Source organism: Colius striatus, chromosome 16 (assembly GCF_028858725.1).
Source record: "Colius striatus isolate bColStr4 chromosome 16, bColStr4.1.hap1, whole genome shotgun sequence".
Classification (NCBI taxonomy): domain Eukaryota; kingdom Metazoa; phylum Chordata; class Aves; order Coliiformes; family Coliidae; genus Colius; species Colius striatus.
Window position 1 is genome coordinate 8498575 of NC_084774.1, and position 112772 is coordinate 8611346.

The 112772-nt window shown below is 58.9% G+C and overlaps 11 protein-coding genes across 25 annotated transcripts; 2 read left to right on the forward strand and 9 right to left on the reverse strand.

Annotated features, from left to right (window-relative positions):
- Positions 1-344: 344 nt before the first annotated feature.
- Positions 345-15092, reverse strand: TPX2 (TPX2 microtubule nucleation factor). Of its 8 annotated transcripts, none has more exons than XM_062008961.1 (18): positions 14876-15092; positions 9127-9280; positions 8742-8867; positions 8415-8535; positions 7742-7873; positions 7203-7253; positions 6949-7071; positions 6377-6510; positions 5928-6085; positions 5360-5531; positions 5101-5236; positions 4372-4588; positions 4054-4152; positions 3161-3337; positions 2882-3028; positions 2246-2357; positions 1423-1610; positions 345-993 (listed from the first exon to the last, which is right to left on the reverse strand). In XM_062008961.1, exons 2-18 carry the CDS (start codon positions 9230-9232, stop codon positions 883-885), a joined length of 2310 nt encoding a protein of 769 aa, XP_061864945.1. In that variant the 5' UTR covers positions 9233-9280; positions 14876-15092; the 3' UTR covers positions 345-882. The 8 variants fall into 8 exon arrangements, with proteins under 8 accessions (XP_061864945.1, XP_061864946.1, XP_061864941.1 ...); XM_062008962.1 differs by having other exon boundaries at positions 346-993; positions 1423-1589; positions 5101-5239; XM_062008957.1 differs by having other exon boundaries at positions 346-993; positions 5101-5239.
- Positions 15093-15241: 149 nt separating this feature from the next.
- BCL2L1 (BCL2 like 1) lies at positions 15242-32292 on the forward strand. Of its 5 annotated transcripts, none has more exons than XM_062009339.1 (3): positions 15242-15347; positions 16419-17081; positions 30776-32292. In XM_062009339.1, the coding sequence occupies exons 2-3, from the start codon at positions 16527-16529 to the stop codon at positions 30911-30913; spliced, it is 693 nt and encodes a 230-aa protein (XP_061865323.1). In that variant the 5' UTR covers positions 15242-15347; positions 16419-16526; the 3' UTR covers positions 30914-32292. The 5 variants fall into 5 exon arrangements, with proteins under 5 accessions (XP_061865323.1, XP_061865322.1, XP_061865321.1 ...); XM_062009338.1 differs by lacking the exon at positions 15242-15347 and adding an exon at positions 15556-15660; XM_062009337.1 differs by lacking the exon at positions 15242-15347 and adding an exon at positions 16009-16216.
- A 923-nt stretch (positions 32293-33215) lies between these two features.
- Positions 33216-38377, reverse strand: LOC133626990 (bactericidal permeability-increasing protein-like). The gene is made up of 16 exons (XM_062009440.1): positions 38320-38377; positions 37166-37285; positions 36879-36993; positions 36412-36540; positions 36166-36321; positions 35974-36037; positions 35804-35864; positions 35506-35597; positions 35180-35431; positions 34973-35032; positions 34454-34621; positions 34135-34202; positions 33793-33835; positions 33562-33625; positions 33403-33479; positions 33216-33327 (listed from the first exon to the last, which is right to left on the reverse strand). Exons 1-16 carry the CDS (start codon positions 38375-38377, stop codon positions 33286-33288), a joined length of 1569 nt encoding a protein of 522 aa, XP_061865424.1. The 3' UTR covers positions 33216-33285.
- Positions 38378-40325: 1948 nt separating this feature from the next.
- On the reverse strand, positions 40326-41125 carry ID1 (inhibitor of DNA binding 1). Its single transcript, XM_062009181.1, has 2 exons — positions 40774-41125; positions 40326-40580 (listed from the first exon to the last, which is right to left on the reverse strand). Exons 1-2 carry the CDS (start codon positions 41092-41094, stop codon positions 40539-40541), a joined length of 363 nt encoding a protein of 120 aa, XP_061865165.1. The 5' UTR covers positions 41095-41125; the 3' UTR covers positions 40326-40538.
- A 4749-nt stretch (positions 41126-45874) lies between these two features.
- HM13 (histocompatibility minor 13) lies at positions 45875-56031 on the reverse strand. Of its 2 annotated transcripts, XM_062009072.1 has the most exons (13): positions 55837-56031; positions 54775-54873; positions 53594-53676; positions 52650-52738; positions 51795-51880; positions 51566-51691; positions 50919-50976; positions 50248-50331; positions 50035-50071; positions 49064-49166; positions 48484-48569; positions 46745-46931; positions 46131-46215 (listed from the first exon to the last, which is right to left on the reverse strand). In XM_062009072.1, the coding sequence occupies exons 1-12, from the start codon at positions 56026-56028 to the stop codon at positions 46781-46783; spliced, it is 1194 nt and encodes a 397-aa protein (XP_061865056.1). In that variant the 5' UTR covers positions 56029-56031; the 3' UTR covers positions 46131-46215; positions 46745-46780. The 2 variants fall into 2 exon arrangements, with proteins under 2 accessions (XP_061865055.1, XP_061865056.1); XM_062009071.1 differs by lacking the exon at positions 46745-46931 and having other exon boundaries at positions 45875-46215.
- Positions 56032-59807: 3776 nt separating this feature from the next.
- Positions 59808-62446, reverse strand: REM1 (RRAD and GEM like GTPase 1). The gene is made up of 4 exons (XM_062009069.1): positions 61974-62446; positions 61735-61817; positions 60471-60675; positions 59808-60361 (listed from the first exon to the last, which is right to left on the reverse strand). Exons 1-4 carry the CDS (start codon positions 62350-62352, stop codon positions 60084-60086), a joined length of 945 nt encoding a protein of 314 aa, XP_061865053.1. The 5' UTR covers positions 62353-62446; the 3' UTR covers positions 59808-60083.
- A 905-nt stretch (positions 62447-63351) lies between these two features.
- On the reverse strand, positions 63352-70055 carry C16H20orf96 (chromosome 16 C20orf96 homolog). The gene is made up of 10 exons (XM_062009441.1): positions 69921-70055; positions 69635-69752; positions 69191-69294; positions 68507-68665; positions 67999-68098; positions 67549-67706; positions 67322-67423; positions 66346-66429; positions 65967-66082; positions 63352-63475 (listed from the first exon to the last, which is right to left on the reverse strand). The coding sequence occupies exons 1-10, from the start codon at positions 70053-70055 to the stop codon at positions 63352-63354; spliced, it is 1200 nt and encodes a 399-aa protein (XP_061865425.1).
- Positions 70056-71164: 1109 nt separating this feature from the next.
- On the reverse strand, positions 71165-71935 carry LOC133626991 (laforin-like). The gene has a single exon (XM_062009443.1). The coding sequence runs from the start codon at positions 71933-71935 to the stop codon at positions 71165-71167; it is 771 nt and encodes a 256-aa protein (XP_061865427.1).
- A 213-nt stretch (positions 71936-72148) lies between these two features.
- On the forward strand, positions 72149-74221 carry SOX12 (SRY-box transcription factor 12). Its single transcript, XM_062009094.1, has one exon. The coding sequence runs from the start codon at positions 72149-72151 to the stop codon at positions 73040-73042; it is 894 nt and encodes a 297-aa protein (XP_061865078.1). The 3' UTR covers positions 73043-74221.
- Positions 74222-76794: 2573 nt separating this feature from the next.
- Positions 76795-85417, reverse strand: TBC1D20 (TBC1 domain family member 20). Its single transcript, XM_062008834.1, has 8 exons — positions 85261-85417; positions 84013-84198; positions 83013-83093; positions 81497-81683; positions 80722-80823; positions 80304-80445; positions 79554-79738; positions 76795-78990 (listed from the first exon to the last, which is right to left on the reverse strand). Exons 1-8 carry the CDS (start codon positions 85301-85303, stop codon positions 78738-78740), a joined length of 1179 nt encoding a protein of 392 aa, XP_061864818.1. The 5' UTR covers positions 85304-85417; the 3' UTR covers positions 76795-78737.
- Positions 85418-86462: 1045 nt separating this feature from the next.
- Positions 86463-107484, reverse strand: CSNK2A1 (casein kinase 2 alpha 1). 3 transcript variants are annotated; one of them, XM_062008835.1, is made up of 13 exons: positions 107381-107484; positions 96668-96855; positions 95564-95675; positions 94720-94821; positions 94251-94301; positions 93409-93468; positions 92677-92760; positions 92162-92272; positions 91249-91350; positions 90232-90332; positions 89495-89643; positions 88300-88386; positions 86463-87797 (listed from the first exon to the last, which is right to left on the reverse strand). In XM_062008835.1, exons 2-13 carry the CDS (start codon positions 96766-96768, stop codon positions 87682-87684), a joined length of 1176 nt encoding a protein of 391 aa, XP_061864819.1. In that variant the 5' UTR covers positions 96769-96855; positions 107381-107484; the 3' UTR covers positions 86463-87681. The 3 variants fall into 3 exon arrangements, with proteins under 3 accessions (XP_061864819.1, XP_061864820.1, XP_061864821.1); XM_062008836.1 differs by lacking the exon at positions 107381-107484 and adding an exon at positions 107257-107279; XM_062008837.1 differs by lacking the exon at positions 107381-107484 and adding an exon at positions 103823-103842.
- Positions 107485-112772: the final 5288 nt, after the last annotated feature.

Here is a 112772-nt window from a genome sequence, read left to right on the forward strand (position 1 = left end):
TTCCCCTCACACAGCCTTCTGGCCTTATTGTCCTGGTAAAGACAAGTGCAAGGAAAGGCCTAAACAGTCTTACAAGGTAGGAAATCGTATCACAATGCTAAGAAATCCTGCTTAGTGGGCTTGAATCCCCTCCTCCCACTGCTGGGAGCTCTGTCCTCAGCACGTTAGAGCACCCAGGCTATATTTAGTTGTAGCTGTGCTAGAGGAGATGATGCCAAGAGACCTGCACTGGCAGGAGCCAGGGAGGAGCTTACAGCAAGTCATTTGCCAGTGAAGTGTTCCCCAAATAGAATGACTTCAGCCATTAAACAGCAGAAGGTTTAATGCTCTAATATACACAGGGAACTACTTTTAAAAGTGTGGGCAACATTTGAATCAGCACTTACCTAAACATCAACAGGAAAGGTCAGACTTGCAGTGTGCTGGCCTGCAGAAGCCACAGTACTTCATACAATTCAAGATTCAAACAGACTAAAAGCCCAAGAAACAGACAAGTGAAACCAGTCCTTAGGTGTTCAAAGCCAAGGCATCTCTCCCAGCAGTGCACATCCCTGTGCACTCACAGCCTGTCCTTCAGCACAGGGATTCACCTGCCAGCACCAGCCAGCCATCAATTAGCAATTTTTATTTAGTTCAGGTACACAATATTTGTAGACAATATCAAAACCTGGTTTAGTCTTTAGAGAACAAGATGCTTAGATGTGCTGCAAGGCCATATGGCTCTGTCCGTGTGCTGGGCCTCAGCCACCTGCCTCCCATGGTTGAACAGTAACGGAACCAAGCGTGGGAGCTGAGACTGAGCAGTCACCTAAAAACAACTGATCCCTCTCTGCCTTACCAAGAGAGGGGTGTGAGCTCCCTCCTCCTGCCACAGGATGCACATCAGCACCGGAATCTATCTGAGAAGTTGGGAGACTTGGGCATAGTCAGGGGCTGGTCACTGGGCTTCACCTCGACGCTGCGGTACCTGCGGATGGGGTTTGCCTTGTGAACCTGGAAAAAAACAGTACAAATCAAGAACAAAATGAAGCAAAGGGTTGCAGTTACAATGCAGCTGAAACCTGCAGATGAGCTGTTGGTGGCATAAAGGCAGGTGTCTGTCTACAAGACTACTACACTGGGCCACCTGAGTGGTTGGTGAGGCTACCCCACTGCTCCAAGGGAGCTCCCAGGCTCGTGCACAGCACACTCTGGGGTTGGGGGTTTTACAGATCAATCTGCTCCAATCACACATGTACCAGCAGCCATCTCAGCAGTGGCCTCTCCTTTTTTTGTTTTTTTACCATCAATTTGTCAGTTTGGAACAGAGAAATCTCACAAAGACAGTCTCCATGCAGCTCAGCACTGACACGGGCTCATGTCGGGTACTCACACGCCCTGTTGGGTTACTTCACAGCTCCTGGTCAGAAATAGCTCACTTACCATTTCTTGCCTTAGTTTAGCAACTTCTTCCTTCTCCCGCTCCTCTTCTTCCTGCCTGATCTGCTCTTGGTGCCTCTCCCTCATGGCATCTCTGTCTGCCATTCGTTTCTCGAATCCTTGCCGCTCTTTGGCTCGTTTTTCTGTTGCCAGCTCAAAGTTTTCAGGAACTACAGAACCAGAAAGGCTCTCTAAGTTTAGAAATAGAGGAGATAGCATTGGTGCCAAGCCAGTCAGGTAAAGCAGAGCAGTACTAGTGTCAAATGGAAGCCTCCCTCTGGAGAGCTTCACCTGGCAGGGGTAGTTGTTAGATACCTCCAGGCTTCAGGAAGAGAGGGAAAACCTCAGACCCCAAGGTGAGCAGCGTTTACACAGGCCTCACCCACCATGGGGCTCTCACAGGAGGGAGCAAGCACACAATTGTTAGTACAAACAAGTTTCTGTACTCTATATAAAGCTTCATCCACCCCAATCTCATTAGAAATGGGAGGAAAAGACTGACAGCCTCTGCAGAAATGCCAGCTGTCTCTGCAGGGAGCTCCTTGCTCACCATTACCCTGATCCCACGCTGGCACACATCAATCATCTGCCAATTGCAGCATAGCTGTGAAATACAGCTGCCCTGTTAGTGCAGGACAGGGGGGCAGCAGAGAGGAAACTCCCCCGCTCCCTGGGGACACGAGCTGTTAGGGAATTAGTTGATTAAGTACAAGGCACTATTGGCTGTGCTGATAAAGAAGAGGCAACAGCCAATCTAAACATCATTTAATTGCATGAGTTCTGAGTTCCCAGCCAAGCCCATGCAGCAAAGTACTTGTAACTCTACCTGACAACAGCTTATTCTCCTTTTTGGGCACAAAAGGCTCCTGGTACACCACTGTGTTGGGACGAGCTTTAAAACATGCTGCCTCTTTCTGCTTTCTCAAGTCTTCTTTAAGCTGCAAAAGAAAAGAGTCCATCAAGTGCCAGGCACAACAAAAAAACCTCTTTCTCCCCAGCCCAGACTTCAGCACTCCCAAAGCTGGAAGAGCCATTCACACAGAAAACCATATTAAAGCCAAAAAGTTGTGTCACTTGTTGCCTGCCAGTTACACTTTTGCCAGAGACAGCCTAAAGAAAGTTTCAGGTGTCCACTGTAGCTTCACATGAGACAAGCAGTATTATTATATTATATGCTGATAAACCTTCAAGCACAGAGATGATGAGCAAAGAGATCCAGCTGCACATAGCTGCTGCTTAGAAAAGACTCCACATGCAGTTGGGGTAAATCCCATCACTCATCATAAAGGAGAAAAAAGCCCCAACCCACCAGTCCTTAACCCATAGCTTGTGCCAAAAGAGGGGACAATACATTGCTCAGGCTCAGATCTCGATTCAGCTCCAGCAGGACACTTTGGGAAGTCCATCACACCTCCACTAGCTGCTCTGACTCCGGCTGTACCCATTACCCTTCTCACCCTACCTGCTGCTTCCAGCTCTCTAGCTTGGCAGCTCCCCGTTCATCGATCTGCAGGTTGAAGGGCTCAGGCTGAGTTGGGGTTTTGACCTTCTTTTCTGGCAGTTTCACGTGATCAAAGTGAGGCAGAGGCAGTGCTTTGAACTTGGGCACCTAAAAGAAACGACTTGAAATATTTCTTGCCCTTTCCTCAAAGGCATGAAGAAACAGCCAACAGCAAGAGGCAAGTCCTATCAGATCCTTTTCACCTCAGGAGTGGGATCCACAGTAGCTTTTGGTTCTTACCTCTTCTTTCTGCAATTCTTCTATTTTTTTCTCTTTCTGTATCTGCCTCTCTCTGTCTCGGGCATCGAAAGAGAAGGGGCACACTTCCACCAGCCTCTGCTCTGGCATTTTGGGTTTGAAGGGCACTCCATAATGTGGCACTGCGTTAGCTTTGATCACAGGGACTGCCTCTTTTTCCTAAAGGAACACACAAGTGTTAGGATCTGACACAGAACCAGATTCTTTATTTCTGTAGAAAGATTCCACCTCTTGCCAGACGAAGCCATGAAATACTGGAGCTCCTTGAATAAGGGTCACAACAGCAAACACTCCGGACACTGCAAAAATCAGTCACCCAAAGGCCTCTAAAGGTCCCTTCCAACCCCTACCATTCTATGAAAGAGCACCAATTTACAGGCCTCCTGAGCCACAGGCGAGTTCTTCCTCCTGCCAGCCACTATCAGCTCTAGTGCTCACCCAAACTAGACTGTGATTCTTTAAGGTCCTTGTCACAAGAGGCAAAGGAGGAAGGACATGATGCATTCTGAATCCTGCTCCTCCCCCTCCAGGGATCTACACTGACTGCAGGGAGAATAAAGGTCACATTCCGTATCTGCCCTTCTCAGCAGCAGAATGGGGAAGGACAACATCCTTTAGAAACCAAGCAGTTTACTTTCCCCTTTCCCAGCAGCACCTCACAAAACCTCACCAGTGCCCTCGTGTTTATTTCATATGAGAATTCAGTTTCTGGAAGATGAGTAGCAGCTACTAGATGGTTAGAAGAGAAAGGTACAGAGAAAGATGATGACTGGAGGGACTTAGAAAGAGGAGGAAGGGGCTAACTGAACTGGCAGAGGCACAGCAGGCTGGGGGTGGGATCAGAAGGCTCAGCCACAGCCCATTCCCACCCTTACCTTTTCTTCATCCTTGCTAGGCAGCCGGGTTCTGCTTTTCAATGTGAAGACTGGAGACTTGGGGACTGTAACAGGAAGTGCTTTCTTCTCTGGGACACCCTGTTCAGAGAAGCCACAAGGAGTCACCCATAAGAAGCACCAGGAAAAAGGGCTACAGAGAAACAACCCGACATAGCACAGAACACACTCCCTGCAGTTCTGACCCACCACACACAGGGTTTACTAAAGGTTACTAAATACACACTGCAACATGCTACAGACACCTGGAAGCTAATTAGCACCTCAGTCTTAATTCACAGGTCTGGATGAACTTCTTACCACAACTTCCTCCAGGATTTTGGTGGGACACGGCCTGGAATGGAACTCGAAGCGCTCTGCCTCCTGCTGCTTCTTGCTCTCACGCTCCTGGATCCTTTTTTCTATCTCCAAGTCAAAGCCAATGGGTTGTGTGAGCTCCTTCACAGCTGGTTTCTTGGGCAGGAGTGGACCACCCTCAAAGATTCTGTGATCAAGTTCTCGTGCTTTGAATTTGTACCTAAGAAAGGAAAGATGGAGATAGTCCCCAACCTGGTACACGTGACAAGGTGCAGCTTCTGGCAAATGACTTCTCTTGCAGCCTAAAAGAGCAAAAGCCAGGCCCAGACAGAGCTGTGCCACACACGAGTTACAGTGTTCAGCTCCAGTCAGGAGCTTTTCCTTTGCTCTCAAGAAACCTTATGGATTGCTTTCTTGGCAATCCAACGCTTTGTGTCCAGGAGAGTTTTGAAGGCTGTACTGCTACACTGGGTTGCTTTGTTAAACATAAGCTCTACCCAAGCCAAGGTCACCTCTCCCAAGAGCTTTCTTCAAAAGGAATTGGTGACTTCTCACATCCCTATAGTCAGGGCCGTAGTGCTAGGCACAAGCCAGAAGAGTCTCAGTGGCTTTGTGCTACACATCCTTTTATGCCAAAAAGGTATTCATGAGAAGCAGTGTTTTGGCATCTGAAAGATACTTCCAATGTGGCACACTCCTCTCTTGGAGGACTTGAGGCAAACCATTACTTACTGCTGAATTTTCTCCATCTCCTCTGCTTCTAACTCAGCTGTAGTTTTGCAGGTGGCAGGTCTGAAGCGCTGCTTTGTCAGCAGCACTGGTGTTTTCGGGTTGGTAAGCCGTGCCTTCAGCTTGCCAGCAGCTGGGACTGCTGGAAATTCAAGTGACAGAGATTAGCAGTTAACAGCAACACCTGCCACAGGCTGTTTGCTCACTACCCACTACCACCCCTGTGGGCAGCCTCTCAGCTGGACTTCACCAGGGCTCTCACCTTCATTGGATTTCCTGCTCCTCAGGTGGTAACGGGAGGGGGTACGTTTCTGGAATGCTTCTACCTGCTCAGCAAGGGACACATATTCTGATGTGGATTCCTCATGTTTCCTTTTGTTTCCTTGGGACAGATTGAAAGGTTTGGGGATAGTGGGTCCCTTCGGCACTCGAACCTGCAGACAGAACACTATGGTCATTATGGCCATTTAGCACACGATGCTTCCAGGACAATCCCCTCCCTCACTGACCCCCAGGATGAGACCCTTCCCCTTTTTACAAAGCAGATAACACCCAATATCAGGCATAAGCCTCTGCTGAGATAGTCACACTGGGAAACTGTACAAAGCATAAGACTGAGGAGTGAAATGGAAGATACAGCATTACAGGGCCCTTTGCAAGAGGCCCTGTGGCAATGCAGACACACATAGAGCTACGCTATGTCTGCACAGCCTTGCCTCTCCTAGAGCAGCCCACTTTGTGGGTTACCAGCAGTACATGTGCTGCAAAAGCAGAAGGGAGGTGGTGATGTCAAGGAGTCAGTTGACTGCTGCTGATAGTCTGGCTCTCACCGGGGAAGGAGGATGTTTTCTCAGCACTGCTGCAAAATCCAGCTCCTTGTACTCGTTCCCAGGCTGGCTTTCTGTGTGCTGCTTAACTCTGTTCTCTGTGCAGAAGTGGAAGTCCACTGGCTTTGTTACTTGACCAACAGGTCTCTTCATTGGTTGTCCTAAAGCAGAAGAGCACGTAAGCTCTGGAAACTTTTTGGGGTTGCAGGAAGAGTTTTTGGGGGAAAACCCGTTTCATTTCTAGTAAGTCATCTGTTACCTTTCCAAAGGTGACAAAGCCAAACAAAACCTCTTTCCAGGCAGTTTAGGGGCCATTGCATTAAAAGCTGTCTAATGCTAATACCCATTACAAAATCTGCATCATTTGTCTTTAAAGGAACTCGTACAGGTCTCTGCAGCACTTCCCAGCTGAACCCAGTGCAGCTTTAACTGGCAATTCAGCTCCAGCCCACCTGCTCCAGTAATAGCTGCCTTCAGAGACTCCTCATTCTTCTTCCGCAGCTCCATAACCTCCCGCTGCAGCTGCTGCATCTTCTCCAGCTCCTGCTCCTCTGTACTCTTTGGCTTGCCAGAAAGGTTGGTCCTCCTGCAGAAGCACATTAAAGGCTGAGGTGTGCCTTCCTGCTTCACAGAAGGGTGTTAGTGCAAAGGAATTTGCTTATCTCTGACTTCATTGCAGAAGCATTACTCATGATAAAAGTAACGACTATTCCTCAGAAAGGATCTGTTTGGATTTTATTTGCTCAGAAAAGCTTGCAGCTACCTCCTATCCTGTGTACCCACCAGCTGTATGCATCTTTCATCCATTAGCAAGGACAACTTTTCCATCACATTAAAAGCAAAAGCTCTCCTTTGCACAGGTTCAGCTGGGGAAGTACATGTCATCCCAACGCTGTTGTCTTGACCTGGTGTTTACTAAATGTGATACCATCACATGCTGAGTTGAAACTGAAAACACTTTAGCCAGGGCTGTCACTTAAATCAACTGTGATTAGCAAAGACCAGTCACAAGCTAGCCACCTACTTTAACATTGTTGGCGTGGAGGGCATGGTCAGCTTGCTCTTCCCTCTCCCTGGGGAGAGGTCAGCATTCTGCAGAGGCTCTCTCTTCATGGATTCTTCTGGCAGCTTCTCTCTGCTGCTAGAACTGAGGAAACAAGTTGTTAGGGCAAACCACTCACTAGCTGGGCTCTAAGGGAAAGATCATCTGCAGCTCCAACCACCACGCACAACATCCCACCACCTGGGGAGTTCTAAGGCACACCACACCAGCCTTACCTCGCCCCGGGCCCAGGTAAAGAGCGTCTATTTTTCCCTGGTACTCTAAGGCTGTAGAAAGGAATATCAGTTACTGAGGTTTTGGAACTGAGGCTTTTCTGAGATAGATGTACTGTAGCTCATCGAGGTACAGCAGCATTTGAAAGATCACACTTCAATTTCCTGCCCTCAAGCTTATCACCAGATGATATCTTAGTGGTTAAACTAATTTGAGAAATACATTAGCTGCGACTGTTTCATAGCTCAGGACTGCCTGATGACTTCCTGGTGCATGAGTTAAGCCAAATTTAAAGCTAGCTGACAGACACTGGGTATGGACTAAGTAGCTTGAGAAACTCAAGCTTATTTCATTCATGTCTCTACCTCCGACTAGAGCTCTCCCTTCAGCTCTTGCAGCCATTTCCTTTTGTTTATGAAATCAGTATCAGGAGTTGGTATTTGGTCACCTGCAAGAACCCCCTCAGCTCTAGGCAGCTCTTTCCAAATCAAGAGATGTATCCCCCTTCCCAGCCCCAAACAGAAGGACTCTGATGACATACATTCTCATTTTTTTCAGGGGTGGAATCTCTTCCTTATTATCCAAGGTGTTTGCGTTTCCCTCGGCTTTGACCCGAGCTGGCTGTTTGTGTTGCTGGGCTTTTTTCCGCCTTGGAGCTGGTCTTCTACCCGCTCTAGAGTAGAACAGAAAGTGCAGGTTAACTTCCCTGCAGGCCTGACAAGATATGATCGGTGTAACACTTATGTCTGTGCATCACCCAGGTCCAACGTGCTCCCTGTGCAAACCGTGTTTTTAACACAACAATCCAAAGGAGCACAAATGAAGTTTAACAATCCATAAATGTCACATTCTTTGTTATGTGTGCACACAGAGCCCTTTGCATTCACAGCAAGAATGAGTTCTGCCCAACTCAGGCAGATATAAACAAAGAAACTTTATAAGCCACTTCAGTTTCAGATGTCCTCACATTCCAGAAGCTCCTAGTACTACCGAGTCTCCTTTGACAAGTATGTGAGGCACTGCATTACATTTCCACCCCTAGAGCTTGTCCCTGCAGCTTAGCAAGCAGATCAGCTGTCTCAACACAATCTCTGTGCTGGAGAACTTCAGAATCATGGAATGACCCACGACCAGCTAGAACTGCAGATCCTGTGAAGGACCTGCTTGGTTACACCATCCCCAACCTTCATGCAAACTGAGCCCAAGTACTTCACCTTTGAGAGGCCTCTGCAGGAGCAGCAGCTCTCCAGCTTGACAGAGATCCAACAATGTTCTGAGGAACAGCATTGGCCTGCACACACTCTGTTTCACCCTCCTCTTCACTGTGGCTTTCACCTGAGAACAGTGACATATGTCAACTTGTGTACCTACATGTATACACACACGGAGAGGAATGCCAAAGTGAAGCCACATGGGACCTTTCTAGACAGCACTATGTGAAGATGGTCCCACAGAAGCCAGACAGGGCCCTTTCCATTTTGCCAGTGAAAAGCAGGTAACATTTACTCCCCCTTCCCTCTCCCCAGACCATGACAGCTTACTTGTTGTTATTCCTTGAGAAGTGACAGAGGACAGAATAATGTCAGGCTTTGACAAAGCAGGGCTGTTCTGCAAGACCTTTGCCAGATTTTCTGCAGGAGGGACATTCTCCAGATTGGCTTTTTGGTCTGTGAGAAAAGAGAGACTTTTGTTGCACATAGTACATGAGATTTTTGACAATACCTCAGAATCTCATGATGATGTTGAAGTCACCTGTCCAGTTACAGATGACAATCAAAGTTTAAACAAACAACAAAGCACACCCCTGCATGATGAATGATGCAGTTAACAACATGAGCAATCCACTGGCACGGGAGTCAGGCCCAAACCAAGGCCCCCTCCAAATCCCCATCCAAAGAGAAAACAAAGGAGCTGGAAGGCACTCACCAAACCAGGCATCTGCATTGTGCACATCGTCATCATCGCTCAGCGTCGCAAAGTTGATGCAGGGGTTGGGGACATCGAAGGAATAGCGAGATTCTGGGCGAGACATCGTCACCTTCACGCCGTCCCCACGAGTCCTCCACACAGCTACAGTCCTCTGAAAACAAGCAGTGGCCACCTGTTATCCCAGACCCTGGTACAGGTGTTGGCTACATCATTCCCCACCTCTCTGCATGGTTTCTAGAGACAGATGCTGGGACAGCCACAGGGGTGTTTTCCTGTCTTGTAACTGACAGCCTTTGGTCAGAAGGCTTCACCCCACAAGCAAGTGTTTTATTCTGCTGTTGACTGGCAAAGTTGAAGAGATTTTAGCACTGTGGACATTTGCAGGTTCAAAGCTAGCAAAAAGGTCAAGTTTGGAAGGTTGGCTTTGTACCTGTAGCTCCTAGAATTGCATTTGTTACATGGAAGGAGTATAAAGCTTTTCTGGGGAGCGACTGATTTGCCCTCCCCTCCCTCACCACACACAGCAGAGTTTGTGATGATGAGGTTGGCTCCAGAGTGCTGCAAAGCAGAGCTTTGCCTCCTCCCAAGGGCTACAAACAACAACTAATGACACAAACGTCCTCCTCTATGGAGCAGGTTGATTTTCAAAGTAGGAAGAGAGCTCTGTGGAACACAGTCCCTGGGAAGGAGGGCAGCGTAGGGCCCTCGTTGCATTCCAAGGCACTACCCCAAGGCTGGCCAGGCTATAAACAAACCAAGTACTGTGACCCTGTCAAGAACAGTCCCTGCAGTTAATTAGTGGAGCACTGACAGCAGTGGGAGTCCCTGTGTCAACAGGTGATATTAAACTCAAGGGAACAGGAACAAAGCCAGAGACAAAGTTATAAACCCTTAAATGGTAACAAAAACCTTCCTGCAAAGGTGCTTTCATTCCTTCAGGATGCCTCACACAGCTGCAAGGCAAAGCCCCGAGGGCCTGTCAAAGCACTCCCTCAGGAAACCACCTGAACTTTGCTTTATGAGCCCAACCAACCCCAGCACAGCATATTCTTCATCCACAGACCTAAACCATCTGTCCAGGCAGACCACACAGAGTTTAGCCCAGACAGTGGAGGAAAACATTCAGGAGCAGATTAGAGCAGCATTCTGGGGGTAGCACTGCTGTTAGCAGCCACCAACACCCCCCTCCCCTGCAGAGGGCTGCACCCACAAACCATCTGCACCCCAGAATTCTGAGAGTTAAGGGGAAGAAGGACAGCAGAGAAGCATCAGCCACAGGGCTGTGAGGATGTCAGGGGAGGACCCAAAGAAGGCAAACAGAACGATCAGAGCCAAAACCAACTGTAACTGAGCCCAAGACATGGCTGGAATCGAATGCTTTCCTACCCCCTTAATCAGGATAGAGTTTCTGTCAACACTATCCACTTTTTTAAAAATCAAATGCGTCATCTGCATTCTCCCCTCCCCCTCCCCAGGCAGCCCTCCCTGCCAGAGCTCATGTTTCACAGCTACTTGTCTCTGCTGCTATACTGCAGCTTTTTACTGTGTAAAGTGCATATTCTTTCATGGTGTCAGCATCCTCATCACCAACTCCTTTCCCCTCTCCTTTCCTCCTCCCCAGAAAGAAGTGAAGACCCATGAAAAGAAGGGGAGTGCATCAACGCCACCCTTTCATACTCCAGATTTCTTGAAGGAGTGCTGCGGGGGGAAGTTGTTGTGAATGAACTCCAGAGGGTCTGTTTCAGTCACATGAACTCACAGCATCTGCTCTTCCAGCCCCTACCGACTCTCTGAGCGCTGTGCAGCAGCATCTCACTCCAAGGCATCTCTCCTCCACCCATGGACTCAGTCTGGGACCAAGGTCCCATCAGCAAAGGTTGTCAAGGTGATTTATCCCTGTGCACTGCCCACTGGGACACGTCTGCAATCACAACAGGCTCAGCCAAGCACAGCCCTGAGCCTGCTGCCCACTGCACAGAGGGAATGGGCTGTAAAACACCCAGCAGGGACTTTGATGGCAGAATCATCATTATCTCAATCTTTAAAAACTAAACAGACAGAAGGCAAAATTCTCTCTCCACTGTGACACTGCTGTCAGAAACCAGGGGCAGGAATTTCTGCTCACTAATGGGGATGTTACCTAATTAGCAGGCACATGTGCATTTACCAGGCCATGGTTGCAGGCAGACTGTAACCCTACATAACCACAGTGTGGATTCAAAGTGTAACCCTGCTCTAACCCCACATCCATCACCTTTTGTGTCGACACCAGTGTCCTCAGAGCTCGCAGCGAGCCAGGGAACCCTCACCCCGGTTCTGCAGGATCAGCTTTCACCTGGTTCACAGCACACCATCCTCATCACTGCTGCTGCAAGACAGGAGGAGGGTCTGGTCCCCTCCTTTTAAAACTTAGCCCAAACTGCTTCCCTAAAGCCTGAACTGTCTCTCTAGGTGCGCTCCCTGGCTGAGCTGCCCGTGCCTGGCCGGTTTCTGCCGTGGCCACGCAGAGGAGCGGGCTGCAGGTTGCTCTGCACGTCACTTTTCTTTTGAGTCACGACTCTTTGGCACGTTCCAGAGGAGTGCCTTGGCCTGGTTCAGATTAGTTAGCTTTGAAAAAGGATTAAGCTAAATTGGCACAAGCATTCCTATCCCAGAATAACACTGATCCAACAGCAAGCACAACAGTAATTTCAGAGTCACTTCACACCTCTCTCTAATCCAAATTAGCTTTAAAATCCTGTCAAGGTTCCATCACAGATGTGCTCAGTGTCTTTTTCCTCAATGTAGTTGTTCATTTCTTGCCAAAATCATTTAGGCTGGAGAGGAATAATTCCAGCAAGCCCTACACAGGACAGGCCCAGCTGCAGCACATGAAGCTCAAGGCCAAGCACACTGCAATGATGACCTAACCAAGAGAGCCTCTTGGTTTTGCAGCAGCAGCCCCACATGGAGTGATGGTCATGAGGCAATGCCACGTAGCACCCACTGCCTGAGACAAAGGATGCCCCAGCCAGATGGGCCTTTGTGTCAGAGAGATGAAGCAGCATTCCAAGATGAGAAATTAGGGGTCAGAAGGAAAGAGAATGGAGGAGTTTAGTGCAGCAGCAAGGGACTGAGGGAAGGAGGGTGCAGAGAAGATCTATTTTGCAGCAGCATTAGATAAGCTCCTGCTGAACTTGAAGCCACACCTTATCACAATATACCAGTGGAGCTTCATTAGCTGAGGGTGTTACTCCAAATGCTAACGGATGAGAATGCAGGAAAATCCCCACCACAGTACAAGACAGACAATAAGGATGTTCCGAATTACCTCAGTAGATAAACTTGAACCCAGTTGACCCACGTGCCTCAACATCCAGGATGCACCACCAGGAACAAGAGAAGCTTCCCAGAGACAGAAAAAGCTGCAGTCAACAGGCTGCAATGATTCCAGTGCCTTCTGCTGGGCCCTCAACACCAACAGCTCCTTCCACATGGGACACGGCACTAACCAAGCACCCGTGTTTATTCAGCCTGGCAGTCTCTTTATTGTCCTACAAAACTTTCCATCCCATTTATCAGGATGATAATGCCAAGTTCCCAGACGTTTCTCAGGGGTTAATGTGTCAGTTGGACTACTACAAAGGGCTGGAAACTGCCTGCTTTAGGGACAGTCTGTAACCGCAGCTGGGAAGTGTTCCCAACCCAAAGCCTCCCTGGGAACCCCTTCAGCACAGTGCCAGCAAGCACTTCCACGAGTCATCCTTGCTTTTTCCTGAGCAGAGGCTCAGGGTGAACACTTAAATTCTGGATTTACAGCCTCTCTGGTGCTCCTCACTCTGTGCTCGAGTGAGCTTCTGCAGCACAGACCCAGATTCATCATCCCAGGTACAGAGCAGAAGCAACACTGCTGTTCTATCCCGTAACACTCACATTGGGAGACAAAGCCTTTAACTCTGCACAGGTGAGACAAGCACACAGAAGGCTCCACAGACCACCCAGACCTCCCATCATTAGCCAAGAGCAAAAGGAGTGAGGGGTTGAAACAGCAGCTTTTCTCCTGAACACCTTTTGCCCTGCAAAGTGGTCCAGAGCCATCTCCCTCCCAACAGCCCAAAATAAACAGCCCTGACATAACCTGCTCAGTAAATGGGATCCCACAGGTTTTAGAAGACAAGATGGAATGTTCTTTCTAAGAATAGCTCTTCAAGGAACCACAAATTATTTTTAGCCAGTATAACCTCAACTAAATCTAACATTCTAACAACATTAGATTAAGTTGAGGCTCTTCCAGTTTAGAAAAAAGGCCATATAAAAATAGCTAACAGTGTCTTTTCTGTCCCTTAAGCCAGATTTCACCTGCTTGCCTTCTCTTCCTTTTCTAGGAAGTAGGATCTGGTGTTTCCTTTAGGTCCAAAATTGAGCCTCACACTACTGCAGGGTTTGAGCAGTGGGTGTGAGTAAACAATTAACGCCCCAGTGCATTGCCCATCATTCCAAGGGGCGTTTCACCGTTAAACACACCGTTTCATCTGCTCGGGTTGGGGGACAGTTTGAACACTCGCGTCTCTGCCATCAGCTTTATTTTACCCCCGTGATCAGCCTCAGGTCGAGCTTAAAACGACGAAACCCTCTCCCCACCTCGGCCTCGCCCGCTGCCGGGCTCCGGCTCCCTCAGCCCCCCTGCGACTGGAGCTCGCAGTTAGCCCTCGGGGCTTTAGGCCGCAGCCGATGGACTCCGGCTGCAGTCCTGCCCTCCCGCCACCGCGCCAGGCCACGGCAGAGCTGCCCCGCGTCGCTTCCCGCCTCCGTTTCCCATCCGCCCCCTCCGGCCCCGCAGTGCTGCAAGGGACCGGGGCCGCGTTACCGATACCGGCGCTCAGGAGCAAGGCCGCAGCCCAGTCCAGGGCACAGGCGGAGAGACCCGACCGGATACCAGGAGGCACCTACGGCCCAGGCAGCCGTTACCGGACGGCGGTTACCAAGAAAGGGGAGCAGATACGCCGTAAAGCCAGAGCAGCGTTCCCCACAGCACGGAGGCCGCCCGAGGCCCCGCTCCCGGTGCCGCTCACCTCAACACCGCAGCCCTCCGAGGCCTCGCTCCCGGTACCACTCGCCTCAACACCGCAGCCCTCCGAGGCCTCGCTCCCGATACCACTCGCCTCAACACCGCAGCCCTCCGAGGCCTCGCTCCCGGTACCACTCGCCTCAACACCGCAGCCCTCCGAGGCCTCGCTCCCGGTACCACTCGCCTCAACACCGCAGCCCTCCGAGGCCTCGCTCCCGGTACCACTCGCCCCAACACCGCAGCCGCCCCGCGCGGCGCCTCCGCTCGCCGCCGTTAGCGGATTTCAAATAGAGCCCCTCGGTCCGAACTGACCAATCAACGACTAGGCCACGCCCCCGTTCTGCACTGATTGGCCGAGACGCCAAGGCAGTCAGAAAACCCGGATGAGCAAACCCCGGGCCTAGGCGCCGCAGCCCGCTGGCCGCAAAGGACGACGGGAATCGTAGTGCCAGAGCGCACTGGCGACAGACGCAGGAAGCTACTCACAAACTACAGCTGCCACGAGGTACTGCGCCGGGGGCCCTCGGCCAATCAGGCGAGGCGATGCTTTGAGTGATGTTCGGGGCGGCCTATCAGCTGCTGGTAGGCGGGAAATGGGCGGCCTCAGCAGCGGATGGGAAGGGGCCCGGCCTTGGTACCGCAGCTGTACCTTACATGGCCGCCGGAGCGTCGAGCTTGCGGCTTTCAGTAAACACGTACCGGGCCTCTGTCTCATCTCCTGCCACGGGTGTCCTGTATCAAGCACGGACAGGCTGCCCGCGCTCCCAAAGCCCTGCCTGGCTTCCCCACCGGATCGCCCTCTGCAACTGAGTCGGTCAGGCCCCACCGGTCCCAAGCGCCGCCGGAACCGTCAGGGGGCGCCAGAGCCGCGTCCGGCGCCCCGGCACCAACGGCTGTGCGCATGCGCTGCCCTCTCCCGCCCCGTCCAACCGCCGCCCTGGCCCCGCCCCCTCTGCGCACGCGCCCCGTCCCGTCCCCCGTCCCGCCCCCCCCGCGCCCCCCCGGCGCGGCCCAGCAGCGCGGCGGCCGCTTGGCGGGCGATGCGGAAGGAGCCAGCGGGCTGCTGAACGGGCCGAGGCCCGGCGGGGCTCGCGGTGACCCCCGGCGCTGCTGCCGGCCGGGCCCGTGAGGCAGGGGCGGGAAGGACCCGGGCCCTCCACCGGCCGCTGAGGTGAGGGGCGGAGAGGGCAGGCCGTGATTGACGCGCGGCTCGGCCAATAAGAGCGCTCGCTCTCGGGCCCCGCCCCCTCGGGGCTCTCCCGGCGGGTGATTGGCTGGCGGCGCGGGGGCGGGCGGCGTGGGCGCCGTGTCGGTCCTCGTGCGCGGGCCCCGTGCGCGCCGCCCCGCCCCCGCGGGTACGGTGGCCGCGAGGGGCGGTCCGGTGGCCGCGGGATTGGCCACCCGCAGCCGTGGCCCCGCCCGCCACCGGCCCGGCCCCGGCGGCAGCGCCTTGCTGACCGTAACGAGGGACCGGAATCGCTCCCGTAAGAACGCAGAGCTGTTCGGCGGCGACAGCCCCGGGGGGGGGGCTATGCCCTGCGAGCTCGGTCCCGGTGGCGAGCACTCGCCGGTTTTCAGCCTTTTATCCCGTCGGCTCGCCTCCGCCCGCGGGCAGCGAGGGGCTTCGGGAGGGCGGGGGCTGTGGCTGCTGCGCGCGGCGGGGCCGCGCTGACGCTCGGAGCAGAGGCGGTTGCCAGTCACCGGCCGCCGAGCCGGCCCGGGTCCCGCGCGGGGCTGCGGTAACCCTTGGGCAACGCTCCCTGCCCGCTTCCGCCGGCCGCCGTTGGGCAACGCCGTTGCAGGGCGGCGGGGGGAGCCGGGCCCTTTAACGGGCGGGGCGGGGGCGGGGCTGCCTCCGCCTCCGCGGCGCTCCGAGACTGGCGGAGAGCGGCCGGCCCGGCCCGCGGCTCCAGCACAGCGAGAGCCGCCTCGGCCCGGCCCGCAGCCGGCCTGCCAGGCGCTGCCTACACCCGGTGAGATCCCGGGCATGGGGACCGGGGGCTGCTTGGAGCCAGCCTGGCGGGTTCCCTGGGGCTCGAGGTTGGTTCCCCCCGGGAGGGTTGGGGGATGGTGCGGGCGCTTCTCCGTGCGGCTTCGGTCCGGTGGCCCGGAGTCCGGGCATAAAGCTGCGGGATGATCTCAGTGTGATGATAAACTGTGGGTGTTAATGGCAGGGGTGCAGCTAAAAGCTGTGGTGTTAACCGTTTCTTTGCCTCTCTCTTCCTCTGGTGTCTGTCCAAAGGTCAGATGTTTCCATCAGCCGGGAAGAAGAGTGGAGTTGGGACCTGCTAAGTGCTGATCAGCTTGTGCCCCGGACCATGGACTCATTGAGAGCATCCCAGGTGTGAAAATGTCCAGCGGTAACCGGGAGTTAGTGATTGACTTTGTTTCCTACAAGCTCTCGCAGAAGGGATACAGCTGGAGTCAGCTCGAGGAGGAGGATGAGAACAGGACTGACTTTGCAGGGGAGGAGGCCGAGCTGGACGGCGTCCTCAACGGGAGCCCCTCCTGGCACCCCCCGGGCAGCCACGTAGTGAACGGAGCCGCCGTGCACCGGAGCAGCCTCCAGGTCCACGAGATGGTCGGAGCGGCCGCCGTGAGGCAGGCGCTGAGGGAGGCGGGGGATGAGTTTGAGTTGAGGTACCGGCGGGCGTTCAGCGACCTCACCTCCCAGCTCCACATCACCCCCGGCACGGCCTACCAGAGCTTTGAGCAGGTGGTGAACGAACTGTTCCGCGACGGAGTGAACTGGGGCCGCATCGTGGCTTTCTTCTCCTTCGGAGGGGCTTTGTGTGTGGAGAGCGTTGACAAGGAGATGCGGGTACTGGTGGGACGCATTGTCTCTTGGATGACCACGTACTTGACCGACCACCTAGACCCCTGGATCCAGGAGAATGGCGGATGGGTAAGAGCTCCTCCGACTCCTCTCTGCGGTGGGGATGGCTGCCCGTGTCCTTCCTGGCTCCAGGCTGCCGGTGGGGCTGGTCAAACCAGAGTGCAGCTCCCTGCAGTGTTTATACTAGTGTGGGTCCTACACCTTGCAGGGAGACAAAGGGGCTTTTCCCTCTGTGCTCTTAACACTCTGCCCCAAGAGGTTCGGGCTACAGCCATGACAGTTTATGCTCTGACACGTCCTTCTCCATCCCCATTTCTTTTCCCTGGATGTTATGTAAAAGGTGTGGTTTCCAAGAGCCTTTGGAAATGTAATGTCATCCAAGCTTGTTCTTCAAGCAGGAGCCCTTGCTCTTGGTGTCATTTAACAGCAGGGAGTGGAGCTTCCTCCTCTCCGAGTGCACGGTGCTCCAGTGGTCCAGCCTGTGGTGTGCTGGAGTAGCAGCTACTTCTTCATTCTAGAGACAGGGCTTTGCCTTCTGGTGCAGTGAATCCCAAGGCAGATCCAGTTGGGCCTCTCCCAGACGGTGTGGTGGGAGCCAAGGCTGAGGTGGGGACAACCTCTGTGCTGGGGAGCTGCTAAACCTGCAGCTGCTTCTTGCTTGGCAGGGAGCAGCGCTCCCAGCTGCCCCAGCAGCAGCCCCTCGATGCTTTCAGTGGTGAGCTATTAACATGAATAAGCATTTCTTCAGGAAGCATTCCTGAAATGCCGGCTCTGGCTCTGTGGTGCTGCCTGGGACTGCTGGCAGGAGGGATATGACCTAGAGATGTCTGAGTTTGCTTTTTTTTTTGCTTCTGCAAGCTTAGTGGTTCCCTGCTGGTGTAACCTTTATCGGTGCCCGTTGGAAAGAGTTCACACTGGTAGGCCTTAGCATCTCAACCATGGGGAATTGCCTCCTCAGTGTGCTGTTGAGCTCAGGCCTTCCAGCCCCCTTCATCTCCTAGGCCATCAGCAGGCTCCTGCATCTGGAGGAGGGGGCAGGAACCTTTGTACTCTGCAGCCTCCCGACAGAGAGGCACAGGAGCCCCTCAGGCTCCCTGCTCCTTGAGATGCTGGGATGGGGGGGGCAACCTGGAGAAGAGAGAGAGCCGATGCACCCAGGGAGAGGGAGCCTGGTTCACCCAGGGTGCAGGAATTCCAGGAATGTGGCTGCCCTGGGGCACTGCTGGGGTGGGGCTCAGCCAGAGCAGCTTGGTTTAGATGAATAACCCAGGATCTGGTGGCCATTTCATCGGGCTGTAGCTTGGCCCATTAGCTCTCTCATCCTGCAGATAACCCCGGCCAAATGCCGAGTTCCTTCCCCCTCCCTCTGGCTTTGGCTTTTAAAGCCACAGATTAGTCTTGGAATTGAGTGATCAAATGGAGGCCTGCAGGCTCAGTGTGGCTGTTGCTGGTAGGGAGGATTGGGCTGTATCCTGGAGACCTGGGCGATAATGCAATCTGATTTTTTGTAAATGAACTCTCTGGGGGATTTAGATTAAATCACTGGTGGAAAATCACTGGTCCCTGCTTGCAGGGAATGAAATACCTCCTCCCTCCCTTCCCCACCCCCAACCATCACGATTCAGACTCCTCATTTTTGTGTGTGTCTGTGTCTGAATTAATTGTTTGGGACAAATATTTGTTCAACAGATTGCGGAAGGGTCAGGACTCCTCTCTCTGACCCGCCCACCCGTCCTTGCTTTGAAGATCCCTGTTTGCTGTGTTTCCCACCCAGGGGTGCAGCCTTGCTCTCTTCTCCTAACCTTGAACAGAGCTTCCAACTTCACTCCCCGGGCCGTGCCGCTGCCCGAGCTGTGCCGGTAGCTGGGAGGGAGCTGGGCAGGGTGGTAAAGGCCAGGGATCCACCCCACCAGCCACCAAATAAAAGGGCTGGGATGCTGCAGGCCCTGCCATCCCGTTGCAAACCCCAGCCAGTGCTTGTGGCTGATATCTCTGTAGCTTTGCTCCACGCTCAGGTTTCACCACGTCCCTTCTCAGGGGGCGGCCGTGCAGCAGCAGCGCCGAGCGCCTCAGGCCTGGGCTGTGCGTGAGGATGCTCTCCTCGGCTCTCGCACTTCAGCTGCAGGGAAGGGAGCTGCTGGCCTGCTGCCAGCTCTCCCTACGAGCACAAAGTGCCACCCTGCACCGGCTGTGCCAGAGCCAGCCCTCTCCTGCCGCCCTGTTTGCACAGGGAGGCCGTTTGGTGCAGCAGAGCTGTTCGAGCCTGTCCCATGCAAACAAAGCTCTCCTGAGAGGTGCAGCAGGCTGGGCCTGCTGAGAGGGATGCAAGTTCTGGCAGGCCTGCTTGGCAGGGACCAAGGTAGATTGTGTTTTGGAGCACTGCAGCGCTTTTTCTTCCTGGAAAGCCCCTGTGAAAGAGGGAAGGAGCCACGGCTCCATCACAAGTGTGTGCACAGCCTGGTTGCGTAGGAAGCTGTGTTTCATTCCCCACCAGTGGAACAAAGGCAAGCGTAGGAAGGCTGCGGGGTGCACGTTGCCTTTGGAGGGGCCCCTCGAGGCTGCTGTGTGCTGGGCTGTAGCAGAAACCATTCTTTGAGGTGAGGGGGAAATGGTAAATCTTGCCAGGTAGCATTATCATGGGTGTATTTTGTCACATTTACTGGGTCTGCCTTGGTTTGCCTTCCCTCTCTGCAATCTGGCACTGAGAAAACAAACAAATGAGAACAACCCGAGGGAGGCATTTAATAACCAGCCAGAAGAGAGCTGCTGCCTTGGTGAGCTGTCAGAGCCAAAGGAGAGGCTTTCCTGAGGCAGTTGCTTTGGCCAGGACCAGATCCCACTTGCTGTGGAGTTGAAGAGAGGAGGAGTGTGGTGAGTGGGAGGGAGCCTGGCAGGCAGAGGTGTGCTGACCCTGCTTAATCTGCTTGAGGAAGGAAAGTGAGCAGTAGTTCCTGCCTGCCCATGACTGCCCAGTGATGACAGCTTTTCCTTCGAGGCTAGATCTGTGTTCAGAGGGGACTTCAAAGGAGGTGTTTGGTGTGGGCTCGGAGGTAGGTCTGTGGAAACAGAGGCAAGAGGTTTCCCATTCAGAAGGCTTGTGGTGGGGACCAGCATGAAAGAGCTGTGTCAGGCCAGGATGGTGACAAGGATGCTGTTTGCTTGCTTTCCAGTTTGTGACATCTGCACCCCTGCAGCCAGGCTGGGCTGAAGGAGGCTGGGGAGAGCCACCTGCCTTGGCCCCACACAGCCCAGGCCCCCAGCCCCTGTGCTGGGATGTGTTGTGTGGCTCTGCAGTGGGTCAGCAGCTTGTGGTTCACTTTGGGGAAAACCCTTAGAAGATGTCAATACAGCAAACTCATTTTCTATCTCTTTTTTTTTTTCTTGAATGATAGGAAATGACTCAGCCTGTGTCATATGACAGGGTGCAGCTGGGATTTCGTCCTGTGCTGTTGCTCCAGCTTTCTCAATGGTTTCAGGTCGAGAGCTTAGGCAGCTCTTCAGAAATGCATTTTGACCTCGTGCCGTTGCCTGGGTGTCCCACACCAGCCATCCCTGCAGCCACCCAGCACATCCCCAAATCCTCCCTCCCTCTTGGTCTGAGCTTTAGGGGCAGCTTGAGATAAATGCAGGCTGGAATCTTTCTGCTGTTGTGCCCCGAGGCTCGGACAGGAGCTGTGCCAGGTATGTGTGGCAGAGGCACTGTGCTGTGTGTGTGTGGCACCCGTGGGCAGAGGTGCAGCTGCACGTTGCACCCTATGGGGTGCAGCTCCCCATGGGGTGAGTGCTGTTTGCTGGAGCTCTGCCCTCAGGAGTGTTGACACACTGGGTTTCAGGGGTGCCCAGTGCTGCTGATCCTGTTTGAGGTTGTAGCCATGAGTCCCACGCAGCAGAGCTGGCTGTAGGAGGTGAGTGTGGGCAGCCAAGGCTGCTCCTCACTCTGAGGTGAGTCCCAGCCAGTGCTCTGTGAAGCTCAGCTGGGTTATCACCATCCACTTTGTCCTCTGTGATTATTTGACAGTCTGGATCCCTGGCAGCTGACACGATGCCCCCATTGTCATCACCTGCTTGGGAAGGAAAATACCACCCTCCTCCTGCCAGCTGAGTGCCCGTGTGCCCTGGCAGTGCCGGCCCTTGCTCTGGGCTGTGGGAAGGGCCAGCAGGGTCTGGGCTGTCCCGGGTAGCTCCATCCTCGCTGATGGCTGGAGATCGGGGCTCAGCCTGCAGCTTCTCACCCTGCTGCGACCTGGGAGGCTTTTCTGCAGTGCTCTCCAGGAAATGCCATTGGAATGACTTCCACTGCAGCTTCCTGCCCGGCCCGCAGCAGCATTCCTGCCGCTGCACCCAGAGCCGCGAAGAGCCTGCCTGTCACAGCTCTGTGCTTCACCTCCTCTGCTGATTCTCCTTCTCTGGGCCTTGCCCATTCCCCCTCTGGGTGCTGGGTGCAGTTTGATTCCTCAGATCAGTGAGGAGAGCAGGCTGCTGTCCATCCACAGAGCAGCCCACTTAACCCTGTGGTCTTTGAGCGAAAGGGATAGCGTTTCCTTCCCTCCCAGGGGAGCCACTGGGAACCTGCATTCCTAAAGCACTCTCAGGTTCTTTAACCCGGAGAACAGAGTGTCATTTGAAGAGAGACACAAGAAATAATTAACAAGCTGTTTCTTGCTGCTCTGTGTTGGCAGCTGCTCTCAGTAATGTCAATCTGCCTCATCATCCTGCTCCTCTCTCAAACTGATCCCCCCCAGCGCTGCCCAGGGTCTCTCCCTGCTTCCACAGCAGAGAGGGTGGGAGGGAGCAGCGTCCTCTCTTTTCCTCTGTGGAAGCTGCAGCTTTCTGTACATGTCTGGGGTGCTGCACCTGGTTGCTGTGGGGCTCCTGCATGGGCTGTGGCCGTGGCTTGCCCATGGGAGCGGGGATGCACCCGCAGCCGGCTGCAGGCTGGATGGTGATGCGGCACTTCGAGGCCTTTGCTGCAGCTTCCCTCCTCTGATTTGCACAGTCCCAGCTCTAGGGTACAAGGAGTGTTTCTCTAGCAGCTCTTTCCCCAGTAGCTGTGAAGCCAGAGCGTTCCCAGGAGGGGCTGGGGGAGGGGAAGCGATGGATATGGGTTGTAGAAGTGTCGCAGACCTGCTGAACCCAGAGGCGAGGGATTCATGGTGACTTCTGCCGTGGGAGCAGAAAGGGGGTGGGGGCAGCTGCCCTCTCCCCACTGGTGACCCCCATAGCAGGGGGGATGTTGACCTACCTGCAGGCTGATACAGAGGGAAGATATGCTGTGCTGGGTGGCAGGAGGGCAGCGAGCTCTCCTCCTCCTCCACCCTCCCAGAGGGATGTCACCCTTCCACGCCATTGTTCAGAGTAACTCAAGATTAATGCAGATAATGGAGGCGTGAAAGGGAAGCCTGTCCCTCGGTGCCAGGGCACTCCTTAGTTTGCTGCCCTGGCCTTGGACAGAGAAACCCTTCCTCCTCCCTGCTCACCATCTGGAGGGGATGTTTGATCCAAAATCTCTCCCAGGTCCCACTCTGAATCATCCTTGGGATGCCAAGGGCCGTGGTGAGGGGACGCGCGAGAGCTCCGGGGCCGCAGGGGCTTTGTGGGGCCACGCTCAGCTGGGGAGGAGGGTTCCCCGGTGCCACAGCAGCAGAAGGGCCCAGCAGAGCGGGGGCAGAGCCGTTGGCAGCTGGCTGCAGCTGGGCTCCCCGGGGCGCAGGTGTGGGTTTCGGGACGCAGCCCGTGCAGTTGTGAGCGCGGGAGGCTGGAGGGGCTGAGCTGCGGCTGCCTTGGCTCGCCTGCCGGGGAGCTCTGACCTACTTGTGCTCCTCTAGAAATACTCGGGTTATATATATCTTTTATTTCGTTATTTTTAGGTATTTTGCTCCTTTTAGCTTCGTGTTTAATGCAGTTAATGAGCAGAGGAGTGCTGGGCCAGGGCTGAGCAGCGCCAGGCAGGAGCGCCCGCAGGCGAGCGGCCGCCGCAGCTCCTCGGAGCACGCAGCGCCTCTGCAGCCGCCCCGGCTCGGCTCGGACACGTGCTCACGTGTACCAGCCCGGTGCTGGCTCTCAGCATCTCTCTGGATGGGAAACCCAGCGCTCTGGGCTGCTGCCTGCCTGCAGGGTAGCGAGGCAGGGAGGGAGGAGCAGGCGTTGGAGCAGTAACCAGAGCGGCTCCCGTGGCCACGGGGACTGTGTGAAGGCGGTGCTGGAAGTGCTCTGCCTTCCCTCAGCTGCTGGGAGCGGGGAGCTGGCTGAGCCTGGCCTTTCCAAAGGCTGTGGGCCGGCTCCTCGTGGCCCAGCCCGTGCCCCTGCGCTGACACAACGTGCCTGGGGAAGGGCAATAGGCCGTGTGTGCAGAGAGGGAAGTTTCAGGGGTCTGTGCGATTCCCCTGGGGAGAGCTGCTTGAGTTTATTGCATTATCCTCCCTCCTGCTCTAGCTTGTGCTTCAGCTGTGTGTGCAGACGGTAGCTTCTGATTTAAGTAGATCCAATTAGTAGCTAGCTTCTGGCATCAGTGCCCTGCTCGGGGACATGAGCCCTGGAGATGAGGAGCCTCCGGTGGGAGCGGGGCTGGGCTCAGCCTTTCTGCTCCTGCTCTGGGCTGGACCCGGTCCTGAGCACAGGGGGAAGCCCAGGCAGGTGTCCCCCACTCTGTGCTCCACCTGGCCTAGAACAAAGGGCAGGCAGTGCCTGCCCATGCCACTGCCAGCCAGGTGCTCTTCAGACTGAAACCAAATACTGCAAAAGGCAACAGCTTGGCAGCAGAGAGGGCTGGAGGCAGAGCCATGCAGGGCCTGTGTGCCCGAGGGGAGGGAGCTGCATCCCCAAGTAGCTCTAGGGAGGGAGTTTCTTCTGTGCTGGGGGTGAAGGGTCATTGGGCAGCTCAGAGAAGAGGCCTAGGCTGGTGTGGAGCTGTTTTGGTTTGAATGCAGCTCATACAGCCATCTGCATCGCTCTGTTAGTTCTCCAAACAGTGCTGGTCCCATGGGCACAACCCTCTGGGTTGTGCTGTGGTTGAGGCTGAGGAGGGCCAGGGCTGGTGGCTGGATGTGACAGTGCTCAGTGTGTGTCTCCTGTGACCTGGCTCTGGGGCTGGGGGTGTGTGTGTAGTGTCTGGGTGACATATGACTTACATATGGAGAAAATGAGGTGTTGCTACCTGTAAATCAGCCACCACAGTGGTGTTGCAAGTGCTTCCATCCCGTCATGGTGTGTCTCACCCAGTGCATTCAACTTGACAGAGAACTGTGTCTTTTATTAGAGCAACTGACCTCATTTAGAAGCTTCCAGTGCACCAGCCAGTGATTATTTCATGCCACAACACATATGGAGGAGCCCAGGGCAGAGCACAAAGTCTCTTTTCTCATGCTGCCCTGCTCTCTCCCGTGTTTGCTGCATCAGCTGCCTGCTCTGCTTCCTGCCCTCAAGTCAGCAAGGATTTTGCTAAAAGGGACTTTGTGGCCTGAATCATTTGAGATTTCATGTGGACTAACAGGAAGTGAAAACAGAATGAGCACATCTTCCTCCTCTTCCTGCACCTCCACCCTTTCCCCTTTTTCATTCAAGAGGCATGTCAGGATCACAGGAGCCTCGTGAGGGGCTGGGGCTGAAGTGGGACACTGGGGAGGCTCAGCAGGAGAACAGGGACGCCTGTTCCCTGTCCCAGGGACGCCTGGGTCCCCCCAGACCCAGCCCTGTGCTCAGCCCCTCTCCCTCAGGCTGCTCCTCACAGGGTGGGTTGGGAGCTGTGGCACTGCAGGCCATGGCCCTGGCTGGGAGGGAGGGCAGGAGCCCAGGGCGCAAGCACTGCGTCTCCTGGGCACAGGTATCCCCACAGTGACACGAGGGCAGTGCTGCACAGGAGCTGTGACAGGGTGGAAACGGAGCTGTGGGGTCCCTGCTGAGGGTGTGGGGTCCCTGCCGAGGGTGTGGGCTCCTTGCACGGCGCGGCTCAGAGCTGTGTGACGGAAGCAGGAGCCCCCGAGTGTGCCCCCAGCTCACACAAAAGGCAGGCTGGCTGCTCTGCCTCCCAGCTCAGACACCATCTGTCCAGTGGGGAGAAGCTTCAGAGACAACCCTCCTTCCTCCTCTATTCCACTTAATGCCCCTTTGGAAAACAATCCCATTCCCAGCAGGTGCTAATCTCTTGAGTGGATCCGGCTCAGCCCTTGTGGTGTGGGCTGGGCCTTTGTTCCCCAGCCCAGTGCAGCCTCCAGCCTGGCACCACAGGAGCCTCAGCCCTGGGAGCTGCAGGAGCAGCACTGGTGAAAGAGGGTGCAAATGGATTAGGCATTTGCACCATCTCCCACAGCAATGTTTGAGCAGCTTCTGTGGAGCTGAGAGCGTGGTTCCCTGCCCTCCCTCATCTCCTGCCCTCCCTCATCTCCTGCCTTCCCTCATCTCCTGCCCTCGTTCTCCTGCCCTCCCTGTCCTGCCCTCTCTCTCCTGCAGGGCCAGGCCCTTAGAGCTGCCACTAAGCCCACTTGCATGGATTTGGAGGATGCTGAAATGGTTGTTGGCTGGTGTGGGGTTATTGCAGGTTCTCTGGAGCTGGTGATGAAACCAGTTTGACAGGAGGGCCGTGGCAGTGAGGGTTAGGGCTGGAATGTGCTGGTGAGGGTTTGTTTCTGGTTAGCAGAGAGCTGGCGCTGGGCTGAGGCGCTGCAGGTCTGTCAGGTTTGGGCTGAGGCTGCAGGGACAGCCCAGCCTCCAGCCCAGCAGGAGGAGAGTGAGGCAGGGATGTGCTCTAGTTTAATTAACCCTGTTGAGTTTATGGCTGCATCCCTGGGAGCCAGAGGTTTCTCTGAAGGCAGAGGCCTGGAGCTTGGGCAGGGGCAGCAGAGGCAGGAGGGAGCTAGAGGCTTTGCCATTGTCATGGAGATCAGCAGCTGCTTCCCTCGAGGTCACCATTTGCATAAGAGTTAGAGCTGGGGCTCTGGAGCATTTGCACCTGCCAGTGCTGTCCCTAGAGCTTCCTACCCCAGGCTGATGGGCCGTGGGTGATGCTGAGCAGCTCCCAGGCCTCTGCCCTGGGTGACAGGTTTCCTTGGCACGATGAGTCAGGGGCTCACGTTGGCCTCCAGCCCCGATGCCACAGGCAGCACATACCCCATGTCCCTGCTGCCCTCCTTGGGCCTCAGACAGGGCTGGGTCCAGGGAGGACCCCCAGGATGTCTCTTCCATCTCCCAGCATGTAGGAACCCGCTGAGCTCTGTTTCCAGGATCCTAGTGGCAGCCTTCAGGGATTCCTTGTGTTTTCTTTTTTCCTGAGAGCTCTCAAGTGCCTTTTCCCCGGTGCTTCACCCCCAGGCTCGCAGATGGCAGTCCCTGCGGTGTGCTGGCAGCCCCAAGGGGCTCAGGGAGCAGGTTGTTGTCAGGGCAGGCCTTTGTTGTGGGCTGTGCTGAGCTGCTGCTTTGGCTTTTCCATGCTCATCTCTCTGCTTCAGCACAGAACCCTCCCCAGCATCTCATTAGCAGACGTCTGGTCACCCAGATGACTCCTCTCCCAGCCGGTGACTGGCCTCAGACCTCTCAGCAGTAACACAGCTGCACTTAGAGCACAGGTAGCACAGGAACAGCCTTGTTTTGAAGTGAAACATTGCCTCATGTGTCTGGATTGGGAGTCAGATGCTGTGGCTCACGCTGCTGGCTCATGTGCAGCCCTAGGCAGACCACTTCAGCTCCCCACACCTCTGGTGAGCTGGCTTGTTTCAGATCAAACACACTGAGGTGCTGGTGTGGGAAAGGCTTTGTGTGTGCTGAGCTGCTTTGCTGTGGGGAAGCTCTGTCCCTCCTGCTGGACTCAGTGTCAAAGCCATAGAACCCCAGGATGGTTTGGGGTTGAAGGGACACCTTCCACAAGAGCAGGTTGCTCTAAGCCCCATGCAACCTGCCCTTTAGTCAGCCCAAGTGCCACTGGTTCAGGATGAATAGTCCCAGCAGAGCCTGGCTCCTCTCTGCTGCTTTTCAGAGCTTTGTGCTGGTGTCTGGGTGTCTCCATCCCCTTCACCTCCTCATGCAAGGGAAGCTCTGAGCACCCAAACTGCCTCCGCCACCCTCCCCTTCCTGCTCTGCTCCTGCCTCACAGAGACCAGATGGGGAGTCACTGCCCACATCTGCTTCCTTTGCCTGCCCTCATGCCTCGCTGGCACTTGCTGAATCCTCTTTCCCCAAGTGTTGAGGCTTATCTTGAAAGAGGAACCCGTCTGCTCCGCTCGCCCTCAATGGGATCTCGCAACTGGGCCCGCCTGAGCAGCTCTGGTGAATGAAACCAGCTCAGCCTGGGGGCTGGGCCCAGCCTGGAACCCTGCCTCTGCCCCTCTCCATGCCAGGCTGTGGGTGCTGTCTGTGTGATTAGTCTGCTCTCCCACCTGAGACAGAGCACCTGGGGCCAGCCCTGCTTCTCTTTTCCCTCTCACCGTGTCCTGCATCGTCCCCAGGCAGTGTTTAAACGTCTGCTGCATCCCTGGGGGTGGTTTGGGGTGCTGCAGGGCTCTTGGGTGCCTTTGGGACCTCTGCAGCTGTAGGGAAGCCCCCCAGCAAGTGTTGGCTTAAGCTTCAAGACACAAATGCCCTGCCCTTCCCTGGCACTGCGGGGGGAGGTGACGCCAGGAGATTGTGTTTGGCATCAGCAGAACCTCTCGCTGCTCCCTCATTGCCCCAGAGCATCCTCGTCTCTGCTGCCCAGGCTGGGGAAGAGGATGTGATGGGCTGGGCAGCAGAACACTCTGTCCCCTGTGTGCTGCTGGGAGAGGCCAGGGGCTGGGACTGGGGCTGACACTGACGTGCTGTTGCTACCAAAGTCCTTGTGATCCACTCAGGAATTCCAAATATTTCCTCTAAGATAAAGGTGACTGGGGGAGGCCAGAAATATCTGGACGTGTCTGGACAAGCCTGAGAGCCCAAACAGCAGGCCAGGGAGGTCAGGATCAGTACTGGGAGTGCTGGGCTTCAGGTGGCCGAGGCGCAGGGCGCTGTGGGAACCGAGCGAGCTGCCTTTCCCTCCCCTGCAGCCCCCGCAGGGAGGATGCTCCTGCCTGCTTCCCCACTCCTGCTCTGGGACCACAGCTCCCAGGGGACACAGCTGGGATGGCATCTGTGCTGGTGCTGAGCTGGCACAGCTCCTGGGGATGGCTTCCTCGAGGAGAGCCACGGTCCCCCCGCAGCCCCCTCCCCTCCCTGCCCACGGGGCTCTGCTCCGGCTGCAGCACCCGATAGCTCTGAGCTCAGCATGTGCCATTTATCTCTTGTTCAGCAAACACTTCCTTTTCTTAGAAGTAAGAGCTTCAAAACATGCTTCTTGGAACTGCTTTCCCCGAGCTGGGCAGCAGCACAGGCTGTGGGGAGGCCGGGGCTGCCAGCCCTGCCTGCACTGTGGGGGCCTCTCCTGGTGCCAGCCCTGCTCACAGCCCTGCCCTCACCCACACAGCCTGTGGGGTCTCTGGTCTCCTTGGAGATACCCAAAACCCTGCTGGACAGGGTCCCAAGCAACCTGCCCTAAGTGACCTTGCTGTGAGCAGCGGGGATGGAGTAGATGACAGGCAGAGGTCCCTTCCAAGCCCAGCTGTCTGTGACTCTGGGGTACAGCCAGCAGCCTCCTGCATCGCCAGGCACAGCTGCTCTCAGCCATAGGCTTTGTGTCTTCCCAGGACAAGCAGAGAGCTCTCAGCCCTTTCCCTCCAGCCAGAGTCAACAGCAAAATGGTACAGGCAAACCCCAGACTTGAGGGGTAAATGAGGCCTGTCCTTCCATCCCAGCTCCCCAGGAGCCTGCAGAGAGCTGCAGGGACAGGCCTTTAGAAACATCACAGAATCATTTGGGTTGGAAAAGCCCTTGAAGCTCCTGGAGTGCACCCCCTGCCCTCACCCTGCCCAGCCCAGCACTAACCCCTGGCCCTCAGCACCACGGCTTTGGCATCCCTCCAGGGCTGGGCACTCCCCCAGCTCCCTGGGCAGCCTGGCACAGAGGCTGACACCCCTCTCAGGGAAACAGTTCTGCCTCAGCTCCAATCTCAACCTCCCCTGGGGCAACCTGAGGCCATTTCCTCTTGTCCTGTCATTCATTAGTGAAGAGACCAACCCCCAGCTCAGCACAGCTCCCTTTCAGGTAGTTGTAGGGAGTGATTATACCTCATCTCAGCCTCCTTGAGCCTTGCTGAGCTCCAGCAAAGTGCCTTGGCAAAGGGCTGTGGTAGGGTGCTGGAGGCCAAACAGGCTTGCCCCAATTCCCTCCATCCCCACGAGCCTGTGCTTGGGTTGCTGTTGCTCACTGTGCTCTGTCAGTGCTCAGCTGCTCAGCCCCAGCTCTCAGCAGTGGGATTCCCTGTGCTGGAGGTACAAATAGCCCCTCTCTAGCTTTGGGCTCATCCCAGCCCTCTCCTGCAGCACATGTGTGTGCCATCACCCCAGGCAAGCAGCTGGGCCCTGGGGTTGGCAGTGGATTGTCACAAGGTGCTGGGGATGGCGTTTGAGGAAGGCAGAGAAGAGTTTTAGGGGGCAGAGGGAGGTGCTGAGGTGCTCAACTGGGTGGTTCTTAAGTGCCTGGTCCCCTTTCTCACTGCACACCTGCCCTGTGAGCCTGATTGGGGGGGGGGTGGGAAGGTGAGGGGGTACCCTGTGAGCTGTGACCGTGCTGGGGCTGCTCTGGGGCAGCCAGGGGAGCCCACGAGCACCGGGGAGGCACCTTCCTAAAGAGCCCTTGGATGTCAGGGCCTGTGGCAGCAGGATGAGGGAGGCATGACACAAGCAGAGTGTCAGGCAGCCTTATCTCTGCTTTCCCAGAGCAGCAGCTTACTGGAACTGCTCACACTTATCAGGGAACAGGGACCTCACTGGGAAGATGAGCCCAGCTTGCTGACGCAGAGCCAGCGGTGCCCCGAGCCAGCGAACCCTGAGCTACCGGCTCCAGCTCCCTCCAAGCCCCCTGCTCAGCCCTGATACACCAGGGCATAAAGCTCCCTGCTTCATGTAGCCAGCCCTGGGCCACTCTTCTGCAGTGCAGGGGGCTGGCACATGCTGTGGGGAGCTCCCCAGCCTGTTTCCAGAGGCAGATTGGCTCTGGTGCTCTTTCTCTCTCTGCCCTCTGTTTTGTCCAGTCGAGGCCAATGGCTGGTGCAGCCCCATCCCACGGCTCCCTCAAGAAGGAGAGGGGCTGTGGCTGGTCCCTGTGCCAGGGGCTCTCCTGGGATCTGCCCATGCTGCTGCTGGAGGTTACTGGCTGGGCCAAGCAGGGCTGGAGCTGCTGCATTCCTGGCCAGCCTCATGCTTAGCCCACTCTCCCAAAGGAAAGCAGGAGTTTCATGCCCCAAAGATTCTGCCTTAGCCCCAGGGATTCACCAAATCCAGCTGGTGCTGCCCAGGACATGGCAGGACTTGTGCTGACGGGGAAGGAGGAGAGAGGCTGAGCTTTGGCTGGGAGATGTGCAGCGTGGGCTCCTGCTCCAGCCCCTAGCTCCCCGGGCCGTGGGGTACAGCCAGTACAGCCCGTGCTTTCCTGTCACACCGGGGTGCTGATGCAGCTCCTGCCCCGCCCGCACAGGCTTCTCCTCGCAAATCCTTCCTGGCACCCTCATCTCTCATGACTAGTCCTGTGCTTCCCCCCTCGCCCTCCGTGCGTGATTCAGAGCGAGGAATCACACGGCCCCGCTGCTTTCCTGCCCGAAGGAGCCCGGCAGCCTCCCCGCCCCTTCCCCGGGAGGAGGAGGAGGAGGAAGAGCCCCGGGTCCGTGTTGCGCTCCCACCCCCGCGCTCACCGCTGCCCTCTCCCCGCAGGAGCGCTTTGTGGACCTCTACGGGAACGATGCTGCTGCCAAGGTGAGGAAGGGTCAGGAGACCTTCAACAAGTGGCTCCTGACCGGGGCGACGGTGGCCGGGGTGCTCCTGCTGGGATCCCTCCTGAGCCGCAAGTGAGCGGCGCCGGCCGCGCCCGCTCCGCCTCCGACACTCCGCTGCCGAGCACCAGCGCGGGCCCCGGGACGGCTCCCGCCCGCCCCCCGGAGCTCTCTCCCCATCGTGCCGCCAGCTCCTTTCCTCGTAGCCCCCTCTTATTTACCGTTCCGTTGTGTTTTAAAGGCGCCGAGGCCGCTGCAGCACTTGAGCCCCCAGCTCCCGGCGCTGGGGAGGTCCGGGCAGCCGGCGCTGGGGAGGGAGGGGGGTGGGACTGGCTCCGCGGCGTCCCAGCCCCACAGGGTCCTCTAGATCACTTGGAAGAGAATAAACAGAGTTATTTTTGCGTGTGTGAGTGCGTGGGTGTGTGTAGATGTGTCACTAATATAAGGTTCCCCAGCCAGAGCGAGGGTCCAGGCTCTGTACCCCCCGTCTCTGGCACACTCAGGCCCCAAAGGGGCAAAGCTGCCCGAGGGGAGGGGGCTCCCCGCAGCTTCACCCCTCCTCCCCCCACCCCTGAGCACGGGGGAAACCAAGGAAAGGGGCAGAAGCCGGAGGCAACGAGCTGTGCTGTGGTGTCAGCACCCTCTCCCCCAGGCTGTCAGCTGCTGGGAGCCTCAGGATCACCATCAGGTGCAGGCCTGTGCCCCTTAAAGAAATCCTCCTCTTCCTCCACCTGAATGTAGTTTGCCCTGGGGCAGCACGTCCCTCCCCACATCCCTCCTCACTTCTGCTCCTCCCTCCGGGACCGGGGCTCGGGCCAGGGCAGGACCCCAGAGCCGGGAAGGGGTGGAAGGGGCAGAGCCCTGGCAGCAGCCCCCCACCCCCCGATCCGTGAGTCCAGTGGGGAGCCCGGGGGTGGGAGTGAGGGTCGGCACCAGCTGAGATCCGTCCTCACTGCCGAGAAGCCTCGTGGGGGGCGCTGACCCCCCCCCCCCCCGCCTGCGCAGGCACATCCCTGTCCCGTGGCGTGGCTGTGACGGGTGTGTGCGGTGCCAGAGGTGCCCGGATTCCCCTTCCGTGTCCTCGAACGGCTCCTGCTGTCACCGGGACGGGGCACCTCTGGGCTCCTGAGCTGAAATTAGCTTCCAGAAATAGCTCCCTTGTCCTTCAGAGCCCAGCACGGGCAGCCCCAGGCTGGGGCTCGCTGACCCCGCTCTGCTGTACATATCCGAGTAGTTTTTAATTCTTTTGTGAATACTCTTTAATGCTATTTTTGTTATCTTGTCTGTCTGTATTTATGTGTGGGGCCGTGCTCCCTGCAGAGGCCACGGTGGGATGGGGTCGGGGGGAGGGCACCAGAGGCTCCTCCCGCAGGGAACGGGACCATTAGCAATTATCCCATTGAGCGCTTCGGTTTGGCAGGTGGAGGTGAGTCCACTAATAAAGTCTTTGTCCTGGAAGCTGCTGCTGCCTCGGTGCTCTTTGGGAATGGCAAAGGGAAGGGGGATTGGTTTGGGGGGAGGAAGGAATTTGGGCAGGAGCTGCCACCGACAGGGAGGGGGATGGATGGATGGATGGATGGATGGATGGGGGACAGAGCTTCTCTCTGGCCCTGGGAAGGGTTGGAGTGTTCCAAGGAGGAGGGGGAGGTTGCTGTTGTGCCAAGGAGATGGTGGGGAGCACAGTCCTGTCTCCATGATGGATGCCATTGGGGCAGATCTCTGCCCACCCCAGGTCCATCCCATCACAGATGCTCGTCCCGTGTCCCTCGGTAAAGGGCTGGGGAGCAGGAGAGCCCAAGCCACACTCTTCACTGGAGCTGGGGTGGTGATTGTGGGGCCTAGCACCGTTGAGCTGGGCATGGGAGGCAGCCCCAGCCATGCTGGGGTGAGGGGGGCTTCAGCCTCACAGCCTCCCCCGGCGAGTTGAGCAAAGGACAAACCCTCACCCCGCCCCACCTTCCCTTGGAGGGGGTCTCGCCACGGCCCAGCACTGGGGCACGTTCGGGATGCCCCAGGCGCGGGGGGCCCCGGGCTCTGTGCGCGCTCCCCGTCCCTGCCTGGGGCTCGGCTGCGGGGGAGCCCACGGACACGAGCTCCATCCCGTGGGCAGCGGGGGAAGCGACGGACGAGCTGCGGCCGCTGCAACGGGGCTGCGGGGGAGGACCCCCCGGGAGCCACCAGCCCCGTCCGCGTCCCCCCCCGCGCCCCCCGACCTCGCCCCGCACCGGGACCCCTCGGCCCGTCACGGGACCGGGACCGGGATCCTTCCCGAGGGATTGGGGGGGGGGGGGACACACGACACGCTCCACAGAACACTCCCCCCACTCCAGGCTGAGCCACGCTCCCGTCTTTAATCGCGGCCAAGGAGCCCCCGGCGTGGAAGGGGGTCGGGGGGTCGCGCGGGGGGTGCCCACGGTGGCATCGGCTCTGCTTCCCACGCACAGACTGGTCTCAGGGCTCGTACTGCAGGTCTGTGGCGATGAGCAGGAAGCCCTGCAGGGAGCCAGGGTGAGAGGGGGGCTGTGGGAGGACGTGGGGGGCGCGGGGCCGAGGGGACCCAGCACTCACCTCCTGCAGCGAGAGCCGGGGGTTGCGCAGGCTGAGCCCGTGCGGGGTGGGCAGCGGGACGCCGGCCTGGAGCCGCTCTGCAGGGAGAGCAGGGCATGGGGAGACCCTGGGCAGCCAGGGGCAGCTGGGGGACAGGGGCAGGATGGGGACAATACTCACTGTTTGCCCAAGGAACCCCAAAAAGCCACAGCCCGAATTTCAGCAGGGTCTCCAGCCTCTTCACCTGCGGGACAGGCAGCCCCTGAGCCCCCGGCTCAGCTCCCCTGCCACGGCTGCACCAGCAGTGCTGGCCTGGTACAGGGGCTGCAGCACCTCCAGCTCCCCCTCAAGGGTGATGCCAAGTCCAAGGCTCCCCTCAGCTGCTGTCATGTCCCTGACACAGCCACTCACCTCCACTGGGCCCACATTCGATGTCACCTGTTCCACACTGAGCCTGGAGGGTGAGAGCAGGGTGAGAGGCAGGGACAGGGACAGGGACAGGGACAGGGACAGGGACAGAGACAGGGACGGGGACAGGGATGGGCTGGGAGCCCAGCAGAGCAGATCCAGCTGAGTATCTTAGCCAGGGTATCAGTGCCAGGGCAGTGGGCACAGCTGGGGACCAGGGGCAGGATGGGATCTGATCAGGTGATACAGGACCCAGGGAGGCAAATGACTGGAGATAAAGAACGGGAAGAACTCCCTGAGTGTGTCCCAGGGGAGCCCAGAGCCAGCACGGGGCTGGGGACTCACCCCCTCAGGCTCACGGTGCTCCCGAGTCGGTTCCCAGTGATGATCGGCTTCCCCGTCACGTTGGCATCCTGCAGCAAGAGATGTTGGAAACACCAGGGCAATGCCCTGCAACCCTGCATTGCCCAGCAGTGCCACCCCAGCACCACCCAGCATGGCTCCAGCATCTCCCAGCGTCACCCCAGCACCTCCCAGCATAGTCCCAGCATCACCCAGTATCGTCCCAGCATCTCCCAGTGTCACCCCAGCACCTCCCAGCACGGCCCCAGCACCACCCAGCGTGGTCCCAGCCCGGCCAGCCCCCTGAGGCCCCTCCACTCACGATGTGCAGCAGGAAGGCCGGGGCACGGCTGCCATTGGACAGCACCACGGAGGCCTCAGCAGAGCCGTAGAGGGTCCCGTGCAGCGCGTCAGGGCGGCAGGAGAACAGCGGCTGCCGACGGGCCCAGAGCTGCAGCTCCATGGGCTGGTCTGGGTAGAGCTCCTGCAGCTGTGGGGAGCAGGGCTGGGCTGGCACGGAGCCACGCTGGCACTGCCAGCACCAGGGGCACGAGTCCAGGCTCCCAGCTGGCCCCCACCACTGTGCCCCATCACTGCCCCGGGCTGGGTGCAGGCAGGGTGGGCAATGTGCCCCCTGTCCTGTCTAATCCCTCCTGCACCCCCTTCCACCCCTGTGCCATCCCACATCCCACCCCCACCTGCATCTCGTCTCTCCTGCACTGTCCCACGTCCCATCCTTCTGTGTCCCACCTTTTCTGCATCCCACCCTACCTGTGTCCCATCCCATGTCCCATCCAGTCCTGCCCCATGTCCCCCTGTGCCCCATCCCACCTGCACCCACCTGTGGGGAGAAGAGCCCGATGCTCTTGGTCCTCAGCTGGAGCGGGAACCGCCGCGGGAGCTGGAAGGCAGCAGAGGGGTCGGGGTGCTGAGGCCGTGGGGTGCTGAGGCTGTGGGGTGCTGAGGCTGTGGGGTGCTGAGGCCACAGGGCCCAGGGGGGTGCAGGGACACCCTGGGGACACCCTGCTGGGGGCAGCTGTGTCCCTACCGAGTCACTGGAGATGTTCCTGCGCAGGACCCCGGCCGTGAAGTACGCGAAGGCAGCTGAGTTGGCGACGAACTCGCTGAGGGCCAGCAGCAGCATGGGCTCGTGTGCCAGGGGCTCGTGTGCCAGGGGAAGTGTTGTGGGCACTGCTGTGGGCACTGCTGTGGGCACTGCTGTGGGCAGTGCCACGGGCAGTGCCATGGGCAGCACTGAGAAGGGTTTCTGCTGCCAGTTGCCCACCCTGAAGAACTCCCCCTGTGCAGAGACTGACGTGAGGCTCAGCCCAGCTCCCCCCACCCCGTTTCCAGGGACCCTGGGGGTGGAATTACCTTGAGGGCGATGTCCCCGTGCTCGGCTGTGATGGCTGGTGGCCCCAGCAGGGACAGGTCGATGGCCACGAAGGCATCCAGTTGGGTGGTCACTGCAGGGACACGGCAGTGGTTGGGGGAGCCAGACCACCAGCCCCGTTCTGCAGCCCCAGCTCTGCTGACATGGGGGTGTGGGCATATGGCCCCACAGCAGGGTCCTGCAGACCCTGCCGGCCATCATTCCCCTGCCCAGTCCCCCAGGACCACTCTGCCCAGCCCCCTCCTGCTTGGCACCCATCCTCAGGGTCCCCTCACCCACCTTTCATTTGCTGCAGGGCAGCCTCCAGCTTCTGGACACCTCTGTGGATCTGGAGGCAGATCTGGAAGCAGAGCAGGGCATCAGCAAGCCCAAGGCTGGGGGTCCCCAAGCTGCTCACTGGGCCCACCATGGGGGTCACAAGGACACTGGGGCAGGGGCCAAGCACCCACCTGCTTGTTGAGCTCCCGCCGCAGGACTCCCTGGAGCAGCGGTGCCAGCAGGTTGTAGAACCAACTGCGGGGCACAGCGGGGTCCTCACGTCACCCCGGGTGCCCCCTCCTCCCCCAGCCCACCCCCCAGCTGGGGGCAGGGCGCAGTCCCCACGTGTGAGGGACAGGAGGGCAGCGGGGGGCTGGCATCACCTGTGTCCGCGGTGGAACTCGAGGTGCAGGCGGGTGCCACGGACGTCACAGCCGTCGCTCCAGAGCGTGGGGCGGCCGCTGCCGTCCTCCCCCAGCCCCAGCACCGCCACCACGGCCACGTCACGCACACGGAGCTGCAGGGAGCCCGTGTCCTGGCTGGGGACAGAGCGGCTGAGCACGGCCACATCCCTCCCTGAGGCACCCCGAGCTGCCCAGGACCCCCATCCCGTGCGGGGCGAGACTCACATGGTGCCCAGCTGCGCTCCCCACTCGGCGCTGAGCCCAAAGCTGGCTCGTCGCAGCCTCAGCCTCAGCCCCACGTCCTTGGCAAAGTCCACGGAGGAGTCATTCAGCTGCAGCTCGTAGATGTAGATCCTGCACGACACGGGCAGCCTGGGCTCACGGCTGTGCTGGGGATGTGGCCGTGTGGGGACGGGGGGGAATGGGGACAGGGATGGGGACAGGGGTAAATGGGGACAGGGATGAATGAAGACAGGGATGGGGGCAGGGGTAAATGGGGACAGGGATGAATGAAGACAGGGATGAATGAAGACAGGGATGGGGGCAGGGGTAAATGGGGACAGGGATGGGACAGGGATGGAGACAGGGATGGGAACAGGGATGGGGACAGGGGTAAATGGGGACAGGGATGAATGAAGACAGGGATGGGGACAGGGATGAATGGGGACAGGGACCCTGTAGGAGGCTCTTACCGGGGCACGGTGTAGGTGAGTGTCCCCAGCAGAGGGCTGTGGTAGGAGCCGGTCAGGTTCAGCTTGTGCTCCTTCTGCAGCAGCGACTGGAGCAGCTCCAGCCCAAACTGCCGGCCTGGGGCAGAGCAGGGGTTTGGAGGAGGGTGCCAGGGAAGAGCTGGGCTGCTGGTAAGGTGAGCAGCCAGGTCCAGGACACCCCTCCAATCCCCACCCCAGGTGTTCTGGGCATAGCCCCTCTCTCCCCGCTGCCCAGTTCCCCCACAGGTGATCAAGGCAGCAAGACCCACCGAGCTCCAGCGCCCTCGGCGTGAGCCGGGCCGTGATGCCGGGGTTGGTGCTGGCCACGGGCACACAGGCAGTCAGCAGGAGCAGGAGGCAGAGCCTGGCTGGGCCGTGGGACCTGGAGGCTGGAGCAGAGGACATGGCTTCGTGACGTCTGGTGGCTGCAGAGACCCCGTCCCCACAGCAGCCAGGATTTATAGTGGGGCCGGGGAGCCGCGGGTGACATCAGCTCCTGCGCACACGCGGGGCCACCGTCGCACCGGCCGCCGAAAGCCCGACCTTGCCCAACGCCTGACTCAAAGGGGAAGCCGCTTCCCTCGCTGTTCCCACTCGTGCTGGCCGTGGGAGCGCAGGGAGGGAGGGTCCCATGCCATGCCCCTGTCAGCTCCCCACCACAGGGGCTGCTTGGGAGCCAGGGGCACCAGCCAGGGCACCCCACGGGGACCCGGCTGGGCCAAGGTGTCAAGGGGCTCTGGCTGTGCCCAGCCTGGGAGCTGCTATTTGCACAGAGCAGAGGGACGTGGAGAGTCCATCCTGGGGCAGGGGTCTGCACTGGGGGGTCAGGGCTTGGTCCACTTGCAGCAGGGAGCGATGGCTGTTCCCACTTCGGGGAGGGCTCTGGGGACTCTGCATGGGGGCACCCAAACTGCTGCAGAGGTCAGGGTGGCCAGGGCATGGTGGCAGCCCCCAGGACCATGCAGTGATGGGAAGGCTGGGACAGAGCGAGAGCAGAACTGTGCAACACCCTCCAAAAGTCCCAGCCACGGGGCAGAAGCTGCTCGTCCTCCCAAAGCCGCCGCCAGCAGGACTGACCCCACGCAGGGTGAGCCCCTCAGTGCCACGGGCTGGGGCTGTCCCCCTGGATCCAGCCTGGGGACAGCACTGAGAGACATAGAGATCCCCAGGGGGGACCAAAGCCTAGTCCCAGCACTCGTGGCTGATCTCACCAGGGGGACCACAGCCCCACGTCATGCACCTTACAGACCCCTCAAGAACAGCTGCCCCTTTGCCTGGGACCCCCAGTGCCACCAGCTGCAGTAGCCACAGCCCCCAGCACCATTCCAGAGGCCAGTGCTGTCCCCAGCCCCCCCAGTCCCACCCCCATGCCCACCACCAGCCCCTCCATCCCCAGGTGCCCACACCCTGTGCCAAGCCTCACCATGGCTGGTGGTGTCAGTGCCTGGTCCCACGGGTCCCGCTGTGGATCCCAGCTCCATGTCCCCAGGGCTGTGTGTGGCAGCTGGCTGCAGGGACCAGCTCTGACGCCAGTGTCCATCCTGGGGTGGCCAGGCTGGTCGGACCAGAGCGTCACCCCCTCCCTGCTCCTTAATCCCTTCCGGGATGAATCAGATCCCAGGAAAACAACGAGGGACCTGCCGGGGTGCAGGTGCCCGCGGGGCTCTGGCACATCCTGCTGCGGCTGCATCCGGCATCCTGGTGTGTCTTCAGGCAGCTCAGCCCTGCCAACACTGCTCCTGAGCCTCTGCTCCTGCTCACCAGCCATCCCAGCAGTGCCAGGCCCCGTGGCAGCGTCACCCCGTGTCCCTGTGCCACGCCACGGGGATGATGGCTGGGGCTGCAGCTCAGCTGTGGGTAACACGGGGCCCAGGACATAGACAATGGGACACACATTGTCACACACAGAGCTCCCTCCCCACGGCTCCAGCCAGAGCTCCCACATCTGCCAGCAGCAAATGGGCAAGGATGGTACTGGGGAGCACGGCTTGGAGGCGGCTGTTGTGCTGGGGGGTGGCCCCAGGACCCCCCAGATCACCCCCAGCCCGAGCAGAGCCTCAGGACCCCCAGGGCAGCCCAGGCTGTGCAGTGCAGGCCGGCACCAGGAGAGGGACCTCCCGTCCCAGCAGCAGCATCCTCCCTCCCGCCGGGGAGGGGGCATGGCAGGGGATGACAGAGCAGAGCTGGCTGGCAACGGCAGGGACACACACAATGCTGGGACGGACCCAAGGGCTGGTGTAAGGGTTCATCCCCAGGGGCTTGGAGCCCACGGCCCCCCCCGTGTGTCCCCTGCTGCTGTCACAGCTGGGTTGGCTGAGTCAGGCAGTGTCCTGGTTGCCCAATTCACCTGCCTCTGCTTGCCCCACTGCCACGGGGCACAGACTGGCTGGGAAAGCACAAGTGGGCACACACAGACACAGACACACGTGCACAGAGCTGCCAACACACCCAAATGCTGGTACAGAGGCACACACGGGGCTGGTCAAACCCCTCCAGCCCCAGAGACCCCTGTCTGTGGGACTGCAGTGGGCAGGAGCCCCCCAGGACATCCCATTTCCCCCCTGCAGGGCGCATCGTGAGTCCCGTGCCCATCAGCTGCGGGCAGCCGCACACCTCCCGAGGCGCTGGTGAGTCAGCTCAGGCCAGCACAGCTGCCCGGGGCAGCCCCAGCCCGAGGGCTTGCACAACCCCTGATGCAATTTCCTTCTCCCAAAAAACTTGTCCAGCCCCAGCCCTGCTGGCAGGGGTTGCACCAGGGCGAGCCAGAATGGCAGCAGTGGCAGCACAGGGCTCTCAGCTACTGTCCCTCGGGGCCACCCCCCACAGCATCATCCCCCAGAGCCTGGCACCCACAGCCTCCTGTAGCCTGGTCCCAGTCCCGGCACTGGGGTGACCATGGGAGCCCCAGGGATGCTGTGGGGCAAGGGCAGACCCATGCTGCAGAATCCCTGCTACAGGGGGTCACAGAGTCCCACATGTGGCACCCAGCACTGTCCCCTACACGTCATTGTCTCCTCCAAGGTCCCTGCCAGGGGGATGTGTCCCAGTGCTGCTGTATGTTCTCACTGCAGGAACCAGTGCATAAACCATCTTCCCTCACGAGCCTCCCCCTGACACCTCCTCTCTGAGCCCAGGGAGTGAAGAGGGAAGCAGGACATGGACCCCAGAGGAGACATCAGGCTCCAGGAGAAGCTCTGTGGGGACAAGGACCCCTGCAGCCCCCAGCCCACCGGGCTCAGCACAGCAGCACATGGCAGGGGCAGGGAAGTGGGAGAGTCCCCTCCCAAGCCCTCCGGATCCCACAGCACACCCACCCAGCCCTCACTAGTCCAGACAAGTCCCCAGACCCCATTCTACACTCCTTGGGGACACATCCTCGGGACCCAGCCCCCCCGAAGGCCAGGAGTGGGGGAAGAAGCAGAGGCACGCTGGTCATCAGGGCTTGTTTAATAACAAAACTCCAGCTATTGTAGAACAATATTCTCCAGCATCATTGTAATATACAATACGGGGAATGCTCTCAGCAATCTGAGAAGGATATGTCCCGCCGCCGCAGCACCCCCTGCCCGGGCTACACGGAGGGTACGGACCGGGGATGCGGGCCGGGGTCGCGGGGATGTCCGTGGCGGGTCCGGAACGGTCTCAGCGGCACAGGATGCGGTCGGCAGTGGCCATGCACGGAGCCTGCGGGAAACGGGCGAAGCGGTCGGTCAGTGGGGTCCCGGGGATGGAAACGGGCAGGAGAAAGGGACACCCCCAGCAGGGAGACGGGGTGCCGGCGGAGGGGAGGGTCCGCGGATCTCGACTGAGCCGGTGCAGCCCGGGGGGAAGCGCGGGACCGAGACGGTGCCGCCGGGCCCGGAGCGTCCGCACTCACCTCGGCGGAGTCCCCGACAGCGGCGGGGCGCGGGGGTCCGCGCTGCAGAGCCAGCTGCAGGTCCCAGATGTAGTCGATGACGTGCTGCAGCAGCTCCACCTTGGAGACCCGCCGGTGCCGCGGCAGCGTCGGTACCAGCGCCCGCAGCCGCGAGTAGCAGCCCTTCATGTCGTACAGCAGCGCGGCCGCAGCCTGCTCCGCCGCTCCCGGCGACGCTCCCGGGCCCGGCCCGCAACGAGCGGCCTCCCCGGGCCTCACCGCTTTCAGCGAGCCGCCGGGACCCGCGGGCAGCGGCGAGGGGGCGGCAGCGGCGACCTTCATGGCGAGGGGACGGGAGCTGCGGCGGGACCCTGCGAGCGGACGGCCGAGCGCGCGCCCCCGCCGCGCCACTTATAGAGCTCGGCTGGGAGGGGGCGGGGCCACGGGGCAGCGGCGGCCAATGGCGACGCGGCGGGGGCGGGGCCGGCCACGCCCACCCCATTCATTCCCGCCGGCGCCGCGGCGGGGCCGGGGGGGGCGCGGGGCAGCGGGGCGCGGGGCGCCGGCCGACACCCCTCGCTCCGACGCCTTCCGCGCCTCGCCCCGCGGTCCCGCCTCCCCGCCACCCTCGGGGTGCACCGTCCGCACCTCGGCCCCCCCGCAAGGCCTCCCGCTGCCCCTCCGGGCTGCCAGCCCCCCCGCGCCCCCCGCACCGCGCGGCTCAGACCGTTAGACGCCAGGGCCGTGACGTCACCCATTCATAAAACCCCGCGCGCTGTCAGCGCGGCGCCTCGCGGGCGGGCTCCATGGCGACGGCGGCGGAGCGGGGCCGGGGGGGGGACACCTGCGGCCCGGCCGGGGGCACCGGCATCCCACGGCGACCCGGCAGTGCGGGGACCCTCCCTGGGGGCAGTCCGTGCCCCGCGCCTCTGAGCCCCGGTTCGGTGTCCCCCCGCCTCGGAGCTGTGCCACCCGCTGAACCCCGGGACGGGGGTCTCCAGGCTTGTGCCCACCGCGTGGGAGAGCAGGGGAGGTTGTGGGGCCGCCCGGTGCAACTCGCGTGCGGCATGTTCCTGCCGCGGGGAACCCCAAGATGCTCCCAGCCCTGGGGCTTCACAGGGCAGCGCTGACAAAGCCCCCCTGCCAAGTCCACACGAAATGCTGCAGCAGCGAGCAGAGGGGAGAGTGGGCAGAGCAGCGGCCCCTACACACACTGCTGAGGTGGGCACAGACACATGGCTGGGCACAGGGACATCCACAAACACGTACACACGGGGAGATCCGTGCACAGACACAAGCCCAAGGATGCACACACCCAGAGATATGCCTGTGAGGATGCTCCCACCCAGCAGCACACACAGATGGGTGCACATACAGCTGCACACACACACATCTCTGTGTGTGCACCTCCTCTGCATGTTGTGCACACATCCACACCCCACCTCACACATCCACACCCCACCTCACACACCCACACGTGTGCCCTGGTGCTGCTGCATTGTTGGCAGCAGCAGCAGGAAACTGCGCCGGGCTTTGCTGTCAACAAGTGTCACAGAGCTGCAGCACCCTGGTGCCCAGCCGCAGGGGAAGGGGCTGCACTGCAGCAGTGGCACTGCTGGAGTGGCACTTGGTGGTGACACAGCCACAGGGACAGCCCAGACACCTTGTGCCCTTCCTCAGTGGAGAGCGTGTTGTGGGGGCCCCGGTGCAGTGCCCTTTGTGAGGGTGGGCTGGGGCAGAGCCTGGTGGGGCTGCAGTCAGCTGAAGGCCTTTGCTCCCAGCAGCCCTGGAGGGAGCAGGGATGGATTTAACCCTGCCAGCCTGGGCGGGGGGGCCACCTCCCACCATCCCTCCTCCTTGTGTCCCCCATCCCGGTGCGGTGGCGGTTCCCAGGGTGGGCATGGCGCTGGGGTCGCCCCCTCCATTCAGGGCTCGGCGGAGGGCCTGGCGCTGCCCGGTTCCCACCGCGGCTCTCAAAGCTGCTAATTAGCCCCCATCTGGCGGCGGTGGCCGTGCCGCGGCGGGGAGGCCGGCACATTGTGCACAGGAATGTCTTTCAGTGCCGCCGGCCCCGCGCCGCCAGCTGCGCCAACAATGCACCATGGCCAGCACCGGCCCCGAGCACCGGCCCCAAGCATCGGCCCCGAGCACCAGCCCCGAGCACTGGCCACCCCGGCTGGCGTGGGGAGCAGGATGGGCCTCGCTGCCACCTCGGGTGGACATGGCACGAGTGGCACAGTCACACCAACCACCAGCAGCCTCCACCCCGCCTACGGGATGGCCTCGCCCCAGCCCTCTGCACGCTGGGTGCTGGGCTGAGAGACGGGGTGCTGGGCTCAGGGATTCAATGCTGAGCTCAGGGATGGGGTGCTGGGCTCAAGGATGGGGTGCTGGGCTCAGGGATGGGGTGCTGGGCTCAGGGATTCGGTGCTGAGCTCGAGGCTGCCAGCGCAGCCCCAGGACGCTGCTCTGGCCACAGCTGGGCACAGGGCTGTGTCGGCAGAGACTGATGGCTTCATTTCCATCTCAATTCTGGGAACAGAGGCCTCGGCCATATGGCACCGGCCAGGCTGGGCGCCGCCGGGTGGCTGCTTCTCGCCGAGCTGGGGTTGCCCGGCAGCAGAGCACATCAAAGCCACCGGCCGGCCCCTGCCCCGCCGGGACCACACAGGGCACGGCCAGGCTGGAGAGGGGCTGCTGGGGGCTGCCTGTGCCATGGGGATGGTGGGATGGGGGTGGCCAGTGCCCCAGCCCCGGCAGCCCAGCCCCACACTCTGGCACGCTGGTCTCTGCAGGGCTGTGAGCAGGAGGGAAGGCAGCACAGGCACAGCCTGGTGCCTCCTGCAATGAACACGACTCCCAAACCTGAGCTGCTCCTACCCTGCTGGGCTTCTGTGCAAGTCCCCTCAGCCCATGCCCTCCGTGGACGAGCCCTGGGGGCTGTGCACAGGATGGTGCAGAGGACAGTGCTGAGTCAAGGCCTCCAGCACAGCTGGAACAGGGCTGGGGCCTGAGAAAGCCCCTGCATGTTCCCCTCCCTCCTTCTCCCTTCCCGTCCCTGGCTCCATCCGCTGCAGCCCAGACCAGCTGGAGCCAGGCAGCCCTTCCTGGGATTTATTCCAGCTTCCTGCCCCTCCTGGCCGGCCAGGGCTGGGGCTGCTGCCGGGGCTGGGGCTGCTCCTGGGGCTGGGGCTGCTCTCAGGGCTTGGGGTGCTCTCAGGACTGGGGGTGCTCTCAGGGCTGCTCTCAGGGCTGGAGGTGCTCTCAGGACTGGGGGTGCTCTCAGGGCTGCTCTCAGGGCTGGGGGTGCTCCCAGGGCTGCTCTCAGCCGCTTCCTCTCCGTGCTCGGAGCTGTCACTCCCCATGCTGCAGGGCTGCAGCTCTCACTGCCAGACCCCACCACAGCCAGACCCCCCTGGCCCTGCAGCACCCAGCAGCCACACTCGAGCTTGCAGTGGGGAGGCTCTGTAGGGCTCTGGAGACAATCAGCCCCAGCGTCCCCCCATCCTGCTCCAGGCATTCACAAAACCATCATCCCACAGACTGGAACTGGCACCCAGAGGTGCCACCTGCACACCCCCCAGCTCAGCCCATCCTGCCCTGCTGCAATCCCAGGCAGGACCCTGGCAGGAGACGAGGGTGCCCGGGCGCCTCCTCACCTGGCTCACTGCCCCGAGGGACCCCTGAAACCCTGGGGGAGGTGCAGCAGCACAGGCTGGCTCTGGCCCTGCCCCAGCTGGGTGCAGCTCTGTGGATGGAGGTTTCCTGCCCGAGCTTCCGCAGCCCCCCCCGGGCTGGAGGGACCCCGCAGGCAGGGGAAGGTGGCGCAGACAGCGCGGAGCCGACGGAGCCCAGGGGCCACGGCCCAGCTGCAGCACGGCTCTGGCTTCTCAGGCAGCTCCTGGCAGCGCCCAGAGCGCTTCCTTCCTCCCAGCTGGCCCTGGCCGGGCAGGGGGAGGGACAAGCCCTGTCCCTCTGTTCCCACCACACGTACCCCTGCCACAAGCATCCACAGGATGGGCAGCAGTGGGGCACCAGCCCCACACCAGGGGTACCATGGGCACCCCCCAGCCTGCTCCTGCACCCTGTGGGCACGAGGCCATGGTGCCACCAGCAGCCCACCACTCAAAGTTGGAGGATGCAGCACCTCGGGGACGAGGTGCAGGGGCGTGGGCAGAGGGGCTCAGAGCGTGGCAGCGAGCGGGGGGCCAGCCCAGGCCGGGGCTGTGCCCGGGGCAGAGCCAGAGCCCTTTCCACAGGACACTGGAGGTTGGTGAAATCACATCTGGAGTCTAGACTCAGCGACTCCGTGGGCTGGGCCTGGCTGCCGCTGTGCCCAAGCCCCGCTGCACACTGTTTGCTTAGCTGGAGGTATTTAATTGGAATTAAAGTGGCCTCTCTTGTTTGTGTGGACAGGGCTGCTGGAAAAGGAGCTGTAAGTCATAGAAAACATCTGTAGGAGGCTGCGAAGGGTCATTAGATGGCAGAACACGAGGCGCCACTTTTAGTGCTCGCAGCCGACGTGGGGATAACGGCTCAATACGGCTTTTGTGGACGGGCTGCCAAGGCAGCAAACTGCTCTGTTTATTCTGGCAGGGGGCAGGGCTGGAGGGACTCAGGATCCTCCCTCGGCACGCCTGCCCCGAGGCTGGGCACGGAGGGAATGGCCGGTGCTGCGGGATGGGCGGCAGCAGCCCCCGGGAGCCACAGCCCCTGCCGCAGGCTACAGGCTGCGCCTTGCCCTGCTCTGGGGTCCCCCAGCTCCTTCCCTGAGCCCCAGCTCGCTGAGCCCCCCGTGCAGCAGAGCCAGAGCACATCCCTGTCCCTCTGCTCCTGCCCCCCGATCCCCACTCACACATCCCACAGCGGGGCCAGACCCCAAGCTCAAACCCACCAGGGGCTCAGAGACTCTAAATCTGGTGCTGCAGAGAAGGGGGGGGGGGGGAGGCTGAGGGCGGCCAGGGGATGGCTGAGTGCTGGAGGAGTGGGAGGGGGAAGGGGAGGGTCACTTGGAAGCAGCCAAACAACGGCCAACGGCCCCACGGGGGAGGAGGAGGAGGCATCGATCCTTCAGCTGGCAGCCCAGCCCGGCCCAGTCGAGCCCTGCCAGCCCGGGCCCAGCTTCTTCCTTCAACACAATTTAATATGAGAGAAAGCAAACGCACAATACAAAATTTAAAAACGGGTCTGTGGTTGCCCCAGCCCCAGGAGCTGCCCGGGCAGGGGCAGGGGGGCAACGTGGCACACATCGATACCCCACCTGGGCGGCTGCTCCCACACACACAACACGATGCTCTTGCACAATTGGTTCGTGGTCTGTCACTGGCAGAGGGGCTGGAGGGGCCCAGCCCAGCGCTGCCGGGCTCGGCCCGGGGACAAGGTCACTTCTCCTTCTTGGAGGCTTCTGTCGGCTCTTCTTTGGAAGCCCCTGGCACCTCCTTGGGGGTTGAGCTCTCCTCGTAGCTGAGGATGAGAGGGACAAGAGGGAGGAGTGAGCAGGGCCAGACCCTCTCTGGGGACAGATCTGTGTCTGAGCTCCCAGAGCACCATCAGCCACCCTGGTGCCATGGGGCCAGTTAGAGGGGGTAGCCACAGTGAGACCATCGCCCTGGCCCAGGGTCTCACTCCTCTGGCTGCAAACCCTGGCACCAGCCCCAGGGCCCAGGCTAAAGCAACCCTGGAGTGCTGCCTTCCAGTGGCACAGAACCAGGGCAGAGCTCACCCCCTCTGCCCCTTCACAGACCCAAAGAGTGGGAGAAAAGCCATCACAGTGAGAAGGAGGAGAAGGAGAAGGAGAAGGAGAAGGAGAAGGAGAAGGAGAAGGAGAAGGAGAAGGAGAAGGAGAAGGAGAAGGAGAAGGAGAAGGAGAAGGAGAAGGAGAAGGAGAAGGAGAAGGAGAAGGAGAAGGAGAAGGAGAAGGAGAAGGAGAAGGAGAAGGAGAAGGAGGACCCTGCCTGTGCCCAGGGAAGGGGCAGCCAGGACCAGCCCCTACCTGGGCAGAGCGACAGACAGGGCACCGGGGCGGTTGCTACATGGCGCTGGGGCTTTGCTGCCGGCGGCGCCGGGGACACGACAGCTTCTGCTGCATGGAGTCAGCCAGGCTGGCCGGGGAGCCCGACACCGTGGGGAAGTGGGTGAGTCGTGGGGTGTGTGGCAGGATTTCAGCAGAGGATTCATAGCTGCAGGAGAGAGAGGAAGCAGCAGGGGAAAGGGGGAAAGACAAGGACAGAAAGGAGAGGGGAGGGAAGAGAGTGAAAAAGCAGAGGAGGGACCTCGGCAACACTTAGAAGTACATAAAGGGTGTGTGTCAGGAGCATGGGGCCAGTCTTTGTTCTGTGGTGCCCAGTGCTGGAACACAAACAGCTCCCCTGGCACAGGAGAAGAAAGTCCTTTGGTGCTGAGGTGAGGGAGCCCTGGCCCAGGCTGCCCAGGGAGGGTGTGGAGGCTTCTTCTTGGGATGTTCCCAAACCCCCCTGGACACGTTCCTGAGCCCCTTGAGCGAGGGGAACCTGCTGTAGCAGGGGCTGGGGCTGCAGCAGCTCTGCAGGGCCTTTCCCACCCCCCGACTCTGTGACTGTGTGCTCCTGGGTGGGAGGGGGGTGGCTGTGGGGTGAGTCAGAGCGGCTGCAGGATCCCAGGTGCACAGGAAGGACGATCCCAGGACACCCATCGCCTGCAGCAGCGACCCACAGAGCCAACATCAAAGGAGGCCAGGGCAGGTGCAGCAGGAGCCGGCCCAGCTGGGAACACACAACCCCACGACTCCCAGGGAGGAGAAGGAGGCCAAAAGGGCACCCAGTCAGGGGCTGGTTTCCCTCTAAGTAGACTGGGGGGAGCACAGCCCTGCTTTGGGATGGGTGCTCATAGAATCATTCAAAGGCTGGAAAAGCCCTTGAAGCTCCTGGAGTGCACCCTTTCCCCTCACCCTGCCCAGCACTACCCCACAGCCCTCAGCACCTCAGCTCTGGGATCCCTCCAGGGCTGGGCACTCCCCCAGCTCCCTGGGCAGCCTGGCACAGGGGCTGACACCCCTCTCAGGGAAACAGCTCTGCCTCAGCTCCAACCTCAACCTCCCCTGGGGCAACTTGAGCCCCTTTCCTCTTGTCCTGTCATCTATTAGTGCAGAGACCAACCCCCACCTCACCACAACCCCCTGTCAGGGAGTTACAGAGTCGTTCCCTCCCTTCCTCTGCTCCAGTCAGAGCCCGTCCTGGAGCACTGCAGAGAAACTGCTGCCAGGCTGGTCAGGCCCCGCTGCAGGGCTCAGAGGGACAGAGCTGCTCCCTGAGAGCAGCCAGGCAGCTGCCTGCAGCAGGGCAGGCTGTCAGAAGGGCTGGAGGCCAGCAGCACAGCACAGCCCCCTTGCTCTGCAGCCACAGCCCTGGGGCAGGGAGCGAGCTGTGAGCCAGCGGGAGGCTGGGATGTGCTGGAACCAGCCCTGGCTGCTCTCACTCGCAGCTGGATCCCGCCCCCTCCTCCCCCACCCGCGGGCCCTGGGACACAATGGCCGAGTCTCTGGGCTCCAGGTGTGTGGTTCCCGCCCTCCCCTCTCTGCCAGGGGCTCGTCACGGTGCCGGGAAGGATCCCAGCAGCTGCCTGGCAGCGTGTGGAGACACGGAGCTGGAGCTGGGGCCTGCCCAGCACAGCCCAGCCCTCCAGCTGTGCCCGAACGTGGGAACATCTGCACTCCCCAGCAGCACAACGGCTCCTGCAGCCCCGGCCCAGGCTCACCTGAACATTTCAGTTACTTCTCCCTTTGCCAAGGCCACGAGCAGCGGGAAGCCGATGCAGGCGGGGACCAGGTAGAGCAGAGCAGGCTGTGGGGAGCAAAGAGAGTCAGCCCAACGCAGCCCTCGGCCCTGAGGACGGGTGTGGGCTGAGCTGGGCCCGTCACCCCTGCGCCCAGAGCACCTGGCTGGGTGCTGCTCAGCGTTAATGCCTCAGGAAACAGCTTTGAGAGCCCAGTCACAGCTGCAGCAGCACAAACCCCACATTGTGAGGACCCAGGGAGAGCCTCTGTGCAGGGCAGCGACAGCCCCCCTGGGCTCCCACTGCTCTCCAGGGACAGCTCGGCTGCAAAGAGCCACAAAACCAGAGGGCTGGGCGCTGCCATTGGAAACACAGCTGCCAGAACCAGCCTCTCCTCAAAACAGGCCTCTGCTTCAGCCAGGCACGAGGGCTCTGGGCTGGGGAAGTACAGACAGGCACTGGAAAAGCAGAGGCAGAAGGAATGCATCTCCTTTCTTTTCCTGGCACACTGCAGGAGCCTCGTGGCCAGGCTGGTGTGTCCTGCCAGGGCTGTGCAGCTCACCTGGGCGTGCTTGAAGATGTGCATGATGAATATAGTCAGGCCCAGCCCGAAGATGTAGGCCACAAAGCTGGTGTAGAAATACGTGTGCGTGTTCTTCTTCAGGCTGTAAGAAAAGGGAGCAGAGCCCAGTGACCTCAGGGCTGGGATGGAGCTGGCCCAGCACTCTCAGCCATCTCCCCAGGTCCAGATGGGGACGAGGGGCTGAGGAAGGGAAGGAGACACATGATCCTGCTGCTGGGAGGCTACTGGAGGGGGAGGAACCAGTGCTGGGACCCAGGGAGAGAGTCCCACTTTCCCAGGGGAAGTACGGGAACCTGCTCTCAGCACGGTGTGCTCAGTGGCAGGGCAGGCTGCAGGAACTGGGAGTCCCAGCAGGTGCAGGCAGGACGTGGGTGGAAACACCTGGAAGAGCTGGCACAGAGCAGAGGGTCTGTGCAACAGCAACAGGGCCACCAGCCCCAGCCCAGCCTTCCGGGGTGGAGCAAGCACTGAAGGCTACACTCAGTGGTGAGGACAGGCCCTGGGCAGCAAGGAGCTGCCTCCCTCATCAGCCCAGAGGCACCAGCACTGCCAACCACCCACCCAGCACTTCCAGGCACCCATCTGCATTCTCCCCAGGTGCCAGCACTCCTGACTCTGTCCCACGTCAGCTCTGTGGCACGGCTCTCTCCTCCCTCCCCAGTGCCCACAGCCAGTGAGGCTCTGTGGGGCTCTTCCATGTTCCCTGCCCTGATGTGCATCCAGAAACACCCCCTTAGCTCCAACAGCTCACCCCCACGCTCAGGACTTACCCCCAGAGCCAGCCCTGCTCAGGGCTGCCCTTCCAGGAGCTGCTCCCCACACCCTCAGGCCAGGCTGTGGAGACCCCACACCACTGCACTCTGCCTTCCCCTTCCCTTTCTTCCTCTCCCAAAGCAGCTCAAACACCCTGCACGACCCAACGTGCCAGAGACCCCCCGTCTCCCCCTCACCTGATGTCAAACCGCAGCAGCAAGGCAATGAAGATCCCTGCGGGGAGAGGGGGAGGGTGAGGGCAGCACCCGCAGCAGCGCCGTGGCCGGGCCCACAGCGCCCTCTGGTGGCAGCAGCCACAGCCACAGCCCCCGCACAGGGGAGAGACCCCCAGACCCCCCGCAGCCCGTTCTGCCGGGGATCCCGGCCACAGCCTCCCCCTGTGTCCTCACCTGGAATGACAATGTCTCCCAGACCCAGCATGGCGAAGTTATCGGCCTCCAGTCCCTTCTCCAGCAGGTCCTGAGGGAAAACCACTGCCAGGGGGAGAGAGAGGAACAGTGAGGGATGGGGGTGTCTGAGCAGCCCCCAGGCCCTGCCCTCAGCCCCCTCCTCTCTGCAGCTCCTGGCTTCTGCTTCCTGGGACAACTCTGGGATGGGAAAGTGAGGGGTTTGGGTTCAGCCCCATGTGCAGGTCTCAACCCCAAAGCCCTGTGTGCTCCACAACAGCAGAAATTCATCCTTCCTGCTGCCTGGTTGCAGCTCTTCATTTGTTTGTGGGGATTTTTAATGAGGTGAACTCCCACTCTCAGGGGCTGCAGGACAACCCAACCAGCTCAAGGCTCTGCAAACCATTCCCCTCCAGAAGCTCAGCCCAGCTGCCTGCAGCTCCCTCGGTGGCAGCAGTGCGAGAGGCCAGCAGCAGGAATCCTCCTGCACACATCCCACCCTCGGAGCCAGCCCCAGGAGGTAGAGGGATGGAGCAGGACACACAACAGACAGCCCCTCTTCCACCATAGGGCAGGGGCAGGACACACAACAGGCAGCCCCTCCTCCAGCACAGGGCAGGGGCAGGACACACAACAGCCAGCCCCTCCTCCAGCACAGGGCAGCACCCACTCACGTTTTATTGGGGCCTCGAAGGATTTGGCCACTGTCACCATCACGTTGGTGCCAAAGACCTGAGGGCAAGCAGAGGAGTCAGGGGTGAGCACAGCTGCACAGGGACACTCAGCTACAGCCTCACCTCAGGGCCTGGAGTCATTGAATTGTGGGCAGAGCAGTCCTGGAAGTGAGCCCAGTACCCGCCCCCTGCAGGGAGGCCCAGGGAGTGCTCAGCCTGGAGGAGGCTGAGAGCTTTTTCCCTGAGAGGGGTGTCAGCCCCTGTGCCAGGCTGCCCAGGGAGCTGGGGGAGTGCCCAGCCCTGGAGGGATCCCAGAGCTGTGGAGCTGAGGTGCTGAGGGCTGTGGGGTAGTGCTGGGCTGGCAGGGTGAGGGGAAGTGGTGCACTCCAGGAGCTGCAAGTCTCTTCCAACCAAAATGATTCTGTGCTTGACTGTGTGGTGCAGACCCAGCTGCCCTGCAACAGTCCCACAGAGATCCCTCCCAGCCCTGGGCTCTCTAAGCCAGAGGTGAAAAGAAAACACACTTGCAGAGCCACATTCTGCCTCTGCTTGACTGTGTCACCATCCCCAACACATCCCCCTGGGCTGAGGAGTGGAAATCCTGCCTGACCCGTGTGCCAGGCCTGTGGTGCCCCTGCCCCCCTTACCCAGAACACGTCGTAGATGAAGAGGCCCCCAAGCAGGATGCAGCCAGTGCTGACGTTGTTCAAGTGCAGCAGCTCCACCCCGTTGAGGGAGAAGGCCAGCCCAAAGAGATTGTTGGCAATCCAGTGCTGAGAAAGATGGGAAAGGGAGTTTTGGGTACTGCTGCAGGTGCTGAGCTGGAGCCTCAGGACCCTGAAGGGGCTGATCCAGCCCAGCCTGGGCCTCGCTCACCTTGCGCAGCAGGTACCAGACGCCCACGACGCTGCTGAGGGCCAGGCACACCAGATCCTTGGTGTCAAACTCGTAATTCACTATTTCTGTGGAGCAAAAACACAAAGAAGTGAGACTGAGGGCAGCCTGGGCAGCTCCCCTTCCTGCACGGGCAAGGGTGAGCCACTGCCCCAGCACAGACCTCAGCACTGGGGTCCTAAACCAGGGGCCTGCACCCACAGACCTGCCCCAGCCCCTGGTAAACGCCTGCAAGCTGCATGTGAGCCCTGGCAAGCCCAGCCCTTCTCCTCCAGCCAGAGCCTGCCACATGGAGAGCAGATGGGAGCCTTCTGTCAACAAGGAAATTGGATTCAGCCACTGTCTAAGGCAGGGAGAGGCAAATCTTCTCCCTCTTCCTGCCTCAGTTAACTCCTGGTGGTGTCACTAGGAGTGTTCCCTAGCTGGGAAAGCTACAGGGCAGGATATGTAGCAAAGCATCTTCCACCCCAGATCTGAATCAGGTCACTTCAGGCAGCATGAGAGAGTCAGCACTGTGCTACCAAAGGAGCTTAAAGGCAGGCAGTGGATCTTCCACCAGCCACAGCCCTGTTCCTCCAGCACCCTGGGACTGCTTTGTGGGGCTGCTGCCAGGCAGAGGCAGCACAGAGGGAGAGCGTCAGCTGTGTGAGGTGACACAGAGGGCAGCTCCAGCCCTGCAGGGACACTGTCCACAGAAGCACAGAGCAGGGCAGCAAGAGGCACATCTTGGAGAAGGTTGTTTCAGTGGGCTGAAGGTCAGAATACCAGGTGAGGAAAGAACCAGAGGAGTAAAGGCAGAAAGCACTCGAGGGCTCAGTGAGCAACGAGCCAACGTACCCTCCTTGTTGTCCCCGGAGCCCTGGGTGAAGAGCAGCTGGTACTGTTTGTTGGGGAAATTTGCAGGAAAGAATCTGTTCATCATGGGGCTGAAATGAGAGGTGCAGAGAGAGCAGTTTGACAGACCCCCCCTGGGACACCCTGCCCAGCAGCTCTGTGTGACAGCATCAGGGCACAGCCACCAGCCCACACACCCCCAGGACAGGGCAATACCAGCTCAGGGGCTGGCAGGAGGCCCAGCTACAGCCACCAAGCCACAGACACAGCCCCTCAGCCCTCTCAGAGGTCTGATGTGCCCACACAGGACAGTCCCCACATATGCTCCAGGGCAAGAGGCACAGAGCATCACCAGCAAGAAGGGAAGACCCAGCAGAGACCACAGCAGGTGCCCTCCAGCAGCCCCCTGGGCACACAGAAGGGCTGTGGAACAGCCCCTGGAAAGCAGCTGGTCCCCAGAGCTCAGCAAACAGGAAACCAGGTTCAGTGTTTCAGTTACTGAAACAGCCTGAGCTTTCAGCACCCTGTGCCATGCAGCAAGAGGCTGGGGACGCTCCTGGGAGCTCCAGTTGCCTGTTTCAGCCACCCCAATAAGGGGAATGGGGGTGCTGAGGAGCTTTCCCCTCCACAGAGCAGCAAGGGCTGTGCCAGCCACCCCTCCCAGGGTCAGCTGGCCTTGTCCCACCATGGTGGGCACCCACACCCCCCTGAGCTCTACTGTGATGCTGTACAGGGCACTGGGTCACCAGGATCCCTGAGACTTTGTTTCCTCCACAGGGAAGGGCTCACAGCACGCTCTGGGCTCTTCACACTGCCACAGGACAACACCCTAAAAGCTGGGACTTGGCTCTGCTGTGAGGTAAAGACGCTCTAGAACCCTCCCAAGACACTGGGCACCCCACTGTCTGGCAGAGTGGGCAGCCTCAGGTACCCCCAGGTCACTGTACCTGATGGTGTGGGACAGGGCCAGGATCCCCAGCACAAAGAAATACATGGAAAGCAGAAGATTGATGTACTCTTGAGAGAATATCTGCAGGAGAAAGCCAGAGAGGGGTTAGTTACAGCAGCAGCCTCCACATCTGCAGCCCTTCAGGTTGCTGGTGGTGCTCCAGGGAGATGAGGATAGGTGGGATAACCCACATTCCTGCACTGCTGCTGGGGAAGGTGTTGGCACCAGCCACGTGCTCCTGGAACAAGCACAATGGGCCTGTGAGCTGCTGGGGTCAAAAAACAACTCCTGTGCTGCAGAAAGGAGGACAGAGCATCCCCAGCACGTGGGTTGCAGAGCCAGCACTGCAGCCCAGCACAGCCTGCTCTGATTCTGGGAGGTGGTACAGAACTCCTGCCCTCCAACACAGCCCTGCCCTGCAAATCACAGCCTGGCAGCACAGCACAGGGCACTCCAGGGCCCTCCAAGCTCTCCTGGGTGTGGGAAGTTGGGATAGGAATCGTGGCAGGTCGCAGATGATAAAAACCATTGTTACAGCCTCATTCCCTCAGCCCCTCCCCAGCATCCTTGTGTTCCAGCCCCTTCCCCAGCTCTGGCCATGCTGCAGCCCCTCAGTGTTCCTGTGGCAGTGAGTGAGGGGCCCAGCACTGAGCACAGCCCTGGAGCTGCAGCCTACCCAGGGCCCAGCACAGGGGACAATCCCTGCCCTGGGCCTGATGCCACACTATTTCATCACAGTAACTGCAATGGGCAGGGAAGGGACTGTGGACTGAAATATTATCAACTTTGCACCTCAAACCTCTTTCCCTGGCCAGGAGCACCCTTCTGCCTGGCAGGAGACAGTGACACCCCAGGCCTGCAGCCAGGACAGTGTGGGGAGCACAGCAAGGGGCACAAGGCAGCAGCCCCTGGCACCTTCTGCTTTCAGTCTTTGCCCATAGAGCTCAGGAGTGAACCGGCAGCTCTCCAGAACCAACCTCTGCAGCAAGGGGCTGTGATTGCTCCCATGCTGTGCCAGCCTGGGGGAGTGTTGAGGTGCCCCATGTGCTGACACCAAGGAGCTCCAGCCCTGCAGCCTTAGTCACTTTCTGGCCAAAAAGAAAATCGAGTCAGACCCACTCTGGAAGCTCCTGAGCAGACAGGGAGGGGGGCAGGGATCAGTAGCCACCCCTCACTTACTTTAAAGAAGAGGTAGAGCCCCAGCAGGGTGCAACTGGCCACGATGGGGAAGCGAGCGGCATCGCGGCTGGTGATGGTCTCCGGCATGTCTGAGGAGTTCTGGGGGGAAAGGAGAGGACAGGAGTGCATCAGGAGGTGAAGGGTGGCAGCTGTGAGAGGGGCAGGGTCCCCACGGGCTCTCAGGAGGTGGGGCTGGGCCACAGCTGAGCCTGACATGGAAGCAGCAAAGCTCACACTCCTCTGTCCCAGGGCTGCCACCACTTACAGCTTTTTTTCCCTCTTGGAGAAGGGAAAAAGCAGCTCTGCCCTGGCACAGTTCCCTTCTGCCCCTGCTCAGAGGGTTGCTGGGCTCCCTCCCCATCTGTGCACACCATATGGCAGCACCTTCCCAAGGACACCGCTCTCCAGTTCCCCTTCTGTCCCTCACCTTGCTCTGGGGACGATCCTTGTGCTCAAAAGCCTCACATTTATAAACCTGGGGATGCCAGGAGCCCCCCCAAAACCATCAGAGTCCCCTGACATGAGGCTTAAGGGCAGACAAGGGGCTTTAAAAACCAGGAATCATCAGACTGTGTAAAATAATCCCCTCCCAGGAGCTGCAGGGGCAGGACAGGGGAACAAAGCTGCCGCCGAGCCCTCCCACCTCCGGCAGCTCCCGCACGAGTACGAGGGGCAGCCATGAGGCTTGCGGCAGCCGAATCGATCAGGATGGTGACATCGGTGCCGGAGAACACCCCGGCACAACCAGACCCGGGATGCCCAGTCCCGCCGGGGCCCGGCCGCTCCGCTCTCCTGGGACCGAGGCACACAGCGGGGACCGAGGCCTGGAGACCGCAGAGGGTCTCGGGGGCGAGTGCGGAGGGCCGCCGGGCCTGGGCTGAGGGGGAGCCCCGGGAGCCGCCGGGCCGAGCCTGGGCTGAGGGGGAAGCTCCGGGAGCCGCCGGGCCCGGGCTGAGGGGGAAGCTCCGGGAGCCGCCGGGCCCGGGCTGAGGGGGAAGCTCCGGGAGCCGCCGGGCCTGGGCTGAGGGGGAGCGGGTGTGGGGGGGGCAGCCCCGGGGGTACCTTGCTCTTGGCGCAGCTGACGGAGCGCAGCGCTCCGAAGAAGATGGGCAGCAGCGCCATGAGGACGAGGCTGCCGTAAGCCAGCGCCATGCCCTCGGGGGTGGCTGGCGGGCGGGCGGCCGCGGGAGCCCCGGCGCCGGCGCTGCCGTTGTGCGCCGCGGCCTCCTCCATGGCGCCTGCTGCCAGCGCCATCCGCTTCCGGCCCGCGCGCGCCAGGGACACGTCCCGCTGCCGGCCGGAAGTGCGTCACGCGCCCGTGGCCACGCCCCCGCCCGCCCGCGGCCGCGTCGCCGGGAGACGGCGCGCGCCGAGGGGCCCGATCCTGTGTCCCCGCACACACGGGTCTGCGCCCCCTGAGCCGCCGCGGGACACGGGCCCCAGCTCCCCTGGCCACAGCCACACGGTCACCGAACCTCAAGGGCTGCAAAGCTCCTCCAGTGCAACCCCCCGGCCAGAGCAGCAGCACCGAGAGCAGGGCACACAGGGACCCGTGCAGGGGGGCTGGAGTGGCCCCGGAGATGAGCCTCCACAGCCCCTGCCAGGGCTCCCTCAGCTCCACAGCGAAGGAATTCTTCCTTGTGTGCCTTTGGAACCTCTTCTGTTCCAGCTCGTGCCCGTTGCCCCTGGTCCTGTCACTGGCTGTCACTGGGCACAGCCTGGCTCCAGCCTCCTGACACTTGGAGACATGGCTGAGCTCACCACTCAGGCTCCTCCAAGCTCCAGCTCTCTCAGCCTTTCATCACAAGGGAGATGTTCCCCTCCATCACCTTGGTGGCCCTGCTCTGAACTCTCTCCAGCAGCTCCTTGTCCTTTTGGAACTGAGGGGCCAGAACTGGACACAGTATTCCAGATGTGCCCCCAGAGCCAACATGGGCTCAAGATGTCCCAGGTGTTCCCTCCATCCAGCCCTGGGCTTTCCTGCCCTTCTCTTCCCAGGGCCCTCCTTGTGCCTCCCTTGGTCCCACTCCTACCCTGCCCATGGCCACTAACAGCCCCCATGAAGATGCTGCTGAGAGGCAAAGGCACCACTGAGGGCAAAGAGAGGGCAGGGTGCAACGGTGCTGCCTGTGGCTGAGCTCTGAGCCGCGGGCAGGGGAAGGGGCTGCAGCACACACCAAGGGTTTTGTGGGTTATTAGGATGTTTTCATCCCTTTTTCAAAAACACAAACCAAAACAAGCCCAAGAATCTATTTCAGGAGCAGGGATGATTCATAGCTTGGTGTTTCGGGCAGGGGGGTGGATGGAAAAGCCTCCTGGGAGCCCCTCTCTGCGGGACTGGCCTCCTGCCCAGGACACCGGCCTGTCCCTGCTGCGCTGCTCCCACAGAGGGAAGCTGGGCAGGAAGGGCAGTGGGCAGCTGGGCGGGCAGTGGGCAGCCAGGCAGGCAGCGTGCCCTCACCCTGCTGCTCCCCACGCTGCTGCCTGGCACCACGGCACAACTGCAGACCCCCTTCCCAGCCCCACACACGGCCCCTCAGCGGGGGTCTGAGAGCAGGTCTGTGCCCGTGTGCAATGAGCCCATCTGCACCCTGAGCCACACAGGGCTTCACTGTGTGTGTGCCTGGACACCCAGCACCCCAGTTACACCAAATCTCTGTTTGATGAGTCCTCTGCTCGGTGTGGAGACTGAGTGAACCATCATCCTGCCTCTGGCAGCTGGCAGGGCAGAGGGTTCCATCCTCATCAGGCTCTCATCCTGCTTCAGGAACACAGTCCTTAATGAGCCAGACATGTAAGGAAACCACAGAATCACAGACTCATTTCAGTTGGAAAAGACCTTTCTGGTGTCCAAGCACTGACCAAGGCCCTCCCCATGGAGTTGCTGCTGATGCAAGGCACAGTCACCAAGTCATGTGTATTCAGTGCCTCATCAACCTCTTGATGATGGTCTCACCCCCTCAGGCAGAGAAACTTATTCCAGGACATCCTTTGTGAGGATAATGTGTGTGTCCTGAGTCCATAGAGGTTTATTTTGCTCAGCACTATCTTTAGTTCTAACCACAAAGCCCTTCTGCATCTGTGCCTGGAACACACCACTTGATCCTGTCTTCTCTGTTCTTTTATCTGGTTACACAGCTCTGGAACCTCTGAGAGCCCTGAGTGAGGGCTGGCAGGGGCTGGGTTGTTAGAGCAGAACGAGAAACAGGCCCCAGGCTCGTTGTCCTGCTGGGACCAAGGGCTCGAGTGGCTGGTTGTGTCCCAGTTGTGTCCTGGTTGTGTCCCAGTTGTGTCCCAGTTGTGTCCTCGTTGTGTCCCAGTTGTGTCCTCATAGCCTGTTGGAGTAGGACTAGTGTGTGGGGAGGGCTGGGGGGGCTCATAGGGATGGTATCCCAGTGCCAGCCCCCCCTGGCCAGCAGCCAGACAGGTCCCCTGTCCCTCTGGCAGTGAGCAGAGCAGCACACACCAGCTCTGACGGCACAAGGCAATGGTGTGGGGGCAAACAGCCCTGGGGAGCGGCTGGCACAGGGGCCCGTGGCCATCAGGGTACAACTGGCACTGGGGAGGTCTGGGGCCACCGAGCTCAAACTCTTCCCACCCCAGGTGTGGGGCTGGGGGCCACAGGCAGCCCCCGGCCCCCACCAGCGCCTCCTCCTCTCCCTCCCTCCCTCCCTTTCCCAGCGCCTCGCCGTGCCCCCCTGGCCTCTCCTCCCACCCTCCAGCGCGGACGCATTTTTCTGCGTTTGAGCTCATTCTTTCCACTCCCCTCTCTGCCGGCTGCCAACTTTCCATCCCGTGCTCCGTCCCCCCCCCGCCCCGCGCAGGGAAGCGGCTGCAGCTGCGGGAGGGACCGGCGGCAGCGGGCAGCCCCCGGTGATGGGCGAACCGCAGCATCACGTCCGGCAGCAGCGGGAACCGGGGTGCGGGGAGCTCCCAGGGCAGAGCCCCCGGGGTGCGGAGCTGCAGGGCAGGGTCCCGGTCGCCAACAGCTCAGCGAGTGGTTGAGAAGCCGGAGCGCGTTTCCCTGCTCCTGGGGACGGGGCCGGCAGGGACGAACCCTCGCTGGGACTCGCAGCCGCGGGGAGGTTGTTTTCCCACGCGCTCGGGGTGCTGCCCCATCTCCCCTTTGCAACGCTGACCCCGTCTCCGGGCCTCGGTGTCGCTCACGGCCAGCGGCTCCCCACGCCCGAGCCACGGAGCCAGCGGAAACTCCCGACCCGACCTGGGGAGGGGGAAACATCGCTGCTCCTGCCTGGCACGGCGCCTGCTGAGCCGCCAGCCCCCGGCAGCCCGGCCGCCCGCAGCCTAAAAACAACCCGCGGAGCCTCCCCGCTGCGCCGGGTCAATCGCTGCAGCCCTGCACGTCCCTTCCCGGCTCTGCCTCCCGGCCCCTTCCCGAGTGCCCGGCTCCCTGCCCGGGATGCAGCTCCCACGCTGCTCACCGCCCGAAGCCTGCAGAGCTCAGCCCTTCCCAGAGGCTTTTTGCAGAGCTGCGGGTGGGGCACGGCTTCTGCCATCACAGGGGAAGATGCTGCGACCAGCTGGGACTTTCACCAGGGGTGCCCAAGGGAACAGAGGCTCCCCTTGCACTGGGATGTTTCAGCTGGAGCTCGCTGGGGCCTGGCTGGAGCAGGAGGCAGCTCCTCGGCGGCAGTGCAGGGACACAGGTCCCCACAGCAGGGACCCAGCAGAGACCAGCAGCTCCCTGATGCAGTTTATTCTGTGGATGGAGGGGTTTCCCCGCTGCACCAGTACAGAGACAGCACAAACACCTCAGTCTGAGAAACACCGGCGCTGGTGAGACACGGTGGCACAAAGAGGGGCCGGGGGGGCCATCTCTGTGCTGCTGGTGCTCCCCAGGCCCCTCTCCCCAGCCAGGCTTCTCGGGGTGGACACCGCTGTGGTGACCTGGCACAGTCCCTGCTGCCTTGCAAAGGTACCACAAGCGGGACCTGGCACAGTCCTGCCAGCCCCCAGCCCTGCCTGCAGCCCCACTCCAGGGCACAGCCACCCCTCACCTCCAGCTCCCCAGGAGAGTCTGGAACCCAGAACCCACCACCCCCAGCGCAGGCGCCTGTCCCACCCCCTGCTCCGTGGCTGCAGCTCAGGGGACTCAGCCCTGCTCCTCCAGGAGAAGTGGCCGCATCCAGAGCGCCCCGAGCATCCCTCAGCACCGCTGGAAACAGCTGCACGGCCTCAGCAGCACTCTGGCCCTGTCTGGGCTCTGCAGGGAGCCGCCGGCCCCGCTGCCGGCAGAGAGCAGCGTCGTGCCCCATCCCCCGAGCAGTGGGACAGGACGGCCGAGGCTCTCAGAGCACGGACAGGTCATGGCAGGACTTGGAGCGGACTTTGAGAGCCACTTTGCTGCTGTTCCCGGCCACCAGCCTGTCGAGGAAGTGCCGGGCTCTCTTGGTGAGGCTCTCCTTGCGCTTCTGGCCGGGCGCAGGGTGCGGGTGGGACTCCTGGCCGGCGCGGCGCAGCCGGATCTGCCGCACCACCCCCTCGAACAGCTCGTCCACGTTGTGCTGCAGAGCCGCCGACGTCTCGATGAACTTGCAGTCGAACACGGCGGCGCAGGCGCGGCCCTCTGCAAGGGAAGGGCAGGGAGCGGGCACGGCGCCGCTGGCACCTCCAGGGACGAGGGCACACAGCTCCAGGCACAGGAGCGCCCCCGGCACACCCCACCCCACGCTCACCTTCGATGGAGACCTCTCGGCACCGCACCAGGTCGGTTTTGTTGCCCACCAGGATGACGGGGACGTCCTCGGGCTGGCGCGCGCGGCGCAGCTGGATCCGCAGCTCCGAGGCGCTCTCGAAGCTGCCGCGGTCGGTGACGGAGTAGACGATGACATAGGCACTGCCCACCTGCAGACAGTGCCCACGGCGCCAGCTCTGCTCCCCCTGCCAGCACACGGGGAACGGGATGTCACTGCTCTGCGGGGGGCTGCTGGCAGCCCTGACCGCTGCCAGGGGGTGGCACAGCATCCCATCACCGACCTGCCAGCGCGCCCCCCTGACCCTGCCGTTGTGGGCAGAAGACATGCGGCCCCATTCATGATATGAGGATTAAAAGCTGCAGATTTTGGGGGTGTTGGAGTGTTTCCTCCTTCTTTAGCAACAAGCTGTGGCTGTGGGCTCAGCTTGGCTCAGGGGGGCTGAGGTGGCACCTCCTGGAGCTGCCCCCAGCCACACAACACCAGCAGTGTGGGTGCAGTGTCCTGTGTGAACCAAGCACCGGTCTCTGCCAGGCAGGGAGGGGTTAAACAACAGTGGGAGTGAAGGGCTCTTGTGGGGGTGTTACTGTGCTGGAGCATCTCCAGACAGTGCAGAATGCATCCTCAAAATGTGCCCCTGCTCACAGCCTGAGGGGCCACCCCCATCACACTCCTGGGACGGGCCAATGCTGGATGCATGGAGGGAGGCAAAGGAGGATTTTGAGGGAGGCAGCTACAGCAGCGCTGGCACTGCTGCCCAGGAGATTCCTCTGTGTGCTGCGTGGAAGGAATGCCCATGCCAGGCTCTCAGGGCCACCCCTCAGCTTGCTAAAGCACATGTCCTGGCTGGCATCACTGTCTCACGTGGGTCTGCCCAGTTGACTCCTGCAGCCCCAGTCTCAAACCATTTCCATGCATTTGGACACTGGCTGGGACTTCTCTCCCTCCCCACAGCCCCCCGCACCCCTCCCCACCTGCCCCTCTGCTCATGGTGCCTCACCAGCAAGAACACAGTGGGCAGCCTCCCTCCCATGCCAGGGGAAGTTGGGCAAAGAGGCATCCAGAGACGTGACCCCTGTCTTGTGCGTGTCCAGCTCTGTGGTGAGCCCCAGACACAGCCGGGAAACCCCGGGGAGCTCCAAGGAGCCCAGATGTCCCGAAGCAGTGGTTGTGCCCACCCAATGTGCCCCAGGGACATCCCAGCTCCCCGCAGCAGCCAGCCCAGCCCAGCCCAGCCCCGCCGTACCCGCTGCTCGGGCTCCCACGTGTCCAGCAGCAGCAGCGTGGTCTCCTGGCCATCCACGGACAATGTGCGCTCGTACACGGCCTCTGCGAGACGACAGGAGAAGCCGGGCTGGCACGGCACTGCCCGGCACCCAGCGCCCACCCCGGCCCCGGCACACGGCTCCTCTGCACCTCAGTTGTGCAGCCCAGCCCCTGCCTGCTGCAGACGGCGACCCAGCGCGCTCCTCGCCGAGCACCCACCTCTGTGCTGCTCCAGCACATCCCGCTCCTGGACGCCGGCGAAGAGGGTGGCCAGGCTGCTCTTGCCCACCCCGGGGTCACCCAGCAGCACCACGCGGTACAGGGGGTCCCAGGGCCCGGAGGAGCCCGACGAGCCCGAGGAGCAGCTGCCCCGGGGTGCCGCGGCTCTGCCGCCGGGCTCGGACGCTGAGGGACCGAGCTGCGGGTGAGCGGGACGGAGCTGCGGGTGAGCGGGACCGAGCTGCGGGTGAGCGGGACCGAGCTGCCGGTGAGACGGCTCGGCCCGCGGCGCGACCCCCGGCGCCCCCGGCCGCGGCAGAGGGGTGCTGGCCCTCCTCCGCAGCGGGCTCCTGCTCCCGTGCTGCGTGTTCAGGGTCATTGAGGGCTGGGAGAGGCCCCGGTAGCCCCGTTCCCGGGGTCAGTCCCGGTGTCAGTCGGTGCCGGTGCCCGTCCGAGCGCCGCGGCAGCTCGGGCACAGCTTTCCCCGGGACAGACTCGCCGCCGCCCGGCCCGGGCTATAAAGCCCTGGAGGAGGAGCCCCCCTGGCCGCGCCCGCTCCCTCCCCCGCCGGACACGCTCCCGCCCGCACCGGCCCCGTTCCCGCACGGTCCTCGGCGTCCCCGCGAGGCTCCCGATGCCGGACAACGACCCGTTCCCCCCGGGGTGCGTCCCCTCGGTGCCGGGGAGCAGCCGGGACATGGCGGTGGCACCGGGAGGCCGGTGCGGGATGCGCTGCCGCGGGCGGGGGCTCGGCCGGGACCCCCCGCGCCCTCCGGACCCCCGGCCGTGCTCCCCCCGGCACCGGCCCCGTCTCAGGGCAGCGCACGGCCCCGATGCTTCCCCAGGCAAGGAGCGAGCCGAGTGCGGTGCCGGGTGCCCGGGGGGGCTGCGCTGCGCTGGGAGCTCAGCCCCGACTCAGCCCCTCCCCGCACACACCGCAGCACCGTTGCCAGGAGCTGGCGATGGCCCCGCTGGGCACGGGCCGGGCACGGAGCTGGGTTTATTGGAAGCTGTTGGCTGGTGCTGTGGCAGCATCACTTGGTACCAAATTGCCCAAGTGCTGGCTCTGTGTGGGCACCAGTCTGACCCCACACTGGGACACCAGTTCTGGGTGTGCTGGCAGGGTCTGGCAGCAGCAAGGCCAGGCCCAGAACCCCCCTCCCAGTGATGGAGAAGACACTTCAACCACTCCAGAGTGAAGGGGACAGGTCAGGATGCAAGTGCAGGAGGGCTGGTGGTACCTCCCTGGGAGCTGTGGGGACTGAGCTCTCTGTGTGCTTCTCCCAGGGGTTCACAGCCCAGGAGCACAGCACAGCCCAGAGCACAGCCCATGTAGGCCAAAGTAATTGGAACACCTTTATTGTACCATGTAACCACATCAGTGAGTGCCTGAGGCTGGGATGGAGGGTGCTGATGGGGAAGGAGGAGCTTTGTGTCCCATGAGTGGTGACTCCTCAGTGGGGATGGTGAGGAGCCCCTCAGTGTCCAGCCCCTTGGTCCACCTGAGAGAGAGAAGAGAGTTCTGAAGGGCAAATCAAAGGGCAGGAATAACCTGCTGTGCTTTGGCTGCTTCAGGGCCAGGAGGTGAAGCAACTCAGAGGTGCCCCATACCCTGCACAGCTGCCCTGTCCTCTCTGTGTCCCCATGGTCTGGAACTGGTTTTCGTCGGGAAGGGCCCAGACACTTGTTCTGGGGCCACAGGACAAAGTGAGGAGCTGAGGGAGCATCAGAAAACCCTTTAAAACTGCATGAGGGTTGTTGTGCACAGCCCCTGCTCAGCACGAGCCAGAGCCCTGCCTGACTAGCTCACTACTTTCATTTTTGGCTCACCCTTCATTGTCTGCCCCAGCCACTAACCACAAAAGAAATGATCTGCAAGCCTGAGCCCTGCCCCACAGCCCTGTCTTACACTGGCCTTTTGTCTGATCCCTGCAGGGCAGCCTGGGCGCTGCTGGGCCTCCCCACAGAGGCAGAGCCAGACCCAGCCCCTGGGGCTCAGAGAGGGGAAGGAATGAAATCGGCCCCTCACTGTCCTGAAAGACAAACAGAAGCTGAGACAGCCCATGGGAGCAGGCAGGTACATCTGCTTTCTCGCAGAAGGACAAGCAGAGCGAGCTGGGCTCACTCAGCGCCGCGCTCATCCATCTCCGTCTCAGCCCAGGACAAACTGTGCATCCAGATGCCCCCAGTGCAGAGCAGGAGGCTGCTGCTGAAATCCACCCCGGGGTCCCTTGAAGGGAGAGGATTTGTAATGAGGAGAAACTGGGACGTAGCTGGGAGTGTTCAGGTTGACAGCTCCCGCAGGCCCCGGCCTCCCCTGGGCTCAGCATGAGTCCCACACTCCCACCCGGGCCTGAAGGCAGCTCCTGGCACATTCAGCTCTTTCTAGAAGCAAAGCTGGTGTCTGGATGCAAAGGGTTAATTAGGGGGGGAAACAGAAAAAAGCTCCAAAGGGTTGGTGAAGCCGTGTGAAAAGCTGCAGGGAGGTCAGTGGGAAAGGGCTGAGGGACAGGGAGAGGGCTCTGGCACGGGCTGCTGCCTGTCAGGGCGGGTAAGCACCAAATGCCTGACTTGTGATGTTGCAGAAACTTTCCACTTGGGCCTTCCTGCTATTTTTAACTCTTCTCCCAGCCACCCTCAGCAACCTCAGCCCCACCAGCTGTTGAGGTTAATTAATTCCCTTTTTTGATCATTTTTGTTCAATCAGAATCCCTGGAGCTGCCCGAGGCCGCTCTGCCCCACGGCCCAGCCCTTCCTCCTGCTCCTGCCTCTGCAGCTCTGCAGCCACACCTGCCTTCCAGCTCAAAACTGGAGCCTGCAGCAGCCAGTGCTCATCCCAGGGGAGGGTTTGGTGTAAAATACCTGCTGTGTGTGTGAGGTGTGGAGTGAGGGGCTCCTGCACCTGCAGCAGCCTCACCCGCCGCCTCGCTGCCCAGGGCAGTGTGGATAGGCAGCAGCTGTGAACAAACACTGCTCTGCACACAACTGCAGCCTTCAGGCTGGAGCAGACTCCAGATTTAAACATATTTGGCCTGTTTTTTCTCAGGTTTGTACCCCCAGGCAGGGGTACAGCACAGAAAGCTCAGGCACCTCAGTGGCTCAAAAGCATCTGTGGTGTTTGTGATGACCCCCCACAGCCCTGGGACAGGGGCTCTACTGGCCTCCAGCCTGCCCTGCCTGTGTGTGGGGGGAAAGCCTTGTCCCAGCTGGCTGTGGGGGTGCTGCAGCCCCTCTGGGTCTGTCTCTGGGAAGGAGAGCTCAGAATTCCTGGGATCTTCTCCCCACCTCCACCAAGGGAGACCCAGTACCAGCACAGCACACACTGGTAAGCAGGAGTGGGGATTACCCACAGCCTCCACTCAGGAGGCAACTCGCTGCCAGAGAACTGGGGCAGGGAAGAGCAATGAGCCAGAAACCAGTTTGGCCTTTTTTTTTTCTGCCAGGCAATGCCACCAACATGTTTTGTGACACGAGGGAAATGGCTGCTTAGCTTTGCTCTCACTGGTGCCAGGGCTGTGTCACACCACCAGCACTGCAGCTCCAGAGGGGCTGCACCTGCCCTGACAGGGAGGCTCCTCCTGAGCCTTCTCCTTCCTTCAGTTTTGTTTCCCAACCATAATGAGGAAATAATGACAACAGTCAGTGGAGGCACAATGGCCTCTGCTGGCCCCAGCTGCAGCCACCTCCAGCCTCCACTGCCAGGCTGCACCAAGGGGAGCCCAGAAGGGAGATGTGATGTGACCCAGGATCAGTATCTGAGTTGTGGCCAATCCTCAGCTGCTCTTAGGCAGGAGCACGAGACCCTGCAGCCATCTTCCTGAGCAGAACCCAACCTGACTGTGGGTTTATACCCCAGGCTGGGTGTGGGTTTAACAGAGGTGTGTGTGGAAATTCAGTGCCAAGGAGGCTGCAGCCCCAGGCCACAGAAAAGGGCTGTGTGTGCCCAGGGACCAGCCTTATGCTGGGCTGTGTGTGCCCAGGGACCAGCCTTACGCTGGGCTGTGGAGCAGGTCGGTGAAGATCAGCTCTCGGGGGTCTCTCGTGCTCCGGCGGAGTGTCCGGATGCTTCTCCTCAGCTCACCAATCTCCTCCTCCAGGTCTTTAACAATCTGCATGAACAACATTTCTAAGAGTCCTTTCCTTTGCAACAGAAGCAGGAATTAAAGTGTTGGAGATGTTTGCAATCTGCAGAGCTAAAAAACATCCCTGGGGCAAGTCAAACCCCAACCAGGCATCCTGAAATACCTCTGGGCTGCTGGTGCTGGGATGTCCTGCCCCCAGTGCCCCAAGGCTGACAGACCCTGTGAGGGGCTGGGCTGAGGGCTGAGCTGCCCTGTTGTGCCCTGTGCCAGCCCTTCCCCTGCCCACTCACCTGCCTGTGCTGCAGGACCTCACGTCGCAGAATGTGGTTGTTGACCACCATCTGCTTCAGGCCATCCTGGTGGAGCAACGTCTCCTGTGAGGGTGAAGGGAGGAAAAGCAGCTGAGGAAACCCCCCAGCACCCACCAGCAGGAGGCCCTGCTGCCGCTGGGTGCTGCTGCTGCTCCAGACACACCACTCCTTCTGCTCTAACATGATCTGGGTTCCAGCTTGAGCAAGGGACTGATGTTGAGGTGACATTGTGTTGATCGTGGCATGAGACTGAGGGACTCCAGAGACCCAGTTCAGTTTCCCAGAGAAAGCTTATTAATATTGTCTGAGTAACCCATCACCCATGCTCACAATCCACCTGTAAAAGGGCACAGCAGCTCAGCCCCACAGCAGCTCAGCCCCACAGCAGCCTGCAAACGAGGCAGTAATTAATATCTTCCTCATGCTCTCAGACTGCTGAGCCAGGGCAAGCGCTGAGCCCAGCACACAACAGGAACTGTGCAGCCAGAGTCCCTCCTATTTTGGGAAGAAGGGCAGCAGGCCCTGCTCTGTGGTGCTGCCTGTGGTTTCATTTCCTCAGGAATTCATTAGGAGCACATGTGAGCTGCCACAGCCGTGTCACGGCCAATTAGCAAAGCAGCTCCCTGAATCCTGCACTGAAGCAGGGGCTGTAACAGCAAGGGCTGTAAAAGCAGGGTGAATGGGGGGGGGTCACAGCACCTCACCTCTGCACAGCACGCTCTTGGGAATGAGTCTGAGAGTGTTTCAACACATCAGACTACAGCAGCAGCTCAGAGGTGCTTCCCGTGTCCCCTCCCAGCCTGACTCAGCGAGGGAAGCAGTGATGCTCTGGGATCCCTTCAGCACTGGCCACGCTGTGCTATTGCTCATGGGCAACACAGGGCAGCCCCTGCCTTGTCTCCCAGTTCCCAAAGACTGATCCCTCTCACTGGGACATCACAGCAACTCCACAAACCTCCAGGACTCTCTGCAGCAGTGCCTCCTGCTCTGCTCGTGCCTTCGCTTTCATTTGCTTCAGGATGGCCTTGTACATTCCTTCTGTCCTCTCTATCTCCCCCTGAGAAGGGCAGGGAGCAATGCACAGAAGCATCAGGAGCCTTGGGAAGGATAACAACTGCTTTCTCTCCCCCCTTCCCTCTCCTCCTGGCTCCAGCAGCACTGCAGGGAGGGCGAGGTCCCAACCTGCTGTTGCTCCTTCAGGCTCTGGATGCTGTGCTGCAGGAGGAGCAGCTGGTCGGCTTGTTCCGGACCCTGCCCGCTGCTGGAGGCCCGCAGGACGCTGAGCTCATCCTGGAGAGCCTCAACCTTCCCCGTGGCCTCATCCAGCTGCTGCTGCAGCTCTGGTGGAAAGTCAAACCAGAGAGTCTCAACCAGGATTTCCAGAGCCTTGCTCCTTCACTGAGGAGCCTGTGCTGCATTCCTGGCCCTGGCAGGGGCGCTGCTGCCACGGGGCTCCCTCCCTCCCTCCTGCCAGGCTGATGGGAGCTTCCCCCCACCACACAGGAGGGGATTCGTTTTCAGAAATGCAACTGACATTTACAAGATCAGCACAGTGTCTTTAACCTAGTGAGATGGAAAGCAAAGGTAACACAGCTGCCTAGGCTGCATTTCACAGCTGCATCAACAACTCACTTCTCAGGTTCTCTTCCATTGTGTTTTCCATGTCCTGGAGCTCTGCCCTTGCCATGTCCAGCTGGTTCTGATTGCAGGTCTGCACCATTGCCTTCACCCTCTGCACAGGGGGAAATCCAGCCACTGCTCATTCCACAGAGCTCAGAAACATCCCCTGGCACCGTCCCCGACTTTCCTCTCACGTGCTGTCACTTGCATTAACAGCACAGAGGAGCTCACGGCTGGGGAGCAGAGCAGTGCTTCAGGAGCCAGCTGGAGCTGAGGACACCAGGAGGGATGGATTCGGGCTCTAACAGGGGCGACCACTATTGCTTGGAATGGTTAAAAGTCAGGGTGCTCTCACGGCTTTAAAAGATGGGAACAAAGCTCAGGGGATCTTTGGGCACGAGAGAGCTCCCCCGGCACCGCGAGGCTGCGGCTGCAGCGGGAGGGGCCGGGTAGCCCCTGCCCCTCCTCCAGGACCAACCAGTAACGGGCAGCTCTGCCGAACTCGCTCTGTCGGCCTCACCTGGAGCTCTTCGTAGTGCTGCAGCAGGGCCCTGGCTCGCCGGGCAGTGCTGTGGTCAGTGTGCTGGATGTGCCTCAGCAGGCGGCGGTTGCTCTCTGCCAGGCAGGCGCTGTGCTCCTGCACCTCCTGCACGGCTTTTTTCTTCAGGTTGATGAGATTCTGTGAGGGTTTGGGGATCAAAGTGTTTCCTTCTCATCCCCTGCTGTCCCCAGGACGTTCCTGTCCCAGGGTGAGAGCAGCCTTGCAGCTGACATTCCCCACATAGCACAGCCCTGCTCCCACGTCCCTCACACCAGCCACAGCATCGCCACCTCTTTTTCTTGTACAACCATCTTTCACCTGCTAAAAGCCTACAGACGTGTACCTCAGCCTTCTCATTCCCAGACTGAGAGAACCTGACACTGACAGTCTTTTCCAAGGGGGTCTCATTTCCTAAATCTCACCCCTCCCACTGCCACAGTCTGAGCTCTCTCTTGGTTTCTCTTAATTTTTCTCCCTAGCCAACATCAAGGTTAGAATTCAGCAGCACGAAGCAGAGCAGCACAATCACCTCCTGTGTATGAATAAATAAACACATGCCATCTTGCAAGAGTGAGTCAGACCGCTAGAATTTGCTCCATGAAGGCAGAGGGTGCCTGTGGATTCACCACCTACAGCCCAGCCGTGGATGCTTGTGGCACGTACCGTGGCAACTTCAATTTCTTCCAAGGCTTCGGCTAATTCAGCCTTCCTGGCAGCTGCTTTCCTCTGAGCAAAACTCCTGTGCTTCTCTTGGGGTGGCAATGTCTCTGAAGACAAAGGTGGGGTTTTTTTGACTCAACATCAATGCAACTGGTGAAACAACAAACCCCCGAGGCCTGGGCTCGCTCCACAGCTCCAGCGCCTCACGCCTGCCCTCGCCTGGTGTGTGGCTGAGGGGAACACAAAGGATGGCTGAGAGGCTGAATTCCAGCCTGCAGCCCCAGCACGCAGCTGCAGCCCGGGAGCTGAGCCTGCAAAGCACTCCCTGCCCTTTCCTAGTCATCCCCCTTTATTCCCAGCACTCTCCTTGGGGTACTTGTCTCTGGTCTCCCAGCCCAAAGCAGGGGGTTCCTGCAGAAGGTGCTGTGGAAGGGAATCTCCCCAGACCTGGCTGCTGCTTCTCCCCTTTCTTCTTCTTGTCCCCACTGGTGAGCTGAGGCAGAGTCACTCTGTGGGCTGGAGGTTTCCTCTCCTTTGCCTCTGCCTTCTGCTGTTTGCCACGATCCTAAACCCGTCACAACGGCAGCACAGGAGAGACGGGGAGTCAGAGGTTTGTGGGCAGAGACCTCTCTGACGTGACCCCACTCCCCAGAGACTCCCAGGAGCCACTTTGTCCCTGAGGCTCAGGCCTGTGTGAGACCCGCGTTGGCTGCCATGGGAAGACGGGACTCACCGACGCCCTGAGCAGCTCCATGGTGCCGGGGCCCTGCGCAGCCGCCCCGCGCAGGCTCTGCAAGGGAAAGCACAGCCCGATGGCAGCTGAGCCCCACAGCCCCGCCTGTGCCCACGGGCCGAGAGGCTGCGCCATCCCCGGGGCCACGGCACCGGGAAGGAAGCCCCTTCGCCCGCCTCCCCTGCCCCCTGGGGAAGCCCTTCCCTGCTCCCTGCCCTCCGCTGAGCCCCCGGTACCCCCGGGGATGCCCCGCGCCGGTTTCCATGGCGACAGCACGAGGGATTCCGCCCCCTGCCATCTCCGCCCCGCAGGATCCCGGGGGCAGAGGGGCGGGACCCACCGGGGCGGGACCCACCGGGGCGGGACCCACCGGGGCGGGGCGGCGTGGGGTGGCCGGGCCCGGTGTCAGTAGGTCAGGACGCGGTAGCACCGGGCAGGGCTGTGGCTGGAGCGAAGCCGTCGCGGCAGCGTGCCCGGGAACGGCTGCCTCAGGGCCCCGCCGCGTTGCGGCCGTTGCCGGGCCACGTGCACTCGGCCGGTCCCCGCCGCGCGAAGCCTGATGTGCCGGGGGGAACGGCCGAGCGGGTGCGCGGTGTCTGGGCCGTGCTGGTGCCCCGCGGTTGTTGCAGGCTGCTCGGTGCTACCGATGCCGCTCGGTGCCGCTCGATGCCACTCAGTGCCGCTCGGTACCGCCAGTACCGCTCGGTGCTGTTCGGTGCCGCTCGACGCCGCCGGTGCCGCCGGTGCAGCCCGGTGCTGCCAGTGCCACTCGGTGCCGCCGGTGCCGCTCGGTGCTGCCGGGGGCCGCTCGATGCCGCTCGGTACCGCCGGTGCCGCTCGGTACCGCCGGGGGCCGCTCGATGCCGCTCGGTACTGCCGGTGCCGCTCGGTACCGCCGGGGGCCGCGCTGGCGCCGCTGTTCCCACGGCAACTGGCGGCGGCGGCGCAGCCAATGGGAGCGGGTCCGGCGGCGGCGGCCAATGGGCGCGGCCCCCTGGCGGGCGGCCCCGGTCACCGCGGCAACAGCACCGCCGCCGCCGCATTGGTGCCGCCGCATTGGTGCCGCGAGGGGGCGCGGCCGGGCGGGGGCGGGGCCTGGGGGGGGGGGGACACGGGGACAAGGGCACGCGCGTGGCACCGCCGGGGCCGCCCCCCCCACACCCCCCGCTCGTCCCCTGTGTGACCCACCGAACCCCCGGGAGACACCGCTGGGGCGGGGGGGGGCGGGTACATGCACGGAGGCATCAGCCTCCCCACGCCGGTGGGGGGGAGCTGCCGTTGGTGCCACGTGCGGGGGTTGGGGGCACCGGGGACACCGGGGTGACCAGACCGAGGGAGCAGCGGGTGCAGGCAGTAGCTGGAGCATCCCGCCAGTGTGTACCGGAGGGTTCCCGGACGCACGTGAGAAGGTGCCGGGGGTGCTGCGCCGCTGCGGCGGAGGCGCCGGGCGCTGCTGGGGTGCCGCGGCGCCGGTACCGGCGGTACCGGGGGTACCGGGGCGTGCCGCCCTGCCATTCTCTCCAGCAACCCCTCTCCGCACGGCGCCCATTGGCGGACGCGGATATTTCCCCCCGCCCCGCGGCCAATGGGCGGGGGGGGGCGGTGCCTCCCATTGACAGAACCGGCGCGCCGGTGTTTACCGGGGGCGGAGCGGCGGCGGCTATAAGAGCGGCACCGAGGGGGTGTGCAGCTCCCGGGCTGCCCGCACCGCCCCCGCGCACCCCCGACCCGCCGCAGCGGCCCCGCACCGCGCCCGACCGAAGCAGCCGCCGACTCCACCAGCGAAACACCCCCGGGGCGGGGCCGTGCCGTGCCGAGCCCCCGCGGCGTGCAGCATCCCCGGACCGGTGCGGAGCATCCCGGAGCGTCGCCGAACCGGCGCGGAGCCGTCCCCGTGTCGGTGCGGAGCATCCCCAGGCCGGTGCAGAACATCCAGGAGCATCCCCGGAGCAGACCGCTACGGAGCATCCCCGAGCCGGACAACGCCGGGTCTGCCCGGGGCTCCTCCGGAGCATCTCCGCGGCCGCCGCCCCGGCGGAGCCGCCCCCGCCGTGCGCCCCCGGGCCCCGGCGCGGCCCCCGGCGCCCCGCCCCGCCGCCGCCCGCTCCGCACAATGGGGGCGGCGCGGCGCGGCGCGTAGCGGCGGGCGGGGAGGTGGCGGCGGAGGGCGAGGAGGAGGAGGAGGAAGAGGCGGCGGCGGCGGCGACGGGGGGATCCCGGGCCCCGGGATGGTGCAGCGCGGGACGCGGGGCCGGGGCGCGGAGGCTCGACGGGAGCCCTGCACCCCGTTGCCAGCCCGCGACGCCGAACCGGGCTGGTGCAAGACGCCGAGCGGGCACATCAAACGGCCCATGAACGCCTTCATGGTGTGGTCGCAGCACGAGCGCCGCAAGATCATGGACCAGTGGCCCGACATGCACAACGCCGAGATCTCCAAGCGCCTGGGCCGCCGCTGGCAGCTCCTGCACGACTCCGAGAAGATCCCCTTTGTGAAGGAGGCCGAGCGCCTGCGCCTCAAGCACATGGCCGACTACCCCGACTACAAGTACCGTCCTCGGAAAAAGGGCAAAGTGGGCGCCGGCACGTCCCGCCCGCGCCTCCCGGTGAAGATCAAGCCGTCGGTGCTGGGCCGCGTCTCCGCCGGCCGCCGGCAGCCCGCCAAGCCGCCCGCCGCCCCGCAGGAGCCCACCACGCCGGAGCCGGCCGCCGCCGACCGGCACACGGCACCCGGCACGGCCACCCGGCACGTGGCACCCGCCGGGGAGTGCGACCCCCAGGAGCCCCCAGCGCCCCCCAGCCCCGCTGCCACCTGCCCCGAGCCGGGAAGGTCCCCGGAGAGCGGGTCCCCCTCGCCCATGTCGGCCGGGTCCCCTCCCTCCTCCTTCAGCTCCTCCGACGAGGAGCTGGAGGAAGAGCTGCTGGGGGTCCTGCCCGCGAGGGCACCCACCGGTGCCGCGGGAGCTGCCCTGGACTGGTCCATCTTCGAGAAGGACCACGACCCCTTCCCGCGGGGAGGCTCCTCGCACTTTGAGTTCCCGGACTATTGCACGCCGGAGGTGACGGAGATGATAGCGGGGGACTGGCTCATGTCCAGCATCTCGGACTTGGTCTTTACCTACTGAGTCCCGCGCTCTGCAGGTAACGCTCCTCTTTTGTTTCGTTTGTTTTTTCCTTCCCCACAATCAGGTCGTATCAAAAAAAGAACCGAAACCAGCTGTTTACATGCAGGAATCAGGAATTTTGCCTTGAAGCCGCTGGAAGGCAGAGCTCCCTGCTCACTCCCCCAGCACACACCCACTCCTTGTCCGTCCCTCTGCCCGGCTCCTGCCTGGTGCCCCCGGGACGCGTGGGCGGCCGCTGCCGTCCTTTGCCCGGAGCTTCTGATGGGCTTCTCATTGTCAGCATCCGGCCCATTACCCGGCACGGCTGTCTCTGGCCACTCCCGGCCTCACCAGGCACTGCCCCGAGCTCCCTCCTGCCCTCTCGGCAGCGGCAGCCACCGTGCCAGCCCCAGCTCCTGGTGCCCATCCCACCCCCTCTCTGGTTTTGGGGAACAGCCGATTCCTTTTGCTTTTTGACTGCATTTAAGGCACGGCTTCAATTTTCTCCCCTTCCTTGTCGCCGCCCTCGGGGAGGGATGTGGAGCCATGCAGAGCCCGCCCTGCCCGACGCCCTGTGCCGTGAGGGTCTTTGGGGGTTCGGCATCCCCAGGTCTGGCTTTTCCCTCGCCACGCGCCCTCCCCAGCAGCCGCTTTGGGCAGAGCCACGTTGCACACACGTGATCCGCACGTGGACGGGGGAGCTTGTGTTGTTCCTCTCGCCAGGCGCTTGTGCACAGGCGGCTGCGCCTGGGAGCCACCTCCAACCCCAGCAAGGACGAGCCCTTTCCCAAGCAGCCAGCTCCTGTTTCAGCCTGGGAGCTGGTGCCCTGTGTAGGATCTGCTCTGGGCTGGCTCACCTTGGCTGGGGGAGCCGGGTGCCAGGCCCCAGGGAGCAGGCAGGGCAGGTGGGCTGCAGGAAAGCTGCCTTAAGTAACCTCCCCCCTGGGGCTGGAGCAGTGGCAGCCGATGCCCGTGGGGTGTGGGTGATGCTCTGGCACGCAGCACCACACCACGTCCTACTGCTGCCTGTGCCAAGGGCAGGGGCACCAGGCAGAGCCCTGCCAAGGAGCTTCCCGGCAGGGAAAGTCCAGTGGCAGCAGCTCCTCTGTCTGGGCTTTTCTTTGCTTTTCCTCATGGCTCCTTCCTGCAGGGAGCTGCCTCCTCCCGCTGCTGCCAGCACGTGGCTGCTGCAGGCCGTGCGTGTGGGGCAGGGGCTGTGCTCAGGGAGGGCTGTGCTGGGGGAAGGGGGTGCTGGGGGGACCCTGGCCACCCCCAACTGCCAACCCTGGGGCCGTGGCTCTGCTGGGCTCAGCAGGGACTGCTGCATGATGTGGCCTCTGAGGTCCCCCATGGCCCCGATTCCCTGCGGAGCTCTGGGTGTGTGGAAGCTCCTCTGTCTCCTCCTGGGCAGGGCTGTGCTGGGGACAGCAGGGCACCCACTCCCCAGGGCTCTGCCTCTCTTGGGGCTGCCAGTTCCTCTGGTCTGTTCCTGCCCTTTGCCACGGGGCCAGATGGAGCCTTGACCAGGAGAAGGGGCATCCTCCATGCCCCGAGCCCTGATACCCCCCTGAGGTGGCTTGGGGTGTGGGGAACCAGCCTGGCCCTGCTGCTGGCAGTGCCAGTATCCCTGCATCCCCATCTCAGCCGCGGGGACAGGCAGAGGGACAGCCGTGTCCCACAGCCCGGGGTCGGGCTGCCGGGTGTCCCCTGTCCCGGGGGGCCTCGCTGACGGCCCCCTCCTCAGCGTTGTAGATGTGTCGGTGTGTAGCGGTAGCTGTGCTTGTGAGGGCGGCGCGGTAGCCGCCGCTGCGGTAGCCCCGGTGCGGTGCCGGTGCCGGCCTGCGGGGGCAGGCGGGCGGCACGCACCAGACACGTGTTTCCCCTATAGAGCGCGGCCCCCCCCCCGGCCGCTCCCACCGCCCCCAGCCCCACACGAGGTGGAAAAGCCAAATAAGCGCCTGCACCCTTCTCACCGCTGCCCCGGGGGAGGGGGGAATCTGCCTTCCCACTGCCCCGGGCGGCCCCACGCCAGGAGCACCCCGAGCATCCCGTGTGTGAGCCCCGGGCGCCCCGCGGCTCTCCAGCACACGCACGTCTCGACCAGCACCTCGGTGCCTTCTGGGGCCGTGTGGCCACCCTGTGCCATGGCTGGGGGCACCTGGGAAAGGCACTGAAGCCTCAACCCACTGTCCCTGACCACGGGGGATGCCAGAGCCCTCCAGTACCGGCAGGGCCTGAGGCCACGGTGAGGGTCTCTCATCATCCGTGGGCTCTGCCGGTGCTGCAGCTGGGGGGCTGCATCACCCACGGGTGGCCCGGGGGTCCCGGTGACCCCCTTTGTGCCGTGTGTCACCCGTGGGCCGGCGTGCTCCCTCCCCACACCGTCAGGCAAAACCTTTCCTCAGGAGCAGGTTCTGGGTCAGCACCAGAACCGGAGCCAGAGCCGGGGCCTCCCTGCCCTGGCCACAAGCACAACACCATCCGCTTCGTCCCCGTCCCCGCGCCATCCCCCTCCTGCCCCTCTCCCCAAGCCTCACTGGGTGTTCCTTGTTGGGGGAAGAACCGTTGTGGACAGTGGTGGATTTTCTGTGCCGTGTGGTTGTAGTTCTTAGAGACCCCCCCCACCCCACCCCTCCTCCCCCAGCGTGTGGCCCCCCCCGCCGCGCCCCCGCCTCCCCGTGCTGGCTGGCTGGCGTGTGCGAGCGTGTGTGCGTGCGTGTGCCACCTGCCATCACTAGAGACAAAGAGTTCATCACCGAGAATGAACAATAATAAAACATAAACCAAACCTCTCTCAGGAAGAAGCCGCCCCGGGGGCCGTGTAGGGCCGGGGGCTCCCGGAGCCGGCGGGGCCCGGCGCAGCCTCCGGCCGGCCGCCAGCGCTCGGGGTCACCGTTGTCGTGTCGTGTTCGTGAAGGGTTCGTGAAGGGTTCCTCTATCTGTTGTCTTGGAGAAAAAAAAAAGCATAGGCTTTTAGCCCAGGGGCAGCCCCGGCCCGGCCCGGGGGGTGCCCCCAGGCCCCTCGCTCCTGACTGTTGTGACTGTGGAATAAAGTGTGTTGGTCTGTTGGCCGCGGCTCCGCTGCTCCCGCGCCGCCTCCCTCCTCCCAGGGGCACACGGGGGTCCCAGCGGGATACAGGGGTGCCCGAGGGGATGGTGTGGGGGGTCCAAAGGGGGATGTGGGGCTCTGTCAGTGTCCCCCGTGGCTCAGCCTGAGGGAGGGAGGGGTTGGGGGGGGTTCAGGGGTTAATCCACCCCCACGGGAGGGCTCAGGCAGGGGGTGGGAATGGGCTCAGGGACAGGCGCTGCCTGCGTCACTCACCCACCCCGCGGCTGTTGCCACGGCAACAAGGGCAGCCCGGAGCATCCCTGGGTAGCACCGGCCCCTCCTGGCGATGTTGGCACCGGGGATGGCCCCAGTGAGGAGGAGGCTGTGCTGCACTGACCTCCACAACACAACCAAAAAGCACACGGGACGGTGCTTCGCTGCCTCTTCAGCCCCACCTGCTCTGCTGCCAGACCTCAGCGCCGCCCTCCAGCCCCTCAAAGACCCCTTCAGCCCCAACACCCCCTCCTCAGCCTCCGCCTGCACCCCCCTCCCAAAGGGCTTTGACACAGGGACCTAAATCCAGCCCTAGCTTTATCTGGTTAAACGTGGCCAGCAGCCCCGTGGCACCCAGCAATGCCCATTCCCAGCCTGGGGCAGGACACAAATGCCACCAGAGCAGCTCTGGCAGCTGCAGTCAGCCCGGGGGGGGTGTGGGGCGAGGAAGTGTGTTTAGTAACTGTTTATTGTACAGTTATTGGGTTTGTACAAATCTGCATTTACACAGGTGGGTGTGAGTCTGTACACAGCAACTGCTGCACCCCAAGCAACCGTCTCCCCCCCAGCCCTCCCTCCCCCAGGACCACACAAGGACTAAAGTGCATCATGGCCAGAGAGTGGGGGGCTGCAGGGGCTTCCCTGGGGGGGAACTGGCCATCCCCTCCTTCGAGGCACTGGAGGGGCCTCTGGCAGCACCCCCAGCTCCCCACAGCCTCTCCTGCACCACGAGGCTCTAAAGTGCGAAATCCCCCCACCCCCCAGCAGTGATGAGGGGCCAGAAACAGGCTCTGCCTTCAGCCACACTGCAGGAGGAGACCCCTGAGCAGCCCCCAGTCCATGCCAGTGACATGTACAGCCCTGGCACCAGCCCCAGGGGCTTTGGCTCACTGCCCTGCCTGTGTGAGAGCAGACTCACCGGCTCCTGACTCCAGCAGAGAAACCTCTGCTCAGGGGTTTATGGAAACAGGGGCAAGGCCTGACAAGTGCCCACAGGCCCTGGGGCCAGCTCGGGTCAGAAAGGCACAGCCCACGGAGTGAGGGCCCAAGGGACAACCCAGGCCTGCCCCTGCAGTGGGTATGAATGGAGGGGCAGTGGGGTGGGACAGGAGGGGGCTGAGCTTTGCAGCACACCAGCTTTCTTCTCTCCATCCCAAAACTCTTCAACCAACAGCTGCTTTCCAGGTTTGCACCCCCCTGGGCACGGCACGGATGGCTCTGGGCACACACAGCAATGGTGGGGGTGGGGGGAGCTGTAAGGGACAGGTAAGGGCACTTGAGGGAGGCTGAGCAGCTCAGGGGAGAGGTAGAGGCATGTGGTGTCTATTGGCTTTGTCTGTATGGGACACTGAGCTGTGCAGGGCTCGCTGCTGAGCTGGGAGGGCAGGGAGAGCCAGGGCTGCTCCCAGGGCTGGGGGGAGACAGGAGATACATGGGGGGACTTTTGGGAAACCTCCTCCCTCGTGGGGAGGTGACACTGAAGCCTGGTCAGCCCCAGGGGGAGACTCGTGACAGATTTCTCACCACAATGACTTCTGTCCTGGGCAAAGTGCTTCATAAGGTGGAAAATGCCTTTCTCTGGAGCCTGTGAAAGACCAGCCTGCACCAGGCATTTATGGTGCTGCCAAGACTTGTGGTGGCAGGGTCTGGTGTGTGACAGCACATACCTTGGGCTCGGAGACTCACACTCGTCTCTGACCTCACTGACCCGAGATCTGACTGTGCTATTGCCTGGGAAGGAGCCTCAGAGCCAAACTGCCACGGGTCTGACCCCATCCCCTGCCCTTTTCTTCTGTAAACAGATCAGGCTGCCCAGGGGAGGAAGCACAAGGAGCCAGGGAGTGTGACACGCTGAAGAGAACCTGACAGGGGCTTGTGGAAGGTTTGGCTCCACGCTGGGCTTGCCTCTGGGAAAGGGAAGGGTCAGAGCAGTGGTGGGACAGGCTGGCAGACACGGAGCCAGAGACTGCCCTGCTCCTCAGGAGTGTAACAGCCCCACACACACACACCCCCACACACACCCCCCTCCAGGCCAACCCCTGCTGCAGCACCGACCCCTGGGGCAGGGTCTGTCACCCGGGGAGGACGTGGCATCCTTCCAGCACAGCTCTGCACTCGCACAGTCACCTGTGTGCAGCCCACAGGGTCCGAGCCCCCACAGCTCCAGCTGCTCAGCGCTGCCCAGGGTGGAGGGTGCAGGGGATCAATCCTGCTGGGCTGATCCCATCCCCTCCCAGTCTGTCCCCGCTGCCAAGGCCAAAGAAAGCATCACCTGACGCAGCAAGAACTAAAACCTCCTCACACAGGTCACTTGTGGCGAGTCCCTGGCGCAGGCAGTGGCTGGCCCCGGGCCAGGGGGCGCTGGCAGGGGCTGGGGGGGCCCCTCCTCCGGCCTCAAGGGAAAAGCTGCAGCTCAAACTTGGGCGCCCACTCCAGCGCGCTCTTCACCACGGCCAGGGCGGCCGCCCCCAGCGCCACCGTCAGCCCCATCACCGCCAGCTTCACCAGGCGGTTGGTCCTGGGCTTCCTCAGGATGGATTTTGTCCGCTCCTCGGCCCGAGGCCGTTCCCTGAAGCGTCTCCTCAGGGCGTCTGGGCGCTGCTGCACCGCCGCCAGCTCAAAGTCCTTGAACGTGGAGGCTGCGGTTCTGTGGGGGAACGGACGTGTCAGCGAGGGCCTGCACTGGGGAAGGGGCTGGAGCACTGGGGAAGGGGCAGAGGGAATTGGGGTGTTGAGCCTGGAGGGGGCTGAGGGCAGACAGGAGCACTCTCTGACACTCCCTGACAGGAGGCTGCAGGAGCTGGGGGTCAATCTCTCTAATAAAGAGTGATAGGAGAAGAGGAAAGGGGCTGGAGTTGCCCCAGGGGAGATTGAGGTTGGAACTGAGGCAGAGCTGTTTCCCTGAGAGGGGTGTCAGCCCCTGTGCCAGGCTGCCCAGGGAGCTGGGGAGTGCCCAGCCCTGGAGGGATCCCAAAGCCGTGGGGCTGAGGTGCTGAGGGCTGTGGGTCAGTGCTGGGCTGGGCAGTGTAAGGACAGGGCTGGGACTCCAGGAGCTTCAAGCTCTGTTATAACCCAAATAATTCTGTGATCGGATGATTCTATGAAGCAGTGTCCCCAGCTCGTGGGCAGGAGCTGTGCCCTGCCAGGGAAGGGGATCTACCCCAGGCAGCCAGGCCTGGCGAGGGGCTGTGCAGAGCTCCCCACACTCACCGTTCTGCCTGCTGCTGAGCTGCCTCCTTGGCAAGTTTGGATGGTGGGAACTGCACAAAAAGGTCCCCAGCTTTGCTGATGAGTCTCTCGTAAGGAAGGTCCTGTGGGATCTGGGACAGGAGGTGGTGGACAGAGGCCATGTCACACTCACAGTCCAGAACTTCCTGCCCTCGGTACAGCACGATCTGCAGGGAGGAGGGAGAGTGCTGAGGCTGGGACATGGGGACAACCTGGCACTTGTCAGAGCCTGAAGAGAAAAACATTTTGCTCCCAGGTGAAGGACCTGCTCTAGCTCAAGGGCCAGGCCACACTCACACGTTCCCCAGCATGGAACAGAAATGCCAAACCCTCCCCGAGCCTCTGAGCTCATGCAAAGCCCATTCCTGGGTAAACGTCTGTTTCTGAGCACAGCCTGCTGCTGGCAGGATTTCACTCAATGCTGTGTACTCCAACAGGGATTTGTTTGCACCTCTCAGAGGAGAAAGGAGATGGATGCTGAGTACAGGCTGTGCCCAGCCAGCCAGGCTCCCTGGCACTCAGGCAGACACCCAGCAGCATCAAAGCAAAGAAAAACCCCAGGTCACGCTGCCTCCACGGCACTGAACTGCAAGTGCTGCAGAACCCCCCCACCCCCCAGCTGCAAGGAGCCAGACTGGATCCCACCTGCCCTCTGCAGAGATCTGCTGGGCCCTGCACCAGCCCCAGACCACCAGCACTGGGTCAGTCAACCCCACTCTGGCCAATACTCACCACGGCAGCAAAATAGATGGGCATGAGCGGGTGGCAGGCCAGGAAGAAGTCGTACAATCGTACCACGTGCCTGAAGTCAGACAGGACGTGCCCAAACCAGGTGATGAGCCAGCTCAGGGCAAAGATGGTTCCCACCTCAGCACTGCAGAGAGAAGCTGCTGTTAGACCAGCCAAGGGGCTTTGAAACATCCCCCTTAGCTGTGGGTCGGCTGTGAATCGCTCTGAGGAAGCCACTGTGCTGCTGAGGGTGTGCTGGGGCGTGCTGGGGTTGTGCTGGGGAGTGCTGGGGCATGCTAGGGGTGTGCTGGGGCATGCTAGGGGCGTGGTGGGGGATGCTGGGGGTGTGCTGGTGCAAACAGCCCCGGGAACAGTGATGTGAGACAGGCAGGAGGCCCCAAGGGAAGGAAGGTCTGTGTACCTCTGCATGAAGTCATGCACCTCAGGGTTCATCTGGTCTATGATGGGCATCAGGTAATTTAAGATGTGCTTGGTGTTATCCATCGTTGGGTCCATAAAATCCCTGAGGACAGATTCAAAAGAAGCTCCAGCAGCCATGCCAGCCAGCTTTCCCCCCAGGGAAGCAGCCAGCAGGTAAATAAACATCCTGGCAAGAAACAGACATGCCCCAGCCCCACGGGGTTCTGTGTCTTCAGGACACTCCCCTTCCTGCCTGGCTGGGCCACACCTGGCTGAGCTGCACAGAAAAGCCACAGCCACAGCTGGCAATTCTTATCATGTGACCTGTAAAACCTTTCCAGCACCCAAAGCACAGGTCCCTGTCTGGGAAAGGAGGGAGGATCCCTCCAAACTGCTCCCCAGCTGAAGGCTTCTTCTCATTTCAGTGCACAAACAACAGAGTCAGTTGACTTTTGGGGCAAAGCTGCCCGGGGCCGTGCAAGGGGAGCAGGAGGCACCAGGCTGAGCCAGTGCCTGAGACCCCAAGAGCCCTGGCAGCAGAGACTGAGGGAGAGTGATGAATAATGCACATGTGTTGGCTTTTTCAACTTCAAGAGATGCTACAGATGAAGTGACAGCCTTCAGCCATCCCTTCCCAAGGGCACCAGTCCCTGCAAAGCCACGCGCTATCCTGTGGTGCCGCTCTTGTCCCACAGCACCCTCTGGCCACAGAGCTGAGAGGCAGCCAGCCTGAACCCTCCAGGCAGCCCCTCTGCCCCAGCCAAGCCCCTGGGTACCTGAGATGATGCGTGGAGAGCTTTTCCACCAGGGCTGTGGCCAGCCGGTCGCCCACCACCAGCAGGAAGGTGACCACGATGTCGTGGTAGCCCTGGTAGTAGTGCAGCTGGGGGTTGCGCTTCAGCACGTGCAGGATGATGTCGATGAGGTCCTCCTGCAAACCTTCCCTCTGCTCATCTGGCATCCCTGTGGGCACAGCACCAGGGCCACATGGGATGGGCTGTGCCACCCGCCCCGGGAGCGACCACGGCGTGTGGAGAGAGGCCCGAAGGACTGACCGACCCGCTGAGCCCAAGGGATGTGGTGCAAGGGAGAGGGGGTAAAACCAGCAGAAAAGGGATCCTGAGTCCTAATCCTGCCTCCCCAAAGCCCTGACAGCCCAGGGGAAGCAGCCAGTGGGGAGGGTGTTTAACCTGCAGTCACTGGGGAGGACGGGAGTGGGGTTTGCTGGTTTGTACAGCCCAGTGAAGAGTGAACTGTGCTGCCATCCAGCACTACTGAGGGCATTGTAATTGGGTTTTTTTCATTTCCCAGGGGTTCTAGAACTTGAACAAGGCCCATTTGCACAGAAACTGTGCCAAGTGCCTCCCCTGCCACAACTGTCTGTCCCTCCCTCGCTCACACCGTGCGTTTGGGGACAGGATGTCGGAGGAAAAACATTGTTCCTGCCTTGCACAGCTGCAGCCAGTTTCTGGCTGTCCTTGTCAACAGAGAAAATGCCCAAAGGCCAAGCAGAGAGTCTCAGTGGAGATCCTGCAATGACAAAGTTCCCCTTTTCCCCTGCTTCACTAATGCATCTAAAAATAGGCAGGAGGCTGCCATTCAAGGGCAACTCCCCGATACTAGCAGCCCCTTCAGGAATCAGACTTCCTCACAGTATCCACACTCAAGAGAATCAGAGTGAATCAACTGTTTACACAAAACAAAAGCAGCAGAAAGGGGAAGGAGATTCTGGCTCTACAGAGTGACAGAGCTGCTGGATTAGGTGTTTTATAAATAGCCCAGCCAGCCACCCCTCAGAACTGAACAACTGTGAGGACAGTTTGCTTCTAAAGCTTCAGACTTCTCATAAACTTGGTGCATGAACCTGATTTTGAGACTGACACCAAAAATTGTTCTAAGCCCTGACAAACCTGCCCCTGTACCAAGGTGAAGTGTTCATTCCTCAAGCACCCCATCTGTCCTTATCTTGCCCTGTTCATGAGTGAGGGACATGCAGGATCTGGGCCTCACTGCAAACGTTTGAGGGTACTGGCTGTGGGAATAGGGGCTCAGTGGGGCAGAGACAAGTCTCACATCCAACACCAGCTGTAGCACAGGCAGCAGGAGGAAACCAACAGCCACAGAATGGCTCCATTGCACAAAGAAGCTGCTGAACGCCCGCAGGGAAAAGGCTTTCTGGAAGCCAGGCTCTCAGAGCAGAGAAGAATCACCTGCTGCAGCCCCCTGGGTAAGGCTGGAGCCTCACAGCAGAGACCTTCCCCCCATAGAGCAGGAGAGGAGAATCCCTCTGACCTGGAGGGAAGCGGCGCAGGGATCGCTGCACGTCCAGTAACACCTGCTGGTAATCCTTGTTGTCCTCCCGCAGCTCCTTCCCTGCTCGGGAAAAGAGCAGCAGGATTAACACTGAGCACTGCAAAGGAGCCAGGAGACACCCTGGCAAAGGCAGGAGGATGAGGCTGCACACACACACACCCCAACATCCCCTTCTGTGTCTGTCCCACCCGAGCCCTGTCCCCTCACACACTAACGGCACCTCAGGGTGAGGAATGAGACTGGTATTTCTTTAAACACACATCAAAACACTTCATCTGAGAGGCCTTGGCAGTGCTGCAGGTATCTGTGCTCCACAGTGTTGCTGTGCAGTTCCAAGTGTGCTCAGCAGCAGCAAGGTGTGGAGACCACAAAGAGGAGGTGACGAAACAATCCAGAATAAACCCCACTCACGGGCAGCCAAGAGAGCTGCAACTGAGAGGAGTTTGTTGACCCACTGAACTATTTGTGATCATGTGAGTTTAAACCTTGTCTTCCAGCAGCTCTGATCACGTGACTCCATCCTGCTCCTGGTTCCTGAGTGGTTCAGGAACAACAAAATCGGCCCTGGGCACAGTGACGATAAGGTTTAAAAGCCACACAGGTACCTCCCCAGGAAGGGCATTTTCCCTGCGTCTGCTCTGGCCAAACAACACACGAGCCTCATGCAACAAACTGCTTCATCTGTGCCTGGAGGAGGCAGCTGGGGATTCTGGCCAAGCTAGGGCTCAGCACAGCCACCTCCCCACAGGAGTAACAAACGTGGAGCCTGACACTGTGATGATGAGCTCAGAGGTGCCAGCTGACTGCTCGGGGCCTCAGCAGCCACATCCAAAGCCACCGCTGGCACTGAAGATGACAACGGCCTCCCAGCACAAGGGGAATGCTCTTCTTAGGAAGCTGTGGATGTCCAAAGCTCCCCATTGCATAGGACACAGGAGCTTGGAGTGCACAGGGCAGCATGTCCCAGGCTTCTCCCTACCTGGAGGAGGGGGCAGGTCGTCTGTGTTCACGCTGAGCAGCTTGGGCCAGACCTTGCAGCGGATCTCGTCAGTGAGCAGCCCGCCCTCGCTGATGGCCATGCGCCGCAGAGCTGCCACGTCGATGGGCTCACTGTTCAGGGCCTGGTAGATCTCAGCCACTTTTCTTTTCTTCTTGGCATCAAAGTCTGTGAGAATATAAAAGGAAAGCTGATGGACAAGGGCAGCAGGTCAGAGGGGAGGCAAAATCCACTCACAGCCAAGGCACACAGACACACAACCCCCCTGCCCAGGGAGATGATGCAGGACAGTCAGCACATAGCCTGCCAGGATGAGCTGGGCCCTGGGGGGTGACCCACCAGCTGACTGTCCCCATCCCCACAGGCTCAGCACGTCATGGGCACCCCCATCAATCCCACTGGTCCCACACCAGGCACCACCAGTGCTGCCCATGCAGAGCCCTCGCCCTCACCTCCCATCCTCCCCAACAGATCACAGCTCCATCCTGGACTGTGACTGCCCTGGGTGCTGGTTCAGCCCTGCCTGGGTGCTAGGAGCCCACCAAGTCGTTCTGTCACTCCTCCTTCTCAACTGGACAGGCCTTTTATTTCCCTTCCTGTCCCTGTTGCCAGCACAGTTCGTTATCTGCAGGCGAGAGGCGTCAGCCCCGCTCAGCGCCACGCACCCGCTGGGCTGCCACGTCTGAGGCCCCGGGGAGGAGGAGACAAAGCCAACGGAAGGAGAAACTCCTGCTCACACACAAGGAACTTGAGGAGCAGCAGGAAGGACGGAGCCCACACCGCGGGCAAACACCAGCCCAGCGTTCACACGGTGCAAACGCAGAGCCGGCAGCGGCTGCCTCAGCGCAGCCCTGTGCTCCCCGCACGCCCGGAGCCCCAGCTGGCCGCGTTGCGCCGCGGCCGCACGAGCCCGGAGCGCGGGGGCTGCCGCCAGCCGGGCGGTTGGTGCTTCCGGGGGCTAAAACCGACGCCGCAACGGTTCCCCCCGAGCAGCGGCGGCAACGAATCGCAACGGGCGCCGGCGCTCGCACCGGCCTCGGCGGCCGCCCCTCGGCACAGCGGACGGAGCACGGGGAGCTCCAGGCCCCGGCCGCGGGCCCGTCCGGAGCCGCGGGGGCGCGGCTGGAGCCGAGCGAAGGCGTCGGGGTCCCCCCGAGACCCCCCCGGCCCGGTCCCCGCCGCCAGGGGGCGCTCCGGCCCGCCGCCGCCCCCCGCCCGCCAGGCCCGTACCGTGGCCGCCGCCACCGTTGCGCGGCGGGCTCCGCCGGGCCATGTTCCCGGGCGCTGCGGCGCATGCCGGGCCGGGCCGGGCCGGGGGAGGGCTCGGCGAATCCCCGCTCCGTCCGGTTTCCCGCCCGCCCCTTCGGCGGCGGCGGCGGCGCGCGGGCGGCACGTCACGGCGCGCCAGGGCGCACGCGCGGCCGCGCGAGGGCGATCACGTGGGCGGAAAGGGGGCGCGGCGAGGCGGCGCATGCGCGGGACGGCGCGCGCCGCACGTGGGGCACGGCGCCGGGTTCAAGGGTTCGAAACGAAGATCCGCAACTCGCCCCCCCCGCGGCTTCTGCCCAGCGCAGCCGCGCCCCCGCCGCAAACCAGCCTTCAGCCCCTCCGCAGGTCGCGGCCAAGACGCGGCAGCTGTGTGGGAACCGGTGGTTCGGGTCAGGGCTCATCCCTGCAGCAGCATCCCCCACACACCGGCCTTGTCCTTCCTTGGGCAAGGCCCTCTCGGCACGGTTCTGCCACAGCTCAGGGGAGCACATCCTCCTCACCTGGGGTGACAAATGGGGTTCTGTCATGCTGAGTGTTTTTATGTTACAGCACATGGAGGTTACAGACAACACAGTCCAACCTTCACAGTGTTGCAGGATAGGAAAGATGAAACACAATCTCTTTCTGGCACATGAGGCCCTGGAGAAGCACCTCATCTCCCTCCCAGCGACTCTTACAATAAGGGCACTTTCTCTTCAGTCAGTTTACCCCACACGCTCCTCACCTTGCAAAACCAACTCAGGCAGCCTGTGGCCATCAGCCCCCAACAAGAACAGCCATGGGATAGGAGCACAGAGGACTGGCAGGAGCCCAAGGACAAAGCCCTTGCTGTCCAGGTCAGGCACCTGCTGGGGACGGTGCCCCCGTGCTCACAGCTACTCCAGTGGAGCCGCACAAGCAATTCTGTGACTGCAAACAAGTCATTGCAGCCCCTGAACAGCAACACACTGAGAAACCAAAGGACTAGGTCAGCACCTCTACTCCCCCTCCATCAGGGCTGGGAGGAGGGGTTTGGGTTTTACAGCAAAAGATCCTTCTCCCAGGACATACTCTAGTCTGTGAGAGCTGTGTAAGGCTCCTCTGCACTGCTCCCCACAAGAGGCAGCCTTCCCTGTCCAAGCACACCCCCAGGGAGGCCTCTACACAGGGAACTTGCATCTAACCTCGATAAATAAAACCAAATGTTTATTTACACCAAAGAATTCCAACACTGGATCTTTCACATATGAAGGACAAAGTATATATACACAGCAAGGGGTAGCAGGGCTGTAACAAGGGTGCTTTTCCGCTCTCAATGAGAATATTTGTCCACAATGACTGATCTACCATCTCAGGCTAACGTCTGCTCGCTCCTTCCTCTCAGTGCATATTTACAGGACTGTGAGGTAACTGGTATTCTCACCACATGGCACGTGAGGGAGGGGATGCTGGGTGAGGCTGTGGGATGGGGCTTGGCGCAGTCTGATTTCTCCAGCTGTAAGTAGCCGCCAGCTTGTAACCTAGATAAACAATTTAAAAACAATATACCCAATAACAACCTAATCCCAGAGCTCCAAGCCAAGCAAGGGCAGGAAGAACCCTCTGTGAGAAAGGGGCTGATGAGAGCTTGGCCTCCTCTCCAGGAGCAGCTTTCTCAGGAGGTGGCTGGGACTCCCACATCAGTAACTTCATCTTTTAAGACTAAGATTCCATGCAAGGGGTGAGTTGTTACTCTGGTTGGCTCCCAAAGAGACATGATTCAATCCAATTAGGGTTTCAGACATGATCTGCACTTACTCCTTTTAATCTCGTGCCACCTCTCTCTCTCTCTCCATACTGGAACTGTCTCCTCAGCACACCCCAGCTGAGGCAGACGCAGGACATGGCCTTACAGTGAGTGGTACTTTAAGAATCCCCCTCTCATCTGCCTCATGAAGACTTGGTTTGGGAGTCTCTGGAGAACAAATACAATCCCCCCAAGTGTGGGCTCGTGGAGGAGTAATGGTGGGAACATGAAGAGAAGAGATTTCCAGCAGGATGCAAGAGCTGGGAAATGCTGTTGATTCACCTCTGTTCTTAAATGATGAGTACTCTTTTTTGGGGAGGGAAGGGGGAGGGGGCAGGGGGGAAACTGTCCAAGAAATATTCCATCTGTAGGTATTGTCAGGGAATCCCCTGAGTTACGAAAAGTTCAAGTAAAAAAAGAAAAATCAGCCTATAATAATTTTGTATATAATGACTGAACTACTATAAATCCACAAGCAACAGTTCAGACACGGTGCCTCCAAAGCGTTCATCCCCTCCCTTCCCCTGCCAGGCACGAGCTGCGTCCTGAGGAGAGGTAGAGGGGGAAACCTCTTCCCCACCTGACTCAGCTCAGGCCGTAGGAGACAGAGCCCATCACTACTGCTGGGCGCCGGCAGCAGCTGGAACAGGCATCCCCAGCGTGGTGGTGGCAGAGATGACGGGTGAGCCTGCTAGAGGTCCAAGGGGTGAAGGTGTTGGCACTGAAGAAATCCCTGGAAGAGAGACAGGGAAGCAGGAGTTAGTGTGAAACCAGCGCTGTCGCTATCCAGGGCAGTTCAGCTTCTCCAAGGAAGTGGGTGATGTCTCTGCAGGTCTGTTGGCTGCTGCTTTGTTGTATTTTCAGAGCTGCCAAAATAAGCTGAGGTTAAAGATTTGTCACTGTTCTCTGCAGCCTCTGAAGAGAGCACAGATCTGGACACACACAAGGGTGACTGAGGGGCAAAGCATGGCAGGATCACTGTCCTGACTGCTGCCAAAAAGCCCAACTGCAAATGCTTTTCAAAAGGAGACCAGAAAAGCAGGTTGGGCTGCAGCGAGGCCTCACTTATCGCACTCTCCCACCCATTCTGTGGCCTTCCTTGTCCTTGTCATCGCTCCCAGGAGATGACCTAATGCCCCACCTGCAGGACTCACCCTCCTGGCTCCTCACATCCACACACAGTGTATGCAAATGGTTTGAAATGCCACAGACCAGGCAGAGTGGACAGAACTGACCTGACATCATACTCGCACTGCTGACAGGAGTGCTGCCACCCGGCATGTTGGATGAGCCCATCCGAGCTTGGTCTTTCACAATGGGATCTAGGAAGGAAGAGCACACAACCCTTCAGAGAATCCCTGAGCAGTGGTGGTGGGAAGGGCTGCTCCAGCCCCGGCTCAGGCAGGTTCCCCTGGCTCAGGGGGCACAGGAACGTGTCCAGGTGGGTTTGGGAACCTCCCGAGCAGGAGCCTCCACACCCTCCCTGGGCAGCCTGGGCCAGGGCTCCCTCACCTCAGCACCAAAGGACTTTCTCTTTGTGTTTAGGAGAACTTTTTGTGTTCTAGTTAGTGCCTGTTACCCCTTGCCCTGTCACTGGGCACCACAAAGTGTCCCCCCATTCTGCTGATACCCACCCTTTAGGGACTTGTAAGTGTTGCTGAGGTCCCCCCCTCCCACATTGCAGAGGAAGGAACTTCAAATTCTGCCCTTCCTCATGTGAGTTCAGTCCAAGCTGTATCTCCACTTGACCATGAATTCATGGAGCTGTTTGCTCAACTCTCACAGCCCAAGATTTCAATTTTAGTAATGCTCCTGCTTGCAAAACACTGAACTCGACTATTTGCCACGGGCAAAGCACAGACCTGTGCTGTTTGTGAATTACACAAGGCCACTCACCAGCAAGGAAAAAAAAGTCAGTCAGCAAATGCTCCTCTTTTGCATTGTTACAGCTGCTTCAAAACCCTAAATACCAACATTTGCAAAACCCAGCAAGTGCTGAAAAAAACATTTACAAGTGAAAGTTAAATTTCTGCTTGCAAAAAGCAAGAGGTGTCCATACTATTCACTCAGGTGCACACTCAGCCACACAAGGAGCTGAAAGGGTCTGTTCCTCAACAAACCAAAGTCATCCGGTTTTATCTAAACACAGGAGCCTGCAGGCACTGACATGTGCTGCAATGAGCATGGCTTTAGCACCAGAGCATCTCTAGCCTGGTGCTGCTGATTCACTGGCCTGACATAGGCATGGAACACTTGGTTTCCTCACTGGTGTAGGTGGCAGTGGCCTACTTTACAGGCAGCCTCAGCTGCCTTCGTTGCAAAGACCAGTTTTCCTCCGTTGCTGTTCTTAGCTCCTATCTGCACTGCCTACAGGAAGGGAGATTCCCCAGAGGCAAAGGAAGAACTCTAAGGACAGCAGCTGGTACTTACAGAAGTAGGGGTGTTCCATGGCTTCTCTGGCTGTGAGTCGTGACTGGTGATCGTATCGCAACAGCTTGTCTAAGAAATCCAGAGCTTCTGGACTCACCAGGTGTTGGTTCTCGCTGTGGACAAAGCGCTCCCATCGCTTACGGGAGTGTCTGCAGGAAGAGACCCTCGGCTCAGGCTGGGCACAGGACAGTCACAACCAGATTCACCCTGCTCAGGATCTGTCCCTCACAGGAGCTGGGAGCAGCAGGCCTGTGGCACAGCCACCAGACCCCACAGTGTGGGCACTCCAGCTCACAATGGATCTACAGGCCTAAAATCCCAGCCTCTGCTCCTGTGCCCCTCATCTTACCTCCTTGTACTTTTGCTATGTGTCACACAACTCAATGAGGAGAAAAAACCACCTTAAGCCTCACCTCATTTTCTGCACTGTAATTCTGAGCAGCATTGCTTTGGTTTGGGTTTTTTTCTCCCCAGAATACTGAAGACAGCACTTGCCCTTCCTGCTTTATGCTCTGGCAGCTCATTCATTGTCTAAACAACATGTTTAAAACCTTGCCCCAACTTAAATTTGCAGCTAAAGGACCAAGGGAAGCACTGGCAAAAAGCACAAAGTTCAAGAATCTCAGCCCTGATTTCTTCCACCAATGTAAGTTTTTGTTTACCTCAAGGTCTGCTGACAAAGCAGTGGCTGTTGGGGACTACCCAGAGCTTATGAGCTGTTCTGGACCTTGGCTCACCTGCCCAAGATGTCATTGAAACGTGGATCCAGTTCAATGTTGTATTTGTCAATGTAGTCATACAGATCTTCTGTTCCCAGCACCTTGGCTATCCTCACCAGCTGGGAGCAAACAGAGAAAGATGTCACTGCTGGGAGGGTATGATAATGCCAGAGCTCACGTGAAGACACAGCAGCACATTCCCCTGAGAGCCTGAACTTGATCTCAGTGGCCTGACCCAGCAGACACAGGGTCATTCCATGGCTCTGACCTCCCTGGCCATATCCAAGCACAGGCATCATGAACATTACCCCGCTCACAGGCAGAGGTCAGTAACCCAAGGCAGGCAGGAGGGAGCTGCATACCCCAACTCACTGAAACCTGAGACCTTGCAGCACCACCTCCTGCTGTAGCAAGAAAATACTCAAGATCAACATGGGGGAAAGGCAAGAAGAACTATCCAGAAAAGCACAGACTGTATCTTGCAGTGAAGCACCACCCTGGAGGGCTCCAGGATGAAGGTTTGAGAACAAAAGGTCATTGTTCTCCAGTGTTTGCACATTAGTTCAGACACAGAGCACATGTTAAAAGTGTTAAGTACTAAAATTGTGGCCTAAAGGCAACACAGAGATGTCAGGATCTATATAAAACTGTACCAAACTCAGAGCTTCTACACAGGGCAGGGAGGAGTCAGAGTTTTTATACAGAGGGAAGGGAGGGTGGAGAGTGGCAGGGGCTTTCCACAGCCCATAACCTTGGGAACACCCAATCTACATATCAGAACACATCAGCTTTAATACAGCTGCTGGTAGATACCTGGAAGAAGTTACACCCAGGAAGTCATAAGCACAAAGGACTATAGATCTATGTCTATGGTTAAATCTTCTTGCACACTTGAAGAAAGGGACATGGCTTCAAATTGAGCAAAGAAGCTGTTAGAGAAATGCTTAAATTATTCTTGGGACCCCTCAGTGGAAGTGTGAGCAGGAAACTTTCATTGTGCCAAGAGAACAGAGATTGTACATGACCAGCTCTCACCTGATCATAGTTGTCATGGCCATGGAAAAATGGCTCCTTTCGGAATATCATACTAGCCAACATGCAACCCAAGCTCCACATATCCAGACTGTAATCATACATCTGTACAAAACCAGAAGGACAATTCAGTTTCTAATGAATTCAGCAGAACAGTCTCCCAATACTAACACGGTCCTCCCTCCCTCCAGTGACACAAATGGGGCTGCATCATTCTGGGAACAGAACAAAACCACCTTCATGCATCTTCATCACTGAACTGCTGTTCCTCTCAAGAGTTCCAGCTGCTCCAGCCAGGATACAGTAATGAGCAGAACAGCAGGGATCCCACTTCTATCCTTCTCCACAAAGACATTAAAGACTACTGCCTTTTCCTATTTTCACTGCAGGCTTCAACGTTATGAATCACTGAGAAACAAGTGTGGGAAAGGGAAGCAGCAGAAGCAGCAACACAGGGAGAGGATTGCGCAAGGAACACAGGCAGGTGTGGAAGTGCCTTCACTTGGAACCAGCACCATCTTGAAGTCAGCAGTGGCTGCTGTTTCCAGCCCACAGCATTTCCATAACACCAACTGCCATGAGGTGTGGGGATGGATTCATAGTTCACACAGTACAGGCCATTCCCACAAGGGCTTTGGTTCATTCCTGCACCCGACTGCAAGCGCAGCCTTGCCGAGAAGATACTCAGCAATTGTATTCCAAGACCCATGATGACAGCTCTACACTCTTCCTCCAGTCCTGAGACTACTCACTAGTGCCTTTAATTCACTGGCTTTATAGCCACTGCTTTCTATGGCACATTTTAGAGTGGACTGTCATTAGCTTCAGTTCTCAGGTATGTGGATTTCTGCTTTGCTGCCTGAAACAGCCCAGACCTTTCATATAAAAGTCAGTGACAAATCCTGGTCATTCTTACCTGATAATCTACGAGGAGTTCAGGTCCTTTGAAATATCTGGAAGCCACTCTGACATTGTACTCTTGGCCAGGGTGATAGAATTCAGCCAAACCCCAGTCTATTAGTCTAAGCTAGAAATGGTAGAAAACAAAGAGAAAGGGCTCAAGGGATGCTCCAGCTCACCACTGGCCCAACAATACCACAGGTCAGCTTGGCCTGAAGCTTATTTACAAGTCTCCCATTCTGAATTAATTTGAAGCTGCTCAGAGTATGTGGTCAGATATTGTCCCCAAACCCCTATCACCAACCAGTCCAAATAAAACACCTCTCCCTACTAGTCCTGTTTATGGGCTACATGTAACCCACTGAGACTTTAGAAGCGCAGCATATAGAACTTCATTTTCCACTATGGCATGGAAGTGCAGCTCCCCTTGAAGATGTTTGCCAGTACCACTACACAGCAGCACCCAAAAGGGATCCTAGTTTGCCAAGGGAAAAGCAGGACCCTCTCTGCCCTCCAGGCACCCCACGTTACCTTTCTGTGCTCGTGGTCAATCATGACGTTGTGAGGTTTGACATCTCTGTGCATGATTCCCATGCTATGGCAGTAATCTAAAGCCTGCAGGTGACAAACAAACACATGCTGGAGTCACAAGAACCTTCCAAGTTCAATCATATTCAGAAGTATTTCCACAGTCTAAACCAAGTCTAACTAGGCAGCAGAAAGACTGCCTAGGGTCACATCCTAGACTAGACTTGCAGAACACACCAAACACCTCTAGAGCCCTCCCTCAGAGGAAGGTCCCAGCAACAGAAGTGTTTTGACTTCAACTCATGTGCTTCCTCCTAAAAAGGGAATTTCAGAGTCCCTAAGAGTAAAGTTACTAGTCACTTCAGACAAGCCTCATCGTCAAGACTCCTGGGGAGAAAACGTTTGTTTCAGAAGAATAGACCAACACGTTGGACTCACATTAGGCCACAAAAGCAGCCAGGAGCAGTTTATTTTCTGTTTTCAGAGGCTGTCTATACTTCTGTTTTAGGATCTCATGTCATCTCACTGTAACTAAAGGCTCCACTAGCCTCAAAAAAACAGGACTAGAAATAAAGACGAACAATTGATACCGACTTCATACTTATTTTTCTGCCCAACTCTTCCACAGGCTTTCTCTTCCCTTCCCCCCCACAGTGACACTACAACCACCTCTACAGGATTATCTGAGTGTGGATCCTAGAAATAAACCAATAAAACACCAAAACACCAACTTACCTTCAAAATCTCATACATGTAGAATCGAATATCATAATCTGTTAATGTCTGGTATAATTGCTGTGGGACACAAACACATAACATCAGTGTTCAACACCCCAGGAGAATGTCACATCCCTGCTGATCCAGAGCAGCCCAGCCCTGTCCTCTGCTGCTGTGGCTCTCCAAATCCATTGGAAAGGACAATAAAGGTTTCCCCAAGGGACTTTGATGCCACAGTCTGTTGCTCTGCTTTTACAGGTCACCCATATTAACTGCTCTCAGCTCTGCTCTTGCAGCACATTCTGGTTCCTATCACTAACTCTCTCAAGCTGCACTTGCCCACACCAGCATGATGCATGATGCCTGCAGAGTGGGTCTCAAAGAGCATGCCCTGTAGCACTGGGTAGCTATTCCAATTGGCATGGCACAGTCATTCTTCTCCTAAGGCTGGTCAGTAGGGAAAGGGACAAAGAAACATTTCAGTCCCAGAAAGCCACAGAAACAGCTGTCTGCACTGCAAATGGGTCCAATGAATAGTTAATGAAATACTCAACATAAAAGCAAAATGTTTCAGAAAGACAAGCACTGATGTTCACCAAGATAACAGATTCGTCTGCTCCAAATGTTAGAATACCATTTAGAAACCTGGATTCTGATCTTGTAACCTCTGTGGCAAAGTGGTACTAAAGGACTAATTACAACCTTCTGTCCCAAGCACATCTACCTTTACAGACAGTTACTATGTTTGAAGGAAATGATTCAGTAACCTGCCTGGCCCCTACCTACTTGCTTTTCCCCCAGAAAAACTTTAGGAGTGGCTTTCAGATGGAAATATGAGAAGTTCACATCCCACACTGTACCTTAAAGTCTGTGTTGTTTACGTGTTCAAAAACCAAAGCAGGTGTCCGAGACTGAAACACAGAGAACAGTTTGCAGGAGGGTTAAGTTGAGGCAACACGATTTCACCGAGGGTCAAAAATTAAAGTACTTTTACTCCTAAAACTGCTAGGAGACCCTCTGCCTCCAACATATTTGTGATTCCCCTCAGACAGAGCCAGCAAAGTCTGCAGCCCCTGGCAGCACTGCTTGTAGAATGAATTAACTTGCCTCAAGAGTTCACTGGTGTCTCATCCTTACTGAGTGAGGGGCTGGAGGGACCTGTGGGCCCTCCAAAGGGACCTAATCAGATTAAGAGCTGATCTGATTAAGCAATTCAAAAGCAGGATTTAAGATCAGGGGAAAACAAAAAGTCAAATCAGAGCTTGAGTCAACCACAGCAACTTCACCCCTAGCCCCAGGGTACCCCCCTTATGACCCTCCCACACTCACCACAGGATCTTTGACTATATCTGCCAGCGTGATGATGTTGGGGCCGCCACGCAAGTTCTCTAAGATCTTGATTTCACGCTTGATTTTCTTCTTTTTAACAGGCTGAAGAACAAAAACCCAAAGTATAAGCACTCTAGCAAAGTCAAGCTATCCATAAGTGAGGCTATCTTTCTAGACATACAAAACCCTGACAGCTACAACACTTGAACTTCATGTGAATGAGGGTTAGGAGAAGAGTGTACATGATCTGATAGACCCAAACTTCTTAAGTGGCCTGGGGTAAATGTGGCACTAAGAGAAAACCATTGAGGTATCTGAGGGCCACTAAAAGGCATTTCACCAATCAAGGCTGTTGAATAACCTGCATCTGGGAAAGCCTCACTCAGTTGGGAAAGATATTGTACGTGCAACGGAACATGCAGAGCAGAAGTGAAAATGTTAAGGTTAGCAGTCCCTAAATCTCATTGGTGGCTTAAAACCCATTAGCTCATGGGCCTCTCTGCAGATGACAGCATGCCAGGGCACTGGCACTCACAGGAGGTGAGAATTTTCTAGTCAGCTGTTGAAGTGTTGCTTAGCTCCAAGCAAAAACAGGTTGTACCTCAGAACTTCTTTAAGATGGAGGGTAATTCCTTGCAGGCAGAGATTTGACTTAATAAGCAAGTGTAGGGCTTCCCTGAAGAGCCTCAAAACCAGAGTCTACTTCAGTGAGTCACAGCCCAAAGCCAGGCCTTAAGCGTTTCACTTTTAGAACATGGAATGTTTTAGCCCAAATGCTGCATTTCCTGGTCTCCTGATCCCCTTGAGACAGAGCTTTTTACCTTCTGCCCAATCCCCTTCTCACCTTGAGAATTTTAACAACTACTTTTTCGTTATTTGTGATGTTGATGGCTTCAAACACTTCACTGTATTTGCCCCGGCCTAATTTTCGAACGAGCTGGTAGTCATCTTGATTTCTGTGGAGAGAAAAAGTGGGGAGTTAATGAGCTCACTTATTTCCATCACCATTTACAAACTGCTGCTTAACACTAACCACTGCCTCCCCTTCCAGATTAACCAGTGTCTCACAGCTCCTGAATGGGACAAGCAGGGAGCTTCTGTTTGCCCAAGTCAGACGCATTCCAGAACTAATTTCTTCTGTAGTAGGCAACATAAGCCCAGTTGTGCATTTCAGCATCAGCAAACTCAAACTGTCTCTTCCTCCAGTCTCTGTATTTGGAAGCTACACTTTTCCTTGTATAAGGTTGTTAAAAACCAAAGCCAGTAAGACCAAGAATGTAGGTGACAGCCTGACTAAAACCAGACTAGGCACAGAACACCACTCGTGCTCAGAAGACTGTGTACATTTCAGACACCAGGAACTGGCACGAGGCTGAGGGCAGAGCTTAGCCTGGGCCCCCCTACACAAAAGCAGAAGGCAGACCTATTAACCTGGCACCATGGCTGGCTGATTCTCGGATGGTTTGGTCATGAGCTCAATTTAGACACCTCCTTCCTTCAAAACAAAGCAGCCATGTCTTTTCCAGTCACTCTCAGAGAGCTGAGCAACAGGTCACAAAATAGCATGTACCTATTCAAATCTGCTCAGTGTCTTCACTCATCCAAGTCAGAAGCAACTTCAGATGTCTTTTCACTTCCTTTCAGCCTGGCACCCAGGGCTCTTTAGATTGTTTCAGATAAGGGGACGTGTCCTGGCTATCTGGCAAAAACTCTTCAGATCAAACTCTTCAGGAAGCTGCTACAAATGTTCCTGCACTGCTGAAGACCTCAACATTTTGACAAGAAACACTTGCCTGAAGAAAAGCTGTGATGCTAACATTTGCCATGCACATCAGCATGAACAGCCTAACACAGCACCAGCTCCTGCACATCCCCTGGCACCACGACACAGGATGCTACAGGGATGGATCCTGGAGCAGAGACATCCCTAAGCAGCCCAGAGACTTACCCCCACTCAACAACGTGCGACTCATAGTCCCAGTACTCCCGGGGTCTGTGTGTGTTCACGTCCGTGTAAACCCTGGCCCTGCTCGGCACGGGTCCCGACATATCAGACAGGTTGGCAGGTGGAAACAGTGAGAGGGTTGGAATCAGAGGCTACCCAAACTGCAAAGCTGGACAGAGGATAAAGGCCACCTGCAGAGAGAAAACAAGCCAGAGGTTAAAAAACTCAAGATACTATAAAAATACTGAAGTTAATCATTAAAAGCTGCTGAGGATTAGAAGCTGGAGGCCAGCCACAGGCCTGGGATCAATTGTCATGAGCTGGGAAAGAATCCATCTGCACTCCCTCACACAGGATGGGAGTGCTTGGCCCTGCTAGCAAAAGTAACAGCCCCCTACCCCACCTCACAACTTCCAGCATGCAGTTTCCAGCTTGTGGTTCCAAAGATAACATTGTAAAAGGAAAGAAATACAAGGTGCTCTGTAGCTGACTCCCTCTTTTTGGCTCCAGAGTGAAAGCAGCAGCCATTGCCTGGAAGCTCTCCCTCACCCAGGAAGAAGCCTCGTGCCATCCCCTGTAAGCAAAACGCTCAGTTCCCTCCAGGTTGTGCAACTCTGACCTCTTGCAAGGCACTAAAAAAACCCCGAAGCTGCAAACACAGCTGACAGATGAACAAGGCCACCTGTGCAACCTCAGAGAAGCACTTTCTTCCAGGAGTTTCAACTTGTAGAAACAGGGATTTTCATTTAAACTGTTACACCAGAGCAGGAAAGGGCACTGTTTGTGTGTAGCACAGGGTGAGACTACACAGCCCTGTGCTGGGGGGACAGTGCTGGAATCCAAATGAACACATTTATTTGCTATGCTGATCTTATGCCTTCCCAGAAAAGAAGCAACTCCTGGACTGCAGGAGGAAGTAATAGCCCCATTAATCAGAAATTAATCAGAAAGGCCTAGAAAGCTGCTCAGAGCAGTTATCTTTGGCTGCCAGGATACATCAGGCACGAAGAAAATTCTAGAAGCAAATTCCTGCTCTGCTGATAACACCCTGTTGCTCACTGGAGCTCTGCAGTACTTCAGCCTGCTTCAAGGACCACAGCAGCAAAGGCTGCCTGCAAAGGAGGTGGAGGCCCCAGAGGACATAGGTCTGATGGCCTCCACTGGGGCCTCCACTGTGCCACCAGCACCAGGTTCTGCATCCAGAGGTAGAAACGCATGCACGAGTCTCTTGCCAGTGTGGGCTGAAGCCTCCTCAGGTGGTACAGATCTTGGCAGAGGGGGTTCTTTTTTGACCTACTGACACACAGACAGTGCTGAAGGCAGCTCCAGGTAGACAGGGATGCAGTAATCCAGCCCTAAGGTGAACGAGGCACACGGTTCTGTTCCAAAGTCCGCTGAGGGCTGTGCCTGAGGCCGCAGCCCAAGTGGGGTAGACAGGGTACGTCAGCCAGGTGTTCAGCTAACAGAAGCACATGGGCTATTACTAAAAGAAGCAGACTCCTCCTGCACAAAATGTGAGTCCTCTGACAGAAAACACTGTGAGGAGAGCAGGCAGCAACCATCCTAAAACCTCAAACCATTTATGTCACATGACTCCAGAGCTCCAAAGGCACACTTGGGCATTAAAAGAACGTGCCAGCTTCTCAGGAACACTGGAAGTTATTAGACTTCAAAGTTTAACCACCCAGTTTTTGTTTCTCCTCATTTCTCCTGGCACAACCCCCACTGGCTAACTCCCTCTTCCCAGTGCTTTTTGTGTAGGAACCCACTGAAGCTACACATGCCCAAGATGACATGGCAATTTTGGTTTTTAAGCACAACGTGGTACCAAGGGAGAGGCATCTGCTCCAGCTCAGGTCCAGTATGGAAGAAACCACAATAACAAAGCAAAAACCAAGCCCAGTATCTAAAGATAGATCACATTTCACAGTGGGTATTTTTTGTCACGTAGCTCTAGCCTAGCACAAGCTGTAGGTTGTAGCAGACTGCTCACAGAGGGCTTTTTCAGGAAACCATTGATTGTAGCTTCTAAGAATGGTCCACAATGCCTATTTACCAAGGCAGGTCTTATTGTCTGCTGTTCTCTACACAGGAAGAGGAGAGAGTCTGCACAGATAATTTGGCTTTAAAGCAAACAAAGTCCCATCCATATGCAAGCTTGCCCTGCCTGAAAGCTTCTCACTCTCTCTGCTCCAAACTGCTGAGGAATTTGTATCTATTTTGCTTTCACTGCCTCTAGACAGAGAATTTTGCACTGGATCCAAGGCTTTGACAGAAGGGACTGACACAAATAAGGGACACATAATGGGGACAGGTGTGTTCAGGCAAAAGTCAGTATTGAAGGCAGGAAATCTACAGCACGAGCAGAGATTGTACCTGGATGAGTGCCTGGGGTTTGTTAGAAAAGATGAGTTTGGTTTCTGCAGAACCCAAACAGAACATGTCACTTATTAATTTCTGCATTAGTGACAGAATCACACAAGAATTTACATTTGGAGAGACTGCTAAAAGTCATCTAGTCAAAGCAGACCTCATTAAATCAGATTGCCACGGCCAGAGTAGTCCTGAGCATCTCCAAAAATGTTAACTTCTGCTGGCAGGGAAGCACTTAGAGAGGAAACATAACCATGAGCTCAGGCAAAATAGGAGAGGTGACACAGAGATGAAGAAAAAGCTCCCAGTTACCATCCAGCACAAGCTGTTCAATGCCAGGGCTTGCCTGGCCAAGGACAGAAGCCAGCTCTTCTGTTGTGGCAGTCGTGGTGACATCCCTTGGGAAGACATCACGGAACGGCTCCCAGGCAGCAGCTGTGCCAAACGAGGACGAGGCACATGTGTCAGAGCTTGCACTTCCCACCCAGGCCTACCCTTAAAAAAGCCATTTAACTATTAGCAAACTGCCAATTAGCTCATCTCTCATGCCAGCCTGCTTAGCAGAGCACCCACTGGACCCTGTTCACCCTGTGTACTAAAGGCAAAGCAAACCCCAGGAACACGGGGGAGTGCAGCGCTGCCTGTGCTCCTGGCAGCTGCTCTGCAGGACTGCCCGAGAGCTTCAGTCCAGAGACAGAAACAATTGTGCTGCCACCATACAGGAATTTCTTAATTGGAAGGTTTGTTAATTAAAGAGATCAGCTCATAAACATCTGAACTATTCTAACAGTAGCCCACTGGCTGAGCAGCTGGGTAAGTTAGGCTTTTTGTGCCCGAAGTGCAATGAAACAGTCAAAAGTCTCTTACTGTTTACTTTGAATTTGATTTTCAAAACATGTTAATTTAAACCAGTCACCACTTCTCTCCTTTGTAGAGGGGGATTTTGTCACCCTTACAGTGCACTCTAATCCCAAAGGCAGCCCCTGTCCTCACAGAGGGCTGGATTTCTAACCCAGGATCTGCACTCACAGCACCTATTCCCAGTTCCAACAGGAATTTCCCGAGCCCTCTGTCCTTCCAGATGTATCTGCTTGCAGCAAGTAGCAACAAAACACAGAAACCTATGCAAAATAGTTTCTGAGAAAAACACCTATTTAGCCTCTAGTAACATTTTTTTTAGTCAAGGATAACCGAGAACCTGGAACCTTTTTTCCTCCTTTTCAATGGAAATGGTTTTTGGCACAGAGCTGCTTTCAAGCACACGGTTCTTCGCTCAGAACCTTACACCAAAGAAGTTGCACCAGTATGATGCAGCACACACAGAGACTCTCAGTAAGCCCAGAGCTACCCAGAGGACTGGTGTTCTGAGGAAACTGCAAGTGCTAGCCAGGCAATGACCTTTGTGGGCAAGGTCTGAGTATAAATAATGCACCCAAGAACACGAGCACTGCTTGACACCAACCTCCCTGCGGCTGCTCTAACAGCACAACTTGCCCTCAGTGGGGGCAGCGCACAGCAAAGCAGTTCCAAGGTCACCCAGTCTGAGCAGAATGAACCTGGTGAGCTGTGGTGAACGCCACACAAACACAGTCATTACCAGCGCCTCACCTGAGCTCAGACTCAGCAGAGAGCAGCCTCAAAGGACTGAGAGAAGTTGCACCAAGCCAAACTCAGAGCCATTAGAACATTTTTGCCACTTCATCCACTCCAAACGGACTGTCCCAGACAACCTCACCTTGCTGCCAAGGAGGACACGAGATGCACAGATTGGTCAGACAGCTCTAGACTTTCCTCTCACTTCTACTTTCCCCACGTAAGCTCATTACCTGTGGCGACTGTGACAGACTGAGACTGCAGACAGGCTCAGACAGACGGCAGCCGGGTCAGTTTGGGAACACAGAAGCCCTGTGTCAGCTAAGAAGAGCAGAATTGCAGCCAATAGCCCCGAATAAAAAGGATACTCCTCTTTTTTATCCCCAACTGCAAGGGAGACATCACCTTTCACAGCAAACGGCTCAAACCCAACCTCAATGTGCTTTGTTAGGGAGAGGAGCCATGACAATTACCAGACAAATGTCATTATGCTTCCCCTCACCTGGAAGCCTCTCAGGGAAGGGGCACTCCAGAGTTTGGAGACTATCTAGTGCTGGATAGCCACCACTGGCATTACGAGATCAAGACATGCTTAAATCCTACAGTACCGTCTGCTGGCAGCCAACACTAATAAAACTCCAGCTCACCTTTAACAGAGCATATAATAGTAGCCAACTGCATAAAAAATATGTTCTGTCTCACAAAAGAAATCTGATTTGCCTGTTTGCATGATGCTGGAACTGCAGCAGTAAGAGTGTGGAACAGATGACCTCCAGAAGTCTCTTGCAACCTATATATTTCTACGATTTTACAGCTGAAATAGAAACAAGCCTGGATAACACTGACATTTTACATCCTCTCCTGAAGGCCATTTGCCTACTAAAGGGACAACACTGATAAAAAAAGCAGATTTTTAAATCTAATGGAGTTCATTCTCTTAAAAAAAGAAGCAGAAACAGTTGTGATGAATTCAAAACATCACCAGTCAAAAGAGTTGACAGGTTTAGAGAAACTGGAAGAAACATCTTGGAGCAATTCTGGACTAGTAAAGTCCTCACATTGAGACCAGTTCCTCCATCAGCTTCACCAATTCCTCCCCTGAACTTCTTGCTGCTGGTGCAGCAACCGCCCCTTGGAATGAGGGTTGTGAATGATACAGCCACCAGACTGATCATGGAATAGTTTTGCTGTAACTCCTTTTTAAATGGCAACCTCCACAGTGCTGGGGAAAACTGAACTCTCTCACTTCACAGCCACAGAAAGCCACGTCTGTCACATCTGACGCTCTCCAGGTTGCTCGAGCAGCATCTCTGGTGCTCACATGCTCTCCTAGCAGGTCTCTCAGTCTTTGTTTTGTTCAGACTTGTAACAGATAAATTTTAGAGACCTTACACAGTCCCTCTGCAGTTATCCAGCACCTCAGTGTAGCTGCACAGCTGTCCCTTGCAAAAATGCAGTGTGGCAACAGCATGTGAAGCTGGGGCAGAGCCCTGGGTGAGATTTTCTCCAGCAGCAGGAAGCTGCCAGTGGTGGGAATGCTCCTCACTGTCTCCTGAGAGACTTTATACATAACAGTCATCTTGAAAAGCTCTGCTCTTCCCATTTCTCCCCAGAATCACAGACTCTCCCCCACACTTTCAGAGCTAAACTAGTCCACAGCACACAGAGCAAAGAGAAAGCTTCTCCTGGCAACACCTGGTAACTTCTGAAGAGGAATGTCTCAGCACCACGACAGACTCCCCATAGCTCACATCAGGTCAACTGGCAGAGTCCTCTGGAAAGTTCTACCTTCCTAATTACTGCTAAGTGGCACAGTTGTTTTCCTCATTAATTAGCAGCCAGGCCAATTATTCAGCTGATTTGACCCCAATGGTTCACATACAAGGGGTGATTTGGCCAGACATTGGACAACTGAACTGGATCAACCACCCGTAAAAGTTACAGGGTTTTAGTTGATCTGATGATGCAATTCCTAGAGGCAGGAACAACTGGAAGAGGCAAAGGACAAACCAGAGTATGCTGCATGTAACCATTGGGGAAACCATTTGCTCCCATCAAGCAGGCAATGCACTACAAACCATCTCCACCCTCCAGCTGGCAGCCAGAAGGCTCTGCAGTGGGCACTGGTGCAAACCCCTGCCACACAGTACAAGCCCTAACAATGCTCTAAGAACTCACCATTATTAACACAAGATGAATCTAGTTACAAGTTCTGAAAATCAAATGGAAACAAGTAGCTCTTAACTCCAGGAATCAGTATCCACTGTGCATTGGGAACCCCAACACAAAGCAGCACAAAACCAGCCAGGCAGCTCTCCCAGACACCAGCAGTGATGCAAATACAGGGACTGAGACTTTCATACCTCACAGCAGCATTGAGGAGATAACTGAAGCCTGGTGAGCAGAGCCCTCACCACCCAGGGTAACCTAGCAGGGACACCAGCACTGAACCCACTGTCACTGAGCCTAAGCAGCCCATCCTCGCTGTCAGCCACCTACAAGGAGGAGTGTGTCCATCTCCACAGCATCTTCCACCCCTTGCAATCACCCAGGGAAGCCACTGTGCAGCAGTCAGTCATGGCTTAGGACGAGTACACAGTTACAAGGCTGGTGAGATGCATATGTTGGACATATGCCTGGATGTCAAATGTTCTAAAACACCAAAACTTGTAACTTCCAATTTGTAAACTCGGTGCAAATGAGTCTGGATGCTGCACAACCTCCTCAGTGAGCTGTAAGCCCTCTTCTTCCTTCTGGAGTACCATCAAAGTGCTGCTTAATCCGCAGAAGGCCAGGCTGGAATCCAACAGCACGCTGGTAGCAGGGAAAACCGTGACAAAACTCGTAAGAGAAGGAACACTGCAGCAGCTCTGTGCTGGAAATTAATTTGTTGTGTGTGTCCACGCTCATCCATTTTCAGAACACTAAAAATAAAGATTTACTGACAACTCATGCACACGTGTGGAAAGATGCACTGAGAAACTGCCTTCTCTGAGGGCTTTGGCAAGAACACAGCAGAGGCACCATTTCACCTCTCTGGACACGCAGGAGGATTTGGGGGCACTTCTTCACAACGTGGCAAGACCTCTCCCACCCAGCAAAAGCAACTTCTGGCACCTAATTTTCTGCTAACAGCACAGAACATGCTGGACTCTCCCTACACTTTGCTTAATTAAAAAGAGAGTACTTTACCCTTTGGTTGTTCCAGAAGGTGCATGGGGAGAGGCCTTAACTTCTCTGCAAAAGTTAATATCTTAATATCTTCATTTCTTTGTAGAATTGCTGTTAACACTTGGAGACACAACTGGCACCTGCAGCCAGATTCCACCAAGATGATTCTCCACTTCCATCCAGCACATGTTTTAACTGCCATTCACTTCAGGTAAATTGCCATAATATAATTCAGCTGTTGGGCTGAGCAGCTGGATAGCCTGCAAATGGTACCATTCCTTAAAAATCAGCAGTCAGTGACAATAAGGACACAGCCTAACCCTCTTTGGAAAAAGAAAGGGATTGAAATGGTAGCCTCTGAAGTATAAGCCTGTATCTTGTGTCTGCAAAGAACTCCAAGGTCTCCCTTGTGCTCTTCAGCTTCCCAAAGCAGCAGCATGAAATGGATAATACAATCATTGGTTTGAATAAAACTGCCCAGAACAGGCTGGAAAAAAGGAGCAGGTTTAGATTCACGTCAACTCATGCTGCTCCTGGGATGCCTGGCCAACAGAAGATGGCTGTGAACCACCGATCCTATGCCCACACCAACAACCCCATTTCTTATCAGCCTCTCCTATGACTGAGAGATTTGGCCCTTGGATGGGAAACAGGCTCCAAAAACCAGCTTGTAACACCCCTCTGCTTTCCACCACAGCGCTACCACCAGTTCAGAAAGCTGTCATATGCAGCTCTCAGCTTCAAAGAGCTTTTTGTAGGCCCAAAGAAAAGCTCTTTTTCTCCCCTTACTCCAGCACAGTCAGCAAAGCTCCTGGAAGGAGAGATCCAAGCTCAGAAAAAAACATCCAAGAGTTCTCTTGCAGTCAACACTAGAAGTCTGCAATGAGACTGAGGCATAGAGTCCTTCCTGGTCTTAAAAGCCATGGGGTTTACTCTCTCAAGACCCTTGTGGGACAATAAAATCTAAGATGGCATCAATCTCACCCAGACAGTTTACAGAGCAGATACCTTAATGTAAGCAATTCAATAATGGAAGTGACAGGTTTGGTAACCCAGAAATAAATCCCTGCCTCTTCAGAAGTGTGACATGAAATTAATCACACCATCACAATGTCACCCATTTGCTTCTCCTGTCTTCCTTTCCCTCATTCCTCAGAGGACATGAGGGAAAGACAAAAAGGGAAAATTAATTCTGTCAGGAGAAAATGCACACAAAGAATTCAAGCAGAAGGCAGGAGGACATCCACCACTTAATAAACTGGGGAAAAGTTCCCTCCCTGTCCCTTTTAATGCAGTAGGAACCATTTCTTTCTCTACAGCTCCACAAGTCTACAAGCACCTTCCACCACTCTGCATTCTCCAGATACCCATCTCAAACTATTCCATGTCCATGTCCCTAACCCCCACTACCTGGTAATCTCAAACCCCAAAGTATTCCCACATCTCACCTTCAGAACACAGTATTTTACCAGCTCTTGCCCCCATGAACCCCACTCACAGCCTGCATCTTCCTTCTGATATCCCATCAGCTTCTTCCAAGTGTTGCCCCTGTACAACACCAAACCTGTCATCACACACTCCACAAGCTGGTTTCCTACATCCACAGTTGCTAGAACCTGCTGCCAATTTTCCCATCCCTCTTCCAAAGAGCATTATCCCCAGCAGAACCCATTTCTTCTCTATCTACGAGCCCACCTGCCCTGCTCAACCCCAAGAGCCTGTTCTGGCTCTGCCACTGGAACTTTCTGCTTTCACCTCCAGTATCTGCCTCTCACCATATTCTTCCACACTCTGTGCCCTACCCCGGACTTGCAGCCCCACAACATGGGTGGGTCTTCACCTGAGGGTGGAAAGCTGCCCAGAACATGGCATGGGACATCCTTCTGCTGATGGGAGCCACAGCCTATTCCAGTTTTCTTCCTCCAGTTACAGCCACAGTGTCTCCACAGAGGATGTTCCACCGTTGGGATGTTTCACCCAGGCACGGCCTTGTCCTGCAGGAACTGCAGCATCACCCTAGCCCTAGTTTTAGGGTTCATTTAAGGAGCTGACCAAGCTTCACACTTTAGGCAAATCCTGCCTGAAGTCTCCCCAAGCTCAGCCTCCCCCCTCCTGGCACAACCTTGGTCCTTTTACACATCATGCTGAGATGAATGCACGGGCTGAGCAACCTCCCTGCACCCAAATCCAGGCGGGCATAGCCACCTCCAGCGCCCAGGCCCATCAATGGGATGGTGTGAACACCAGCTCTCAATATTTTGAGCAACTATTACATGTTTTAAAAGAGAGAGCAAACTAAAACCCTGCCTGCCCCCAAGCAGAGAGCCTGACTCCCTGTGCTGCTGCTGTTGCCTCAGTCCCCCGTGCCAGGCACTCTGCCCAAGCTGACGTGGGGCATGCTGAGGACAGAGCTTGCACGGCCCAGGGGAGCACATGTGGGGCACCCCACACAGACTCATACAGCACCTCCCTGGCATTTCCCAGAGCCCAACATGGTGTCAGGTTTGAAGAGCACAAACCCCACACGGTCACAGACCTCTCTCACCCATCCCAGGGCTTGCCACGGGCACGAAGGACTGAAACACTCAACAGCACAGACTCAGGAGCCATCAGCTCAGCTTGGAGAAGGGAGGCACTTGCCCTCCTAAGTGCCCTCACAGAGCAACTACTGCTGTCAGCAGAAAATATACCGATGACTGAGTGTTCATAATCCAAACTTTATTGGTTGTACCCAAAGCCCTTAGCAAGAGAGAATAATGTAATCTGACAAACAACACGCAAGGAGTTTCATAATCTTATCTGCCCTTTCGTTTACAAAGCATATTTTACCACCAGTCACACAGCCTGTTGCCCCAAGGCACAATTAACTTAAATTACAGCAGGGGTAAAACTGACCGCGGCTGCTTTCAGAAGAAAAGACTGTCTGGTGGGGAAATCTGTGAAAGCCACTTTCTCCTCCACCCAGAAAGGCCCAGAACAGGGTCCCTGCACGGCTGGGGGCGGGGGCAGCAAGAACATCCAGGCCTTTCCCTGCCACTCCGCGCACCCCGCATCCCCCTGTTTTATTGGGCAGGGCGGGGAAAAGGCGAGACGGAGCCTTTTTAAGTAAATAACACCCACAACGCCTGAACGTGCGAACGGGGCGAGCCGGGGGGGGAGGGGAAGGCCACCCTCGCGCGGGGCCCTGCCCTTCCCGCAGGGCCGGGAGCGGCGGGCGACCCCCCAGCCGGTGCCAGGCCAGGCTCCGGGCAGCCGGGGCGGCCCCCACCCCGCGCCCCATTCTCCCGGGGAGGGCACAGAGCCCCGCACGGCGGGTAGGAGACGGCAGGCACTGCCCCGAGCGCCCGCTCCCCGCCCCGCCACCGCCCGTCCCCCCTCCTCAGCGTCACCGGGCCGCCCCCCCCTCACCCCGCGGCCTGTGGCTCCTGAGGGGCGGCCCCGGCCCCTCAACCCACCCCGTGCCCGCAGCTGGGCGGGGAAGGAGGAGACGCGCAAGAGCCGCGGCGGCGCCTCGCCCCCCCCTCCCCGGTCGCCCCTTCCGCCGCGGGACCTCGAGAGAGGCGCCGGAGCCGCCGGTACCTGCCGCGGCCGCCCGTTCGCCGCCCGCCCGCCGGCCGCACACAGACAATATGGCGGAGGCACAAGGCTCGGCCGCCAGCCGCAGGGACCAGAGCGAGGCGCGCCGGAACCGGAAACTCCGCCGCTCGCCGTGCGCGCGACGTGCCGTGGCGGGAGGGGCGGAGAGCGCGCGCTCGTCGGTCACGTGGGCGGCGCGGCGCGGGGGCTGATGGGGGATGTAGTCTCCGCCGTGTGGGGGGGGCTGGGCTTAGGGGGGGTGGGGGTCGGGCCGCGGCCTCGCTCCGCGCCCCCACCGCGCCGTGCCCCGGCACAGCAGCCTCGGGCTCGCTGCGGGAGGCGAGAGCCGGCGGGGCCCGGCGCGCAGCTCGGCCCACCCGTGTCGGCCTCCCGCGGGGCCCGGCGGCGGCTCGGGCCGTGCTCGGCGGCTCCTTGCGCCCGGGGGTCCCCGTCCGGCTCCCTCCGGGGGGCTCCCGGGGGGCCGCTGCTGGCCGCCGCCGCCGCCCCTCCGCCGGGCTATGCACGGGGGCCGCCGCCAGGTGGCAACTGCGGCCCGCGGAGCCGCGCCGGTTTCCCCCCAAATCCCATCCCCATCACAGCCCATCCTCTCCCATCCCTGCCCCGCAGCCCGGGGGTCCCCAGGCCCTGTGGGCTCAGGGGCAAGTGCCTTGAATAAAGACCAAAAGATGGAGCGAAGTCCCCCGTGTGCTTCATGTCCGTCGTGTTTTGTGTTTGCTGAGATACCCGCCGGGGTGCACAAACGGCTGAGAGACTCGAGAGGCCTCAAGCTTTTCAATTAGAACTTGTGGAAGCCAATTGCTTTGCAGTTTTAACTAGCAGAAGGTAATTAACCAAAAACACCGAGACAATACGGATGCTGCACGTGCTGGGAAGGAAAGTTCAGCTCATGTACACCAAGAAAACAGTCACCAGAGGGTCCCAAAGAGCCTGGAAGGTCACCACAGACTCTCACAGGAGGAGACACTGCAGAGGTGTGCTTCACAAAGATGCAAATACTCTAATGAGTCCCATGAATATCATGGGTATGTTTGTGGATATGTAACAGCCCAACACAAGCTCAATGCCCACATCTGGTGGAGCGATCCCGTGTGTCCCTTCTGAAACCCCACAGCGAGTTTTGGAGAGACTCTGCTTACCTGACTGGTGTCTTGACTGTGGTGGAGTTGCTGGAGGGGGCTCTTCCCCCCTCATAGCTGGGGGCTATGCTGAGCCCACCCCTCTGCCAGGGCCTGCTGAGCTTCACTAACTGCATTCCAGGCTTTTAGCCCCCGCTGCCTGCTGTGCAGCCCATGAGAATGGCTTTTCCCCCAAAGGTTGGCCCAAGTAGCTTGCCCACTGACTCCTCAATCACAGGGGTGACTCTATGGGAGATGGAAACGCTTCGGGACACAGCCTGACCCCTCTGCTCCTGCCTCTGAACCTGCACCGAACCCCCTGGGCAGGGCCGGTGTGTACCCAAGCTCAGGGCACCCTCTGCATGGGGTTTGCTGGGGACACACAGCCCTGTGCTGGTCACTGCCCTGCCACCACCAGACTCCAGCCGAGCACTCCCCTTAGAGCCCTCCAGCACGTGTGTGTGTGTGTGTGTGTGGCACAGGCAGCCAGGAGCCCACCCACCTCCCCAGAGGCTTCCCCCAGCCACAGCCTCACAGAAGGCTGAGCAGGACCCCTTGTCACCCGCGGCTGTGGGAGCGTCCCCCGCGGGAGGTGCCGCTGGCCCCAGTCTCACAGCCCCTCACCCCAGGTCACTGCCATTAGGTAAAGGAGCAGCTCGTCCTGCCGGGGGTATCTCCCTCTCGCGCTTTCCTTGTATTGTACGGGCCTGGGTCATCGAGGAAATCTTACAGGTCCTTCTGCTGCCGAGTGCTGGCGGGGGAAGCCCGGCCCCCTTCCCCCCATTGTCAGCGGCCCGGCCGTATCCTCGCTGCGAGCCCCGGCCTCTAAATATAGCTCTTTGTCAGGCGATTGTTCCGACACCTTCGCGGCGGCATTGACGTGGGCTGGAGCGGGACAGCGCTGGGGTAGGTGGAGGGGAAGGGCTGGAGGTGCCCCCCGGGACCGCTCCGAGGATTTGCCGCTGATAACGGCCCCGTTGTTGTGGGGGAAATGGGCTCCCGGCGCGCGGCTGCGTGCCCGACGCCTTCCCGTGCCGCCTCCAGCCCTCACCTGTGCCAGCCCCTCTGCCAGCTCTGCGCCGGACACCCAGCCCGGGGTCTCCGTGTAGGGGAATGTCCTCGGTGCATGGAGGGGTTGGAATCCCCCTGGACCCCTGGCTCACACCCTAGTACCACCCCCTGCCCCGCTCACCCCAGTGCGGCCAAGGCATGAAGGGGTCTGTCCCATCTGGAGAAGGGGCTGTGCTGCAGCAGGACAGAGCTTGAGCCCCTCCAGACACTCCTTTGATAGCTCCCAGCCCCTGCAGTGCCCAGAGCAACCCTGAACCCGCTCAGAGGGGCCCCTCGTGCCGCACAGCCCCGGGAAGAGCCCCCTCACCCGCTGTCGGCTGGAGGTGACCGTCCCCACGGGCCCCTCTCCTGCCCAGCCGCCCCAGCTGCAGAAGCAGGATTTTATTTCCCAGGATCAGGTCTGGATTAAAATAACCTCCTGGCCCAGATCCCTGTTCTGGTGTCACAGGAGATGCCACGTTTGCTGCCAGCGCTGCCCAAACCTCAACCCTCCAGGCTGCACATCCCCGTGACAGCGACGTGCCTGTCCCCTGCCTGGCACTTGAGCACATCTGTGTCCCTCTCCCAGCCATGCCAGGCCACACTGGCTCTCAGGGATGCTGGTCCTGCTGTCCCCAGGCCAGGTTGAGCCCCCAGGGGCTGCCGCCTGTGGGGCAAGGCACGGGGCCAGCCCCTCTCTGATTATACCCCCAGCGCTTTTTCCTTCTTCTTCCTTAATTTACTGAGTGCTAAGTCCAAATATTACAGCTTCCCCTCCGCGCCGCTGGTTACGCAGGCGGCCCCCGGCCGGGCATTGTCTTATTGTTTGCAGAGGGAAGCTCCAGCGGGAGATTAACCTGGCGTTCACCTCGTGCTGCAGCTTCACACCCTGTCCCGCTGGCGGGGCTGTGTCCCCGGGGACTGCGGCCGGTGAGGGGTCCTGGCGGGGCAGGCGGCTCCGGGGGTCCTGCGCACGGGGGGGCTGCGGCATGGCGGGGGCAGCGGGGCTGCAGGGGCCCCGGTGGGGTGATGAGGGGATGGGGGTGTCCTGGGGGTCTCATGCAAACTCTTTGCACCATTCCTTCCCTGAGGACCCTGGCAGGGTGCTGGTAGGGTCAATAGAGTCTGTGTCTGCTGGCATGGGGAGGCAGGGGCTGCCTGGCACTGACCCCTGGTCTGCCTATCCCATCCCATCCCATCCCATCCCATCCCATCCCATCCCATCCCATCCCTGGCTGCCCATCCCTCCCTGGTGCTTCCCTCCACCTTGCCCTGGGCAGCAGAGCCCTGTCCCCTTGTCCCCATCAGCTGCCATCTAGACCTCAGGGATGGCTTCACAGCCTTTGCTCAGGTCCTACAGAGCCAGGAGTGACCTGTGACACTTGGTTGATAGCTGTGGTTGCTGCAACAGGGAGGATGCCATGGGCACTGAGAGGCTGAGCTTTGCTCTGATGGTGCACACGCTGGGGTCTTTGTCCTAAGCCTCGGCTCTGGAGAGAGCCCAGGGATGGCCAGGCAGCACCCAAAGGTGTTGCCAAAGGGCAGGGCATGAGGAGAGCTGAATCCCAGGGCTGAAATCTGCCCTTGTGTCCCCCATCCTTGGCTGACTCTGTTTGCTCAGCTGGCGTGGGCTCAGGCTCAGACACAGGCTCCTCTGCCACATCCTGGGGGCTGTGAGTGGGAGAGTGGCACTGCCATCGACCACAGGCTCTGCTGGACCCCTCTGCCCTCTATCCTCCCACATCCTACAGCCACACTCCCTCCTGGATCCCCTCTGCCCTGGCTGTGGTGCACAGCAGTGCTGGGGGTCCAGACCCCTCCTTTGCTGGGGACTGAGCTCCTGCCTGAGCCCCCTTCCCACGGCTCCTGCAGCTCCTGCCCAGTCAGATCCAGCCCGGCCATCCCTGTGCCGGGCTCTGGCCACGGGTGCAGCCCTGCTGCATTCCAGCCTCGCTGGCCCAGCAAGGTTAAACTGTGGAGAGGCTGAAATATTTGGGAGGGGAATGGAGAAGGGAAAGGGGAGAAAAAAAAATCTATAAAAAGAAAGTTTAAAAACACAAGTTAAAGAAAAAAAATCCCAGGCAGGGAGTGCAGCTGCGGTTCTGGTTCCAGTTCCCAGGTGATGTCAGGCCTGGAGCCTCTCCAGCCCCGGCCCCTCAGAGACGGTCTTTGTGGGTTCAGCACTGAGTGTTTTTCCTTCCTGAGACTCGGGGACACCTTCCTGTCTCAGAGAAAGCGGCCAAGAGCCTTTCCAAGGGTGTCCGAGTGCAGGAAGGGGAGAGGATGGGAGGGGAGAGCGAGAGATGGGGCTGCGGCGGCCGGGGGCCATCGGCCGTGGTGGGCACGGCACTCATCCTGCACGGGGCAAAGGGGCACCCAGCTCCCACCAGCACAGAGGGCTTCAGTGCCTCTGAGTCACTGTTTCCCTCTCCCGGTACTGGGAGAGGCTGGAATGTGCTGGGACCCACAAGCTTGGCACTGGCCCATGCTGGGACCCGTGGGCTTGGCACTGGGATGTGCTGGGATCCGAGGTCCCAGTGTGGGGACGTGCTGGAGTCCACAATCCCAGCACTGGGACTTACTGGGTGCACAGCTCCTGTGCTGGGACACGCTGGGACCCATGGCTGTTGTAGTGGAGCTTGCTGATACTCTGATCTCTGGCACTGGATCACGCTGGGATCCACGGCCCCAGCACTGGGACACGTTGCAACCCATGGCTGTTACATCGTGGCTTCCCAGGGCTGTGGTCAGCTCCTGCACTGGGACTTACTGGGACCCATGGCCTTCATATTGGAGCTTGCTGGGGCTCTAGCCACTGGCACTGGGACATGTTGGGGCACTTGTGCTCAGCTCTGGGACACCCTGGCCCTTGTGTACTCAGTGCTGGGACCTGCTGTGCCCCCAGCACTGGGACCACCAGCTCTTGCTGGCCTCCCAGGGCTCCCGAGTCACTGCTTCAAGGGGATGGTTCCCTTTCATCTGCAGATCACAGCCCCCTCCCCCCGGGCTGCCCCTGCCCCCCGATAAACCCCAGGGCAGGGATTCTGTGTCCTGGGCTGTTTGGAGAATCTCACGGCTGTTTATTGGGGTCTGGGACACATTAGCCACGCTGAGAACAAACCTCTCCCACCCACCCCGGTCCCTGCCTGGGACCAGCTCTCACAGCTGCACCGTGCTGTCAGCTCCATAAATCAAACCCGGGGGGAGGG

Coding starts and splice junctions, on each gene's coding strand:
- TPX2 (XM_062008957.1), bottom strand. CDS start 9,232: ATGTCTCGCCCAGAATCTCGCTATTCCTTCGATGTCCCCAACCCCTGC. Junction 8,536..8,741: donor TTCTCAAGGAATAACAACAA/GTAAGCTGTCAT, acceptor CACTGTTCTCAG/GTGAAAGCCACAGTGAAGAG. Junction 2,358..2,881: donor TAGAGAGCTGGAAGCAGCAG/GTAGGGTGAGAA, acceptor TTTCTTTTGCAG/CTTAAAGAAGACTTGAGAAA.
- BCL2L1 (XM_062009339.1), top strand. CDS start 16,527: ATGTCCAGCGGTAACCGGGAGTTAGTGATTGACTTTGTTTCCTACAAG. Junction 17,082..30,775: donor TCCAGGAGAATGGCGGATGG/GTAAGAGCTCCT, acceptor CTCTCCCCGCAG/GAGCGCTTTGTGGACCTCTA.
- LOC133626990 (XM_062009440.1), bottom strand. CDS start 38,377: ATGGAGCTGGGATCCACAGCGGGACCCGTGGGACCAGGCACTGACACC. Junction 36,322..36,411: donor GGAGCGCAGCTGGGCACCAT/GTGAGTCTCGCC, acceptor CTCTGTCCCCAG/CCAGGACACGGGCTCCCTGC. Junction 33,626..33,792: donor CGAATGTGGGCCCAGTGGAG/GTGAGTGGCTGT, acceptor CCTGTCCCGCAG/GTGAAGAGGCTGGAGACCCT.
- ID1 (XM_062009181.1), bottom strand. CDS start 41,094: ATGAAGGTCGCCGCTGCCGCCCCCTCGCCGCTGCCCGCGGGTCCCGGC. Junction 40,581..40,773: donor CTGTCGGGGACTCCGCCGAG/GTGAGTGCGGAC, acceptor CGTTTCCCGCAG/GCTCCGTGCATGGCCACTGC.
- HM13 (XM_062009072.1), bottom strand. CDS start 56,028: ATGGCGCTGGCAGCAGGCGCCATGGAGGAGGCCGCGGCGCACAACGGC. Junction 53,677..54,774: donor GGCTCTACCTCTTCTTTAAA/GTAAGTGAGGGG, acceptor TTTCTCCTGCAG/ATATTCTCTCAAGAGTACAT. Junction 52,739..53,593: donor GCCCTGTCCCACACCATCAG/GTACAGTGACCT, acceptor CTCTCATTTCAG/CCCCATGATGAACAGATTCT.
- REM1 (XM_062009069.1), bottom strand. CDS start 62,352: ATGACCCTGAACACGCAGCACGGGAGCAGGAGCCCGCTGCGGAGGAGG. Junction 61,818..61,973: donor TGTGCTGGAGCAGCACAGAG/GTGGGTGCTCGG, acceptor GTCGTCTCGCAG/AGGCCGTGTACGAGCGCACA. Junction 60,362..60,470: donor CCGAGAGGTCTCCATCGAAG/GTGAGCGTGGGG, acceptor CTTCCCTTGCAG/AGGGCCGCGCCTGCGCCGCC.
- C16H20orf96 (XM_062009441.1), bottom strand. CDS start 70,055: ATGGCGCAGCCTCTCGGCCCGTGGGCACAGGCGGGGCTGTGGGGCTCA. Junction 68,099..68,506: donor AGCACTACGAAGAGCTCCAG/GTGAGGCCGACA, acceptor CCCCCTGTGCAG/AGGGTGAAGGCAATGGTGCA. Junction 66,083..66,345: donor AGGTCCTGCAGCACAGGCAG/GTGAGTGGGCAG, acceptor TTGTTCATGCAG/ATTGTTAAAGACCTGGAGGA.
- LOC133626991 (XM_062009443.1), bottom strand. CDS start 71,935: ATGCTCCGGAGGAGCCCCGGGCAGACCCGGCGTTGTCCGGCTCGGGGA.
- SOX12 (XM_062009094.1), top strand. CDS start 72,149: ATGGTGCAGCGCGGGACGCGGGGCCGGGGCGCGGAGGCTCGACGGGAG.
- TBC1D20 (XM_062008834.1), bottom strand. CDS start 85,303: ATGGCCCGGCGGAGCCCGCCGCGCAACGGTGGCGGCGGCCACG. Junction 80,824..81,496: donor CTCTCCACGCATCATCTCAG/GTACCCAGGGGC, acceptor ATCTGTCCTCAG/GGATTTTATGGACCCAACGA. Junction 78,991..79,553: donor GCTCAGCAGCAGGCAGAACG/GTGAGTGTGGGG, acceptor GTTCCCCCACAG/AACCGCAGCCTCCACGTTCA.
- CSNK2A1 (XM_062008835.1), bottom strand. CDS start 96,768: ATGTCGGGACCCGTGCCGAGCAGGGCCAGGGTTTACACGGACGTGAAC. Junction 89,644..90,231: donor TTCAATGACATCTTGGGCAG/GTGAGCCAAGGT, acceptor CTCTTCCTGCAG/ACACTCCCGTAAGCGATGGG. Junction 87,798..88,299: donor CAGTGCGAGTATGATGTCAG/GTCAGTTCTGTC, acceptor TCTCTCTTCCAG/GGATTTCTTCAGTGCCAACA.